Genomic DNA, 144179 nt, shown 5'->3' with positions numbered 1-144179 from the left:
TTTTTTTTATCATCCGATAAGACAACTCTGTTTAACAATATTACATTCACTTTAATAAAACACATAGTTATAAAACGTCACTTATCTTTTTGACTCATCTGGACTCCAGTCCAGTCTGGACTATTATAGTCAGGGGTCAGGGTGGGGAGCAGACACCTATGCATGCAAATGCACTGAATTTGTCAAGTTTGTGCGAGTGAAGATCTATGGTTTGATTTATCAACACCCCCGTATGCATCTGTTTCCGCGTGAGAAGATTGGCCGCAAATGTGCAGGGGGTGGCATTGCACAAGCATTTCACTATAAATGCTTGGGCAATGATAAACTTGCTTTAACTTACGCTGTAGGTCTTACACAGTGTTGGGTTAGTGTGCAAACAATAAGTATTTTTTTAAAAGCGTGCTCTATTGAAAACTATATGGAGAAGAAGTTAACAGGATCATAGTATCCAAAGTCCTGAAGTTAGCATGCATCAGGTTTTACTCACGTTCAAATCATTTACTTTCAACTTGTAATACAAGCGCTAAATCTGTCCGTGTTAAAAGTTTACTTTCAGCTGTGTTTATGAGCAAACAAAATAAATATTTAACGCTCCACTTGTAATCTGGCCCAATATGTGGTAGCAAGTTAAATTGTCTGTAATCACCATCCTTACAATAATAAATAGAAAAAGTAGTCATCTTGGTATCTTGGCCCACCATCCACCAGCTGTACAATATATACTTTTATCATTTCACCTACACCCATTTATTCTGTTTGCCTATATCTTACAAAAGCATTAAAGCAATAAAACATGAAACCTAAAAAAATGTTTTCATGATTGAGAAAGAAAATACAATTTTAAAAAACTTTCCAAATTTTCTTCTATGATTTATTTTGCTTTATTCTCTTTGTATCCTTTGTTGAAGAAAACCAATCATTACTGGGAACTAGTTAACACATTGGGTGAGCCAATTACATGAGGCATATTTGTGCAGCCACCAATAAGTAGCTCCTGAGCCTACTTAGGTATGCTTTTCAACAAGGGATACCAAGAAAACAAAACAAATTAGATAAAATAAGTAAATAGCAAAGTTCTTTTTAAATCGCATGCTATATCTGAATCATGAAAGAAAAAAAATTGGGTTTAATGTCCCTTTAAACTGGAGACACATCAGGTCATCCATCATCCATCCCCACCCATTAGACATTAGACAACCAGGAATCATTGATCTTTAATAAAAGTTATATAAAACAAATGGACATCATAAAATTTGCTGTTCCCCTAGTGGTGTTGATGGAATGACCTGGGCTGTAACCCTGTGTACCCATTTCACAAACTATTATTATTATTCTTAGTGTTAAAATTGTGCACTTCAAATGTATTTTTTATTTTTAAGTTCCCCATGTGCTTTTAAGATGGGATGATGAGCCACAATCAGCACTGCTAGGCACATTTTTGTACATATCGACACAAGAGAAAAAGAAAAATCAATGGGACACACAATATAAGTGTTTGTAGAGAAAGCAAGAGACCATGTCCCCAATTTATCAAGGTCTGTCGGACCTGATCCGACATTGCAGATCAGGTCCGACAGACCTCGCTGAATACGGCGAGCAATACGATTGCCGTATTCAGCATTGCACCAGCTCATAAGAGCTGCTGGTGCAACACCGCCCCCTGCAGACTCGCGGTCAATAGGCCACCAGCAGGGGGTGTCAATCAACCCGATCGTACTCGATCGGGTTGATTTCCGGCGATGTCTGTCCGCCTGCTCAGAGCAGGCGGATAGGTTATGGAGCAGCGGTCTTTGTGACGGCTGCTTTATAACTGCTGTTTCTGGCGAGCCTGCAGGCTCGCCAGAAACATGGGGCATCAAGCTCCATTCGGAGCTTGATAAATATGCCCCCTTGTCTGCGTTTACACAGTAATACATTATAATAAATACTGAGTTAAAGTGGGTAAAAGCCAATTAGTATATTTAAAAAATTAAATTGAAAAAAAACACTTTTTTGGGGGGGAAAAGCAATACTGCTAAGTCCAAATCAAATATTACACTGGTAATCAACTTTAGTATCTGGAAGTCGCTTCAATGTTCAATGCTTCTCCTCACCACCCCATATAATTTGGACTCTGGCTCTGACAAATAGCTGCAGTACATTTAACAAGCTGAATCAATATGTATAGGCTGTGGACTCGCTCTCGTGGTTCAGAAATCTCCCATTCAAAATGCTCAGTCTCTTGTAATGGGCAACGCATGTGAGTTACTTGTTGGTGAAAAAGAAATCCGGATCTGCACAATCGCTACTATTGCTTGCTGTGCTGCGTAAAGTGATGAGCGCTGTGTATGCGCAGTCATAATACTCATAAACAGGTAGCAAAAGAGCAGGGCACACACTTAAGGGGTATATAAATAGCCTTCAGTGACAGGCTTTGCATAAAGGTCCTCACAGAGGGATAGTACAGGAGTCAGCTTTCAATTCAAATTCTCGTGAAATATATTAAAGGTGAGGATTCATGATGGAAACATATCTTTTTAATATTAATGAAATAATCCTTTCCACCATCATTTTTTTTGTTATCTGCCCCTTTAAATATTGAAAAAATGGTTATTAAAGAGACAGCTGCTGTTATCTTAGTGCCCTGGAGCAACATACTAAGGCTTCTTGCAGCCAAAAGTTCCTATGTGCACACATCTGAAGAGACAGCTGAAATGGGAGGGTTAAAGATTTTATTTGGCATCACAGAAGAAGCTTTCAAGAAGTGAAAAAAAAGAAATGAAAACACATGCAGCAAGAAAATTAGATTAATAAACAAACAATGACATCTACTAAACTAAGGTAGGTAAACCTATTACCAAAAATGGTCATTTATTGTGCCTTTTGTGAGAACTTTTACTGTGAGCATGCATGCAAAGCATACTTAAAGGTACAGTCTAGTCAAAACTAGATAGGACATGCACTTTTAAACAACTTTCCCATTTACTTTTATCATCAAACTTGCTTTGCTCACTTGGTATTCTTTGTTGAAAGCTAAACCTAGGTAGGCTCATATGCTAATTTCTAAACCATTGAACCACCTCTTATCTCAGTGCATTTTGACAGTTTTTTACAGTTAGACACTGCTAGTTCAGGTGTGTCATATAGATAACATTGTGCTCACTCCTGTGTAGTTATTTATGAGTCAGTGCTGATTGGTTAAAATACAAGTCTGTTAAAAGAACTGAAATAAGGGGACAGTCTGCAGAGGCTTAGATACAAGGTAATCACAGAGGTAAAAAGTATATTAATATAACTGAGATAAGGAGCAGTCTGCAGAGGCTTAGATACAAGGTAATCACAGAGGTAAAAAGTATATTAATATAACTGTGCTGGTTATGCAAAACTGGGGAATGGGTAATAAAGGGATTATCTATCTTTTAAAACAATACAAATACCCCACTCATACAGCGGGTTAGGGACCAGAGCCCCGCTGTAAAGTGAAAACCGCCTTAAAGTGAAACAAGACAGTTTGAGCTTTCTTTTCACTTGCCAGTGTGGTTAAAAACTTGAAAACGTGTTTGAACTAACATATATTAGGGGTGCAATAGTGCTATGTTTAGTTTAACACTAGCACAGCACAGTATTCCGTTAGTATTCAATAAATACTGTACCTGTAAAATAGTGACAACTACTGTAGTACAATTTGCCAGACTATAGCACTGAGGCACAGATTGCACTGTAATGCTGTAAAAAGGGTGAATTGCACATAACAAAATGGTGCCAGTCACTTTTCTCGCAATCTCACGATGATTACAGCACTGTTTAAAAATCCTTGGAGGGTGAACTTCAGCTCCACAAAGCGCTGTATTAGCGAAGCGCTGTAAAGTGAGGTGCTGTAAAGTGAGGCGCTGTAAAGTGAGGTATACCTGTACTGGAGTAGTTTCTCCCTTTAAGTACACAAAATAGACAGTGTGCATGTGAAGCATACTTAGGTACACTGCATGTGCTCAGAGCTGGTATTGCATGTATTGCGTGGGAAATGACTCAGCATGTGTCATGTACACCACCACTAGCTCTCTTTGCAGATACACTTTTTTAAAATGAGTGTTTATATGCTCCTATTAGGAAACATACATTTAAACAGTGATATATTTTTTTTCTAGAGCATTTTTGCTAATGCATGTGTATTGGCAAAATGCTTCTATTCAGTTTACATAAGACTGTGTTTAGTATATACAGTAATATTGTGTGCAGTGTGGTCATACCACCACAGAGGGCGCTGCGGCATTTGACTGCACTCACTGTCTCACTATCATTCATGATGAACTTTCTGTGTGTGCTGCTGCAGACAGACAACTCATGTGCAATCAGGTAAGATCACTAGATCAGCTATTGGAGCTGTATTTTATGAATTGCTTTGATGCTGATCAGAAGCCTGGCAGGGGTTAATACTTTGGGTTGCTGTGGGTTACAGTATTGTGCAGTTTAGAATGACTATGTCCTGCTATGTAGATGCTGAAGGGTTCACAGATCCTCCCATGATTAGTGATGTGCAGTTCGGTTCTTTTGGGTGAACCGGTTCATTTCGGACGGTTCGATTAACTGAACCGGTTCATGAACCGATTCACCAGTTCACCTACTGAACATGAGGTAGAGGCTCTACCTCATGTTCAGTAGGTGAACTGTAGAGCCGCAGATTCGTTTCCTGCAGTGCTAAGTGCTGTATGTAAATGACTCAGTGTACTGTAACTCTAATGAATCATTTAGATAACAGTACACTGATTCAAATAACAGGTCACACTCGCAGCGGTTCTCAACAGACCCCTGCAATTACATTAACCCATTCAGCATCCCATGTTTGTGTGTATATATATATATATATATATATATATATATATATAATTTGTAGCTGTTGCTAAGTAAAAGTTAGCTTAGATATAGAGGAAGAACAACAAATTATATATATATATATATATATATATATATATATATATACACAAACATGGGATGCTGAATGGGTTAATGTAAATGCAGGGGTCTGTTGAGAACCGCTGTGAGTGTGACCTGATATTTGAATCAGTGTACTGTTAGTTAACTCGTATGCAATGAATCTGTCTGTTAACAGTACACTGAGTCGTTTGCTAACAGTTCACTTTTGAATCAGTGAACTGTTAACAGACTGATTCATTGCAGACGAGTTAGCTAACAGTTCACTGATTCAACAACACTGGTAATATGATCCTAGAGTGAGATTCTGCTGTGTGATTCATTAAAGGAGGAGTTAGCAGAGCAGAACTCACTCTAGGATCGTATTACCAGAGTGCTGCTGATGACTCAGGAACTGAACTGTTTCAAACGAATCAGTTCAGTCTGATGTACTGATTCATTCAGTTCAGTGAAAAGATCCGGTTCAAATGAACGATTCGTTCATGAACCGGACATCACTACCCATGATCACAAACAGAGCAGCCATGTTGGAGTTTTCTCTGTGCTTGGATAGAGCTGACCCTTTGAATGGAATGTTTCATTTTGATAGTGGTGCTTCTTTGTGACAGGATTTTTATTGCATTATCAACTAATATCAATTAAAATGTTAATGAATTATAAATCTTGTCTAAAAACACTTCAAATAAAGGAATGCCCTGTCACAAGAACAATAAATTAAACTCCCTTTACAATTTTCAGTACATAAAACAGTGAAACACACAGACTGTGGGTATGTTCAGTACATAAAACAGTGAAACACACAGACTGTGGGTATGTTCAGTACATAAAACAGTGAAACACACAGACTGTGGGTATGTTCAGTACATAAAACAGTGAAACACACAGACTGTGGGTATGTTCAGTACATAAAACAGTGAAACACACAGACTGTGGGTATGTTCAGTACATAAAACAGTGAAACACACAGACTGTGGGTATGTTCAGTACATAAAACAGTGAAACACACAGACTGTGGGTATGTTCAGTACATAAAACGTATAAAATATGTTTGATAAAAGAAGATGCAATTACTGTATATCAAATATAAAATAGATCTTTGTCCTCATACACTGTAATGCATGCTTTGCATTACAGGGAATTAGCATTGACAATTTGACTGCCTTCTATAACATCAGTGAGAGAAGCTGCCGTGCACAAATGTCATGTGACTGCAGTGCCTGAAATGAACGTGCGTTACAAGATGGCACCCTGCATAGGAAAACACAAGCTGAGGATAAGCATAGAAAATATGAGGAGTCTTCATGAAGAGTTTTATAGTAAAATGAACATACAGCATTGAGAACAGTGTATTAGTTTATTTTGATTCCTCAGAAAAAGTTTAGAAAATTTTCAACAGGTGTTAAGTGTCCCTTTAAAGGGACAGTCTACCATAGAATTGTTATTGTTTTAAAAGTTCCCCAGTTTTGCATAACCAACACAGTTATATTAATACGCTTTTTACCTCTGTGATTACCTTGTATCTAGGAACCTTCTTTCAGCCCCCTGATCACATGACTGTGACTGTTTATTATCTACTAGTCCTAAAGCCCGTTCACACAGGCCATTTTTTGCAGTGCAGCGGTCCCACCCCTTGCGCTCTCTCCCTCCCCCTCTCTTTTGCACTCTCTCCCCCCTTTCTTTTGCTCTCTCTCCCCCCTTTCTTTTGCTCTCTCCCCCCCCCTCTTTTGTGCTCTCTCGCTCCATCCCCTCTCTATCCCCCTCTCTTTTGCTCTCTCTCCCCTCTCTTTTGCTCTTTCCCCTCTCTTTTTGCTACCTCTCTCCCCTCTCTTTTGCTCTCTCCCCCCCCTCTCTTTTGCACTCTCTCTCTCTCTCCCCCTCTCTTTTGCTCTCTCTTCCCCCTCTCTTTTGTGCTCTCTCTCTTCCCCCTCTCTTTTGCTCTCTCTTCCCCCTCTCTTTTGCGCTCTCTCTCTCCCCCTCTCTTTTGCTCTCTCTTCCCCCTCTCTTTTGTGCTCCCTCTCACCCCCTCTCTTTTGTGCTCCCTCTCACCCCCTCTCTTTTGCTTTCTCTCCCCCCCTCTCTTTTGCTTTCTCTCCCCCCCTCTCTTTTGCTTTCTCTCCCCCCCCCTCTCTTTTGCTTTCTCTCCCACCCTCTCTTTTGCGCTCTCTCTCTCCCCCTCTCTTTTGTGCTCTCTCTCTCCCCCTCTCTTTTGTGCTCTCTCTCTCTCCCCCCTCTCTTTTGTGCTCTCTCTCTCCCCCCTCTCTTTTGTGCTCTCTCTCTCCCCCCTCTCTTTTGCGCTCTCTCTCTCTCCCCCTCTCTTTTGTGCTCTCTCTCTCCCCCTCTCTTTTGTGCTCTCTCTCTCTCCCCCCTCTCTTTTGTGCTCTCTCTCTCCCCCCTCTCTTTTGTGCTCTCTCTCTCCCCCCTCTCTTTTGTGCTCTCTCTCTCCCCCTTCTCTTTTGCGCTCTCTCTCTCTCTCCCTCCCTCTCTCTTTTGTGCTCTCTCCCTCCCCTTCTCTTTTGCGCTCTCTCTCCCCTTCTCTTTTGCGCTCTCTCTCTCCCCTCTCTCTTTTGCACTCTCTCTCTCCCCCCTCTCTCTCCCGCTCTCTCCCCTTCTCTTTTGCACTCTCTCTCTCCCCCCTCTCTTTTGCGCTCTCTCCCCCTCTCTTTTGCACTCTCTCTCTCCCCCCTCTCCCTCCCACTCTCCCCCCTCTCTTTTGCACTCTCTCTCTCTCCCCCCTCTCTCTCCCGCTCTCTCCCCTTCTCTTTTGCACTCTCTCCCCCTCTCTTTTGCGCTCTCTCTCCCCCTCTCTTTTGCACTGTCTCTCTCCCCCTCTCTTTTGCACTGTCTCTCTCCCCCTCTCTCTCCCGCTCTCCCTCCCCCCCCTCTCTCTCCCGCTCTCTCTCTCCCCCTCTCTCTTTTGCGCTCTCTCTCTCCCCCCTCTCTTTTGCACTCTCTCTCCCCCTCTCTTTTGTGCTCTCTCTCTCCCCCTCTCTTTTGCACTCTCTCTCCCCCCCTCTCTTTTGCACTCTCTCTCTCTCTCCCTCTCTTTTGCGCTCTCTCTCCCCCTCTCTTTTGCACTCTCTCTCTCCCCTCTCCCTCCCGCTCTCTCCCCCCTCTCTTTTGCGCTCTCTCTCTTTTGATCCCTCTCTCTTTCCCCTCTCTTGCTCTTTCCCATCTATTTTTTTCTTTCCCCCTCTCTTTCTATCTCTCTCCCCTTCTCTTTCTTCTTCTCTCCCTTCTATCCCTCGCGCCCGACCATGCCCCTGGCATGCCCGGCCATGCCCTGTCATGCCCGGCCACGCCCACTTTCACCTGCACCGGCTTTTCAGGTAGGGACTCTAAGGCCAGGTGTGTTTGTCCTCACACGCAGTCTCTACTGCGCATGACAGCTTCGGACAAACACACTTGGCCTTTTATTATATAGGATTGTCTTAAATTTAGCATTGTTTTGTGCTAAATCTTAAATAACCCCCTGTGCCTGAACACAGTGTTATCTATATGGCCCATGTTTACTTTCTGTCTTTGTGTTGAAAAGAGATTTAAAAAGCATGTGATAAGAGGCAGTCCTCAAGGGCTTAGGAATTAGCATATGAGTTTACCTAGGTTTAGTTTAAACTAAGAATACCAAGAGAAAAAAGCAAATTGGATGATAAAACTAAATTGGAAAGTTGAAAAGTACTATCTGAATAATGAAAGTTTAATTTATACTAGACTGTCCCTTTAAGGTAAAAAAATATATATTTCTTTAAAAGGCTATATTAGTAAAAAAAAATACATACTCTAATTCGTTTTAATTCATTTTAAGACAATCAACCCTGCACTAACCCACAAAGGGGTTAAACACACAGTAGAAGTACCGCTTGGAACCACAGAGCACTGCTGATCCCAAACGGAAGTACTGCTGATCCAATCATGAGCGCTAGTCGTTTAACTAGTATTTCTGATTAGATAAGCAGCAGTTGGCGGTTTTCGCTCTGGACCAGCAGTGCTCTGCAGGTACCAATCAGTACTTCCACTGTGTGTTTAAAGCCTGTGGGTTAATCACACAGTAGTGCAGGGTCAATAGTCTTAAATTTACATAAAAGAATGTAATTTTTTCTTTTAGTATTAAGGCCCTTTTTAAAGGGACAATAAACACCTTGAGATGGTAATATAAAATGATAAACTGTGTGTGTATGTATATATATATATATATATATATATATATACTTTCATTATTTATTTTGTCCCCTTTTCCTGTAATTATATTCTTAAATTGTGAGCTTTTTAGCTCCTGTTAGAAATGGAAGTGCAGAACATATTCCACAAAGCCATTGGCTGCACACTCTAGTGACAAATTTATAACTGTCTCTATTTGGCTACAGCAGAGAAGGTAACCTAAGTTACAACATGGCAGCTCCCATTGTTTTATAGAAACTAAAACTTTACACTTAGTTTGTTAATGTTTAAACACCAAATAAAACTTTAAAAAATACATCTACATGTTATTTAAGACTAACCTTTTATTTCAATGCTTCATTCTATCTAGCATTTATTTAGGGCTAGATTACAAGTGGAGCGCTAATTTATCACGCACCCGCAAGGGCACGCAATAAATAACCAGCCATTAGAAGTGTCTAGTTATTGCTACTGTATGCTTGTGGTAGCAACTAGCGCTTATAAAATTAACCAGAGATCAGATCTCTGGTTCATTTTATAAATATGCCCCAAATGCCCCCAAAATACAGTGTAGTGTATTTTATAAAAAATAAATGCACTAGGTAGTATTTTGGGGGTAAAGTTGGCCGGAGTAGGGTGTTATATTTGCTGCATTGCTGTGCTACTTACCCACTTCGCTGCACTTAGATTCTGAGCTTGCGTAACATTACACTTTAGTTGTAATACCAGCTAATATTAGCGGACGCTGGTATTACTCAGAGCACTAATGCTGCTTGCGCACAAGCAATATTTAGCACTCCACTTGTAATCTGACTCTTATTGTTTAATATCCCTTTAAATAAGCAAGCACCTCACACAGCATAGGAGTATTACAGAAGTAAATATAATACTCTCTTACTAAATGCTACTCTGCTATATCATTTTCCTTTGGGAAGGGAAGTGGGGATATGAGGATTTAGAATATGGCAAATCTAGAAAACACATTACTTTATATTTTGTAAAAGAAAAAAACACAATTGAAAAGGAAATAAACTGCACACTGTGACTTTCCCTCTTTTATCTCCAAAAGTCTAGGAACAAAACCAAACATTTTAATTACAACATAGGGTATCAAATAGTCCACATTGATTTCTAGAGAAGTAAAATATAAATATCTTAAGGAAAAAAAGTCTCAATATAGTAACCTCTTAACGACTAAGGGCCCGATCCGATATGCAGCGTCACCCACAGAAGCCGGCGATGCCAAAATTTGCGCGGGTTTGGTATCCTATATACAGCGTAACCTAGAAGTTACGCTCGTATATTTCTGCCTTCGCCTGTAGTTTTTTGGGCCATAGACAGGTATACCAAACCCGCGCAGTTTGGTATCCAATATACAGCGTAAGGACTTACGTGGCGAAAATGGAGAAATCTTACTCCATTTTCACCTTGCCACAAAATGCAGCCGTAGTAAGCCTTACGCTGTCTATTGGAGCCCCGTAACTCCCTAAACTACCTGCTAAATAAAACCTAACGCATGGGCAATGTCTATCTACCTGTCAACCGCGATCCCCCGCCGCAATCCCTAATAAAGTATTTAACCCCTAAACCGCCGCTCCCGGACCCCGCCGCCACCTACATTAAAAGTATAACCCCCTAATGTGATCCCCTACACCGTCGCTAGCTACATTACCTACCCCCTAATGTGAGCCCCTTACACTGCCGCCACCTACATTACCTACCCCCTAATGTGAGCCCCCTACACTGCCGCCACCTACATTAACTACCCCCTAATGTGAGCTTCTACCCCGCCGCCAGCTATATTAAAATTATTAACCCCTAATTTAATCCCCCTACACCGCCGCCAGCTATATTAATTACATTAACCCCTAATTTAATCCCCCTACCCGCAGCCAGCTATATTAATTACATTAACTCCTAATTTAATCCCCCTATACCGCCGGCAGCTATATTAAATTAATTAACCCCTAATCTAATCCCCCTACACCGCCGCCAGCTATATTAAATAGATTAACCCCTAATCTAATCCCCCTACACCGCCGCAAGCTATATTAACTATATTAACCCTAATTATATTAGGGTTAATATAGTTCATATAGTTATTATATTATATATATTAACCCTAATTATATTAGGGTTAATATAGTTAATATCGTTATTATATTATATATATATTAAGTATAATAACCCTATCTAACTCTAACATCCCTAACTAAATTCTTATTAAAATAAATCTAATTAATATTAATATTATTAATTAAAATATTCCTATTTAAATCTAAATACTTACCTATAAAATAAACCCTAAGATAGCTACAATGTAATTAATAATTACATTGTAGCTATTTTAGGGTTTATATTTATTTTACAGGTAACTTGGTATTTATTTTAACTAGGTACAATAGCTATTAAATAGTTAATAACTATTTAATAGCTACCTAGTTAAAATAATTACCAATTTACCTGTAAAATAAATCCGAACCTAAGTTACAAATACACCTACACTATCAATAAATTAAATAAACTACAAATATCTAAACTAAAATACAATTAAATAAACTAAACTAAATTACAAAAAAACCCACTAAATTACAAAAAATAAAAAAAGATTACAAGATTTTTAAGCTAATTACACCTATTCTAAGCCCCCTAATAAAATAATAAAGCCCCCCAAAATAAAAAAAATGTCCCTACCCTATTCTAAAATACAAAAGTTAACAGCTCTATTACCTTACCAGCCCTTAAAAGGGCCTTTTGCCGGGCATGCCCCAAAGAAATCAGCTCTTTTGCCTGTAAAAAAACAAACACAATACCACCCCCCAACATTACAACCCACCACCCACATACCCCTACTCTAACCCAAACCCCCCTTAAATAAACCTAACACTACCCCCCTGAAGATCTCCCTACCTTGTCTTCACCCAGCCGGGCAGAACTCTTCATCCGATCCGGGCGATGTCTTCAATCAAGCGGCAGAGAAGAAGTCTTCCATCCGGCGATGTCTTCAATCAAGCGGCAGAGAAGAGGTCCTCCATCGGGGTGAAGTTTTCTTCCAAGCGGCATCTTCAATCATCTTTCTTCGCTCCTCCGACGTGGAACATCCATCCGGCACGACGACTTCCCGACGAATGAGGTTCCTTTAAATGACGTCATCCAAGATGGCGTCCGTCGAATTAATCAGCCAATCGGATTGAACTTGAATCTGATTGGCGTATTCAATCAGCCAATCAGATTCTTCTACCTTAATTCCGATTGGCTGATAGAATCCTATCAGCCAATCGGAATTCGACAGACGCCATCTTGGATGACGTCATTTAAAGGAACTTCATTCGTCGGGAAGTCGTTGTGCTGGATGGATGTTCCGCGTCGGAGGAGCGAAGAAAGAAGATTGAAGATGCCGCTTGGAAGAAAACTTCGCCCTGATGGAGGACCTCTTCTCTGCTGCTTGATTGAAGACATCGCCGGATGGAAGACTTCTTCTTTGCCGCTTGATTGAAGACATTGCCCGGATCAGATGAAGAGTTCTGCCCAGCTGGGTAAATACAAGGTAGGGAGATCTTCAGGGGGGTAGTGTTAGGTTTATTTAAGGGGGGTTTGGGTTAGAGTAGGGGTATGTGGGTGGTGGGTTGTAATGTTGGGGGGTGGTATTGTGGGGTTTTTTTTTACAGGCAAAAGAGCTGATTTCTTTGGGGCATGCCCCGCAAAAGGCCCTTTTAAGGGCTGGTAAGGTAATAGAGCTGTTAACTTTTGTATTTTAGAATAGGGTAGGGACATTTTTTTATTTTGGGGGGCTTAGAATAGGTATAATTAGCTTAAAAATCTTGTAATCTTTTTTTATTTTTTGTAATTTAGTGGGGTTTTTTTTGTAATTTAGTTTAGTTTATTTAATTGTATTTTAGTTTAGATATTTTTAGTTTATTTAATTTATTGATAGTGTAGGTGTATTTGCAACTTAGGTTAGGATTTATTTTACAGGTAAATTGGTAATTATTTTAACTAGGTAGCTATTAAATAGTTATTAACTATTTAATAGCTATTGTACCTAGTTAAAATAAATACCAAGTTACCTGTAAAATAAATATAAACCCTAAAATAGCTACAATGTAATTATTAATTACATGGTAGCTATCTTAGGGTTTATTTTATAGGTAAGTATTTAGATTTAAATAGGAATGTTTTAATTAATAATATTAATATTAATTAGATTTATTTTAATAAGAATTTAGTTAGGGATGTTAGAGTTAGATAGGGTTATTATACTTAATATATATATAATAACGATATTAACTATATTAACCCTAATATTATTAGGGTTAATATAGTTAATATATATAATATAATAACTATATTAACTATATTAACCCTAATATAATTAGGGTTAATATAGTTAATATAGCTGGCGGCGGTGTAGGGGGATTAGATTAGGGGTTTAATCTATTTAATATAGCTGGCGGCGGTATAGGGGGATTAGATTAGGGGTTAATGTATTTAATATAGCTGGGGGCGGTATAGGGGGATTAAATTAGGGGTTAATCATTTTAATATAGCTGGCGGCGGGGTAGGGGGATTAGATTAGGGGTTAATAATTTTAATATTGTTGGCGGCGGGGTAGGTGATTAAATTAGGGGTTAATAATTTTAATATAGCTGGCGGCGGTGTAAGGGGCTCACATTAGGGGGTAGTTAATGTAGATGGCAGCCGGGTAGGAGCTCACATTAGGGGGTAATATAGATAATGTAGGTGGCGGCGGGGTCCGGGAGTGGCGATTTAGGGGTTAATACATTTTTTATTGTTAGGATAGTGAGGGGGGATAGCGGATAGAGGGTTAGACGTGTCGGGCTATGTTTGGGAGGCGTGTTAGACAGTACGGGAGATTTAATAATTTAGTCAGGTTTTGTAGGCACCGGCAGTTTCTAAAGTGCCGTAAGTCACTGGCGACTCCAGAAATTTGTACTTACGCAGATTTCTGGACATCGCTGGTTTATCAGACTTACGGCACTTTAGCATCTGACGGCGCCGTATATAGGATAGCTCGAGTTGCGAGCTGAAATTACGGGCGGCGGGGGTTCCCTCGCTTGCGCCGCAAACTACGATCTTTAAAATAGCACATGTCCCGCCACAAGTGGCAGTACTGCGCTATTATACTCTCCCTTCTTGCCATCGTAAATAGCATGGCCTCAACACTGGCTGCAAGACTGCGCATTTAATAGCACTTCCCCATTCAAAGACGAGTGATGTACAGGGTATGTTGCTTGTCTTTAAGGGGTTAAAATATAGGTTCTAAGCATCCCATTGGCAGGTAGTGACAAAATCTGTTTGATTAGGACCGTGGCCAAATATGTTAATATCTAGATAAATATTGCATTGACATGAGAAATTATGGCAGTTAAAAATACAATTTTTCTTTTTCAAGATATGATGAGTCCACGGATTTCATCCTTACTTGTGGGATATCGCCTCCTGGTCAGCAGGAGGATGCAAAGAGCACCACAGCAGAGCTGTATAAATAGCTCCTCCCTACCCTCCCAACCCAGTCATTCTCTTTGCCTGTGTTAGTTAGATAGGAGATGGCAAAGTGAGGTGTTAGTAAAGATTTTTCAATCAAGTGTTTATTATTTTTAAAATAGTGCCTCTGAGTGCTACTTTGTGCTTGGGTGTAGCCTAGACCAGATCAGTCTCTTCAGTAAAAAGGGAAGCATTTGGTGGCTTTAAAGCAATAGGAACTGGTGGGACATAATTCTCACTGCGCCTCCTATACATATTTACTGCCCTAATATAGATAGCCTAAGCACTTTTAACTCAGGCTGATTTTAGTCCACAGGGCTATGGGAGGGAGAGGACCTCTGAAAACCTGCTGGACTGCCATGCTGTCGCACAGGTTTAAAGGTAAGTGCTGACTTTTTTATTCTGGGTCTGAAACCAAAAGAGAAGATTCAGGACAGAGGAAGTTTAGCACTTTTCTGGGATTATTATCTCTTTATTATGTAAAGAATGCTATGAAAGTGTGGTAATGGCAGGCACTGGGGCTCAGGAGTGTGGCTTCTAGGGGTTTTTGCACTGAAGAGAAGCCCTGATTTGTATGACCCTGTGCAAAGTAATAGAACAGCATACAGCCAACTGTTCATTTGTATATGTTATCGTGTAGCAGAGCACCTCCTACTGGGCTGTCTGTGTAGTGCCTGCAAACGCTTCTGATCTGCAGAATGTTTATTTAAAGTGGACACAAGATGCCCAGGTTCTCTAAGAAGGGGTCAGTTTACTCCCGGTAGTTGGTCTTTGTGATAAATATGGCGACCGGGAGACTGTGTATTATTATGCCCACGAAGGGTGGGGTTATGTTTTGGCGCCATTTTTATCTCAAGAGGTGCAACTAACATGTCTATCTGCTGCGATGTGTTATCACGCCCACGAGGGGCGGGGCCGTGTTTAAGGCGTCTTAGGCTGCACTCGCTTTATCGGAAGATAGAGCAGTTTGCATGTTAACGCAGTACTTGTCACATCTGAGTTTGGGACATAAAGTTCTCAGGGTGAGGAGCATTAGGACACCTCAGCAAGATTTCACTGAGGTCCAGTCAGTGCTATTATTTGTGTACTAATATGTATTGTGCGTTTGCAAGGATAAAAAACAGAACAGAGTTTTGTTTTAAAATTTAAAGTGACAGTATGTCTTTGGCTGTTGATCTTTTTTACGATAATTTCAGCTGTTTCTTGATTTATCCCATCCTTTGTGTTTAGGATGACACAAGAGCACACTAAAATGAGTTACTTTGTGAATTAAAAGAAGCAGTCCTTATAAGACTTTGTGCTGTTTGGGAGCGCCTTGACTATGGTAAATTTTTGCCACAATTCTCCTGTAATGTACCACATATTGTTATGGCCCACATGCAGTGCTCTGCGCATCCTCTGGTATACCAATGGGAATTACCTTCCTTTATAGGTTTTCCACACAAAAAAAAAAATTTGACTTGAGGATTTATTTAATTAGACAGCACACTGAACTAAGAAAATTTAAGGTGTCAGTTTGCAATCCTTTTTGGATGAGCAGCAGCGCTTCACCAGTACATATTTGTAATGTCTGTTTGTTTGGAGCATGATTGATTCAGTGGTTACTATCATCAAATACCTCTCTATTGCTGACTACGAGGATTATTTGGGAGTGATTCATCTGAATCACTTAAAATAGAGTTTCTGGCCCACATGCGGTGCTCTGTGGTTCCTTGCACTTTTTATACGGAATTGGGGACACAAGACATGGTTACTTGTTGTAATGTACATAACAATGTCTATTTCCTGCAAGGTTAACCTGCTCATTGGATATTTTCTGTCACAGAAATAGGAAAATTTCAAGGGACAGTAACGTTTTTTTGTGAGAATTTATTAAACATTACATTCTCTTTTCTGAATTTTCTCCTTTTATTATAGCTTGCTATGGCTCATCACACAAGCTAACAGGATAGAAAACTCAGAGTCCCGGGGACAATGATCTCTTTATTCCACAAACCTATAGTGTTCACAACATGTTTGGGCACACATGCAGTGCTCTGCGCTTCCTATTATACTCCGTCCAGAGTTTTTATTTGCATATCATGCATTCCATGGTTTTCCCTCATGGAATCTATCCATTACTAGAGGAGTTATTTTCACTATTAGGTGTAATCTATCCTAGTGTGTCCTGTGAGTTATACACAATGGGGAAGTCCGCATTCCCTATACTTAAAGAAGATTTTTCCCATAACCGACTTAGCTAAGGAGACATCACCTAGGGTGAATGGAGTAGTTTCAAACTTAGCTCAGAAATCTACTATTTTTTCCAGTGAATAGTTAGATTCTCATAGGGTTATCTGGATGAAAATGGGAAAAGGGTACACCAGGGCATCCAATGGTACCCAGAGGTGTATTTTATTACCGTCTTTAGTGCAACGGTATTTCAGTTTGATGTGTTGTCTGATGCTTTTAAGTCAGAAACTCATCTGAATAAGATCCAGGATAGGGTAAAGGCTGTCAATTGTCCAGTTCCTTTTTTCAATTTCTTTCCTTGAAGTTTTTAAAATGGGAGCATTGGTTTCAGGTTTCTCTGTCCCAGCTCTCTGAGCCTTATGTTAGTGCCTTGTTTTACAGATTTAGATCTACATCTAAATTTTTAATGTTTCATTCAAGAAGGCCTTGTAGGAACCTGGCTTGATGAAGATGATTTCTTCTGGGTTTTTTAAAAAAAAAAATGTGTTTCAAGGTTTCACAGTGGACTGGTTTCTGATTTCAAGATTCTCTGCAGAGTGCTTGGCCTGTTCCGAAACAGGAGCATGATTTTTGTTTAACTGTTTGTAGTTCCCAAAGAGGAGGGAACATTCAGACCTATCTTAGTCTTTGTGACTCTGAACAAGTTCTCGGAGTCCCATCTTTCAGGATGGAAACTTTCGTACTATCCTTCCTTGGATCCAGGAGGGTCAATTTATGAGGACAGTAGATCTAAATGATGCATATCTTCTTGTTCTTACCTACAGAGATCATCACTAGTTCTTTGTGGTTTGCCTTTCTGGACCAACGCTTCTTTTTGGGTTGGTCATGGCTATCAGGATTTCCACAAAGATTCTGGGGTTTCGACTGGCGGTTCTAAGACCGCAGGGTGTTGTGGTGGCGCTTTATCTGGACGAGATTTTTCTCCAGGCGTCACCTTGTTAGCAATCTATTGCCCATACTGACATTGTGTTTCCTTTCCAAGAATGGGGTACCCTTCTGGGTTATCTAATCAACTCTATATTCATGAGAATTTTTCTGACAAGAAGTCAGAAAGTCATGGATTCTGGTTACATGTCGAGCACTTCAGTCCTCTCTTCAGCCGTCAGTGGTTCAGTGCCTGGAGGTAATCGGAATGATGGTAGCGGCATTGATCATCATACCGTTGACTCGGTTTCAATTCAGGCCTCTGCAACTAAACTTGCTTAGGCAGTGGAATGGAGACTATTCAAATTTTGTCTCCTCGAATAATTCTAGATCAGGAGTTGAGGGACTCTCTTCTATGGTGGTTGTCGCCGGATCATTTTTCCCAGGGGACATACTTTCGCAGACCTTCATGGGTGATTGTGACAACGGATGCCAGCCTGTTAGGATGGGGAGCAGTCTGGAACTCCTTGAGGGTTTAGATAGTATGGACTCAAGCTGAATCTCTCATTCCCATCAACATCCTAGAGTTGAGGGCGATATTCCATGCGCTTCAGGTCTGGCCTCAGTTGGCTTCAGACAAATTCTTCATAACAGTGGCTTACATCAATCATCAAGGAGAAACAAGGAATTTCTTTGCGATGACTGCAGTGGCTAAAATAATCAGTGGGCGGAGGCTCACTCTTGCCATCTGTCAGCGATCTACATCCCAGGGGTGGACAACTGGGAGGCAGATTTTCTGAACAAACAGACCTTTCATCTGGGAGAGTGGGCACTCCATCCGGAAATGTTTTCAAACCTTATTCTCAGATGGGGTCGGCCGGAGTTAGATTTTAGGGCGTCTCGTCAGAATGCCAAACTTCCAAGATTCGGGTCCCGTTCCAGGGATTCCGGCCCGAGCTGATAGATGCCTTTGCAGTTCCTTGGTCTTTCAGCCTGGCATATGTATTCCCTCTGTTTGCTCTCCTTCCCCGGGTGATTGCTTGAGTCAAACAGGGGAGAGCATCGGTGATCCTCATTGCCCTTGCCTGGCCTCGCAGGATTTGGTATGCCGATCTGGTGGACATGTCATCTCGACCACCATGGCAGCTTCCATTGAGGAAGGACCTTCTCATTCAGGGTCCCTTCCATCATCCGAATCTAGTTTCTCTGCAGCTGACTGCTTGGAGATTGAACGCTTAATTTTATCCAAGCGAGGTTTTTCTGATTCGGTCATAGATACTTGGATTCAGGCACGTAGCCCGGTTACTAGGAAATTTTTCCATAAAATATCTTATTGGTGTGAATCCAAGGGCTACTCATGGAGTAGGGTTAGGATTCCCAGGATTTTTTGTCATTTCTCCAAGAAGGATTGGAGAAAGTGTTATCTGCAAGTTCCTTAACGGGACTGGTCTCTGCTTTATCTATTTTTGTTACTTAAGCGGTTGACAGATGTTCCAGATGTACAATCTTTTGTCAGGCTCTGACTAGAATCAGATCGGTGTTTAGACTCCTTGGTGTTTGAATTTAGTTCTTGGAGTTTTTCAAGGGGTTCCGTTTGAACGCATGCATTCCGTAGAAATTTTTATTTCTGGTTGCTATTTCTTCTGCTCGAAGAGTATCTGAGTTTTTGGCATTACAATATAATTTCCCTTACCTTATTTTTCATTCAGATAAGGTGGTGTTACGTTCTAATCATGGGTCTTTCCCTAAGGCTGTTCCGAACAGGAATATTAATCAGGAGATTGTCGTTCCTTCCTTGTGTCCTAATCCTTCTTCTCAGAAGGAACGTCTGTTAAACCATTTAGATGTGGTTCGTACTTTAAAGTTCTACTTCCAAGCGGCTAAGGATTTTCGACAATCGTCTTTGTTTGTTATTTTTTCAGAGAGACGTAGGGGTCAGAAAGCTACGGCTACCTCTCTGTCTTTTTGGCTGAAGAGTATCTTCCATTTTGCGTATGGGACTGCTGGTCAGCAGCCTCCTGAACAGATTACAGCTCATTCCACTAGGGCTGTTACTTCCTCATGGACATTCAAACAATGATGCTTCTGTTGAACAGATTTGCAAGGCTGCGACTTGGTCGTCTCTTCACACTTTTTACAAATTTTACAAATTTGATATCTTTGCCTCAACTGAGGCTGTTTTTGGGAGGAAAGTTCGTCAAGCAGTGGTGCCTTCCGTTTAGGTTCCCTGTCTTGTCCCTCCCGTTTCATCCGTGTACTATAGCTTTGGTATTGTATCCCACAAGTAAGGATGAAATCTGTGGACTCATCGTATCTTGAAAAAGAAAAGGAAATTTATGCTTACCTGATAAATTTATTTCTTTTTCGATACGATGAGTCCACGGCCCGCCCTGTTCTATGAGACAGGTTATTTATTTATTTTTTGTTAAACTTCAGACACCTCTGCACCTTGGCTTTTCCTTTCTCTTCCTAACTTCGGTCGAATGACTGGGTTGGGAGGGAAGGGAGAAGCTATTTATACAGCTCTGCTGTGGTGCTCTTTGCCTCCTCCTGCTGACCAGGAGGCGATATCCCACAAGTAAGGATGAAATCCGTGGACTCATCGTATCGAAAAAGAAATACATTTATCAGGTAAGCATAAATTTCCTTTTTTTAGTATTCATCACAACCTTGAAGTTTAAATAAAGGCGTCTAATTTTTTTGTCAGATTTACTTTTTTAGTTCTACAAATTAAAGTTCTGCTGTAAACTAAGCAATTAGCATAGAATGCCCATGTTTATGTAATATTTGTTTTTATTTTTACAGGTCGGTGCCAAATTCAAGATCATAGAACAGATACAGATGAACATCATATTATATTTGTATTGTTCTGTCAACATTATTGTGCATCTGCATTATACTTGTACCCTAAGCCTATACTATAAGTTATTCTCTGGTTTATTACAATGTCATATTTAAAATGTTTTAATACCTGGAAAATTTGAAGCCTAATAAAAGTTTAAATTACTTTTGTAAGAGTCAGTGCTGTTGTTTTTATGGAGTCATTTCTAAAGGATTTTTTGATGAATATTTTTACCTTAATACAGTATTGAGGTTGACAGATCATATTTACCAGACAGGCAAAGGCTAATTTTATTAAAATCAGTAAAAGTATGAAATCATTAAAAAATAAATATGATTTTCCTAGTTTAACTTCTGGTAACAATTGCAGTTAGTTATATACAATAATTATTTTTTATAACTGCACAGATATGGAGATATCTGTAAAACAAATATTCATAAAGAAAATAATCAATTAAAATCACAGCCAAAAACAATGAAATGGAGGTAAAAACATGAAACATAATAACCATGGGCAGAACTGAAGACTGATTTAAAAGTGGAACGCCTTAAAGGGGTGTGCTGTAAAAAGGGGCCCTACTGTACCTGAGATAATGATATTAGTGTTATAATACATCACGTTTTCAAATTAAAGGGATACTAAACCCATTGTTTTGCTTTTATGATTCAGATAGAGCATGCAATTTTAAGCAATTTTCTAATGTACTCCTATTATCCATTTTCTTCATTCTCTTGCTATCTTTTTTTGAAAAAGCAGAAATGTAAGAATAGGAACCGGCCCATTTTTGTTTTAGCACCTGGTAGTGCTTGCTGATTGGTAGCTACATTTAGGCACCAATCAGCAAGCGCTACCCTTGTGCTGAACCAAAAATGGGCCAACTCTTGAACTTACTTTCCTGCTTTTTCGAATAAAAATAGGAAGAAAACGGAAAAAAATTATAATAGAACTAAATTAGAAAATTGCTTAAAATTGCATGCTTTGTCTGAATCATAAAAGAAAAAATGTGGGTTTAGTGTCCCTTTAATATATTACCTGTCATAATATTAGTATATATGAATATATATTACCTCAGATAACGCATGGATACAACTTTAAGATCAATTAAATTCATACAAACAACTTACATAGATAAACTTTTGCAGGAAAAAACATTTTATTATTAATTTATAAATATGATTGACGTAAATAATAGTACATTTCTAGTGCTCGTGGCAGACACTGCTCTTAATTGTGATATATGTTCCAGAGATATGCTAAATATTTGCAGTATTCTTGCTGTTGACTTGCTAGAGATTAGTAACAGACTTGCAGAGCTTTTGCAGTAGACTTGAATGGCTCTTGCTGTTAAATTGTCAGAAATTTGCTGCAGACTTGCAGAGCTCTTGCTGTTGGCTTGTCAGAAATTTGCAGCAGACTTGCATAGCTCTTGCTATTGACTTGTCAGAAATTTGCAATTAACTTGCAGAGCTCTTGCTGTTAACTTGCCCGAAATTGACTAGACACTTGCAGAGCTCTTGCAGTTGACTTGCCAGACATTGATAACAAACTTGCAGAGCTCTTGCAGTTGACTTGCCAGAAATTGGCAACAAACTTGCAGAGCTCTTGCAGTTGACTTGCCAGAAATTCTCTTGCTAGAGACTTGCCAGGTAAACTTGCTGCAAGTTGAAAAAGTGTCAACTAGAACTTTTGCTGCAATTATTCTGCAAGTAAACACACTAGCCAGTGAAAACTTGCAGCAAGTTTGACTGACTTACAGCAAAAGTTTGCTACAAGTCTGTGGCAAGTTCTCCTTGCTATCTGGGTAGATAGATAATTCCAGGCAGAGTATGGCACTCCCGAATCTTTGACCGGGGTGCTGCAGCAGGCAAAGCATACAAAACAAAAAGAAGCAGGCACTCACCGGTATTTAAATAAAGGATATCTTTTAATCCCACAAGGTGTGACGTTTCGGAGTATTACCTGAGGAAGGAGGTAATACTCTGAAATGTCACACCTTGTGGGATTAAAAGATATCCTTTATTTAAAAACCGGTGAGTGCCTGCTTCTTTTTGTTTTGTATCTATATAGATAAATAGATAGATAGATAGATAGATATAGCTGGGATGTGCACTCTCACTACATCCAATAACTGCCAGGGTGCTAGTGGAATTAATAGTGACAAATGGAAAAAACTTGCACTCACTGGTCTTTCAATCAAGCAAACCATTTACTGTGAAAAGTGTAACATTTCAGGTACAAAGTATCCCCTTCGCCTGCCTGAGGAAGGGGATACTTTGTTCCCGAAACGTTACACTTTTCACAGTAAAAGGTTTGCTTGATTGAAAGAGCAGTAAGTGCAAGTCTTTTTATATATATATATATATATATATATATATATATATATATATATATATATATATATTAAAGTTAATGTAAGAAATTCCTGCATGTGAAGAACATTGGAATATGAATTAGCAATAACTCCTGTCAGTATAGCGCTGTGGATTTAATATAGTGTCTGGTTAGCGCAAAAAGAGGAGCTGGATTACCCAAAAACTGTGAGTACCACTTTTGGGGTTAGTTAGAACTTTTTTCAGGTGTTTTTTTTTTATTTTTTAAAATATTTTTATTTTTACTTTTATTTTGTAGGCTAGTTTTTTTTAATTAGATTTTATTATTCTGGGGGTTGGTGTAGTTCTAGTTTGCACTGGGAGTTGGCAGTTTAGGCCTTAATCTCCTACCCCCCCCCCCCCCATACCTGTATGGGGTTGATTATGTAATTATTGTTAGTTGGTATTTAGTAGGCCTTAATCTCCTTTCCCCCATACTTGTATGAGAGTTGAATAAGTAATTATTGTTAGTGAATATTTAGAAGGCCTTAATCTCCTAACCACCCCAAATTGTTGTTTTTTTATTTTAAACATAAATAAATATTTTAAAATGTATATTTATGTTACAAAAGGCATTAGTATTACAAGTGACATGCAGTAATGTAATACTAATTATAATTATAATGCAAATGTCTTGTATAACATATGTCTATTTTAAAAAATATATTTATATTAACAATTATAAATGCATCAAACAAGAATATCTACATTTAAATGTATATATCTAATACTTAAACTAATAGGAATTATACATGACCATGCATTTTATTTCAAAGATTGAACATATAATGTTGTCAGGCCTTTTGATATTCAATTGTTAAACAGTTATGCATTTATAATGCATAATGGTTTAAGTATTGCATATTCCTTAACATATATTTATGTTAGCTTGTTGTGTTTATTAGTGATAACATAGATATATAAGTTAATATATATTTATGTTATAGTAGTCAGCAGCATTAAATTATATTTATACATAACAGGCATGCCGTTATGTATATCTATAATGTTGTTATACTGTCTTCAATTAGAAATAATAAACACAACAAGCAACATTAATTACATTTTAATGTATATGCAAATATTTAAACATTATGCATTCTATGTAACAATGCAACGTCTTAAATATTGAACATTTATGTGTAGGGCCTTAGCTTCTACAATTAGTTTTAGGTTATGGCAGATTAGGGGTTAATGTTTAAATGATATGCATAGTCATGTATAATGGATATTGTTTAAAGTATTTTAGATATCTTAAATGGGATTTGATGGTTTCTTGTTATTTTAAACGTAAACATATATTTTCAAATATATATTTATGTTTGAAATAATAGCAAGTAACTATTACATCCCTTTTAACGTATCTATAATACTTTGAATAATCTACATTGTACATGACAATGCATATTTTGTCATGAAGGGGCGGCAAAACCCTGCCGGCTTAGCTAGTCTCCAGGAACTAAGTGCAGGACCGGAATTGAGCCCCGGGACACAGCTTCTTAAAGGGGTGTTGATTGAGTAGGTTGCTGGGGATCAAGTCAGTTTTTAGTATGTTGTCAGCAATTTGATGAGGGCCTAGGGATACCACTTGTTTGGGGCTGCTACTTTCTGGGAGTAATGGGGGACCGGATTTGATGTGTCCCCCTTTTAAGAAGCTGGGGCTCAATTCCAGTCTGGCACTGAGTTCCAGGAACCCGGCTAGGGCGGCAAGGTTTTGCCGGCCCTCCGTTGGTCGGCCACCAGCATTTTAGCACATCTCTATGACACATTATTTAAACATTGATTATAACTTTAGCTTCATAGTTATGATGTAGAGATTTATTATTTGTAGTATAGTTTATTATAGTGAATTCTTTTTTGACAGTAGGCAGTTAGCTGGGCAGTCTAGGGCAGTGTAGTTTAGACATGACATAAGTGTAGGCGGTATTAGGGCCTTAGCTGTGCATTCCAGGGGTGTGTAGGTTAGGCGTGACACTACATCACCTGAGCTAGTTAGTGTAGCTGTAATTGAAATTAGGTCCACACAGCAATATTTGAAGTGTGTTTATACAGAAACTAATTTTAGTTTCAGTGAGCGCACTGCCTGCGGCGTGTACGCATACTTCAAATAGGGCCCCCTTGCTCCATAGCAAAATACCGACAAGCAGCAATGTGGGAGGTGACGTTACTCTCCCATTGACTTCTATGTGAGATACATCGCCGCTTGCCGGCATTGCTCGCCCACTCTCCCTGTATCATGTGACAGCCATCAGCAAAACACAAATGGATATATGTATATTCTGTGAATTCTTGCACATGCTCAGTATGAGCTGGTGACTCAAAAGTGTAAATATTAAACGACTGTGCACATTTTGTTAATTGAAGTAAATTGGAAAGTTGTTTAAAATTGCACGCTCTATCTGAATCAGGAAAGTTTGCTTTTGACTTGAGGGTCCCTTTAAATAGAGGAGGGAAATAACATGAATGTGACTGTGCCTGCCAGATGCGCATTCCCTTTCAAGTTCCAGGACTAGCATCCTGATTGGCTGCTTATAGTCCCTTTACAATGGGATGTGGCTATTGAAGAACTGTTGAGGTATAATATCTCAACCACCACCACTACGTAGTGATATTCAGGTGATATTTTCCAGTAAGCTTTTTACAGCTATGCTGCATTACTTTCAAGTGCTTTAACATTTGGGTATTATGTCCCTTTAAAGACATTATTGCTATGTTCTCCTGTATTGTTTTACTGTTTAACAGGCATGTTTAGATGATTTCAGCCATTTTTGCATTAGCTTGATTACTTCATAAGGTTTTAGTACATATTATGCGACATAATGTGGTATAATAGATGAATAGTTAAAGAGATAGAGCTGTTTATTTGCAGACAGCATTGTTTTTCACTATAAACTCATATCTGTAGTCTGTTACCATGACAACCAACTACTTCTCTTTAATTACGCTTGCAATTACAACTATGTGAATGCTACTCTAGCATATTTGACTGCCATTAAAATGACGTGTGACTAATGTTATAGAGTGGAATTTTGTGTTTGGGTAATGTAAGCAAGTTGCTTTTACCTTACTGTCTTATGGTGTGTTCTGAAAAAGCATTTAAACATAAAATATTTTTGCACATACTGATTCTCCTTTTGCAGTGTGTTAACCCTTAAAGTGATGCAAGAGTCAAAACTTAACATTCATAGTGCATCTGCATATATAGGGGTCTATTTATGATAGTGCGGATGGACATGATACGATGTAGAGCATCATGTCTGCCGCAGATCGATAAATCCCGACAGCATATGCTGTTGGCATTCATCATTGCACCAGCAGTTCTTGTGAACTGCTGGTGCAATGCCGCCCCCTGCAGATTTGGCCTCTAGCAGGGGGTGTCAATCAACCTAATCGTATTCGATTGGGTTGATTTCTGTCCGCCACCTCAGAGCAGACGGTAGGGATGGGCAAATGTTTCTCAACATTCGAAAAATGAAATGAATTTTAACACATTTGTTAGTTCGAATCAAATTTCGATTGCTTGCATAACATTCTAACATTTGATTTTCGAATGTTCGGTTTCGAATTTTACGTTTACATTCGAAAATATTTGTTTTCAAAAATTCGAATTTATATATTTGTAAAAGTATTTCTAATGCTTTCTTTAAATGTAATATTCGAATTATGCAATATTCAAATTTGAAAATTGTGAATTTATATATTTGTAATAGTATTTCTATAATGCTTTATTTAAATGTAATAGAATTATGCAATATTCAAATTTTGAAAAATTTGAATTTATGTGTGTAATAGTATTTCTAATGCTTTCTTTAAATGTAATATTCAAATTATGCAAAATTCGATCGAAATAGAAACATTCAAATTGATATATTTGTATCTATTATGTATCAATTTACTAGATTCCCTACCACATGAACTATTGAACTTCTGAATAGTATTTGTTAAATTTTGAATGTGGACATTTGATCTAATTATAAACATTCAAATTCAAAAGTGACATTTCGAAAACTGTAAATAGCATTCCATTATAGAATTTTTAAGAATATTCGTTCGTATCAACATTCAGAGTTGTAATTCAAATTTCGGTAATAACATTCGTTCTAACATTCGAATTCGGAAATTTACACATTCGCCCATCCCTAGCAGGAGGACAGGTTATGGAGCAGGAGAAGGATACGATTTTTTTTAATTTTTTTTTAAACACCGATTTTTATTTAAATCAAAGAGATATACATAGTGGAAGACGCAGCTTCCATAGGAAGTATACACAATCGGTAAAATTTTACAATTAAATTTTTACTCTAAAGTATCTGAAGGGAGTAATAGTCATGAGAGAAAGGATAGACATAAGGAGGAAAAGAAAGGGGATAGAAAAGGAAAAGAAGGTGCCTGGCGACTCACCTTAATGTTTTACTTAGGGCCCGGTTATCCTAAATGTTTCATTGTAATTTTACGGATACACCCTATTTAATTGGGGGAAATGCAAAAGGACAAGCCTAGATTAAGTTGCTCTTGTATATCGTGGTTAGTAACATATTTTACGTCTTGAGGTATTGTTCCCAAAGGGAGGTCATTTCAACGTATACATCCATTTTAGCGAATGTAATGTAGTAATATTCCTCCAATTCTATGTGTGTTGCTATTATATTGTCCCACATTCTGTATGTTTCCGTTATCAATGGTGAGCTGTATTCTAGTATGGGCTTCACCTGGTCTAGGCTCCAGCATACCCTTCCTAGGTGTGGTGTTTTGGACATGAAGTGTTCTAATTGAACCCATCTCTTATGTATCGTAGTGTATGCACCAATCAATAATCCTTTGTAGAAATATCGCTTGACGGTATTTTGTTATGTTAGGTATACCTAAACCCCCTTGGATTTTTGGGGTTTGCATTATGTTTTTATTTATCCTACGGGGGTGCCGACGCCAAACAAAGTCACTAAATGCTTTCTGGATAGTGGGGATGTAGTTTTTGGGGATTGGAATTGGTAAAGCTTGTAGTATGTACAGGAGTCTGGGAAAGATGTTCATTTTTAAGACGTTTATTTTGCCCATCCATGAAAGTTTTTTGGAGAGCCATGATGATAGGTCCCTTATAATTGTTTTTTGAATTGGGAGGTAATTTAGTTTGAAAGTTTTTTATATAGAAGTGGTTAACTCTATCCCTAGATATTTTATTTTCCTTAGTGCTTAATAATTTACTTCAAAGGTAAACATTAAAACAATGTTGATAACTCAAGTACAAGTTTTGTAAATCAAGTCAATCCGCCTGTCTTTTTTTGAGGCAAATAAATCAATAACATTTTCGTTGAATTTAGGAATGTCATTTATCAATTGTTTTTCAATTGTCAGCATGGCTAGAGCGATCAGTCGTCATGGTGCTCCTTAGAAATGTCTTAACTCGTTTTAAAGTTGAGAAACATCTCTCAGCCTCAGCAGTTGTCATGGGAATAGTTGAAATAATTTGCAACAGTTTGTAGGTCTCCGAGAATGTACTGTCCAAGTTATTTTCTATTACAAAAGAGCCTGTTAGATAATTCCCAGCAACAAATCCATGGATATTTATCATATACCTCGGGTTTGAATTCTATTTTGTAATCTCTAGTTTTACATTTTGTCACCTGGGTAAGGTTAAGCATAGGTGTTGGCCTGAGCATTTTAATTTCAATTTTTCTTTCAATGGGCAACGTTGAAAAATGTAATTGCTTTAGCTCAGATACACTAATTTTACTAAGTGCCATCTTAACTGTTAGTTTACACACAAAGAACAGTCCTTTGCTCGTATCTAATATATAACTTGTAGGTAGGTAGCTCTGCAGCTGTTAGAAAATATACAACTTAATAGTTTAATAGTTTTGCGGTTGTTATGTAATATATAACTTGTAGGTAGGTAGCTAAGCTGCTCTGCAGCTGTTAGAAAATATACAACTCAACTTGAAGTAATAGTTTAATAGTTTTGCGGTTGTTATGTAATATATAACTTGTAGGTAGGTAGCTAAGCTGCTCTGCAGCTGTTAGAAAATATACAACTCAACTTGAAGTAATAGTTTAATAGTTTGGCGGTTGTTATGTAATATATAACTTGTAGGTAGGTAGCTCTGCAGCTGTTAGAAAATCTACAACTTAAAAGTTTAATAGTTTTGCGGTTGTTATGTAATATATAACTTGTAGGTAGGTAGCTCTGCTGCTCTGCAGCTGTTAGAAAATATACAACTCAACTTGAAGTAATAGTTTAATAGTTTGGCGGGTGTTATATAATATATAACTTGTAGGTAGGTAGCTCTGCAGCTGTTAGAAAATATACAACTCAACTTGAAGTAATAGTTTAATAGTTTGGCAGTTGTTATCTAATATATAACTTGTAGGTAGGTAGCTCTGCAGCTGTTAGAAAATATACAACTTAAAAGTTTAATAGTTTTGCGGTTGTTATGTAATATATAACTTGTAGGTAGGTAGCTCTGCTGCTCTGCAGCTGTTAGAAAATATACAACTCAACTTGAAGTAATAGTTTAATAGTTTGGCGGGTGTTATATAATATATAACTTGTAGGTAGGTAGCTCTGCATCTGTTAGAAAATATACAACTCAACTTGAAGTAATAGTTTAATAGTTTGGCAGTTGTTATCTAATATATAACTTGTAGGTAGGTAGCTCTGCAGCTGTTAGAAAATATACAACTTAAAAGTTTAATAGTTTTGCGGTTGTTATGTAATATATAACTTGTAGGTAGGTAGCTCTGCTGCTCTGCAGCTGTTAGAAAATATACAACTCAACTTGAAGTAATAGTTTAATAGTTTGGCGGGTGTTATATAATATATAACTTGTAGGTAGGTAGCTCTGCATCTGTTAGAAAATATACAACTCAACTTGAAGTAATAGTTTAATAGTTTGGCGGTTTTTATCTAATATATAACTTGTAGGTAGGTAGCTCTGCAGCTGTTAGAAAATATACAACTGAACTAGTATAGGCAATTCGTTTTGCGGTGCTGGTTGTTATAAAATAGATTGCAGCTATTAGAAAATATCAACTAGAACTAAATTGTTAAAGAACTCCCTAAAAGTCCAGTAAGCTGATCTCAGACTCAGACTGTATCTGTTGTTTAAATTACAAGTAGAAAAATTAAAATGTATTTTTTTTTTAAACACTAGTAGTTCAAGTTCAAGACTCAACTCAAGTTACTCTATATAAAAAGCAATCTCAGACTCAGACTGTATCTGTTGTTTAAATTACAAGTAGAAAAATAAAAATGATTTTTTTTTAAACACTAGTAGTTCAAGTTCAAGACTCAACTCAAGTTACTCTATATAAAAAGCAATCTCAGACTCAGACTGTATCTGTTGTTTAAATTACAAGTAGAAAAATTAAAAAAACAATGTTTTAAACACTAGTAGTTCAAGTTCAAGACTCAACTCAAGTTACTCTATATAAAGCAATCTCAGACTCAGACTGTATCTGTTGTTTAAATTACAAGTAGAAAAATAAAAATGATTATTTTTTTTTAAACACTACTAGTAGTTGAAGTTCAAGACTCAACTCAAGTTGTTACTCTATATAAAAAGCTGCAGGCCTGAAGCAAAAATAATTAAAATATCTGCCCACAAACTGTCAAACAACTGAACTAATATAATATACTATAGTATATTCTATAGATAAGATAATAGAATACTCGTCTAGTACTAATCTAAAGTTCTAAACTATATTGCTAAACTAATAATGCTATTTGCACACTGCAGTCTACTCTGCAGCAGCAAATATTGAGACTGTTGATGTTGTCAGTCTATCTGATATACAGCAGGCAGCAAACAAAGTAGTTTTAAGAAGTTTTCTGAAGTTTTTATCAATTTTTGCACAGAGCTCTATGCAGAAGCCTCATCTCAGCTCAACGGGTATCTCCACAAAGATTTTCGCTCCATTGAGCCGGGAGGAGCCTCGTGGGGGCCATCACGTGACACCTGTGCAGCCAGGGAGCCTATCACTGAACGGATCAAGAGGCTGGGGGAGGAGACAGAACACAGGCTGAAATGACCGCACAGTTCAGCCTGTGCGATTATGCCTCTATAGGCATGAGGCTGGGGAGGAGCTACGCCTGCACAGTGAATACATTGAGATCACTGTGCAGGCATATAGGTCTCCTTACCGCACGTGTGAGTGGGGGGTGGAGACTGGAGTCAATAGACAGACTCAGCCTCTCAGGCAGCAGCAGGCAGTGCGACGAGCGCCGTGGTGGTGGTGTGGTGTGATGTCACGTCAGCACACTGAGTCGTTCACCCGGTCCTAGCTCCTGCCTGCTCCTGCCTGTAATGTTAATAAATCAGTAATGTAAATACATATATACACACAGCGATGCTCAGGCGCTCAGCATCATGCATAGCTATGACAGCAGGACAGGGAGAGTACACACACACACACAACTTGGGGAAAATAATAATATAAAATAATATAAATAAAATATAAATACAATTTTTATTAATTTTTTTTTCTCATTTTTTTTGGCTCATTTTTTTCCCCTCCTCTGCCCCCTGGGGGTTCACGTGCAACAGTGCACACATGGAGGAGCCTCCACTGGTTGAGCCATTAAAACCTTTTTTATTATCTTTGGAGTAATCTATTCCTTTTTGCTGTGACATTGCCGGATTTACAGATTTGATGGAATAAGTTGCTACTTGTAATTTCAAGTAATTTTATATACACCTGATTGGAGTTTTTTCCTTGCCTTTAGTATTTTGGGTCAATATTACCGGATTTATTCCATGGTTTCCAGCTGATTATAAGGACACCTATAGACTAGCAGACATCATAAATCTTATGGAGTGAGTATACTGCACCCTTATTAATTGGTGTTTACATACACAACAAGTCTATCTTCCTTTGTCATCAGAAAATTAGAAGATATCTACATATCCTTAGTGCAAAACCAAAACCAGCGCCATCTACCTTTGAAATACTACATTATACCCACAATCCCGCAGCTCATATAATAGTTTTACTATTGTAGTGTAACAAAAGAGGTTCACTTTTGGTGGACACATGTAAATTGTATTGCATTCAATACTATCTAATGGTATAATTTACATGACATATGTTTTCTGTAGATGATGCAACACTGCTTTTAGCATTCCACCAGTGTCAGAGAAGCATCTCCTCCCATAGTCAAGAATAGTAAAATGCCTCTTGACCAGACTGCTTTCAAACATTGCTTTCATCCCTTTAGGACATTTCACCAGCAATCTCAATCACGATATGGATCCCTTTAGAACGTAGCACTATTAGGGGTGGAACTACCATTGGCACAGAAGGTGCAGTGGCACCATGAAAATACAATTATTCCTGCAAAAATTCTCATAAATTGTACAAACAAAACCTAAAACTCCTCTACCCAAAAGGACTGAACAAGTATCAGAAACAAATATAGGATGTGCTACAAGCTTAAGTACTATTATTTATTCATTCACAATACAATTTTAACAAAAAATATTGGGCACTTTTAAATAACTCTATAAACAGTATATTTATATTCATATGTATAATTAATTGGAACCTGTTTTTGTTGGATCTGTTGATACATACAACAACAATACGTAGTGTAATAAAAATCAATAAAGTCACTAGAAATATATATATGTGTGTGTGTGTTAAAAATATATTCATTAAAATATCTAAAAAGTTATAAATATTATTGTGTGACTTGCTATCTGGCGAAATTTCATTAAATATCAGATTCATAAAAATAATCTGAAAACTACATCTATTAGAGATTACATCTTTTTAAATAATACATACATATCCACATGTCAATATTTGGCAGTGGCACCAAGTAACCAATTTGTATGTGGTCATTATCTGTGTATATATACTCATCAGCATTATTCAGGGCTTTGTGTTTACTTACACTGTATAGACATTTTGGGTTAGATTACAAGTGGCACACTATTTTGCACTCCCGCTCAAGCGTTAACTTTGCTAGAATCACAATCACCAGCTAGCTACCACAGTAGAAAATGTACCTTACATATAATCCATTTCAACAACTGGATCCCACTAACAGAACAAAGTACATTTGAAAATAGAAGTGAATTCAAAAGTGTCTAAAAATTACATGCATTGCTCTTACTCTATCTGAATCATGCGAGTTTATTGTGATTTTCCTTCCATTTACTGTAAGTACTGGCTATGGCTGGCTAATAGAAAAGATGTGCACTGTGTACATTAAGAGGATAATATCCATTAGCCAGTAGCCACCAATACCAAAAGAATAAATGCAATTACACCCCCAGTTGGGGTTGGGAGAGATAAGCCAAAAAAATGCTAAATTCCAATTGCTCTATCTATTGAGCTTTGGTTTACAAATACAAACAGATAATAGAGAGGGGAAAAATTAACAGTACACTGTAACTATAACTTTTGAAAAAATACAGTGCATAAAAGTTGCATTCATAAAGAAGGGGCGGAGCGTGCTGGCTCCTAAGATGGCTGCACTTTTCTAAAGCTCCAAACACAGAGAAGTGTAAAGCCTATTATCTGTAGAAACTTTAACCTTAAATACAGTGGACACCATCTGTACTACATTTTCTAATATTTTTTTCTTAAAAATTATGGTAAATATAAATTAAATTGACAAAAATGTTGCATCAAAATGATTACATGAAAAAAGTGCATCATTATTATAATGCTGCAAAGTACATGAGGTCTATCTGCAATGTAATCTCCTTGGGCCCAAAACATTTAATTATTTAAGAGACGTACACTACTTTAAAATAAATTGACTGTAATAAATGACTATACATAAGGAATATAAGATACAAAGAAAGGTACGCTTGATTAAACTAACACTATAAACTATTTATAACATTTATGGCGTCAATTTGTTGATTAATAATTTTACCTCTCATGTCACTGTCACAGTCATCAGTTATTCCGTTTATGACCTCAGTCCGAGACATATGCTGGTCCACCACAGGTAGCATGAGTAGATTTTTTTCTTGGGCTAATTTGGCTTTGGCAAAATGTTTTGTCGTAACATTTTTTTATCTGGTCGACGTCCTTTTTCCCTGACCCCTGGGCACTAACGGCATATCTTTGCCAGATCATTTTCCTACGTGCAATATTTGTCTGTCTTACACGACAACCAAAGAGATAATCATAAGGTTCTAGAATCATATCAACTAGAAGATACACACATTGTGAAGCAGAAATTGCGCCCGCCATATCTGTTGCTTGGCCCTTTCCATGCTGGCAGCCTAACTGCACTCTTACCTTGTGGCAACGGAATCCAATAACATCTAAATGTAGAGCTTTGGAAGGCACGCAGCAGCCCTGCAAACAAAACCCACCATCAGGGTTTTTAGCTCAGACCCTAAACAGCAACTAGCGGTCCTTATTATTATTATTATTATTATTATTATACTTTATTTATTAAGCGCCAACATATTCCGCAGCGCTGTCCATGGATACAATTCATTTAAATAAAACAATACAAGACTTGTAAGATACAGGACAAAATTTACAAACACATACAGGAGGGTTTGAGGGCCCTATTCCCGTGGGAACTTACAATCTAGAAGGGTAGGAGGTTGGGAAACAGGAGGTGAGGACTGCAAGATTGAGAAGGATGTTAATACAGAGTTAGATGAGGGAAATATTAGGTAAGTGAAATTAATTTATTATTGAGTTGGGTGGTAGGCTTCTCTGAACAGAAAAGTCTTCAGGGAGCATTTAAAGGAAGAAAGATTAGGGCAAAGCCTGACAGCACGAGGGAGAGTGTTCCAGAGGGTAGGTGCTGCACGACAGAAGTCCTGCAGTCTAGCATGAGAGGAGGTGATAGTTGCGGATGCAAGGAGCAGGTCATTGTTGGATCTTAGTGGACGGGCTGGAGTATACTTGTGTATTAGAGAGGATAGGTAGAGGGGAGCTGCGTTGGTGAGAGTTTTGTATGTAAGGGTGAGAATTTTGAATTTAATTCTGCTGTGAATGGGGAGCCAATGAAGGGACTCACAGAGAGGTGCAGCAGATACAGTTCGACGGGAAAGGTGGATCAGCCTGGCAGAGGCATTTAGAATGGATTGAAGGGGGGAGAGGCGGGAAAGAGGAAGGCCAGCGAGTAGGTTGTTGCAGTAGTCAAGTCGGGAGATAACAAGGGAGTGGATTATTTGCTTTGTTGTGTCAGCGCTCAGAAAAGGGCGAATTTTAGAAATATTGCGTAGATGATTGCGGCAGGATGTAGAAAGCAATCGGATATGGGGGATGAAGGATAAGTTTGAGTCAAGTGTGACTCCGAGGCAGCGGACTTGGGGCGATGGGGAAATGGTGATGCCGTCAACAGGGATAGAGAAGTCAGAAGTCGGCGTAGAGCTTGAGGGGGGGATAAGAAGGAGCTCAGTCTTGGACATGTTAATCTTTAGGTGGTGAGAGGCCATCCAGGAAGAAATACCAGATAAGCAGTTGCTGACATGAGAGAGGACAGAGGGAGAGAGAGCAGGGGTGGAAAGGTAGATCTGGGTGTCATCAGCATAGAGGTGATATTTGAAACCATAACTATTGATAAGTTTACCTAGCGAAGAAGTATAGATGGAGAAGAGTAGAGGACCCAGAACAGATCCTTGAGGTACTCCAACAGACAGAGGCATAGGAGAGGAGGAGTCGCCGGCAAGTGACACAGAAAAAGACCTGTGAGAAAGATAGGAGTGAATCCAGGAAAGAGCAGTGTCACAGAGGCCAAGAGGTAGGAGCTGTGTCCTTATACCAAGAGGTAGGAGCTGTGCACACAGCGGCCTGTACACAACCTCAAACAATATTCCTCTACAACATTTCAAATGTGCAGGGTAGAAACATCTTATACGTACACTGAAACCTAAATTACAGCGCCAGATAGGCAGAAGTCCAACCATCAGCACAGGAAATATCAACATCCACAACTGGTATTTTCATTTTCAGACAGGACATGCAATATTAATATTAACAAGCCCTTATAAAAAAGATTTAACAAGACCCCTTACACCATTTGTAATTTTTGTACCGAACCTAGCAAAACAAAAGCACACATCAAATACTTACCAGTTACTGAGGGTTTTTTTTCCAAAAAGAAAAAACATTCATTCATAGTGAGGTTGGAAAGGGAGCTCCAGATAAAACAAACAGACACACAATAGAGCACTATATTTACAAACACAAGAAAATCTTCCACATCATCTACCCTAATAGAACTCAACTATAAAATCTTATCAAGATGGCACCTCTCTCCAAAAAGATTACATAAGATTTACCCAGGAGTATCTTCCCTTTGTTGGAGACGATGTGGAGACACGAATGGTGGTCTTGCCCACTGATTAAATCTTATTGGGATAATATAACAGCTTGCATTAAGAACACACTAGGTACTAATCTCACCCTTGACCCAATTAATTTACTCTTTATGTACTCTTTATCTTTATTCCCAAACTAAGATGTGCCCATCACAGAAAACAATTCCATTGTTAAAATTACGTGTGCCAAAAGACTGATCCACAGATATTCGAAAAACTCACAGGTGCCAACTTACACTCAGTGGCTGGGCAAGGTAGTCTATGTCCTCTTCCTAGAGAAATTATAATATAGTTATATGGGGAAGCAAGACCTCATCCTTAATATCATATACATTTGGGAACACAGAGTGTCACATTCACACACCAGACTAGTTGTAATCTTTTTATTTTCCTCTCTCACTATTTTCAATGTATTATTTTAATAATGTTGTGTACTTAACATAATATATCTAGGCAGTTATTACTTGTCATTTTAAAGTTTGTATGCTTCAGGAGTAGATAGCAGTGAATTTCATCTTTTCATCGCTCTATGGGGAGATTTATCAATCAGCCGATGCTGTTTGCTCCGCCCGATGTTTCTGGCTCGCAGAAACATAAGTTAAGAAGCAGCGGTCATAAGACCGCTGCTCCTTAACTCATCCGCCACCTCTTAGGTGGCAGACTGCAATTATCATGATCAGATACGATCAGGATGATTGACAACCCCTGCTAGCGGCCAATTAACCGCAAATGTGCAGGGGCGACATTGCACAAGCATTTCACCAGAAATGCTTGTGCAATGTTAAATCCCAACAGCTTATGCCGACAGCGTATAAATCGACAGCGTTTAAATCTACCCCAATATATCTACAACTTGCACATAGAATTATTTTATGCTATGTCTCTGTAATTCACTTTATATAGATAAAGCACTTTGTAAACCTTCAGACCAAAAGAAATGTGATGTAAATTTTTCCATATGAAAATGTTTAATGCAACTTGAAAACTTTAATAAAAATAGTTATATAAAAAAAAATTAGCATTTCAAAACTGAAAAAGAATTACTAAGTTCCCCTAAAAGTGATTTAATTTAAATTATGTATGCACATACTACCTTTGCAATGTGCAATGTGGTGTTACTCTTGCAGTGTCAGTAACACCATGTTATTATGTCAACCATTTTCTGAGTGAATCCACACACACTCATTTCCAATACCACACATATACTTGTAGGTTGAATAAGGGGTGCAATGTGCTGTAACTCTTGTAGTTTCAATTACATCATGTTATTGCGTCAATCATTTTACTGAGTAACTCTGCACACACACACACACACACAGTCAGTTTTAAATAATCAGACTACAGACAGATGACTCTCTGATGAAGCGCATGTATGTAAGCGCAAAACGCGTCAGATAGCAGGCGTTCTACCTTACCCATCTGTTGGAAGTCTCCTTGCTGAATAAACTATCAACTGCACTGGCTATTTGGCTATTTCTTTCCTTTTTTTGCTTGTCTACAGACAGATGACTGTAAAGCACCAAGAGGTTAAAGGGGCAGTCTAGTCAAAATTAAACTTTCATGATTCAGATAGGGCATGCAATTTTAAACAACTTTCCAATTTACTTTTATCATCAAATTTGCTTTCCCCCCTATAGACTTCAATGTAGCGCCAAAAGCGGAAAAAAACCTTTCCCCCCCATAGACTTCAATGTAGCATGAAAAGTGGAAAAAACCTAACACCATATTCGCATGCAAACCTGATTGCATTTTCTCAAGTGCACTAACTTGACATGAAATCTTAATATTTCACATTCCAATGTTCTACAAATAGAAGAATATGTTCTATTTATTCATAAATACATATTTCTACATATATCTAATGGTATTTTGGTACATGAATAATTATGTATAGGTATAGATATAAATATAGGAATATCTTTTTATAAATACATAGAGCATATGCCCTATGTGAGGAACATTGAAATGTGAAATGTTTACATTAATGACATAGTTAAAACCATTATTAAATACGAATATTTTGAAAAAGTTTTTAGTTGAGCGTAACTGTTAACCAGAGTTCTGAGGTTGCGCTATCCAAATGCGCGTTAACTTGTGCTTGAGCAAACACGTTTACTATCAACTTGTAATACGCACGCTACTTCCAATGCCCGTGAAGAGCCGTGTTAAACCTTTTTTTTTTGCTTGCACGCAACAGTTAGCCAGCCACTCTTAATCTAGCCCTACATATTTTATTTACAAATAGCAGCGAACCCCAAAATATGTAACATATAAGTGTCTAAGCTTTTTAAATAAATAGCTCCATTGGAATTTTTATTTTTAATTTTTTTAATTTTGGGACCTGTTGGCAAATTTATATATATATATATATATATATATATATATATATATATATATTCTTATTTTATTTTTAATTTTTTAATAAATAAATGTCAATCAAGGGTTTATTTTATACGCCATTATCAGAGAAGAGAGGGGTTAGCCAGATGAAAGCCAAACTTTATACCAGTCCATCAGAAGTGCCTTGCAAATAACATAGTGGTTTATTCGAACCATTTAGAAAAACTTATTAGCTGATCTATTGCAACAAACAGCAAACTGATTTCCTGTCCAAGCATGCATCTTCTCAGTGTCAAATGGAGTGCTGTTGTTTTGAATGTAACAAACTGGAATCAATAGCTGAGAGACTCAGCTCACCACAAGCCCTTACTGATACACTGAATGTTAACAACACAGTGTTTCAACAGAGGCAAGAAGTAAAAGAGGAATGAAACTAATCTTAGTAGCTGAACTCTCTCTAATACTTTAATCAGCTCCTTCAAAACAAACAACAACTCAGTACTAGAAAGTAACTGTAAGTTTAAAGGGACATAAAAATGTTCTTTCATTATTCAGATAGAGAATACAATTTTAAACAACTTTCCAATTTACTTCTATTATTTAAAGTGCTCCCTTCTCTTGTTATCCTTTGCTAAAATGTGTATCTAGGCAAGCTCAGGAGCAGCATCTAGAGAACCTAGGATCTAGCTGTTGATTGGTGGCTGCATATATATATTGATTGTGATTGGCTCACCCATGTGTTCAGTTAGAAACCATTAGTGCATTGCTGCTCCTTCAACAAATGATACCAAGAGAATGAAACAAATTAGATAATAGAAGTCAATCAGAAAGTTGTTTAAAATTGTATTCTTTATATGAATCATGAAAGAACATTTTTGGGTTTCATGTCCCTTTAATAATTTGTATTTCAAAGGAATTTAATGTAGATCTTCTGATAGCAGAGGCATCCAGGGTAAAGGTAAACCAGACAGTCCGGTTCAAGGCCTCACAGAGAAAAGCAGCACAAAATCATTTAACAAATGCAGAGTCCACAGACAATCCAAAGTTGAATACCAAGTCAGTCACAAACATGGGGTTAATGGAAAAGCATAGTCAGGGAGAGCAGAAGTCAAACCAGTATGTCCAAGAAGTAATTGCCAGAGTAAGTGGTTCAGTAACTCAATACACAAGCAACCACATGCTACAAAGACAGAGCTAAAAACAAAGAGCTAATATAGACTACTGCAATTAAAGGGACATGAAATGCTAATTTTTTTCTTTAATGATTCAGATAAAATATACAATTGTTTTTTTCCAATAATTTTTATTGACAGCAATAGTTCACATAAAAGAAGTTACAAAAATTAGGGACAAATATATGCAGTATTGCCCTTAGGTTAAACAACAAAACCTTGTTCTTTTTACATCAAATTTGCTGAATTTTCCATTTTATATGTACATAATCCATCATAACCAGCAAATAGAAAGTAAATATAATAAAAATAACAACAACAGAAACAGAAACAAAAACAACACAAAAAAAAAAAGGCCCCCAACTTTTTCCATCTCTCCCGTTCCCATCCCTCTACCAAGCATCAAGTAGTACCAGCTCTGAATTCCTAAATGGGAAGATCATCAACTCTATTTCAGTTATCGAATATCCTTTGATAAAAGCTGACCATTTCGAGAAGCATTTTTTTAATATCTCCTTCATTGTCAATATTGGTGTCTCTCTGCTCTATCATAGATTGCTTCTTCAGACAGTTTCTAACTTCTGAAATTGTAGGGACCCTATGTTTCTTCCAACATTTGAATATCAGATATCTAGCTGCTAAGATTATAAGAATAATTAATTTTTCCTGAGGTTGTTGCTCTCCACTTTGTTTTATGCAAAATATGATCTGTGTTAGTGTGAGAACCAGATGGGTGACTGCCAAGTTGTTATTAAGCCAGAATTCTAATTTGTACCAGAATTGCCGTATTTTTGGGCAATTCCAGATCATGTGTATCAAATCTGCTGCTTCAAGGGAGCATTTTGGACACTTACTAAAATCTAAGTTGTATATTTTATAACCTTTATCTGGAGTAAAATATGCTCTATGCAGCATCTTAACGTGCGCTTCTCTCCAGGTGGCGGAGAGAGTAGCCCGAGTTACTCTGCTGATTGACTTTTGTATAAATTTTGAGTCTATAAGATCGGAGGCGGTTAACCTGTTCCAGTCTAACGCCATCTGTTCTAATAATGGAACGAGTCTTGATAAAGGTCTCTTTGTGACCGAAACACGTCGACTGGTTTTTGCACAGTTTTATTTGTTTTATTGCATCAAACTGGGCGACAACTTCATTGCACAGAATTCACTATATCATTTTGGACACTTATTGATTAACTTTTGAAAGATTAACTTTTTTGCTTCACTTGTTTGTGGATTTCCACAATTTTGCGAAGTTACTTATATTTTTTCCACATTTTTTCTAACTTTTTCTAGTGATCACATTGTTTTTTCACATTTTTAAGTTTGTATTTCTATTTTTTTCAAGCACAGGACACACACCATTTTGGAATTTTTTCAGAATTGGATATAGATACAGACACTTTCTTTTTGTCACACTGCTACCTGTTTGGATAAATACAATTAAAAGAACACTCATCAATATCCGGACTGTACCAAGAGTACCACCCATACTAAGATACTTGGCCTATCAGGTCATTCATTGTCAAACGCTTTTAGGTGCACCAGGTCATTTCTATTTTTAATTTTATTTTTTATTTTTATCTGTTTTTTATGTTTTTTATGTCATTTTCAACATATCGTTATTGTAACATGGATCCATGATTGTTTATGAATGTGTATTATTTTTTGACTATGTTTTTTAGAAGATCACCGACATTTTTAACCAATTGTGTGGAATAAATATTGATATACATTTTTAACCTTCATAACTATTTTAGCATTATATATTTTTTGTACACTCGCTTTTTAACTACCAGTAGGAGGACCCACATTGTGGGCAAGTTGTCCCCTTTCCCCTTCCTCAGCCTACTTTGGCGCTCACCTCCATCCCCTACCTAATAATGGAACTCCTTTCTTGGTACTAAGAAATAGATAGCAAGGAGTAATTGACATATGGCCATTTTTGATCAATATCAACCAGTTTTCCATTTTTCCCAGGGTCCAAGACCAGCCTATATTTCTAACCAATTCTGAGCCATAGTGTCTGACTTGTAGGTATGCGCAGAACTCCTTGTTTGATAACTTAAATTCATTTTTCAGTTCCACAAAGGTTTTTACACTGTTTAATTCCTTTGTGATGAGTTGCTGAACTGTTTTTAGTCCTAGATAAGACCAATTGTCAAAAATAGCAGAGTTCAGGCCGGATTGGAATTTTGTGTTCCCCTTTATTGGTATATGTTGGGAAGCATTGCAGTTAATTTTTAGCAGAGTCCCAATTTTCCACCATGCTTTTATGGGATTCAGGATGGTTTTGAGCGTCTTAATTTCAGGGGGTAGTGTTTTAGGCTCACAATGAGCCAGCCCTACTGGGAGAAATGGATGACAAATGTTTTCTTCTAGCAGTATATTTGTCACATAGTTTTTAGAATGGAACCAGTCTGTCACTGTTCATGCAAAAAAGACCAAATTGTATTGTCTAATATCCGGAAGAGCTAGGCCTCCAAATTCTTTCGCTAGGGATAATTTGGTTAAAGAAATCCTAGATCTCTTCCCTTGCCATATAAAACTTCCAACTGCCCTATTAAGTAGGCGAATATCCTTTTCAAATACTATTATTGGAATGTTTTGTAAGATATATAAAAGTTTTGGGAGGAGAATCATTTTATATAGTGCTATTCTGCCAGATAATGATATTGGTAAATTTTGCCAAGTTTTCATTTTCTCGCATATGTTTGTCAAAATTGGCATTATATTAAGTTTATATAGATGAATTTGACTGGAATTGTGATTCCTAGGTACTTGAATGATTCAGAGACCACTTTGAACGCACTCCCTTCTATTGAATCGATATTCTTCCTAAGCCAATATATCTCAGACTTAGACGCATTTATTCTATACCCAGAAAAAGAGCCAAATCGTTCGATTATGTTTAAAAGTTTGGGTATGTTTACCTTTGTGTTTGCGATATAAAGGAGTATGTCATCTGCATATAACGTGACTTTCAACTCATAGTTGCCTATTCTAATACCCTCAAGACATTGTCTAATCTTTATCGCTAAGGATTCTATGGCTATGTCAAAGAGAAGGGGGGATAGAGGGCAGCCCTGACACGTTCCCCTTTCAATTGCGATTTCGGAAGATAAAGAGTTATTAACTATCAGTCTCGTTTTAGGACGTGTGTATAATTTTTTTATCAAATTGAGAAAGTTATCCTTAAACCCAAACTTAGATAAAGAGCATGTGGAACATGTGAATAAAATAAACTGAGTCAAATGCTTTTGCAGCGTCGATTGCAACTATTGCAAGGTCCGTGGTCCCCTCTATCCCCCCTTCTCGAATCTGGAAATATTCTGTTGTCAGCAAAACTTTGCGTATTTTTGAACATGTGATTAAAATAAACTGAGTTGAATGCTTTTGCAGCATCGATTGCAACTATTGCAAGGTCCGTGGTCCCCTCTATCCCCCCTTCTCGAGTCTGGAAATATTCTGTTGTCAGCAAAACTTTGCGTATTTTAGAACATGTGATTAAAATAAACTGAGTCGAATGCTTTTGCAGCGTCGATTGCAACTATTGCAAGGTCCGTGGTCCCCTCTATCCCCCATTCTCGAGTCTGGAAATATTCTGTTGTCAGCAAAACTTTGCGTATTTTAGAGGCAGACTTTCGATGATAAATGAACCCTGCTTGATCTGTGCAAATAATGTGCGGGAGGCCGCTTTGAAGTCTACGTGCTAAGATTGAAGCGATGATCTTGTACTCTGAATTCAAGAGGGCTATAGGTTGATAAGATCCCTTATGAGTAGGATCTTTTCCTCCCTTGAGGAGTAGAGTTGTATAAGAGGCAGAGAAACTAGGTGGTATGGTTTTACCATTGATATAAAAATCATTATAAAGGTTACACAAGTAAGGAACCATTTCTAGAGCTAATATCTTGTATACCTCATTAGGGATCCCATCAGGACCTGCTGCTTTATTCAAAGGCATCTCAGAGATCATTTTTCTGACTTCCTCGTCAGAGATCGGACTATTCAAGCTGGTATTTATTTCTATTGAGACTGTGGGGCAGTTTATTCTGCTCCAGAATTCCACAGACTGATCTTCGTCAGTGGTTTTTGCAGAATAGAGATCCTTATAGTAATTTGTGAATGCCTCCGAGATGTCTTCTGGTTTTGTGAGTATCTTCCCTCCATGAAAAATTGTATCAATCAGGGGGGGACTTATTTTCTCCCTTAACTAACTTAGCTAATAGTTTGCCAGATTTGTTCCTGAACCGATACACTTTAGCCTGAAACCTCAGATCTCTCTGTGTTTCTAAAAGCAATGCTAAGGCATCTCTTTCACTTTTGGCTTTAATGTATTAAGCCCAGTTGAAAGATGTTTTCTGCAAAAGGTAGCAGTTATATGAATTAACCACAAAGTGAGTAGCCTCTCTCTCTCTCTTCTTCAGTTTCTTTGATATCATAGCCGCGTATGCTGTTATTTCCCCTCTGAGGACTGCCTTGGCAGCTCCCCAGAAAATTCCCGGTCGATCAACATATTCAGAGTTAAAGTGAATATATTCTTTAAATTTATCAATTAAATGTTTTTTAAATTTTGAATCATTAGCCAGATAATATGGAAAAGTGAACCTCACAGGAATGTTTTTAAAACGGTTTAATGGTATTTCTAGAAAAATGGGGGAATGATCAGACAAGACTATAGGTGTTATTCCTGCAATAGTTTTCATTGTACATAGTCATTCGTCTATTAAGAATAGGTCTATCTAGATAGCATTTTATGCGCCTTGGATAAACATGTATAGTCCCGTGCGTCGGGGTTTTGGATCCTCCAGACATCTTTTACCGCTAAATTCTGACATAATCTTAAACAATTTTGTTTCTAGATTATCTCTTTTGTGTTTTATTTGTTTGCTATTCTGCCGTAGTCTATCCAAGGGTGATTGTGGGGCCATGTTGAAATCTCCTCCTAATACCAAATACCCTTCTGAATAGGCAAGTACATTAGATTGTAGTAAGTTCCAAAATTCATAGTCTAAAACGTTAGGTGCATATATATTGCATAAAGTAAACAGTTGGTTTTGAATTTTTATTTTCAACATTACAAATCTCCCCTCTGGATCTCTTTTAGAGTGTATTATTTCAGAATCTACTCTCTTACCCATCAGGATAGCTACCCCTCTTTTCCTCCTAATACTAGGTGAAGCGATTACTTCTCTTATCCAAGATCCCTTCATTTTTATTATTTCTTCCATGTTTAAATGTGTTTCTTGCAAGAACACTAAATCTGCTTGCATTTTCCTCATATGGGAGATAATAGTTTTCCTTTTGATGGGGGTCGAGATGCCCCCTATGTTCCATGATACCAACTTAAATGTATCTAGTATCTTTGTCATCTATTTATAGATACACAAAAGTTATGGTAGAGGGATGGGAACAAAATCTCAATTCAAAAACCAGAGGGGAAGCCGCCCCTTTGAACCCTTGGCCAAGGGAATAATCCTCTTCCAAAGCCTGCCTTATTTTATTAAGAACCATAACTTGCCTGTAGGATGCCTGAAGAAAAAAACTAATTCTATTACAATTTTTATTCACAGCCACCTGCCTGCGGCCTATTTATACTAAGGAGTCTATTTCAGATAGAAATTTTTCAGCTTCTTGTGCATTCTCATAAAAATACACATTGTCTCTAACAATTATCTTAAGTTTTGACAGATATAATAGTGTTGCTCTGTACCCTTTTTGTATCAGTTTTGTGCAGATTGGTGCTAATTCTCTTCTTTTTGTAGATGTCTCAACTGAAAAATCTTGGAATAAGAGAATTTTAGCACCTCCGATACTAATTGGTTGTTTTTTCTAGAATTGCCGGAGTATGTTAACTTTATCAAGATAGTTCAAGAAACATGCTATTACTGGTCTGGGCCTATTGTTGGTTTTATTGTCTATCGGGGGTGGGCCTATTCTATGAGCTCTCTCGATTATTATCTGAGTAACAGGCAGTTCAATAAGTTGAGCTAGAGTTTCTGTGATAAACAGGGTTAGATATTTATACTTTTTACCCTCAGGTATACCAATGATCCTAATATTGTTTCTTCGGGATTGATTCTCGAGGTCTTCCATTCTTATCTGCATTTTTTGGATCTTTATATTTGTTTCCTCTATACTAGAGCTATGTGAGTTGGTAAGATCCTCAAGATCTGAGACCCTTTGTTCTGCCTCCTGTATTCTGTTTGAAAATTGTCTAATTTCCTGAGATAATAGAGCAATATCCTGTTTTATTTCAGATTTTAAGGTATCAAATGTAGGGGTCAGTGCTTCTGAAATATTGGTGACCAGGTTTTGAATATTTAAAACCTCATTTGCGGGATTTATATTTGATGTTATGGGATGCGTATCTATTACATTTTCTAGATTTCCTTTTGATTTTTTATCTTTGTGTCTACCTGCCATGCTTGGAGAGAGAGTCTTGGAAGAGGTGTTTAAGAATCTGTCCATAAGCCAGATACCAATTAAGTGAAAAAAAAAGAAAAAGAAAAAGGATGAAAAAGTGGATTTGTGAGTTTAGGGAGCTATGGCCTAGATTTGGAGTTTGGCGGTAAAAGGGCTGTTAACGCTCCGCGGGCTTTTTTCTGGCCGCACCATAAAATTAACTCTGGTATCGAGAGTTCAAACAAATGCTGCGTTAGGCTCCAAAAAAGGAGCGTAGAGCATTTTTACCGCAAATGCAACTCTCGATACCAGAGTTGCTTACGGACGCGGCCAGCCTCAAAAACGTGCTCGTGCACGATTCTCCCATAGGAAACAATGGGGCTGTTTGAGCTGAAAAAAAACCTAACACCTGCAAAAAAGCAGCGTTCAGCTCCTAACGCAGCCCCATTGTTTGCTATGGGGGAACACTTCCTACGTCTGCACCTAACACCCTAACATGTACCCCGAGTCTAAACACCCCTAACCTTACACTTATTAACCCCTAATCTGCCGCCCCCGCTATCGCTGACCCCTGCATATTTTTTTTAACCCCTAATCTGCCGCTCCGTAAACCGCCGCAATTTACATTATCCCTATGTACCCCTAATCTGCTGCCCTAACATCGCCGACCCCTATATTATATTTATTAACCCCTAATCTGCCCCCCTCAACGTCGCCGACACCTGCCTACACTTATTAACCCCTAATCTGCCGAGCGGACCTAAGCGCTACTATAATAAAGTTATTAACCCCTAATCCGCCTCACTAACCCTATCATAAATAGTATTAACCCCTAATCTGCCCTCCCTAACATCGCCGACACCTACCTTCAATTATTAACCCCTAATCTTCCGAGCGGAGCTCACCGCTATTCTAATAAATGGATTAACCCCTAACGCTAAGTCTAACCCTAACCCTAACACCCCCCTAAATTAAATATAATTTACATCTAATGAAATAAATTAACTCTTATTAAATAAATGATTCCTATTTAAAGCTAAATACTTACCTGTAAAATAAATCCTAATATAGCTACAATATAAATTATAATTATATTGTAGCTATTTTAGGATTAATATTTATTTTACAGGCAACTTTGTAATTATTTTAACCAGGTACAATAGCTATTAAATAGTTAAGAACTATTTAATAGTTACCTAGTTAAAATAATTACAAAATTACCTGTAAAATAAATCCTAACCTAAGATATAATTAAACCTAACACTACCCTATCAATAAAATAATTAAATAAACTACCTACAATTACCTACAATTAACCTAACACTACACTATCAATAAATTAATTAAACACAATTCCTACAAATAAATACAATTAAATAAACTAGCTAAAGTACAAAAAATAAAAAAGAACTAAGTTACAGAAAATAAAAAAATATTTACAAACATAAGAAAAATATTACAACAATTTTAAACTAATTACACCTACTCTAAGCCCCCTAATAAAATAACAAAGCCCCCCAAAATAAAAAATTCCCTACCCTATTCTAAATTAAAAAAGTTACAAGCTCTTTTACCTTACCAGCCCTGAACAGGGCCCTTTGCGGGGCATGCCCCAAGAATTTCAGCTCTTTTGCCTGTAAAAGAATAAATACAATACCCCCCCCCCAACATTACAACCCACCACCCACATACCCCTAATCTAACCCAAACCCCCCTTAAATAAACCTAACACTAAGCCCCTGAAGATCTTCCTACCTTGTCTTCACCATCCAGGTTCACCGATCCGTCCTGAAGAGCTCCTCCGATGTCCTGATCCAAGCCCAAGCGGGGGCTGAAGAGGTCCATGATCCGGTCAAAGTCTTCATCCAAGCGGGCAGAAGAGGATCTTCCATCCGATTGAAGTCATCATCCAGGCGGCATCTTCTATGGTCTTCCATCCGGAGCGAAGCGGCAGGATCCTGAAGACCTCCAGCGCGGAACATCCATCCGGCCCGACGACTGAACGACGAATGACTGTTCCTTTAAGGGACGTCATCCAAGATGGCGTCCCTCGAATTCCGATTGGCTGATAGGATTCTATCAGCCAATCGGAATTAAGGTAGGAATTTTCTGATTGGCTGATGGAATCAGCCAATCAGAATCAAGTTCAATCCGATTGGCTGATCCAATCAGCCAATCAGATTGAGCTCGCATTCTATTGGCTGATCGGAACAGCCAATAGAATGCGAGCTCAATCTGATTGGCTGATTGGATCAGCCAATCGGATTGAACTTGATTCTGATTGGCTGATTCCATCAGCCAATCAGAAAATTCCTACCTTAATTCCGATTGGCTGATAGAATCCTATCAGCCAATCGGAATTCGAGGGACGCCATCTTGGATGACGTCCCTTAAAGGAACAGTCATTCGTCGTTCAGTCGTCGGGCCGGATGGATGTTCCGCGCTGGAGGTCTTCAGGATCCTGCCGCTTCGCTCCGGATGGAAGACCATAGAAGATGCCGCCTGGATGATGACTTCAATCGGATGGAAGATCCTCTTCTGCCCGCTTGGATGAAGACTTTGACCGGATCATGGACCTCTTCAGCCCCCGCTTGGGCTTGGATCAGGACATCGGAGGAGCTCTTCAGGACGGATCGGTGAACCTGGATGGTGAAGACAAGGTAGGAAGATCTTCAGGGGCTTAGTGTTAGGTTTATTTAAGGGGGGTTTGGGTTAGATTAGGGGTATGTGGGTGGTGGGTTGTAATGTTGGGGGGGGGGTATTGCATTTATTCTTTTACAGGCAAAAGAGCTGAAATTCTTGGGGCATGCCCCGCAAAGGGCCCTGTTCAGGGCTGGTAAGGTAAAAGAGCTTGTAACTTTTTTAATTTAGAATAGGGTAGGGAATTTTTTATTTTGGGGGGCTTTGTTATTTTATTAGGGGGCTTAGAGTAGGTGTAATTAGTTTAAAATTGTTGTAATATTTTTCTTATGTTTGTAAATATTTTTTTATTTTCTGTAACTTAGTTCTTTTTTATTTTTTGTACTTTAGCTAGTTTATTTAATTGTATTTATTTGTAGGAATTGTGTTTAATTAATTTATTGATAGTGTAGTGTTAGGTTAATTGTAGGTAATTGTAGGTAGTTTATTTAATTAATTTATTGATAGTATAGTGTTAGTTTTAATTGTAACTTAGGTTAGGATTTCTTTTACAGGTAAATTTGTAATTATTTTAACTATTTTAGCTATTAAATAGTTCTTAACTATTTAATAGCTATTGTACCTGGTTAAAATAAATACAAAGTTGCCTGTAAAATAAATATTAATCCTAAAATAGCTACAATATAATTATAATTTATATTGTAGCTATATTAGGATTTATTTTACAGGTAAGTATTTAGCTTTAAATAGGAATAATTTATTTAATAAGAGTTAATTTATTTCGTTAGATGTAAATTATATTTAAGTTAGGGGGGTGTTAGTGTTAGGGTTAGACTTAGCGTTAGGGGTTAATCCATTTATTAGAATAGCGGTGAGCTCCGCTCGGAAGATTAGGGGTTAATAATTGAAGGTAGGTGTCGGCGATGTTAGGGAGGGCAGATTAGGGGTTAATACTATTTATGATAGGGTTAGTGAGGCGGGTTAGGGGTTCATAACTTTATTATAGTAGCGCTCAGGTCCGCTCGGCAGATTAGGGGTTAATAAATGTAGGCAGGTGTCGGCGACGTTGAGGGGGGCAGATTAGGGGTTAATAAATATAATATAGGGGTCGGCGATGTTAGGGCAGCAGATTAGGGGTACATAGGGATAACGTAGGTGGCGGCGATTTGCGGTCGGCAGATTAGGGGTTAATTATTGTAAGTAGCTGGCGGCGACGTTGTGGGGGGCAAGTTAGGGGTTAATAAATATAATATAGGGGTCGGCGGGGTTAGGGGCAGCAGATTAGGGGTACATAAGTATAACGTAGGTGGCGGTCGGCAGATTAGGGGTTAAAAATTTTAATCGAGTGGCGGCGATGTGGGGGGACCTCGGTTTAGGGGTACATAGGTAGTTTATGGGTGTTAGTGTACTTTAGGGTACAGTAGTTAAGAGCGTTATGAACCGGCGTTAGCCAGAAAGCTCTTAACTACTGCTATTTTCAGGCGGCTGGAGTTTTGTCGTTAGAGCTCTAACGCTCACTTCAGAAACGACTCTAAATACCAGCGTTAGAAAGATCCCATTGAAAACATAGGATACGCAAATGGCGTAGGGGGATCTGCGGTATGGAAAAGTCGCGGCTGAAAAGTGAGCGTTAGACCCTTTAATCAATGACTCCAAATACCAGCGGGCGGCCAAAACCAGCGTTAGGAGCCTCTAACGCTGGTTTTGACGGCTACCGCCGAACTCCAAATCTAGGCCTTCGTGTTTTGTGAGCCTGTGAACTCTGTGGAGAAAAAAAAAAGGAAAAAAAGAGGAAAGGAGAAGAAAAAAAAAAGAAATCAATTGTGCAGTATAGTTTGTAGGAAATTCAAGTGATTAGAAAATTAGCCCACAAGGGGAGTATTTGTGAGTTAGAGATTAATTAAGTGTAGTGAAGTGAATTTATTCAAGACTATTCTATCCAGCAGTAGCAAGATTATAACAATAAACTTAGTATTTCCTCTAGTTTAATTAAGATTCCCTTATCAACCAATTTGTACTGTATCTAACTTTTTGTCCTTATGAGTGAGGATTAATTGTACCAGCAGTACTATGTGCTGCAGGCGTAAAAGATTGCCTGCAGTTTTTATCTCCTTATATCTAAGACTTCAACTGTGTCCTGTAAGGACTCAATTGCCAGCAAGAAAAGACAGAAAAGGGCTATTACTAGTGGTATGAAATTGTTTCCACTGTCTACTCGCTGTTGATATTTAAAAAAAAAAAAAAACCTTTAGCTAATTTGTAGAAATACAACAGTCAGTAAGGTAGTCTTCTAATAAAGATTATGCCATTTAACGTATATAAAAATACATGAGGAAGAAAATGGTCAGTTACCGGCTGCAAGCAGAGCACAATATTTCTTGTTTCTTAAAGTGTAGTTTAGTAAAATGTACTCTATATATTAGTTCCTCTAATACCTGTATATGTAGTTAGACACAACAGTGTTTTACATATAAAAGCAGCAACAAATTAGTTTATCAGTGTGAGTAAGCAAAAATTATAACTTGGTTTAACATATATAAAGATATATGGGAAAAAAGGTGGTTAGCTACAAGCAGCAAGCAACAAACAACAAAAGAAAAAAAAAAAAGAGAAAAGAAAGAAAAAAAAAAAACACATTTCCTGGTTCCTAAGAGGATAAGCAAGGTTATGGTCTATGTGTTAGTTTCCTTGGAACCTGTAAATTTGTAACAAAACATTTCTTTACATAAAAAGTGGCCATATATTAGTTTGCCAGCCTAAGCAAAAGCGATATCTCTCTGATTTCTCAAGTCTTTTATACAGAGAGAGCAAAAAAAAAAGACAAAGCAAGCAGTAGCGTCTGAAAAAGTTAGTGGCACATGCGATTAGTAAAGAGCGTAAAGTTCTCTCCTGTTCCAACTGTCTTCCTTGGAGATGTATAAAGATGTTAGTGTATAAATCTCAGCATGGAAGTGTCGTTCTCCTTGAGATAACCTGTGCTCCTCACGCCTTTATATTATAAAGATACTGTCTTGTCAGGACCATTTAAATTTTATTTTTCTTTGAGTAGAAGAATATATTTAGTAATGTGGAAGCTATACCACAACTCTTTCCCAGAGACTGAGCAAATTGCACCTTTGTAAAAGAAAGTACCTTATACCATGCAGCTCAGTGCAATAGTTATGTCAGGGTTACAGATTCACCATTCCGTTTTAATCCTGCCTGGGTGATTATATATTTATTCCCCAAAGAGACCAGGCTCTTGTAGTGACTCTCCGTCGCAGGATAGCTAGTCGACTCTTGCCTGAAGTATACGCCGGGCTTCCACAAGCAGCATCGGTGTGTGGAAGACTGCGGCCAAGCAGCTGTTCCCCCTCTGTGTCAGCGAGCAGCGCAGACCCGGCAAGTCAACGTGACCAGTCAGCGTCCCATCCGTCTCAACGTACTGCACTGATTGCAGGATGAGGGGAAGCAGCCAAGCCCCCGTTTCCCCGCTCCGGCAACGAAACTTGGTAAGACTGGAGGGGCTTAGAGCAGTACGGTGCGCAGTGCTTGTACGAATGTAGAATCAAGGGTTATGCCTGAATAACGGCTCCCGGTCCGTGTCAGTAAGCCACACATACGCAAACAGACAGCGTCATTGGGCAGTGTCCCATCCACCTCCTCGTGCAGCACCGGTGGGAGGGGTGAGGGAGGGCAGCCAGGTCTCGTTGCTTCACTCCAGCAGAGGGTTTTAATGAGGCTGAGAGGGCCAAAGCGATACGGTGTGCTGTAGTTACACCGCTGTGGAACCAGGATCAAGTTGCCTTCAGATAGTTAGCCACCCAGGACACTGGTTCGGCATGAAATTGCCGCCAATGGCTAGTACGGGAGTTTTAGAGAGAGCGTGCTCACAACATGTCCTGCACCCAGTCTCCTCCCCCGGAACCACCAAGAGCCTAGAACATACCTAAAATATTCATTTTTAAACAACTTTCCCATTTACTTCTATTATCTTCATTTTCTGCTGACTTCTAAAGACTAACCCAGTTACATATCTTTCATTAAATAACTAACAGATAACAGGATGTAAAAAAATGCACTTCTGTTTAGCATTATGATGTTTTCTTTGTTAAAAAGCAGGAAGGTAAGTTCAGTATTTTGCACGTGGTAAGTTCAGGAGGGTGCACGTGTCTTCAGTACTATATGGCAGTAGCGTTTAAACAATGTTATGCATTAGCAAGAGCACTAGATGGCAGCACTATTTCCTGTCATGTAGAGCTCCAGATATGTGCACGCTACCTATCCGGATTTCTCTTTAACAAAGAATAAGTAAATAAAAAATTGTAGATTTTTGGGGCTCCATTCTGAAGGTGGATGGCGCTATCTCCACGCTGGCTAAGCATACTACTATCCCTCTGGAGGATATTTCTCATTTTAGATAGCCTATGGATAATAAACATCCGCATGAGAATCATTATTCACTAAATATTACAAACTAATCAATATATCATTTGTGTCTTTAGCTCCTTATGGCTATCAGAAGCAGGAGTATTTTTTTGTAGTTCCTCACGGTGTCCTGAAGTATCTAAGGGGTTAATCTATGGTTAGGATTTTGAACAATCCTGATTGGATAACCTTGTTATTAAATCAGAATTGTGAATGGATTGGTTAATTGTCCATCTTGAGCACACAGAATCTATTAATGAGGAAGAAGTGATACAATACAGATAGGGAAATACAACACCTGGCCACCAGGAGGAGGCAAAGACACCCCAGCCAAAGGCTTAACTTTCATTCCCCCTTCCCCAATCCCCCAGTCATTCTTTGCCTCTCGTCACTATAAGAGGTGGCAGAGAAGTGTCAGAACAGAAGATTTGGATAGTCTTTTAATGGGTATGTTCCCTTTGATAAAGGACTGGAGTTTTAAGTAATCATGTCAAACTCTCAGTGAGAGTATTGATGAAAGTTAGAGTCTGGAGATGCAGGGAAAGTTTTTCTGCAAACCCATCCAGACTGTCGCTAACAGCTCCTGAGCAATCAGGGTTGACGAGTTTCACTGCTTGCTGCTACACACTCAAGTCCATGTCAGAAGCTTTGCTGCAGGACTGTCACACTTGAGAGGCTGTGCCTGTTCCACAGCATAGATCCTGGAGGGTAAGACCATTTTTTTATATGTACAATTTAAAACACTATACAGGGTCACAGTGTGGCTCCTTTATACCTCGATAGGCTCAAGGGTTAATATCTCCTTCAGGGAGATTATTTGAACAGTTTGGTGATTTATATCTGCTTAATGTGAGAGTTTTTTAGGTTCATAGACTGTGTGTTTTTTTGGCTTGGAACAAACAGGTTTTCCTTTTGTTTTTGTAAGTGTTGCGCAGCTCATATGAGCTTGGTGCCCTTTTTCATAGCAGGGGAAGTCCTGTCTTACGTACCACGTGACCGGGTGCAGTCTCTTTAATTTCTTAAGATCCTGTTGCAGATATCACTCCTAAGGAGAGCATTTTCCTTGTTAGCTGTCTGGGTCTAGGAGGTGGTGAGTACCTCAGCCATTGGGAGTATTAAGGTGTCGTTTTTAAATAAAAGTGTTTTCTTTTTTATTGTCCTTCTGTGGGCATATACGAAGTTATGGGACTCTGATACTACATTAGAAGGTTCCGCTCCTTCTGTACTGATTAATAATTCCTGTTTATATTGTGAGGAGTCTGTAGTTTGCCCGCCTGCTCAATTTTGTTTCATTTGCCTAAACACTGTTCTAAAGTCTAAGAAGGGAGACAAGCCTGCTAATACTCATAGTGCTATTAGCTCTTCTGAGCCAACTACTTCTCAGGAATCTGGGTCCTGAGAAATTACTACCCTTTCTACCCACTCCACATGCAAATCCCCATGGCTCAACTAACCCTCCATCTGGAGGGGGCTTTTTTCCAGCGGACTTTACTGCGTAGTTACAATAGTCTGTGTCTGCGGCCCTAAGTGCCTTACCTTGCTCTAACAAATGCAAGAGAAAGGTTAAACATAGTTCTCCTGACCTAGAGTCATCTAAATATTTGTCGGATTTAGCTACTATATTTCAGCTATCCGAGGATGAGTTAACCTCTGTAGATTCAGAGGGTGAACTTTCTGAGTCTGAGACTTCAGTTACTAAACCTCCTTCAGCAGAGGAACCCTCCTTTAGATTTAAAATTGAGCATCTGCATTTTTTATTAAAGGAGGTTCTGTCTACTCTAGAGGTTCCAGAGGCTACACTCCCTGAGGAGCCTAAGATCCCTAAATTAGACAGGGTTTACGAAGATAGGAAGGTCCCTCTGACTTTTCCTGTGCGAGTTAAGATGGTGAACATTATTAGTAACAAATAAGAAAGAGTAGGAACTTCTTTTTCCCCCTCGTCTACTTTAAAAAATATATATTTCCAGTCCCTGACATCAATTAGATTTGTGGGGCTCCATTCCGAAGGTGGATGGCGCTATCTCCACGCTGGCTAAGCATACTACTATCCCCCTGGAGGATAGTTCTTCTTTTAGAGAGCCTATGGACAATAAACACCAGCATGAGAATCATTAGTCTCTAAATATTACAAACTAATCGATATATCATTTGTGTCTTTAGCTCCTTATGGCTATCAGAAGCAAGAGTCTTTTTTTGTAGTTCTTCACAATGTCCTGAAGTATCTAAGGAGTTAATCTATGTTTAGGATTTTGAACAATCCTGATTGGATAACCTTGTTATCAAATCAGAATTGTGAAAGGATTGGTTAATTGTCCATCTTGAGCGCACACAATCTATTAATGAGGAAGAAGTGATACAATACAGGTAATGGAAGTGGAAATTTAAGGAAAATGAAGATGAACTGGAGAAAGGTAGCAGAGAGGATTAAAAAAATGGGTAATAAAAGGATATGATTTGAAAAAATTAGGTATGTAAAAAATCACGAGGTTCAAAAAGGACACAATAAAATGGTGGACAGAAAACAGAACAGTCAATAGAGATTTATTATGGGATGGAAGGCAACAAAATAAAATGAGATGATACAAAAATACATTAAATTTGATAAGCTAGCTGTGATAAACTTATTTTTTTGAAATAAGTATGGAGCCTTATTTTCAACAAGTTTATAACAAGCTAAAATGTGATTTACAGACTTTTACTGCCAAGTTTTAGGATGAAAAATAGGAAAGTTAAAGAAGCAAACTGAACTATGTTGGACTGGCAATAAGAGGTTTTATATTTAGTATTATCTCTGCAGTCACAGTTTCTTTTACAGTAGTATCTGAAGGCTTTAAAGGGACATAAAACCCAAACATTTTCTTTCATGATTCAGATAGAACATACAGTTTTAAACAACTTTCCAATGTTTTTCTATTATCACTTTTTCTTTGTGTTCTTGTTATCCTTTGTTGAAAAGCTGGAAGGTAAGTTGAGGAATGTGCACGTGTCCGCAGCACTATATGGCAGCAGTTTGCAACAATGTTATACATTAGCAAGAGCACTAGATGACAGCACTATTTCCTGTCATGTATTGTTCCGGACATGTGCACGCAACATATCTAGATATCTTTTCAACAAAGATTAAAAGAACAAAGAAAATTAGATAATATAAGTAAATTGGATATTTTTTTTACAACTGTATTCTTTATCTAAATCATTAAGGAAAAATTTGGGTTTCATGTCCCTTTAAATGGACATTGCACTGTAAAATTGTCTCCCCTTTTTGTGTTTGCAGGAATACAATATATCTGCTGGTGTTTCTTAAATAATTTATAAATAGCTCATTTACATTTATGTTGTCATTTGAAATAGTTGCTTGTTGAAACTATTACACACTGTATACTGAAAATGTCAATACTGCAGTATTGGCTCTATAAAAGCTATGTAAACAAGAGGCATCAGGAGAAATCAACTTCTCCATGGTTGCTGGGTTCACTGGGAAAGAGCCCAGCCTGTTTCAAAGGATGTTTCTGCAGCGTACTTTAAATACAATTCATTATTTTCAGCTGCTTGCCTGTGTACAGTACATAGTGGGCTAGATTACAAGTGGTGCGCTAAATTATTGCACTCTCACAAACAGGCATATTTGCCCATTTGCGGGAGTGCAATCATTAACCAGCGGTAGTAATTAGTGATTATAAAATTAATCAGAGATCGGATCTCTTGTTAATTTTTTTAAATCTGCCCCAAATGCCCCCAAAACACTGCCTAGTGTAGTTTGTTAAAAAATAAAGATGGCAGCATCTTTATTTTTTAATAAAATTACTGCACTAGGCAGTATTTTGGGGTTAAAGTTGGTGGGAGTGGGGTACTGTGTGCCTTTACATTGCGGTCGAATGGGAACTGTGTGTTCCCAGCAATTATACAGTATATGTATATATGCTTATATACATATATATTTATGAGTTAATATGTATATATATACCCATATTACCTCATAAATATATATTTATATCAGCATCAGAACGAGGCTCCCATAGGAGCCTATAGAAGCGTGCTCTCGTGAGCGCAATGCTTCCTCGCAATGCAAATGCAAGCTCGCATTCGCATTGTGGCTATCTTGTAATACCAACGCATATTATCGTGTGCTGGTATTACAAAGTGGAGCGCTAATATTGATTTCATGAAAGCGCTATATAGCGCTCCACTTGTAATCTAGTCCTGTGTGTTTTAATTTTAATGTGCCCTTGACTGGGAATTAATTTAATTATTGAACTACAAGTTTTATTGTTAACGTTAAAAAAAATATGTGGTAGAGGAAAAATAAAATATATCGTAAAAGTAGAATGGAAATATTTAAAAATAAAATGTTCCTTTTTTATTCAAAGGAAAATGTTACTCTTAGGTTTTGATCATTTTTATGGTGGAAGAATACCAAGACATTAGATATATGAATAAGTTGAATCATTATAAAATGTGGTCTATTTTCAAAACTTAGTGTCACATTTTAAGTTGAGTACATGCAAGTTGTAAGGAGAGCAAACTTTGCTGGAGCGCAATCCATACCACTGAGTTTGGAAAATTGACGCTATTCTTGCGAGCAGCAACCGACTTCAGGCAACCTTCAATGACGTCAGCGATTGCCTAGAATATTGACAGTGATTACTCACTACGGGAATTGTCTGTGAAATTAGTCTTTTTCGCTACGTGACATTCCCAAAAAGGACAATCAGTCATATGTTCAAACTTACCAGGGACTAATAGTGCCTATACTGGTATTTTTTTGTGTATATGATCAAATCCATACCATATTTTTACACTGGTAAGACCATGGTTAATATGTATTGTATGCGTGGTAGTATGAGCGCTACAATATTCATGTCAGCTAATGAAAATACGTCATATCCCCCAGATAATAGATTTCTCATAGAGCCCATTTTAAAATATATGGAGCACAAAAAATTCTGCTCAATTAGTAATTTTTTTTAGTTCTTTTCTATATACTTCTGTGTTTTTTAATGCACAATATCAACTGATAATAGTTAATACCTGTTTTTCAAAAGAGAAAGCAGTATGTCAGATTGCCCTCAACCAATGAGCTCACTTCTACCACTTCCAATTTAAAGTATAGGTTGTGATATATAAGTAAGGGAAAAATGCTTTCATTAAATTTTTTTAACCAAAAACAATGCCCGGTCATTCGTTAAAGGGACAGTCTACTCCAGAATCTTTATTGTTTAAAAAAATAGATAATCCCTGTATTACTATACTCATACCCTATCACAGTTATATTAATATACTTTTTTATCTTTGTGATTACCTTGTATCTAAGCATCTGCAGACTGCCCCCTTATCTCAGTTCTTTTGACATACTTGCATTTTAACCAATCAGTACTTACTCATAGGTAACGTGACAGAAGTGAGCACGTTATCTATATGGCACACATGAACTAGTGCTGTTTAGCAGTGAAAAACTGTCAAAATGCACTGAGATAAGTGGTGGCCTTCAACAGCTTAGACATTAGCATATGAGCCTATCTAGGTTTAGCTTTCAACAAAGAACACCAAAAGAACAAAGAAAATTTGATGATAAAAGTAAACTGGAAAATTGTTTAAAATTGCATACCCTTTCTGAATCATGAAAGTTTAATTTTGACTAGACTGTCCCTTTAATGACTTGTCTGTGCCTTAGTTTTTCTAACCTTTATGTTGAATGATACCAGTCTAGAGTGTGATATTACTGATATTAGGGTCAGTATCTGCCAAGGCCAAGCTATGGGTACTCAATGATTAGGCTGATCATTTAAACTGTAAAAGGCACAAAACCAAAAAATAAACAAAGTTGTGGATCAATATCCTTAATCTATAATTGTAGAAGTGCTGCTGCTTTTGTGCATTTTTACATGATTTTGGATCTTGGTGCTGACCCTGCAGCTTGTACCAGTACTTTACATTGGTGCTGAAATATCTGAATGGACTGATCATTTAAACTGGCAAGTTGGTGGAATCAAGTCTGATGCTGATGCCTGTTCCATTGGCGGGACTGGATGTTGTTGTGCCTAGCAAAATCTAGATTCTACTTTAGAAGCCATAAATTAAATGTACCAGAATTTAAAATACAATTAAAATGTATTAGATCTGTTACTGAAAAACACCAAATGAGAAAGACCATTATCAAAGATATGAAAATAAAATTACAACTAATATTAAAGATTTCCAGATGCAAATAAAAAGAATAATAATTTATCAGTTAAAAATGGCTTATTAAGAAAAAATATTGTAACATCATTTTGTTTAGCGGCAAAAATAAATAAATAAAAATAAAGCATTGATTGCCATTATAGCAGGGCAGATAAAACAATATTTTTAAATGTAACTTCAGGATGTGCAAATAAATGTTCCATTACCGTATTGAAACGCTAATAAAATTAAGTCTTTCACATGTTTCTTTTCATGTGTATTCTTATTTTGTGTTTAGCAGAGTGTGAAATTTTATAGAAACTTTGTTGAAATTGTTTAGTGTGTGAATTTATCATGTCTGAAGGTTGAAATAATAACCTCTGCAGACATAACCAATCATCTTAACCAACTAATTACGAAGATTCTTTTCTCTTAGTACAAAGCAACAATTATGTATAATATAGTTCAGCCTTGCAACGTGTTAGTATCACCCTAGAAACAAATAATAAGCCTTTAAAGTATTTAAATTTGAATGTATTTATTACAGTCAATATAAATAATTATATGAATGCAAGTACATAATAATTTTACTGAGCTAAGTGTTTAAGCCTATTTTTTTTTATAAATGTAATGAAATAATTACTCTGAGAATACATAAATACTTTACTAAATATCTGTTGCAGATATTATATATATGTGTGTGTGTATACTATAAACACATACATACATACATACACATTATACCTTTATATATATATATCTTTTAGATAGAAGATTATATACATTTGTAAATAGTTTATAATGATTTCTGCAAATCATATATTTCTTCAACATTATTAAAAACCTGAGCATCTCTATCACATGAGGGAATTAATTTTGCAAAAATAAATATCAACCAATCAGCAGACAAGGTACTTGATGCATTTATGCAACCGATAAGATCCAACACAGAGAGTTCCATAAATAGAGAGAGAAGAACTTGCTAACTTGATAAGGTTTATCACATTGTAAAGATCCACAAAGGAATATTGTCAAGAGTTGTATATAGTTTTAAATTTGTTTACCTGACTGCTAAGTTTCAGGTCACATGTGTTATATAAACTATTGATTTTTTTGCAGACCACTATAGGTACTGTTGTTTTGTGGGGTACTGCTCGTACAACGGTTGCTTATTCACCTCTTCACTACCACAGAGGCAGGTCCTGGCTATTATGTGATAGCAGAAGTCAGTGCTGCAGTGGAACTTCCTCTTGCAATAATAAATTAGGGCAGTAGATACTCCCTGAGAAGCTGGAAATATTGTATGGGTAAATGGGTATATAGACTTGTAATAAGACTTTGAAAAAAATAAAACTATTTATATCAACCCTAATAAAAACACTTTAAAATAAAAAGAATACACATAACAGTGTGACACTGATGAGTAACTTTACCTGTAGTAAATACATTTATTTTATTAACAAATAATGAGAATCATTCATGTGCACCACCTTTTACCAGGTTTGTCCCAATTTCAAACTACAAAAAACAAATGGAAAAGATTAAGGACAAACAAAATGGCGATTACTGGAGTTTAGCAATTATATCACAGGTTAAAGGGTCTGTATGTTGATTGATCATTGTTAATAATGTGTAGTTGTGACATACAGTATTTTAACCAATTCTGCAACAGTCACCAGTTTGTTACAGAAAGGGTTAACCATCTTAACCAGTTGGTTGCAGTCTAGCCACTCAATACAAGCCTGTGACTTAGTTCAGTGGGTGTAAGGGTTAACAAATACTCCCTCATCTCTACTAGACCCAGAAAAATGCCTAATCTCTTCTTTAATACTGCTCACACTAAACTATCTCTGCTGCCACCACCTTAAGATTATTATGGGCTAGATCACAAGTTTGCGTTTGTCAGAAATAGTGTGAGTATCACAAGTTCAAAGTAAATATAATCGCAAAAGTGCAATAACATTTTACACTCATCGAATTAGAGTGGCTGTATTTACTGTACATATTTAAAAATTCAATATTTTTCACTTACAGGATAATGTAATTTTTATTGTAAATACATATTTCTATATGTATCTATATATACCTATATTTGTATATCTATTCCTATAGATATATAGGTATACATCTCTTTTACATTAACATTATCAGATATATATATATATATATATATATATATATATATATATATATAAATATATGTTTTAAAAAATATATATTTTTTTTTGTATGTGAATAACATAGGAATGTAAAATATGTGAGGTTCTAATGCCACGTTGGGTTAGCATACATGAAGAATTACTAATCTAATATCGTGTTATTGAAATATTAAATATAAAATAGTATAAAACAATCATAATTATTATTATTATTTTAAACAATTATAAAAATTATTATAGATGTATACAAATACTATCATATTTTCTAATAATTATTATGATTGTTTTAATATTTGATATATAACATTTTAATAATGCAATGCAAGATCATTATTATTATTCTTCTTTATTTTAAAGTGCCAACAAATTCCCCAGTGCTGTCCATGAGTACAAAATACAAAGGTACATTGATAATACAATATTTTTAAGAGACAGGACAAAATTAATAAAACAAATACAGAAGGAATTGAGGGCCCTATTTCTGTGGGAATTTACAATCTAGAAGGGTAGGAGGGAGAGAAACAGGAGGTGGGGACTGCAGGGATGAGAATGATGTTAGTACAGACTTAGATTAAGGCAATTATTAGTTAAGTGGAATTCATTTGTTACTTAGTTGGGTGGTAGGCTTCCCTGAACAAAAATGTCTTTAGGGAGCATTTAAAGGAGGACAAATTAGGAGATAGTCTGACAGCACGAGGAAGTGCATTCTAGAGGGTAAGTGCCACACAAGAGAAGTCCTGCAGTCTAGCACAGGGGGAGGGTATGGTTGAAGATGCAAGGTGCAGGTCATTGCTGGACCTTAGAGGGCGGGCTGGAGTATATTTTTTAGGTATAATCAGGAATCAAACTATGATTAAAAATACATTAATTTATTATACCATCTCAATATAAACAAAAATATTAAAATATTAAAATGAGTACGACCATTGATTTGAACAAGTTATTTGGACCCTTGTTAGAGGATCTTAGCTTAATTGGATCAGTTTCTCTACTGGTTGTAACAGATATAGAAATTAAAACAGGTGCTGTGCTTAATCACAATAAGAAATTAAAACAATACTGTGCTTAATCACAATAGTAAATTAACTTAGCTTAGTTACACAACATATAGTACATATAATTGTGACAAGATAGTGAAAATTGGTGATTTAAAATGCTAATGTGGAAAACTGTGGTCAAAAAATATTGTACCAAACAAAAAAGTGGTAGAAAAATCCAAAGAAATTCAAATTGTCAAAAAATCGAAAAATCAAAAAAATCAAAAGATGAAAAAATGAAAAAATAAAAGACAAAACCGGTTTGTCAAAAAAGTGAATTATAAATATGTTTATGTGCTTAAAAAGTTATGTGATAAATTAGGTCACATTGGTGATAGTGATTCTAATCAATTCTACAATCAACCATAATACAGACTCCTAATAGAAAAAGAATCTCATATAATATGCAATGATATTGGCCCAAAAAACAAATCAAAAAACAATATAGTAACAATATTCTCGTTACCAATATAAGGCTAAACGAATTGCAATGTTGCTGGCAAAAACTTACAAATATGTCAATGAATTATTAAAAAATACAAAATATTAAAAAATTAAAATACAGATTCTATAAAATGTCCAAGTGATTAGTCCAATTGGAAATAATCCAAACTGTGGGAAACTGTTGGAAGAAAATAAAAACAATATCCTTAGAGGCTGTCCTGATCCAGAATCCTAGTCTTTACAACATGGACCTGAAAACAAAAACAGAAAAAATCCTCACATAAAGGGCCTATAGGATAAAGTCTAATGGTAATCAAACTTACCCCAAAAGCCAAAAGTCCTGGTAGTGATGAAGCCTCACAGGACTTTTGGCTTTTGGGGTAAGTTTGATTACCATTAGACTTTATCCTATAGGCCCTTTATGTGAGGATTTTTTCTGTTTTTGTTTTCAGGTCCATGTTGTAAAGACTAGGATTCTGGATCAGGACAGCCTCTAAGGATATTGTTTTTATTCTCTTCCAACAGTTTCCCACAGTTTGGATTATTTCCAATTGGACTAATCACTTGGACATTTTATAGAATCTGTATTTTAATTTTTTAATATTTTGTATTTTTTAATAATTCATTGACATATTTGTAAGTTTTTGCCAGCAACATTGCAATTCGTTTAGCCTTATATTGGTAACGAGAATATTGTTACTATATTGTTTTTTGATTTGTTTTTGGGCCAATATCATTGCATATTATATGAGATTCTTTTCCTATTAGGAGTCTGTATTATGGTTGATTGTAGAATTGATTAGAATCACTATCACCATTGTGACATAATTTATCACATAACTTTTTAAGCACATAAACATATTTATAATTCACTTTTTTGACAAACCGGTTTTGTCTTTTATTTTTTCATTTTTTCATCTTTTGATTTTTTGATTTTTCGATTTTTTGACAATTTGAATTTCTTTGGATTTTTCTACCACTTTTTTGTTTGGTACAATATTTTTTGACCACAGTTTTCCACATTAGCATTTTAAATCACCGATTTTCACTATCTTGTCACAATTATATGTACTATATGTTGTGTAACTAAGCTAAGTTAATTTACTATTGTGATTAAGCACAATATTGTTTTAATTTCTTATTGTGATTAAGCACAGCACCTGTTTTAATTTCTATATCTGTTACAACCAGAAGAGAAACTGATCCAATTAAGCTAAGATCCTCTAACAAGGGTCCAAATAACTTGTTCAAATCAATGGTCGTACTCATTTTAATATTTTAATATTTTTGTTTATATTGAGATGGAATAATAAATTAATGTATTTTTAATCATAGTGTGATTCCTGATTATACCTAAGCCCTAGGCGCTCCTATTTATCCTCCACTGCTATTACTCCTAGACCTAATAGGGGGTCTTCCTAATAGTGTAGCTGGTATTTAGTCTTAGGCGCTGTCCGCCCTCCCATCTATAGCTGGAGTATATTTTTTGTCTAGTGAGGACATGTGGGGGGGGGGGGGGCAACGGTGGTAAGGTCTTTGTAGGTCAGGGTGAAAATTTTGAATTTAATTCTGCTGTGAATGGGGAGCCAGTGGAGGGATTTACAGAGAGGTACAGAGAGGAAGGCCAGTTAGTAGGTTATTACAGTAGTCAAGTCAGGAAATTACCATTGAGTGGATTAGCTGATTAGTCATGCCAGAGATCAGAAATATACAAATTTAGGGGATATTGCGTAGGTAGTGGCGGCAAGATGAAGAGAACAAATTGATGTGGGATATGAAGGACGGATTCAAGTGTAACTCTAAGGCAGCATACTTGGGTGGATGGGGAGATAGTGGTGCCACCCACAGTGATAGGAAAGTTGGAGACCGGAACAGAGTTGGGGGGGGGGATTAGAAGTAGCTAGTCTATAATATCGACCTATATGGGAAATGTTAAGGAAAAACCTAGACTAACAGATTAAAAAATCCCAAAACATGATTTGGCACAAATTCATCTAAAAATGCAATACTGTTATTTCTAGTCTCTTTGGTAACATGGCACATATATACAAAAATGCAAAAACTTAATAAAGGGATATTTATTAAGAGCAAAAATAATCACGCTGCATTAATATAAAAAAAGTTAAACAAAATTACGCAAGCCAAATAGTTTTTTAAAAATAAAGAGGAGAAAATATAATGGGCATGGAAAGTGGTCAAAAACACTGCACTAGCGTTCAATGTAAAAGACAATATTATTTTGCTGACCAAATATGTCCACATATCATAAAAATAATTTTTTTTAGGTCAGTTTTCTGACCATGCCCCTTCCACAGTGGTTAAGGAAGGTAGCCAACCCTTTTTTATGGCAGGTATAAACCAAATTGCAACCCCTGGCTGAAGGCATAGAATACCTTATAATTTTAGTTATCCCATAATGACATCATGAGGATTATTTTAATACCAAATATTACATGTCTGTCATATTTGGTCATCCAGTAACATAAAAGTAGTCAACACATGTCTTGGGGTTTTAGACTTTCAACTCTAATGGACCTCGGGTCTCTGTTTTTTTTTTTTTTTTTTTTTAAATAATTTTTATTGAGATTAATCATGTAAATAACAACAGTCAAAGGTTCAGTGGTGACTACATTAGGTACATCTTAAATTGGTTTAGTTATTACATTCAGACCTGAGAGGAAATAAAAAAAACAAACAAAAAAACATAATACAGGGTTGTCAACATACAGAGTACCAATCCATTCTGCACATTACTGTCAGACTAGTGAAATGGAACCTCATTTTACTTTTAAATATAATAGAAACGCACCTCTAATGTTTCAACAGGCCTCTCATGGACCCATTTAAATTAAATGATTTATGGAGGTGCTTAACTGTAAAACACGGTCACTTTTGGACCAAACATGGAGTGAAATTAAAAAAAAAAAGGGAAAAAAAACAAAACAAGAAACAAAGCAAGAAAGAGCATTATAAAACTTGAATCGCCCTAGAGACTATTATTGAATCCCCTACAATTGAGCACATATGATCTCTTGGTTCTAGGTAATAGGGCATAATAGGGAAGGGAGTGAACAGGTTTGGGTTTAATACTGCTACAGCATCTATCTGCAAATAACAGCAATAGTCATTATCTGTGACTGGCAATAAACCTAATATAGCAATAAATATATTCTAGTCTATATGTGGGGTGGGGGTAAAGATAATATTGTTGAGCTAACTTTCCGGCTTTTAGGTGTATCAAATAATAGCCATGGAATCATGTCAAAGCCTCAAGGATGGAACAGTTACACATGTTGATGGAAAACATAGAGAGTTCACTGCTACACAATATAGAAGTACCGCAATAGTCTGCAGTCATCCCCACTGTCCATATCGTGTCACTATTCTTATACCATTGAGAGTCTAGTGACCAGAGTGCTGCAGGACCTAAGCCGTATAGGCGGAAGACAGCTGTAAACTGTGGCTTAGGTGCGCCGTGGCTCGGACCAGACCTAGCCACCGGGGTCAAAAAGCCTGTCTGAGATGTCCTCTGCCATGCCTCTAGCAAGAGCCCCCCCGCTCAGCTCCTGTTCTATCAAAGCAGTAAGGCTGTATGGGAGCGTGACGATGAACTGTCCATTGAGATCCTGCCTCATCTGCATGTTCAACTGTACGGGAGGGACCCCCTGGCAGCCCCACACCGATAACTGGGTGAGGATATGAGGTAACTCCTTCGGGAGGGGAGTTTCTCCCTTCTGGTAAGCCCCTACATGTAGTTGCAGCTTGTCTGAGGGAAAAAATGTAGCCAGGATTGAATGCGGGATCCGAGAACTGTGAGCCTCAGCAGCGGGTACAGGAATGATCATTTCATCTAGGTACTGCTGAGAAGTATAGTTGCGCTGCTTAGATCTACCTCCCCACTCTCTGTAAGGGTGACTAGCGTCGCATTGTGATCCCTTTGCCAGGTCAGTCCCTCGGTAGCTGGATTCCCCAGGTTGGGGACCTAGATTCATATCCACTGAATCGTTGCAGATTCTCCCGCCCACACCTGTGGCAAAAGCCTCCGGGATGGATCCGGACCCCAGCAGGCCCACCGCAGAGGCGTCAGCCCCAGAAATGTGTGCCAGATCGATCCGGCGTTCAGGTTCTGTCGGGTCTCTGTCTTGATAGAGGACACTGTCTTCTGTCACTCTGTGTTGACATTGGTGTTTAAAATTACTCGCCTGAGAAGAGCGAATTGCACCTTATATTTGGTTCACCAGATGTACGTATTAAAAAACATTCATCCCCAAAACTTTGCCTTTTTTGATAGATCTGATAAGAAGTTGCAGACAAGGAAATACCGGACACAAAAAATAAAGAAAGAAAAATTATCCCCTGAAATTCTAAAATCATGAGGTATTCTTGACAGTAGTGATGCTAATAAGTGACGTGTGTGCAATTATCCTGATGTGCTCAAAAACCATAGAGATGTACTATGTGTGTATGTCTTTTTAAGAAATTTGAACATGGGCTTTATCTGTATAGTGGATATGTGTGTTTATTGGGTTATTTTTGTTAATTTTTTTTTATTAAAATGCTTTTTTTACTTGACTGAGCAGGTAGCATTGGTATCTGGTGCGCAAAACCAAAGCTCAATTCAAAAACTTTTTGTTGTGTTTGTTAATAATTCCAAAAGGTTTCCTGGGTTAATCAAGTCCATTTAGCTGTGGAATTCGGTAAGTGAAAAATGCCCCCATAAATGTTTTGTTAAGTAATTGTGTATTGTGATCAGCCAGCGAGACAAGGGTCATTTTCCCCAAACTGATAATGAAATAAAGTACTGCCTATTAACTACCAAAATCTAAAGAGACTTTTCCGATTAAATAACGTATGCGTTGTGATAGTTGTTATGTAGTTTATTTAGTGGACTGTATTTGTGGCCTCCAATATTGTGGCCATACAAGTATATCTCTTAGAACACGGTGGGGAGAAAACCTTGGGTTGATCAAACACAAATTTCTTAAACATAGTGTATCCAATCATAGTACCTGTAAACATCAAGGAAAAAAAGGCATTTACAAAATTAGACCTATTGAATTCATTCCTCCCTCAAATCAATAAAATCGGTTTACCAGATTAAGGCAAAGGGAGACTTTCTGGATTTGGAGATTAAGATGAAAATTTAGACTTGGCAGCTATCAATTAGTTTTATATCTGTATTTTAATATTAAATTTAGATTTAAATTTTATTGATCATCAATTGTATTTAATATATTTGTTCCATTCTTGTATTGTTTATTGTAGGTATTTTGTTATATATTTTTTTATGTTATTTATTGATGTATTCAATTTGTATATCTCATATTTTGTTATATGTTTTGGATATATTTGTGTCCATTTAGTATACATTTGATGATAATTTATTTGTTACATAGTAGCATCATATTTTTAGACATACTTGAATCGTTAACCAATAGATAGTGATATGATCGCCACGATATTAACATCCTCCTTTATGAATGTAAACTAGATTTAATTGTCATGTGATCACACTAGTGGTAACTGAGTTTTTACCAGTTAATAGTTTTTTTATCTTAGATCCATGCCATGGTTCATTTGCCCTTAAGAAATATGTACAAGTTGGATCTCACAGAAGCCCAGCATGATCACGTAAATCTGTGAATTCTAACGTTGACAGTAAACGTAGTTGGCATTATCACATGACTTTGTAACCAGCAGCAATAGGCTAGTCATGTGCAGTACAAACATTGTCTGATTGGATTGTTCAATTCGTAGTCGTTTGGCGCCTTTTATACGTCACTGCATTTTTAATATAACTTATTCATTTATTTCATAAGGAGAATGTTAAATACGGAACAAGAGGTATGTGCTTTTACTATCTGTAATACATGTGAGCCTTTATTCTAATTGTTTAATGATGATTGTTAGATTTGTGAGGTATATATTAGTCCGGTTAACCTTTATTATTATATGCTGTTTGAATAAGCAAGTATAACTTGCGAAACGCGTCCAGCTTGTTTTTATTTGTATTTTATACTTGAAATAAACTCTCCCTAGCTGCATTTGCTTGTGGAGTATTTTAAAATATTTTTGTTGTCTTTTGGTCCTGGATGGTGATTGATGTTCGCTGAGGGATATCAGGGCGTGATATATGCTACCTGATTTGAGCTGACTGGGGAGCTTTTAATACCTCAGACTGTTTTATTACGCACTTTGTGATAAGTGCTGACAAATTGTGAGTATCCTACTTGTGGTAAATTCATGTGGGATCTAAGTTTTGAGATATTACGCCATAGGAGCGCTTTCTTTGATCCTTTCTTCCTAACTACCAGAATGGCTGTGATCAGATCAACATGGAAAAGTGCTCAACAGCAGGTTTTAGCCTGCCAATAATTAGCAATTGGTTGGGATCAATCCCTTAGTTAAAAAAATATAACTGTTTTAAAAAAAGAGTTGTCTAAAGTGATAAAGCATATTATTTTATGCTGGAATGTTCCTTTAAATAAGTTATTGCTGATACGGTTAGTATTTTTGTCAAGCATTGAGTGGAATGATATATAAGAATTTAGTAGATAACTTATTACTCAAAATGATAGCTTTAGCTTCTGTTGTTTGGATCATAGCCATATTACTGTAGCAAAACACTGGGAAATTACTGAAAGAAAAATGTTCCATGAGAATATCTTTGCTTCCAGTTATAATAAAGTCAGAAAATCAGATGGAGAAAACCAGATGTTTATTTCAGGGCTGGTGCTTTCCTATGCCACAGGCAATAACTGACTGATCAAGTAATGACCCTTTGCTGGTAATGTCTATGTTTTGCTTCTAACTGGAAGGGGGGTGGAATTGTTTGTTTCAGAGATGTAAGATCCTTGACATGAGCCAAGCAATCATTCAACATTGTAATGCTAGAACTGCATGTTTTTACATCACTGTCCAAAAGCTAGATCAGTAGTGGTTCTGCAGGGTTTATATTGCACATCTAGTGACTGCATTTAAAGGGCCACTAAACAATAAAATAGGATAGCCAGTAAATGCAATTTCAAATGAGTAGTAGATTTCTTTCTAACAAATTTTAGTTAGTTCTATTTTTCCTCCCATTGCATCATTTGACAGAACACTCAATTACCAATATATCCAGTTTTATCAAATATGCCCATAACTTTCCCCAGGGCTGTTTCTAGAAAATTTGGTTCCCAGGGCAAAATTCCAAAATGTGCCCCCCCCCCCCCGTGCCCACTCCAAATTCAACAGCAACCTTTACTATTTTGTCCCTTTTCTAAACCACTGGGGAAAAATAAGGTTGGGGGCAATGGCCTAATGTTTTAACTGTAGTTCCTAAACATTTTTGTTTTTTAAATGTGTAAATTTATCATCCTGAATATACACACAGACCGGGTTCTGCCCATTACAGAGGAATATTACAATGAATAATTTCTCAGTCACAGTCAGATCAGAGCTCACTTTACCTATGGAAGAGAAAACTGAGTGACTAGCATCAAAAGGGTAAGGTGCTAAAAAAGATGTGAGCACAAACTTGTAATAAATCTGAAGTGAGGGAGGTGGTTTGATGTGGAATTATGTGTCAGTATTTATATCACCTGCCTATAGTGTTTTACACAGGTTAAAGGGACAGTCTAGTCAAAAGTCAAGTTTTATGATTCAGATAGGGTATGTAATATTAAACAACTTTCCAATGTACTTTCATCATCAACTTTGCTTTGTTCTCTTGGCATTTTTAGTTAAAAACTAAACCTAGGTAAGCTTATATGCTAATTTCTAAGCCCTTGAAGGTCGCCTCATATCTGAATGCTTTTGACAGTTTTCCACAGTTAGACAGCACTAGTTCATGTGTGCCATATATATAACATTGTTCTCACACCTGTGGAGTTACTTATGAGAGAGTACTGAGTGGCTAAAATGCAAGTCTGTCAAAAGAACTGAAATAAGGGGGCAATCTGCAGAGGCTTAGATACAAGTTAATCACAGAGGTGAAAAGTATAGTAATATAACCATGTTATGCAAAACTGGGGAATGGGTAATAAAGGGATTATCTATCTTTTTAAACAAGAACAAATCTGAAGTAGACTGTCCCTTTAAAAAATGTTTAAAAATTGGGGGCAAGTATTGTAAAATAATTGTCATAAATAAGCATAATTACTTTCATAGCCATGCTGGATGATCCACCCTCCCCCCCCTCATGTGTATGTGAAAGTCTAGCCCGGAGGATGAATAGAGGAAGGGCTATTTGACCCCCACTTTATGGGAGTGATGGTAGGCTCCGATGTGGGGGTGGAGGTAGATAGGAGGAGATAAATACTCCTCCCCTGCTGACGGTTGGCACTTGCAGAGTTTTGAGCAGCACGGAAGGGGGAAGTTTTACTCACCTGTGACTTACCTGGAGCGGATGGAAGCCCTGCTGTCTGAGTTGCTGGCGGTCGCCAGGCAGAACGGCGAAGAATGGATTTGGGAGCGGCTGAGTGGAGGTGCGGCGGCAGTCGGTGTCCCACAGGATGAGTCGGCGAGGAGCAGGACCAGAGGACGGCCAGCCAGGAGGTCGCGGCCACCGGAGCGCCTGAGTCCGGAGATCGACGTCGCCAGGTCCAGAAGAGGAAGCGCGGGACCTGGGTGGCTAGCAGATGCAGCGGTGTTGCCGGATGGCGGGAGAGGTCGTCGAGGAGGAGGTGGGGCCGAATCGCGGCCTAGCACGGCGCCGGTGGCTGACGTCATTGGCGGACGGCGTCAGGAGGAACCGGGCACTGGAAGAGGCAGACGGAGATCGTTGAGGAGCGGGACCGGCGGCGAGGAAGCAGGTGAGTGCCGCTGAGGTATCGAAGATTTTGGCGGTAAAAGGGGAAGTGAAAGGCATCGGGGAATGGTGGATTCCATTTTCAGGGAGGGGGGTTTAACGGGGGATTTTGGGGGCACATGGGGGCTCATGGCAGGGATAAAACTGAAGGGGGGGGGGACATGATTTTGAAGGGAGGGTATGTGTGAGGAGTCGGGATAAGGCTCCGGGGGGGGGGCTTTAAGGTGCACTGAGTTATCGAAGATCTTGGCGGTAAAGTAGAAGGGAAAGGCATCGGGGAAATGTGGATGCCATTTTCAGGGAAAGGGGCTAACGGGGGATTTTGGTTAGTGTCGAACTATGCTGCCTTGAATTCTGAAGGTCAGAAGTTCAAATCCACCTGTGGCTAAGTGTTCTCCATTTGGGCACATGGCAGGGATAAAACTGCAGGGGGGGACATGATTTTGAGGGAAGGGTTTGTGTGTGGAGTCGGGATAAGGCTCCGGGGGGGGCTTTAAGGGCAGTGAGGCTGCTAGGGACTATCACAGGGATGAGGGCCGCAGTTGAGGGGTTAGTTTGGTTTCGGCGCAGGAGGGATAGTAGCGGTGGGGGAGGATGGAGGTTAGTAGTTCCGTGAGCCGGGATAAGGCTCCAGGTGGGGGGCATAGGGGTGTGATTTTAGGGAAAATTGGGTTTTCTGGGGTTAAGGCGAGGCAGGACGTGGCCTCTGTGGGATAGGAAAGGGGTGAGAAGGGGTATAGGAGAACTAGGTTTTATTTTAGTCGGGGGGTGTTTTAGGATAACCGTATGAGGGGGGGTTCAGGCTGGTTATCGGAGGGTAGGTTGAGGGGTTGGGTGGGTGGTTTGTCATGGGAGGCAGCGGGGGGGGGAGGGTTTTGAGAGCCATGGGCACTGTATTAGGATATGGTGGGCTGGGAGTCGGTTTTGTGGGTTAGAGGTGAGGGGGCATAGGGGATCTGAGGAGAAGGGTAAATTTTATTCACGGGGCTAGGTGGCGAGCGCGGGGAGTTGGCTAGGTATTAAGCACAGGGGTGGGGGTTACTGGGATAGGTCTAAGCGGAGGTGGGCAGCAATAAGCTGTAAGGGGAGGGGTGTGTGCTAGGGGCGTGACCAGGAGGGATGGAGGTTGCGGCTAACAGGTACGCCGGGGAGGGGACAGGGAAATGGTAGGTTAGGGTGGGTTTCTCATAGGGTATGGCAGGAGTAAGACCATAGGTGTGGGTGGGCGGAGAGGGCTTTAGGTTGGTTGGAGTGGACGGGTCAAATAAAAAATAAAAAAAAATAAAAAAAAAAAAAGAGAAAGAAAGTTATAAAAATAGGTGGGTAAAAGGGGTTTTGATGATGGGGAGTTTATGGGGAGACGGCCTGAGGGGGTGCAGGGAAGTTTGCTAGGCAGCTGGGGTGAGTCACAGGGGTTTAAGACGGGGGGAATATATTGAAGCAATTTTTGGGAATAGCAGGACAGGGTGCAGGGTGTTTAACTTTTCTTCTGGTTTTAGGGTCTGCCGCGGGAAGCAGGAGGGGTGTGGAGGCTACGGAAGCCAGGAGGAGTGGCATTGGAGAGCGGCAGGAGGATATCACAGATCCACCACTAGTGTTGGAGGCCAGTGGGAACTTTGAAGAGGAGGACGCATTGGAAGGAACGTCGTCGGGTTCGGTTACGGTTGGCCAGGTAGGGGGTATGTCCACCCTGGTACAGCTGCTTCAAATGTTGTCTCCACAACGGAGTGCAGGAGGGGTAGGGCAGGGGGAGGGAGGCCGGGGGGCGGAAGGGGGGGAAAGGGGTGCATTGACCATGTCTTCTTCACAGTCTGTAGGTGCAGGTAGGAGGGAGAGGGGCTCATCGCCCGCTGTCAGGATAGGAGTTTCCGGCGGTCGCCGGAGGTCGAGATCACCGATACGGCGGCCCCAGGGCGGAAGCAGGTCTGGGTCGCCATCCCGAGCGCGGGAGGAAAGAGAGCGAGACAGGAGCAGGCACGGCAGGGGGCGTTCTCCTGCCAGGCGAGGCGACGTACGGAGGAGACTGGACAGCAGCAGAGGTCCTGAAAGCGAAAGGAGGGAGCAGAGGAGGGAGCAAGGGACGGAGTCGGCACAAATCCCAGTGGCGGTGCAACAGCCTACAGGTGAGGGTACGGCTGGGGGTGCGCCAGGAGTGACTGTGGTGGAGAGTGGAGAGAGAGGCATGATATTGGCAGGGCTGAAGGGGTTATTGGCGGCATTGGAGAAGCCTAGCAGCGGGGGGGGTCCCGGTTGCGGCGGCATGGGTTGCCCCTGGTTCAGGGACGCAGGGTGTAGTAGCGCCGGGAGTAGCAGCAGGTACACAAGAGGTGGTAGCACCGGTAGTAGCAGCACAGAATAGTGGCGCCGCGATACCAGCTGAGTTACCGGCGGCGGGTAAGGAGGTGCTTAGAGTTCCGGAAGGGGCGCTTAGGAGGCCGTGTTTATGCTCGGTGGGCCCGCTGGGTATTCATCTAACGGCCGAGTTGCGGGAAAAGATAGGGAGGAGGGAATTTGTGGTGATATTCTCCCTTTTGCCCTTGGAGCATGTGTTAGAGGTGAAGGAAGATGAGAATGAAAAGGGAAAAAAGGAAGAGGAGGAAAGGAAGAAAAGGTGGAGGAAGTTGCCCAAGACATTTGCGAATTGGTCACAGGCTTTTCGGATTTTAGCTAGTGTTTTTTGCGAAAAGTTCCCCGAGCAATGGGCTTCCCTTTTTTGCTATTATGAAGAGATAGCTAGTGCCTTTGGGACTTATGGGGGCATGGCCTGGTGGAGATATGATGAGGGATTCAGGCAGCGAATGGCAGTTCGTCCGGAGATGCGCTGGGACGATAGGGATATGGGGATATGGTTAGAAATGATGACCCCGTTGCGGGGGGCTCGTTCCTTTCGGAGTTCGGGACAGTCGGGGAGCATCCCTGGAGCCAGCACAGGAACTGGAACAGCTATCCGAAAAGGGCTGTGCTTCCATTTTAATGAAGGGCAATGTAAGTTTGGATCCTCGTGTAAATACAAGCACGAGTGTTCGGTGTGCGGTGGGATCCATTCCAGGGCGAAGTGTTTCCGGAAGAGCAGAGGGGGTAACAGGCCAGGGGAATTGGGTATACCGGGCACGGATGCCGGTGAAAGTAAAAAAGATGGTCCCCTGGCTCGAGGCGTATGCCAATGAGCGGGGGCATGTGGGGGACGCGGAATTGCTCTTGACGGGATTTAGTTCTGGGTTTTTTATTCCTTTTAAGGAGCAGGAAGGCTCGTCCTTCACGGGGAATTTGAAGTCAGCAAGGGAATTTCCGGAGGTGTTGAGGGAGAAGTTGGGAAAAGAAGTCAGACTGGGGAGGATGGCGGGTCCATTCAGACTACCTCCTCTCTCGGGACTGAGGGTGTCTCCTTTGGGGGTGGTCCCGAAGAAGCCCCCGGGGCAATTTCGGATGATACATCATTTATCCTACCCGCGGGGTATGTCAGTGAATGATGGAATTGACCCGGAATTGATATCAGTGAAGTATGCCTCTTTTGACAAGGCAATCTCGGTCGTGAGGAAGGCGGGCCGGGGCGCGTTGTTGGCAAAGGCGGACGTTGAATCCGCGTTCAGACTATTACCGGTTCACCCGAGGTCTCATCACCTCTTGGGGTGCAAATTTGAGGATCGGTTTTATGTCGACCTCTGTCTCCCGATGGGCTGTTCAATTTCCTGTTCATATTTTGAAAGGTTCAGCTCGTTTGTGGAGTGGGTGGTCAAAAAGAGGTCGGGGAAGGTCTCAGTAGTGCATTACTTGGACGATTTCCTCTTTGTGGGCCCGGCTGGGTCCGGTGTATGTGAGCTCCTGGTAGCGGTTTTTGGTGAAGTGGCTCAGGATTTTGGTATTCCGATTTCGGAAGAAAAATCGAAGGGCCCGGCTACGACCCTGAGTTTTCTGGGGATCGAGATTGATTCGATCAGTATGGAATGCAGACTCCCTGAGGACAAAGTCCGGGATCTGCGGGACGTGATTGACGGGGTCCTGAGCAAGAAAAAAGTCTTACTGAAGGATCTTCAATCGTTGTTGGGCAAGTTAAATTTTGCTGGTCGGATTATTCCCATTGGTCGGATTTTCTGTCGCAGATTGTCACTGGCTATGGCTGGAGTTTCTAATCCCAATTTTCACATCCGCTTATCGTCGGATATGAAGGAAGATTTGAAGATTTGGCAAATCTTTTTGGAAGACTTTAATGGAACTTTGTTGATCCAGGAGGCCAGTTGGTCGGACGACCAATTGTGTTTGTTTACAGATGCGTCGGGTGCCCATGGATTTGGGACTTTTCTGAATGGCAGCTGGTGTGCGGGGGCCTGGCCGGAGGTTTGGGTGGAATGGGGTTTGACAAGGAATCTGACATTTTTGGAGTTGTTCCCATTGGTGGTAGCTTTGAGAATTTGGCCTGAACATCTCAGGGACAAAAGGGTTTGTTTCCACTCTGACAATTTGGGGGTGGTATGGGCGATTAATCGCTTGACGGCGGATTCTCCGGCCGTGATCCGTTTACTGAGGGCATTTGTGTTGGAATGCTTGAGGTGTAATGTATCATGGAGGGCGGTACATATACCTGGACGGCTTAATGTAATTGCTGATTCTTTATCCCGGTTCCAGTGGGATCGATTCCGAGAGGTGGCTCCAGGGGCGGATGCGGAAGGTTGGGAGTGCCCGGAAGATCTGTGGCAGCTTGGCTTCCAGGAACATTGAGTCTGGTACAAGGGGCTTTAGCCCCTAACACATGGAGGGCTTACGTCCGAGTGTGGAAGTTGTGGAGGATTAGAATGGAGCTGGATTATCAAGAAGGTACTATGGAGGAGGAGATGAGATCTTTGGTGGAGTGGATAAGATGCTGGGGGAGGGAAGGGCTGTCGCCCTCAGAAATACGGAGGAGGATGGCGGCTTTGGCGTTCCTGTTCAAACTGTTGGGACAGGTAGATTTGACAAAAATCTTTGTGGTACGGATGGCGGTGAAGAGTCTGTGTAAGAGGAAGGCGCGGGCAGATGGTAGGCGGCCGCTAACATTTGCCATTTTAGAAGGTGTGATTGGGAGGCTGGGGGGTATTTGTTCCTCAGGTTACGAGGAAAAGTTATTCAAGGTGGCATGCGTGCTGGCTTTTTTCGGAGCATTTAGGGTATCGGAGATAATGGGGAGGAATCGGGGGGACTTAGGAGGCTTGGCAAGGCAGGACGTGGTGTTGCGGGAAGGGTTGGTGGAGCTTTGGGTGAGGAGGTCCAAGACGGATCAGGAAGGGAAAGGTGCCATGGTGGTGCTACGTGCGATCGGGGGCCGATGCTGTCCAGTTGGTTCGGTCCGGGAATTTTTTGAGGTATCAAATAATTCATCTGGTCCACTGTTGGTGCACAATGATGGGATGCCCTTATCTAGGTATCAGTTTGTGGCGGTGGTGCGAAAGGCGTTAGTGGCGATGGGGTTGAGAGGGGAAGATTTCAGTTCACATTCATTTCGAATTGGGGCAGCGACGGAGGCAGCATCTCTAGGTTTGGATGGTGGGGTGATCAGAAAGATTGGCAGATGGAGGTCTGAAAGATTTCAAGGGTACGTGAGGCAGGGGCTGGTGGTACAGCCAGGGGGTTATTGATAAGTGGAATTCTTTGCTTTATTTGACAGGGCCGTGTCTTGCTGGATCTTAGGGCACTCCTACATTTTTTGGGCGAGGAAAGCGGCAGCTGTTAAGGACAATGGGTTGCAGTTGGGTTTCTCCAGGGAACAGGTGTATATACGGTGGTTGGGGGTCCGAGGTATGAAGTGGGCCCAAGTGGTCGGGAAGGTATCAGAATATGCCAGGGTGTTTCCCCCCCCCCTCAGTGGTTAGTTCTCCATGTGGGAGGGAACGACTTAGGGTGTATGCCTCAGAAAGATTTGTTATGGGGAATGAAGAGTGGGATTGATAGGTTGTTATCACTGTTCCCGGGTATCATTTTAGTGTGGTTGGAGATTGAGAGTAGGGTGGTATGGCGGTCAGCTTGGGACACCAGGAAATTGGAAGCTTCCAGAAGGAAAGTAAACAGGACAGTCAGTGGGTATGTTAGGAAGCTGGGCGGAGTGAGCCTTAGGCATGTGGAATTTGAAGGGGAGTCGGGCAGGTGTTTCTATTTGAAGGATGGGGTCCATTTGAATGAAGTTGGTCTGCACCTGTTTAATTTCACTATTAAGGAGGGGATCGAAAAGGCCTTGGCCCTGTGTGGCGGTACTCGCTGAAGGCGAGTGGTGGCGGGGTGCTTGCTGTGATCTGTTGAGGCTTACGCCTGATAGATAGTAGCTGGTACTTCTGTCGGTAATAGAAAGTGGAAGGTGATGGTGGACGCCCCGCCCCTGAAAAGGGGTGGGGGCTTATGGAGAGGTTAAAGGCAAGCACTGGGTGAATTGTTAGATATGAGGTTGTAATGTTTATAAAGTTTAACTTGTGTTGTTGTTTTAATAAACAGGCTGCGGCCTTTTCTACCCCATAAAGTTTGTGGTGTCTTATTGTGAATGGACGGAGTGGACTCAGAAATGGGGGGTCTAGTCTAGCCCGGAGGATGAATAGAGGAAGGGCTATTTGACCCCCACTTTATGGGAACGATGGTAGGCTCCGCTGTGGGGGTGGAGGTGGATAGGAGGAGATAAATACTCCTCCCCTGCTGACAGTTGGCACTTGCAGAGTTTTGAGCAGCACGGAAGGGGGAAGTTTTCCCGCCCTCCCTCCCCAAGATTAGAGGCTAGTTAGTTGTCGCAGCTACGGCGGGGTGCTTGCTGTGATCTGTTGAGGCTTACGCCTGATAGATAGTAGCTGGTACTTCTGTCGGTAATAGAAAGTGGAAGGTGATGGTGGACGCCCCGCCCCTGAAAAGGGGTGGGGGCTTATGGAGAAGTTAAAGGCAAGCACTGGGTGAATTGTTAGATATGAGGTTGTAATGTTTATAAAGTTTAACTTGTGTTGTTGTTTGAATAAACAGGCTGCGGCCTTTTCTACCCCATAAAGTTTGTGGTGTCTTATTGTGAATGGATGGAGTGGACTCAGAAATGGGGGGTCACAGCTCAGCATGTCAGACTTATTTTATAGTGTCGTATAGTAATCAATTACTGTGTGTATTTGCACAACTTAGATTGTCAGACTTACTGTATAGTAATTAATAATAATCTATCACTGTGTGTGTGCACAGCCCAGTGTGTGATACATATTGTATAGTATTGTATGGTAATCCCTGTGTGTATGTGCACAGCTCAGCATGTCAGATTTATTGTATAGTGTTGTATGGTAATCACTGTGTGTATGTGTACAGCTCACTTGTCAGACTTATTGTACAGGGAGTGCAGAATTATTAGGCAAGTTGTATTTTTGAGGATTAATTTTATTATTGAACAACAACCATGTTCTCAATGAACCCAAAAAACTCATTAATATCAAAGCTGAATAGTTTTGGAAGTAGTTTTTAGTTTGTTTTTAGTTATAGCTATTTTAGGGGGATATCTGTGTGTGCAGGTGACTATTACTGTGCATAATTATTAGGCAACTTAACAAAAAACAAATATATACCCATTTCAATTATTTATTTTTACCAGTGAAACCAATATAACATCTCAACATTCACAAATATACATTTCTGACATTCAAAAACAAAACAAAAACAAATCAGTGACCAATATAGCCACCTTTCTTTGCAAGGACACTCAAAAGCCTGCCATCCATGGATTCTGTCAGTGTTTTGATCTGTTCACCATCAACATTGCGTGCAGCAGCAACCACAGCCTCCCAGACACTGTTCAGAGAGGTGTACTGTTTTCCCTCCTTGTAAATCTCACATTAGATGATGGACCACAGGTTCTCAATGGGGTTCAGATCAGGTGAACAAGGAGGCCATGTCATTAGATTTTCTTCTTTTATACCCTTTCTTGCCAGCCACGCTGTGGAGTACTTGGACGCGTGTGATGGAGCATTGTCCTGCATGAAAATCATGTTTTTCTTGAAGGATGCAGACTTCTTCCTGTACCACTGCTTGAAGAAGGTGTCTTCCAGAAATTGGCAGTAGGACTGGGAGTTGAGCTTGACTCCATCCTCAACCCGAAAAAGCCCCACAAGCTCATCTTTGATGATACCAGCCCAAACCAGTACTCCACCTCCACCTTGCTGGCGTCTGAGTCGGACTGGAGCTCTCTGCCCTTTACCAATACAGCCACGGGCCCATCCATCTGGCCCCTCAAAACTCACTCTCATTTCATCAGTCCATAAAACCTTAGAAAAATCAGTCTTGAGATATTTCTTGGCCCAGACTTGACGTTTCAGCTTGTGTGTCTTGTTCAGTGGTGGTCGTCTTTTAGCCTTTCTTACCTTGGCCATGTCTCTGAGTATTGCACACCTTGTGCTTTTGGGCACTCCAGTGATGTTGCAGCTCTGAAATATGGCCAAACTGGTGGCAAGTGGCATCTTGGCAGCTGCACGCTTGACTTTTCTCAGTTCATGGGCAGTTATTTTGCGCCTTGGTTTTTCCACACGCTTCTTGCGACCCTGTTGACTATTTTGAATGAAACGCTTGATTGTTCGATGATCACGCTTCAGAAGCTTAGCAATTTTTAGAGTGCTGCATCCCTCTGCATGATATCTCACTATTTTTGACTTTTCTGAGCCTGTCAAGTCCTTCTTTTGACCCATTTTGCCAAAGGAAAGGAAGTTGCCTAATAATTATGCACACCTGATATAGGGTGTTGATGTCATTAGACCACACCCCTTCTCATTACAGAGATGCACATCACCTAATATGCTTAATTGGTAGTAGGCTTTCGAGCCTATACAGCTTGGAGTAAGAAAACATGCATAAAGAGGATGATGTGGTCAAAATACTAATTTGCCTAATAATTCTGCACTCCCTGTATAGTGTTCTATGGTAATCACTGTGTGTATGTGAACAGCTCAGCATGTCAGACTTATTGTATAGTGTTGTATGGTAATCACTGTGTGTATGTGAACAGCTCAGCATGTCAGACTTATTGTATAGTGTTGTATAATAATCTATCACTGTGTGTGTGCACAGCCCAGTGTGTGATACATATTGTATAGTGTTGTATGGTAATCCCTGTGTGTATGTGCACAGCTCAGCATGTCAGATTTATTGTATAGTGTTGTATGGTAATCACTGTGTGTATGTGTACAGCTCACTTGTCAGACTTAAAGTCATGTGAAAAATAAAGAACACCCTCTTTGAATTCTATAGTTTTACATAGCAGAACATAATAACAATCATCTGGTCCTTAGCAGGTCTTAAAATTAGTTAAAACATAAACAAGAACAGGGTGCACCAATATCTTCAGACTCCATTCGATGTGATAATCAAAAAAACATACTTTTTTTTAGATTTTTGAGCACCCGGTCAGTACTAATCATATGGGCTGGACTGTTGGAAGCCGACCAGCTGACTTAAACCCCGGTAGTGCTGGAAAGGTTCCTTCTTTGGGGAGTTCCACAGTTGCAAATATCGGAAAATGAATAGTGAGCCCAAAACAGACACTGCAAACTGACTAGATGCTCTAATTTTTCCCAAAAATACTTAGATTGACTAAATAGTGTAAAACAGAAAAAAAGACTTTAATTAAAATTTGTATAAAAACAAATAAAAGTGCTTAACTCACTCAATGTGTTTCTCAGTTATACCGTTTCGTCAGGTGTGCTTATACAATATTCACAATCTGAGATTTGAATACCCCTCTTCGGAGATCAGACAATCAAACTGTGCATGCATGAAAAATTCATATGATGACATTACAAAACATCCAATCAAAGAGTTAGCATTCCGGGACTATTCATTTTCATTCACGCATAAGTTTTGTCATTGAGAAAACATCTAATCAAAGGGTTAGCATGCTGGGTCTATTCTTATTCATTCATGTATATGTTTTGTGATTGACATCTATAGTTATAGCTATAAACAAAATGTCAAATAGAATGCGGTCTCTTATTCATCCGACATAAAAAGCTGCATTAAAGTTGTATTTACATTCTCCTAAAGGTATTAAATTTAGCAAATAACATAACGGTAACTCAAAGTGGTAATATGTTTGTACATAAAGTGAATGGAAAGTCTATGACCAACCTCTAATGTTCATTCTCCTAATTACAAATGTATATATATATATATATATATATATATATATATATATATATATATATATATATATATATATATATATATATATATATAAAAATTAGATAGATAGTTGTGAGTCCACAGATGAATATACACCTGTGTTCAGAGGATGGCAAAATTGTAATAACCACCAAATAAATCACAGTTGAAAAAATATTCCATCAACCAAATCTAGATTAATAACAACAATATCAAAAAATCCAGCAATATGTCCACCTTATATGATACAAACCTTACAAATAAAATTAATTAATAAAAATTTTAAATAAAAATAATAATATGATTTAACAATTAAAATCATGCTAAATGGCAAACTGAAAGAAGAGAATGGTCTGTGTGATACATTGATTCATCTAAATGCACCTATGTATATAGATCCTTACGGTATGGACAGACACATGGAATTAAACGGTATGGTGCCATAATAAAAATGGATCTGGTCTCCTAAGTGACTGAGTTATCTCAATGGTTGAATGCTGCTATATCAATATTCTCATTGAAACAAAACAGAACTATAGTTTATAATATCCAGATCCAGTAGGTTTCACGTTAACGTCATTGTTAATGTGTGAGTCTATTAGAACCCCAAGCTTTAGGAATCTACTCTACAGGAGTAATATTTATGACTACCTTATTCCCCTCATGTTGACAATCTAGATGTCTAGAATCATTATGTTTCATTACAGACTTTTCAATATTTCTGCGTTGTCCTGCCAACTTTTCTTTATGGGTCAAATCAAAGGGTTAGCATGCCGGGACTATTCTTATTCATTCATGTATACGTTTTGTGATTGACATCTATAGTTATAGCTATAAACAAAATGTCAAATAGAATGCGGTCTCTTATAAAAGCTGCATTAAAGCTGTATTTACATTCTCCTAAAGATATTAAATTTAGCAAATAACATAACGGTAACTCAAAGTGGTCATATGTTTGTACATAAAGTGAATGGAAAGTCTATGACCAACCGCTAATGCTCATTCTCCTAATTACAAATGTATATATATATATATATATATATATATATATATATATATATATATATATCTGAAAGAAGAGTAATGGTACCACACTCCGTAAAAAGTATCTTTATTGAAAAATTCCTTTAAAATTTCAAAGTTGAATATTTGACAGCCTTGCCACTAGTTAGTGAGAGAGAGCGCAGCACACGGGCTTACGCGTTTTGGCAGATTGCCGTAATCATAGCCTGTTGTGTGTTTGTACTCCTTACCTTTAAAACCCCTATAGTCTACTCTGATAGGTTAAAATTTAAGCGCTGTCCCTCCTTTTTATGTTCAGTGAATGCTTAAACACCTACAGCTTCCTAGTTAACCCTATCACTCCCTACCTTTTACTATGTGTGTTTAAATTACTGGTATTTACCTTGCTGTGAGCATTTTAAACTCTGTAAATAGCATAAATATGGAATATTCCAATAGAAAACCAATAATTATTTGTATATGCATTAAAATGCGAGTGATTCTGATGGAAATGCCAGATTTTTCTTTTTAACAGAGTGAAAATATTGTACTTAAGGTTATCTTAAATTAAACTGATTTTATACTCAGGGGATATTATTGTATTCTCTCTTGATAACTTTGATATTCGAATAACATACTTTTTTACAAGATGTGTCTATCTCAATTATCTTGGGATCAAAGGACCAAATCGTGTCATTATGAATTGCCTTTGTACTTGCTTCTTTCTCTATTATTTGTTCTACTGCTTACTTAGATGATAGAGAGGCAAAAAAGGAAGTTACTAGTAGTCCTATTCCCCTATAAACTACTCTGTAAAAGAGTTTAAATATTTGATTGTGTTTGCCTAACAACAACTAAGCTCAGTGATGACAGCAATAATAAACTATGATAAGTGCGTGGGGGGGTGTTTAGGCTGTTTAGTTTTCCTATTCCCAATAATTTATAATGTCATATCTCGAATTGAGACCCTCTGGTATTCTCGTTCTGAGTCTCAGAATCCAAAACATCTCCCTTCTTGTGAGGATTTTGTCCAAATCCCCCCCCTTTTGGGGACCTTCACTTCCTCAATAGCACACCATTTCAGTGTGGTAATCTCACCCCTATGTTTCTCAGTAAAATGCTTAACGAGGGGTGTTTGGGATTTTCCTCTTGAGATCGTGGAAATATGTTCCCGTATTCTCGTCTTAATATCCCTTGAGGTGAGACCAATGTATTGAACTTTGCACGTTTGACACGTGAGCATATATATAACACTCATGGTTGTACAGTTCATGCATGTATTGATCTGAAAAACCTCTCCTGTCACATGGGACTTGAAAGACTTTGTTTTATCAAGGTAATCACAGGGCTTACATTTTTTATGACCGCAGTTGTACATACCCCTGCTAGTCATCCAGGTTCCCCTCTGTTTCGTTTGAGACCTCAATTCTGTTGGGGACAATAATGACCCCAAAGTGGGACATTTTCTAGAGCTGCACCTCACACCTCTTTTGACCACCTTGACAAGTTTGTCATCAGCCGCCAAAATCGGGAAATGCTTCCTTATTATGTTTGCAATTTCAGGGAACTGGGCACTGTAGCAAGTAACAAAAGTTAACCCTTTATAGTCCTCCTTTTGTTTTTTATTTTCTCTCAAAAGGTGTCTCTTGCCCTAGGCTCCACCTGTGATCTCGCTCTTCTTATTGTTCACTGGGAATACCCTCTTACTCTTAGTCTCTGTTCGAGGGCACCTGCCTCCTGACGAAAATCATCGTCATTCGAACAGTTCCTTTTTATATATATATATACATACAAAATTAGATAGATAGTTGCAAAGAGTCCACAGATGAATATACACCTGTGTTCAGAGAAAGGCAAAATTGTAATAACCACCAAATAAATCACAGTTGATTATATATATATAGTCATTAGATGAATATACACCTGTATACAGAGGATGGCAAAATTGCAATAACCACCAAATCACAGTTGAAAAAATATTCCATCAACCAAATCTAGATTGATAACAACAATATCAAATATTCAGGCAATATGTCCACCTTATATGATACAAACCTTACAAATGAAAATAATTAATACAAATTATTATATAGATCCTTACTTTATGGACTAGGGATGGGCGAATGTTTCTAAAAATTCGAAATTTAAAACGAATTTTGATACATTAGTTCGATCGAATCGAATTTCGAATGTTTATATAACATTCTAACATTCTATTTTTGAATTTTCGTTTTCGAATTTTTCAATAAAATTCGAAAATATTCGTTCGAATAATAGAATGTTTAGCTATGTATTCATTCAATTTCGAAATGTAATATTTGAATTCGAATGTGACATTCGAATTTGAATGTGACATTCAAATTTGAAATAGTATTTCTAGTCTACAACTGTGTTTAATAAATGTAATATTCGAATTTGAATGCTACATTCGAATTCGAATGTCACATTAGAATTTGAAATAGTATTTCTAGTCTAATACTGTGTTTTATAAATGTAATATTCGAATTTGAATGTGACATTCGATTCGAATGTGATATTCGATTCGAATGTGACATTCGAAATAGTGTTTCTAGTCTACAATTGTGTTTTATGAATCTAATATTCGAATTTGAATGTGATATTTGAATGTAACATTCGAATTCAAATGTGACATTCGAATTCGAATGTGACATTTGAAAACTGTAAATAACATTTGAAAATCGAATTTTTAAGAATTTTCGATCTTATCAACATTCTATTATGTAAATCGAATTTCTACAATAACATTCGTTCTAACATTCGAATTCGGATATAAACACATTCGCCCATCCCTAGTATGGACAGGCACATGTAATTAAACTGTATGGTGCCATAATAACATTGGATCTGGTCTCCTAAGTGACTGAGTTATCTCAATGGTTGAATGCTGCCATATCAATATTCTAATTAAAACAGAACAGAACTATAGTTCATAATATCCAGATCCAGTAGGTTTCACGTTAACAACTTTGTAACCATGTGAGTCTATTAGAACCCCAAGATTTAGGAATCCACTCTACAAGAGTAATATTTATGACTTCCTTATTCCCCTTATGTTGACAAACTAGATGTATAGATTCACTATGTTTCATTACAGACTTTTCAATATTTCTGCGGTGTCCTGACAACTTTTTTTTATGGGTCTGCTAGTGCGAACCACATACTCTTCGGTACAAATACAGTCCAGGATATAGACCACAAATTGTGTGTCACATGTGATATGAGACTTTATCTCAAAATTCTCACCAGTATGTGCTGATTGAAAATAGTAAGCACACACTGGAATATGATTACATAAACAGCAAAGTCTCCTACCACATTTGTACACTCCCTTCTTTCCTAATTTCATAACTGAATTAGATGTATTGAAAGATTTCTGATTGTCCCTCATAATCCTAGTTACTACTTTACTAGGGATTAATCTGTTTTTTAAAGTGGATACTCTTCTGAAAGTGCATAATGGTGTATCATCCAAGAGGTTTCCGAAAATTCGGATCACCTCTTAGAATAGACCAATGTTTTTGTAGGATATTTCTGATTATATCATGATTATAATTGTATTTTGTGAAAAAACGTAATTTAAACTTTTAAATTAGGTAAATAAAACCTCAGATGAACAACAACACATGACAAATTACACTGTGTCATAATTTATTTAACAAAAATAAAGCCAAAATGCAGACGCCATGTGTGAAAAACTTAGTACACCTTATGATTCAATATTATTATTATTATTCTTTATTTAAGACAAAATACGGGGGGGGGGGGGAATTGAGGGCCCTATTCCCGTGGGAACTTACAATCTAGATGGGTAGGGGGATGGGAAACAGGAGGTGGGGACTGCAAAGGTGAGAATGATATTTGTGAGGAGATAGAGGGTAACTGTTAGTTAAGTGAAGTTAGTTTGTTAATAAGTCGGGTGATAAGCTTCCCTGAACAGAAAGGTCTTTAGGGAATGTTTAAAGGAGGAGAGGTTAGGGGCAAGTCTGACAGCACGAGGATGTGCGTTCCAGAGGGTTGGTGCCGCACGAGAGAAGTCCTGTAGTCTAGCATGAGAGGAAGTGATGGTAGAGGACGCAAGAAGCAGGTCATTGTTGGATCTTAGGGGGTGGGCAGGAGTATATTTGTTGATAAGTGAGGACAGGTAGGGTGGGGCAGCATTGGTGAGGGCTTTGTAGATCAGGCTGAGAATTTTGAATTTAACTCTGTTGTGAATGGGGAGCCAGTGAAGGGACCCACTATGAGGTGCAGCAGAAACAGAGCATCAAGAGAGGTGGATTAGCCTGGCAGATGCATTTAGGATGGATTGGAGGGGAGAGAGGTGGGAGAGAGGGAGGCCAGTTAGTAAGTTGTTACAGTAGTCAAGTCGGGAAATTACCAGGGAGTGGATTAGCTGTTTAGTAGTTTCAGCACTTAGAAACGGACGCATTTTGGAGATATTGTGTAGGTGGTTGTGGCAGGCTGAAGAGAGCAATTGGATGTGGGGAATGAAGGACAGATTTGAGTCAAGCGTGACTGAGGCGGCAGATTTGGGGTGATGGGGAGATAGTGGTGCCGCCAACAGTGATAGAAAAATTAGAAACTGGGATAGAGTAAGAGGGGGGAATTAGAAGTAGTTTGGTCTTGGACATGTTTATTCTTAGGTGGTGAGAGGCCATCAAGGAGGAAATGCCAGATAAGCAGTCGCTGATCTGAGAATTGACAGAAGGAGAGAGTGCAGGGGTGGAAAGGTAGATCTGGGTATAGCAGCATAGAGATTATAGCTGAAGCCATAGCTGTTGATAAGTTTACCCAGTGAAGAAGTGTAAATAGAGAAGAGTAGAGGACCCAGGACAGAGCCTTGAGGTACTCCAACAGACAGAGGCAAAAGAGAGGAGGAGTCACCAGCAAAAGAGACGGAGAAGGATCTGTTAGAGAGATAAGAGTAGATCCAGGAGAAAGCAGTGCTACAGACCCCAAGAGAGCTGAGAGTCCGTAGGAGAAGGGGATGGTAAACAGTGTCAAAGGCAGCAGAGAGGTCAAGTAAGATGAGTATAGAGTAGTAGCCTTTGTTTTTAGCAGAAAGGAGATACAATAGCTTGTAGAACCACCTTTAGCAGCAATAGCTTGAAGTTATCATAATCTGTATGACTTTATCAGTCTCTCATAGCATTGTGGAGGAATTTTGGCCCACACTTCTTGTTGCTTCAGATCAATGAGGTTTGCTGGCATTCGTTTATGCACTGCTCTCTTATGGTTCCGCCACAGCATTCTAATCTGGTTCAGGTCTTGACTTTGACAAGGCTATTGCAACATCTTTATTCTTTTCTTTTTCAGCCATTCTGTTGTAGATTTGTTGGTGTGCTTGGGATCATTGTCCTTGTTGCATGACCCAATTTCTTTAGCTGTCGGGAAGATGGCCTCACATTTGACTCTAGAATACTTTTGTATACAGAGGAGTTCATGGTTGACTAAATGACTGGAAGTTGCCCAGGTCCTGTGGCAGCAAAACAAGCCCAAATCCTCACCCCTTCAACACTGTGCTTGACAGTTGGTATGAGGGGTTTGTGCTGATATACTGAGTTTGATTTTCGCCAAATGTGACCCTGTGCATTGTAGCCAAACATATCTGCTTTGGTTTCATCTGTTCAAAAGAGATTGTTCCAGAAGTCTTGTGGTTTGTTCAGATGCAAGTTTGCAAACCTAAGCCAAGCTGCCATGATCTGTTTAGAGAAAAGACAAAGAAGTATGTTAGGATATAAGTAGAAGCAATTCAGAAATCCAGCACTTCAATCCTTAATAGGGTGCATACTGCAGTAGGATTACTGCAAAAATCCTCAAAGTAATATAGAACAAAAGTAGCAGACTCACCACAAAGTCCTTATGCAGAGGTTCTCTTTATTGTCACAAACTGGGAGCCAGGAAAGCAGAACAACGTTTCGGGCTACAAACCCTTATTCATGTTCATAACTTGTACATCACACATAATCACCTTAAATACCTACAACCAGGTAAAACCACACCTTTTTAATTTAACCATTTACAAGGCAAAAAGAAGGCCTGTCATAGTGACCTCTAGTGGTTTATACCTGAAAATACATGTTTTTCCCCACATTTATTTAAAAACATTTCTTTTTTAAAAAATACAAAGTTAAAATGCATTTAACAGATGTCATAGCAAGATATTATACACAGAATTCAAAGAGCCAGAGAAACAAGGATTATCACATAATTCTTAGTATTATTACACCTCTTAAAGGAACACACTCAAATCCAATTCTCTATTCATTCCATTGGGAGCCAATGTGTTTAACTTATTAATCCAGAAAGCCTCACGTTTTTGTAACAATAATTCTCTATTGCCACCACGCCTAGGGCTTTGTACAAAATCTATAATTTGAAAGCGCAGTTGTGCAATTGTGTGGTTGCAGCTCAAAAAATGATAAGCTACAGGTGCATTTAAATTATTGGTCCTTATGTTGGATTTATGCTGTATAATTCTATCGTGAGGCTTTCTGGATTAATAAGTTAAACACATTGGCTCCCAATGGAATGAATAGAGAATTGGATTTGAGTGTGTTCCTTTAAGAGGTGTAATAATACTAAGAGTTATGTGATAATCCTTGTTTCTCTGGCTCTTTGAATTCTGTGTATAATATCTTGCTATGACATCTGTTAAATGCATTTTAACTTTGTATTTTTTAAAAAAGAAATGTTTTTAAATAAATGTGGTGAAAAACATGTATTTTCAGGTATAAACCACTAGAGGTCACTATGACAGGGCTTCTTTTTGCCTTGTAAATGGTTAAATTAAAAAGGTGTGGTTTTACCTGGTTGTAGGTATTTAAGGTGATTATGTGTGATGTACAAGTTATGAACATGAATAAGGGTTTGTAGCCCGAAACGTTGTTCTGCTTTCCTGGCTCCCAGTTTGTGACAATAAAGAGAACCTCTGCATAAGGACTTTGTGGTGCGTCTGCTACTTTTGTTCTATATGTTAGGATATAAGAGATAGACCATACTCACTATGACATTCATCATTGCCCCACTCATGTGCACAAGTCTCAGAGGCACCCCAACTTGCTAGGTATTTAAACTTAGCTACGGCATTTGTATACATACACCTGATGAAATGGTTCTGAAACTGAGAAACACATTGTGTTTTGCTTTTGCTTTTATTAAAGCTAGTTTTTTATTATATTTCCATGAGTTGAGAGTCTTTGGCAGAGGTGGAAATAGCCTCTGTTTTGCCTTCTAGTTTGGTGAGTTGCACCCGAGTTGGACTCTCTTCGGATTCCAAGTTCTTTCTGACAAGCGGAATAGTCCTGGGCAAGCACCATATGAACATTTGAACACTGATTGGGGGCATCTCAGACCAGAGAGTGAGTCAGCTTGACAGCTCCTTACAAGTTTAGCCCACAGTATTAATATCCTGACTAACTTCACTATTGGGCACCCTATTTTCTTCCTCTTTATATGTATGTATGTGTATATATATATATATATATATATATATATATATATATATATATATATATAAAATACTGTTCATGTAAAATACACATCTATATCTATATATCTATATATATAATAATGTGATGTTTTGGGGTAGTGCACCCCTTCCTTTTTGGTCCTTAGCTTACATTCAGATATAGATACCAAGAGAACAAAGAAAAATTCATAATAGGAGTAAAATAGGAAGTTGCTTAAAATGACATGCTTTATCTAAATCATGAAAGTTTAATTTTGACTAGACTATCCCTTTAAAAGGACACAAAACAACTAGTAATTAGAAACAAAAATGTAGCATGGTTAGACTTGCTATGTTCACCTGCAATGTTTACTTTGTGTTCTCAAGTTGGAAAACTCTACATTTTTAAGTTAAGATTCAGGAAAAAATGCGCAAAATATAAAAAAATTAAGATTTCATATTGCAAAATCAAAATGTTTACTGTCCGTTTAAACTTTCTGGGGTCTCTTGTGTCAATAATCTTGGGGTGAGTATGAAATGGGAAGAACATTAGCTTTATTCCAAGTCCACCACTTCAATATGCATCAGTATATTTGAGCCTCTTTTGAGGGGAGAAAACACTGTAACTTTTGTCACACTTGTCTGTAAATAAAGTTGATATATTTTAATCTGTGTCTTAATTGTAACAACTATACATCTAAATGCAACTCTGCCTGCAGGTTATGCAAAGCGTTTACTGCTTTATATTCACTCCTACAAAAGATGTTTAATGCACATGCTCTATAAAGCCTCTTGCTAAAATTATACCAATCAGGGCTTTTCCTATAATTTCTCATTTTGAAACATATAACTGTTACTTGTATTTCTCCTTTTTTTCTCTCTAGAGAACATCTTCCAGCAGCCACTTTTGTTGCCCCAAACAATTTTGAAGAAAACTTAAACAATTCATTGGCTAGGATGTGTTGCATGCAATCAGTTTTCCTTAGTGACAAAGAAATATTTATTCATGAGCAGCAGAAGAAAAAAACAAGACAGCTCTTTCCTCCAAGCTCAAAGACAAAAGCAGCAAGCGTAAAATACACACACCAACCACACACTGCTCCCTTTACCCTTCACTGCACCGTATTACCCTGAGTAAAATATGATAATAACTATTTCATTACCAGACTTAAGAGTGGTATGCTAAAGTTTTCCTTGAGGTGACAAAATACATATTTATTATTACTAAACATTAAACTTGTCTCACATATTGTATTGAACATGTATTTTAAAAGGACATTAAAAAAATTGTAAACTTTTGTAAACAAAATGACTATACTGTAGCAAGCAAGCCTTGTCTGTTCCAGAAACAATTCCTGATTGGCTCCCTCCAAATAAGGCAAGTTGTGGGTGGGGTTTGGTTATTAAAAAACAATTGCAGCAAAAAACTAATAATGTTTTCAAAACAATTTCAAACTAACCCACCTATGTTAGTTTATCGCAAGACTGTAGACAAGTCCTGTAATTATAACAATATTTATTCTGAATAAAGAAATACAATTGTATATGTAATCTAAGGGCTAGATTACAAGTGGAGCACTAATTTATTGATAAATAACCAGCCATTATGAGCTTGCAGTAGCAATTAGCGCTCATAAAATTAACCAGAGATAAGATATCTGGTTCATTTTCTATAAGTGCCCCAAATTCCCCGAAAATAAAGGACCTTTTAGTTGTTTATGAAAAAAATTAGAATATTTTTTTTTTATTTGTAGCTGTTAGCACACTCCCATATAATATATATATAAAAAAATAAAGAGTATTGGGTGTGAGATTGCAGCACTTTACTTTATTGGTGTTGTTGTTTAATATTTTTTAAAACAACCAAAGAAAATCAAAAAGGAAAGGGGTTATATTTCTCTTGTAAGATGTATCGAGTCCACGGATTCATCCTTACTTGTGGGATATTCTCCTTCCCAACAGGAAGTGGCAAAGAGAGCACCCACAGCAGAGCTGTCTATATAGCTCCTCCCTTAGCTCCACCCCCCAGCCATTCTCTTTGCCTACTATAAGAAACTAGGAAGGGCAGAGCGAGTGTGGTGACAAAAATGTTAGTTTTTTATTTCTCAAGCAAAAGTTTGTTATTTTAAATGGTACCGGTGTGTACTATTTACTCTCTGGCAGAAAAGGGATGAAGATTTCTGCAAGGAGGATTATGATCTTAGCACTTTGTAACTAAGATCCACTGCTGTTCTTACAAGGGCTGAAGAGTACAGGAAAACTTCAGTTGGGGGAACGGTTTGCATGCTAAGCTGCATATGAGGTATGTTCAGTCTATATTTTTTCTAGACAGACTGTGTTAATTCTAGAAAAGGCTGGCAATATCTCCATGAGGGAAGGGTAAGCTGTATTCAGACACTTGGATAGGAATTTCAGCTTGCTTGAAGGGCTCATAAGATACTGGTGACACTGTTAGGAAAAAACGTTTTTGTTTGTTCAGTAAATGATGCAATTATAACGTTTTTTTGAAGGGACTAAAGGGGTCATTGTGGCTTGTTTTAGGGTTTTTTATCCCACATGGTTAATTAAGAGACACTCAGGTGTTTTTCTAATAGGCCTCAAACATCGAGTGAGGTGGGAGGGGCCTATTTTCGTTCCTCAGTTGCGCAGTTTCTTTTCTTTAGAGACATCCAACTGCTTCTCCAGTGGTTCCTGCTGTGTTTGAGGGCTGTAAAGGAGGTTTTTTCCCCACAAATAATTCTGAAGGGCAGGTAGGCGCCACAGCAGAGCTGTGAAAGTTTTTTCAATCCGGTTTTGCCATTAAGGGGTTGTTTATTTGCATAGCTGTGCAAAGTTACTAAGGCTGTAAGATACTACTGTAAAAATGTTGTTAACTTTACTGCTTTTTTACACTGTTTTGCAGAACTTGTGCAGCTTTTTTTCTCTTAAAGGCACAGTACCGTTTTATTTCTAAGTGTTATTTACTTTGATTACAGTGTTTTCCAAGCTTGCTTGTTACATTACTAGCCTGTTTAACATGTCTGACACCAAGGAAAATCCTTGTTCAATATGTTTGTAAGCCATTGTGGAACCCCCTCTTAGAATGTGTCCCAATTGTACTGATATGTCTATAAATTATAAAGAACATATATAAGCAGTAGCACTTAAAAATAGAGCAATAGATGATTCTCAGTCAGAAGTAAATGAGGGTTCGACATCTAGCTCTCCCCAAGTGTCACAGCCAGTAACACCCGCACAAGTGACGCCAAGTACCTCTAGTGCGTCAAATTCATTTAATTTACAAGACATGGCCACAGTTATGAATACAACCCTCACAGAGGTTTTATGCAAACTGCCTGGTTTACAAGGAAAGCGGGAGAGCTCTGGGTTAAGGAAAAATGCTGAGCCGTCTCATGCTTTAGTAGCCGTATCTGATATGCCCTCACAATGCTCTGAAGGGGTGAGGGATTTGTTATCTGAGGGAGAAATTTCTGATTCAGGAAAGACGCTTCCTCAGACAGATTCTGATATGATGGCTTTTAAATTTAAGCTTGAAAACCTCCGCTTATTGCTTAGGGAGGTATTAGCAACTCTAGATGATTGTGACCCTATAGTGGTCCCAGAGAAATTGTGTAAAATGGATAAATACTTAAAGGTTCCTGTTTACACTGATGTTTTTCCAGTCCCTAAGAGGATTGTGTATATTTTACTAAGGAGTGGGATAGACCAGGTATTCCGTTCTCTCCCCCTCCTGTTTTTAAGAAAATGTTTCCCATATATGACACCATAAGGGACTCATGGCAGACAGTTCCTAAGGTGGAGGGAGCTATTTCTACTCTGTCTAAGCGTACAACTATACCTATCAAAGACAGTTGTGCTTTCAAAGATCCTATGGATAAAAAAATTAGAGGGTCTCTTGAAGAAAATTTTTGTTCATCAAGGTTTTTCTCTCCAACCTATTGCATGCATTATTCCTGTAATGACTGCAGCTGCTTTCTGGTTTGAGGCTCTACAGGAGGCTCTTCAAATGGAGACTCCATTAGAGGATATTATGGACAGAATTAAGGCCCTTAAGTTGACTAATTCTTATATTACAGATGCCACATTTCAACTGGCTAAATTAGCGGCAAAGAATTCAGGTTTTGCCATTTTAGCACACAGGGCATTATGGCTTAAGTCCTGGTCTGCTGAAGTGTCATCTAAATCTAAACTTTTGAACATTCCTTTCAAAGGTAAGACCCTATTCGGGCCTGAACTGAAAGAGATTATTTCAGACATCACTGGAGGGAAAGGTCATGCCCTCCCTCAGGATAGATCAAATAAGATGAGGACCAAACAGAATACTTTTCGTTCCTTTCGGAACTTTAAGAGTGGTCCCGCTTCAGCTTCCTCTACTGCAAAGCAAGAGGGGAATTTCGCCCAATCCAAGTCAGTCTGGAGACCTAACCAGGCTTGGAACAAGGGTAAACAGGCCAAGAAGCCTGCAGCTGCTTCTAAAACAGCATGAAGGGGTAGCCCCCAATCCGGGACCAGATCTAGTAGGGGGCAGACTCTCTCTCTTCACTCAGGCTTGGGCGAGAGATGTTCACGATCCCTGGGCTTTAGAAATTGTGTCCCAGGGATATCTTCTGGAATTCAAAGACTCCCTTCCAAGGGGGAGATTTCACATTTCTCGATTGTCTGTAAACCAGACAAAGAGAGAGGCGTTCTTACGCTGTGTAGAAGACCTACATACCATGGGGGTGATCTGCCCAGTCCCAACAGAGGAACAGGGGCTAGGGTTTTATTCAAACCTGTTTGTGGTTCCCAAAAAAGAGGGAACTTTCAGACCAATCTTGGATCTCAAAATTCTAAACAAGTTCCTCAAGGTTCCATCATTCAAGATGGAGACTATTCGGACTATTCTACCTCCAATCCAGGAGGGTCAATATATGACTACCGTGGACTTAAAGGATGCGTATCTACACATCCCTATTCACAGAGATCATGATCAATTTCTCAGATTCGCCTTTCTAAACAGGCATTACCAGTTTGTGGCCCTTCCCTTCGGGTTGGCCACGGCTCCCAGAATTTTCACAAAAGTGCTAGGGTCCCTTCTGGCGGTTCTGCAACCATGGGGCATAGCAGTGGCGCCTTATCTAGATGACATCTTAATTCAGGCGTCGACTTTCCAGCTAGCCAAGTCTCACACGGACATTGTGTTGGCTTTTCTGAGAGCTCACGGGTGGAAGGTGAACATTAAAAAGAGTTCTCTCTTCCCTCTTACAAGAGTTTCCTTCCTAGGGACTCTGATAGACTCGGTAGAAATGAAAATATTTCTGACGGAGGTTACAAAATTAAAACTCTTAACCACTTGCCAAGCTCTTCATTCCATTCCTCAGCCATCAGTGGCTCAGTGTATGGAGGTAATCGGACTCATGGTAGTGACAATGGACATAGTTCCTTTTGCCCGCCTACACCTCAGACCACTGCAACTATGCATGCTCAAACAGTGGAATGGGGATTATGCAGATTTATCTCCTCAACTGCATCTGGACCAGGGGACCAGAGACTCCCTTCTCTGGTGGTTGTCTCAAGACCACCTGTCTCAGGGAATGTGTTTCCACAGGCCAGAGTGGCTCATTGTAACGATAGATGCCAGCCTGCTAGGCTGGGGTGCAGTCTGGAACTCCCTGAAAGCACAGGGCTTATGGTCTCGGGAGGAAGCTCTCCCCCAATAAAGATTCTAGAACTGAGAGCGATATTCAATGTGCTTCAGTCGGACAACATCACGACTGTAGCTTATATCAATCATCAAGGAGGAACAAGGAGTCCTCTAGCGATGATGGAGGTAACCAAAATAATCCGTTGGGCAGAGGATCACTCTTGCCATCTCTCAGCAATCCACATCCCATGGGTAGAGAACTGGGAGGCGGATTTTCTAAGTCGTCAGACTTTTCATCCGGGAGAGTGGGAACTCCATCCGGAGGTATTTGTCCAGCTGATTCAGCTACGGGGCACACCAGAATTGGATCTGATGGAGTCTCGTCAGAATACCAAACTTCCTTGTTATGGGTCCAGGTCCCGGGATCCCAAGGCGGTACTGATAGATTCTCTAGCAGTGCCTTGGTCCTTCAATTTGGCCTATGTATTTCCACCGTTTCCTCTCCTCCCACGTCTGGTTGCCAGAATCAAGCAGGAGAGAGCTTCGGTAATTCTGATAGCACCTGCATGGCCACGCAGGATTTGGTATGCAGACCTAGTGGACATGTCCTCAGTTCCACCTTGGACTCGGCCAATGAGGCGGGATCTTCTAATCCAAGGTCCGTTCACACATCCAAATCTAATTTCTCTGCGTCTGACTGCTTGGAGATTGAATGCCTGATTCTATCAAAGCGTGGTTTCTCTGAGTCGGTCATTGATATCCTGATTCAGGCTAGAAAGCCTGTCACCAGGAATATCTATCATAAGATTTGGCGCAAATATCTTTATTGGTGTGAATCCAAATGTTACTCGTGGAGTAAGATTAGGATTCCTAGAATATTGTCTTTTCTCCAAGAAGGTTTGGAGAAGGGATTATCTGCTAGTTCCTTAAAAGGAAAAATATCTGCTTTGTCTATTCTACTACACAAACGTCTGGCAGATGTCCCAGACGTTCAAGCATTTAGTCAGGCTTTGGTCAGAATGAAGCCTGTATTTAAACCTGTTGCTCCGCCATGGAGCCTAAACTTAGTTCTTAAAGTTCTTCAAGGGGTTCCGTTTGAACCTATGCATTTCATAGATATTAAGCTTCTATCTTGGAAAGTTTTGTTTTTAGTAGCTATCTCTTCGACTCAAAGAGTTTCTGAGCTATCTGCTTTACAATGTGATTCCCCTTACCTTGTTTTCCATGCAGATAAGGTGGTTTTGTGTACCAAACCTGGGTTTCTTCCTAAGGTTGCTTCTAATAAGAATATCAATCAAGAGATTGTGGTTCCTTCTCTGTGTCCTAATCCTTCATCTAAGAAGGAACGTCTGTTACACAATCTTGATGTGGTTCGTGCTTTAAAGTTCTACTTACAAGCAACTAAAGATTTCTGTCAAACATCTTCTTTGTTGTTTATTCTGGTAAACGGAGAGGTCAAAGGGCTACGGCTACCTCTCTTTCCTTTTGACTGAAAAGCATCATCCGTTTGGCCTATGAGACTGCTGGACAGCAGCCTCCTGAAAGAATTACTGCTCATTCTACTAGAGCTGTGGCTTCCACATGGGCTTTTAAAAATGAGGCTTCTGTTGAACAGATTTGTAAGGCGCGACTTGGTCTTCGCTTCATACTTTTTCCAAATTTTCCAAATTTGATACTTTTGCTTCTTCGGATGCTATTTTTGGGACAAAGATACTACAAGCAGTGGTACCTTCCGTTTAAGGTCCCTGTCTTGTCCCTCCCTTCATCCGTGTCCTAAAGCTTTGGTATTGGTATCCCACAAGTAAGGATGAATCCGTGGACTTGATACATCTTACAAGAGAAAACATAATTTATGCTTACCTGATAAATTTATTTCTCTTGTGATGTATCAAGTCCACGGCCCGCTCTGTTTTTTAAGACAGGCATATATATTTTTATTTTAAAACTTTCAGTCACCACTGCACCTTATAGTTTCATCTTTTTCTTCCTAGCCTTTGGTCGAATGACTGGGGGGTGGAGCTAAGGGAGGAGCTATATAGACAGCTCTGCTGTGGGCGCTCTCTTTGCCACTTCCTGTTGGGAAGGAGAATATCCCACAAGTAAGGATGAATCTGTGGACTCGATACATCACAAGATAAATAAATGTATCAGGTAAGCATAAATTATGTTTTCTAAAAAATTCCTATATGCTAATATACTAAGGGAGAAAGAATGAAGGGAGAAAAAAAGAAAAAAAAAAAAGAGGAAGGAAGGGAGAAACCTTCTCCACTCCATCCTGAGTCCACAGCCTATTAAATTATAGATTATGTTGTTTTAGCTCAATCTTTGTTTATGAATTCCTCCCTATAGAAACCTATCATTGAAAATAAGTCTTCCCTTTTAGATTTTAAGTAAGAATACTCTTCTAATTCCAATAGCTCATTTACTCTGGATATTAACATTTCTTCATCTGGTGTACCCGCTTTCTTCCAATTTCTCGCTATGATAGGCTTAGTACCATTTAGTAAATATGTTATAAGTTTAGCTTTAATTTTACAAATACCTTTGAAAGGTTTATTTATAAGAGCAGTGTATATGTCTAGTTGGAATTTGGCTTCAATTAAAATGAATTGAATACATGAGGAGGTATCCAACCATAGTCCTTTTATTGATGGACAGTCCCACCATATGTGTTTCATTGTTCCAATCATTCCACAGCGTCTCCAACAATGGTTTGATGCGTTTGGGTAAATACTATGTAATCTGGCTGGTGTAAGATACCACCTGGTTAATATTTTGTAATTAAGTTCTTGAATATTTGAAGAGACTGAAGATCCAGCTGTTTTTGAAAAAAATGTGTTCCAGTCTGAGCTTTCCAGATGGATGCCAGTATCTTTCTCCCATTTGTGTATATATACACATGATCTTTGGGATTAGTCGGGTTCGTAATGAGTTTATAACTAAAGGAGATTGTACCTTTTATTGGAATTTTTTGTGACATATTTTTTCAAAGGCAGTTAATTCTCTTAGCAGGTTAGCCCTTTGTGAGTGGTTAGTTAAAAAATTGCTTAGTTGAAAATATTTTAGCCATTTTGAGTATGTTCTTCCTGCAATGTTTGCAAGATTTTGTTTTAATCTAAGTTTGCCTTGTTCTAAGAAATTCACTAGCGGGATCATATCTTGTGTCTGGTTTATATTATAAAATCTGGGAACTATACCTCCTTGGAATTCTGCATTAGTGTTTATCTGGAGTAACGGTGATGGAAAAAAGGATATGTTAGGATATGCAGCGACTATCTTGTCCCGTTGTGTAATTGTATGCTGAATCAGAGGAAAGTTTACAATACTTGGGGGTGTACTTTTTGCCGGGGTCCAGCATAATTTATTAATTGGTTGTTATGAGATTAGGTTAGTTTCTAAAATTATCCACGCTTTATTATTTTTATTTGTATGCCAATCAATTATTCTCTGTAATGTTATCGCCCTGTAGTAGTTCTTAATATTTGGGACCCCCAACCCTCCATTTATTTTTGGGATTTATAATGTGGAAGTATTAATTCTGGGGTTTTTCCCGCTCCAGATGAAGGAGTTAATCATCTTCTGGAGATTGATGCAGAAGCTTTTAGGGAGTGCAATAGGAACTGTCTGAAGGATATATAAGATGCGTGGGAGGATGTTCATTTTGTTTGTGTGTATACGGCCAAACCAAGAGAGTGGTTTTGGTTTCTATTGAGTAAGATCTTGCTGGATATTTTCTACTAATTTAGCATAATTTTCTGTAAAAAGGACTGAGTTATCTGCCACCGAGATTTTTAAGTGAAGAGTCTCTCCAAGAATATGAGCTGTGTTGTTTACAGGCCTGAAGAACCTGTGGAGGTATTGAAATAGGTATTGCTTCCGATTTATTATTATTAATCAAAAAGTTTGAATATTTCTCAAACTCTTGGAAAGCCTCTTCTAAGGCACTAATGAAGCTGACTGGGTTGGTAAGGGTTAGTAATACGTCATCTGCATAAAGCAAGATTTTGTATTCCTGATTCCCTATGTTCAGCCCTTTAATTTTGATGTTTGAGCGTATTCTGGCAGCTAAAATCTCCATAGATATTACAAAGAGTAGAGGGGACAGGGGGCAACCCTGTCTGGTGCCATTGGTATTTTAAATGAATCTGAGATCATACCATTAACCTTTTAAGCATTAACTGTAAGAATGACCAGTCAAGCCGGTCGAACGCTTTTTCTGCATCCATTGAAAGTCTTATTAAAAGAATCTTATTTAATTTTGCGTATTTAATTAAATGTAATGTTTTAATGGTATTGTCCCGGGTTTCTCTGTCCGGGACAAATCCCACTTGGTCGGTATTAATAATATAGGGAAGGGTCTTATTTATTCTATTAGAGATGATTTTAGAAAAGATTTTTATATCATTATTTAATAATGAGATTAGCCTAAAATGTTTTGTGGTGTTGGGTTCTTTACCTGGTTTAGGCAATACAACAATTCTAGCTTCTAATATTTCTTTTAGGAAAGGGGAATTTTTACTAAGTGAGTTAAATAAGTTAAGAAGTTTAGGTGCTAGAAAATCTATAAAGGTCTTATAATAGTTGTGTTGAATCCATCTGGGCCTGGACTCTTACCAAGTGGTAAATTATTTATAGTCTGAAAAACCTCTTGTAGAGTAAAGGGTTCATCTAATGTCATTCTTTGCAGTTCTGAAAGGGTAGGCACACCTGTATCATTTATATACGAGATTTTATCTAACATCAAGTTTTGAGAAGAATGTTTAGGGTCAAGGTTATATAATTGCTGGTAATAATTTTTAAATTCTTTAGCGATATCTTGGCTACCTATAATATGGTTCCCCTGGGCATCTACTAATTTTGGAACATAAGTCTGTAAAGTATTTTTCCGTAATGTTCTTGCCAGGAGTTTACCAGACTTATTACCTCCATTGAAGAATATTTTTTTAAGAGCCAATGCCCTTCGTTGGGACCCTTTATTAAAGAAGATATTAAGATTATTAGGGGCCTCTTTAAGTTGAATATTACCAGTACAGGAACTGTATATGAGTAAACCTGGACCACTCTGGATAGTACATGGTTCTATAAAAGCTTTGGATAATTAAATTGTACCAGTATCTATGGACAATATTTATACTCTCTGGCAACTTGCAGTAGTAAATAGTAGGCTATGCAGCAGTGCATAGTAGTTAGTGAATACACTAACATTAACTTAATGTGAATATGTACAAAATATATATAATGTATAGTTAAGAATGCTGTATGATTGGTGCAACTATGTGATTTTATGTGTGCCAAGTTGATAGTACAATATGACTGTAAATATTACAACAGTGACAGGGGATGTATACTAAGCACAGAATAATAACAGCTATCTATACACAAGATAGTAGTAATAGATCCCTACACCAAATAGTTCCGTCCGAGAATGGTTTCTATGACAACCACAACAAAACCACTACGGACAATATAATACAGTCATGAAAGCAAGCTCACATATGGATGGTCACAGAGAAAATGCTATAGTTCCAATTAAGGATAACAGTAAGTACTATGATCGGACCATAACAGGTAGAAGTAAGGAAGCTTGATTAGCACAAATTTAGGAGATAGAATCCCCGGTAGCGCACGTAAAGAAAGTAGGAAATGATCAAGTGAAACACAATAGGTAATAAATATATTTGCACATTAGCCATATAAACTTGATCAACAATATTGGCACATATGATTTAAGCAATATAGATACAATGGTATATATATTTTTTTGTTGTATACCGGATGTGGTAGAGATAGAAACTTCCGGTCTAGCACAGGTGGAACGCAAGCTATGCTCTCCACACAACAGTTTGCCGCAAATTTCACTGAGTGGACACAGGTATGAATTGTTTGTTGATTGTACACGTGTATAAATTTGTTTGTTTTTCTCACTTTGTTATGCTGATGAAGGGGAAGAAATCCCTGAAAACGTTACATTAAAGAAAGCTTTGTTTTTTCACCTTGAGAAAGACCTGTGAGTGCATTTATTTGCAAGGAGTATCTAATTCATCTCTGCACCCAGGCAGCTGTCCCTAGGAGGGTAACACGGTACAGTGGATGGTATATATATGCAAGATATGCAAGCCAAGCAAGCTGAAATTAATCAGTTTAACCAGACCTGAGCTATCGAGCACGTTTATAAGCTGTGTGAACAGCGATTCTTTGGCGTAAAGGGAACCTGCTGAAAAGCCGACTGAAGTAAAAAGGTGTGTCATTGTGTACTTAATTTTCATATCTTACCCAGAATCCTTTGCTGCATTGGAAACAATGTAATTCAGAGGTTTTCTGTGGGAAAACAAGCCTCTGGGCCTGTCTAGATTTGTTAATGAACTACACAATTAGTTATTTTTTCTATATTTTGTGCGTAGTGGAGGATTTTAAACTCACCTTTTATCTCCCCCTAATTTACAATGTTGTTTTTTTTATATATATATATATATATATATATATATATATATATATATATATATATATATATATATATATATATATATATATATATAACACACAGAGAAAACCCAGCACTCACTTACAAGCTCTCAGCTAGGATTTAAAAGCAAAAATGGAAAGGTTAGTCACCGCATCTGGCCAAATGGGACAAGCTCAGGTACCACGTCAAGGTCCTTTCCAATACCTGAGACACTAAAACAGCCACACAATGCAACCTTTCAAATCCAAACAAACTGAAAACAATGGAAGGGTGCACAGGAATATGTAATCACCCTAGACATATACAAAACACGGAAGGGAACTGCACTCTCCTACCAGACCGGGTACACATGCCATGGCCCTACAACATGCTCAGCCCTGGGTGCCACTGGCACTCACAGGAAGCTGTGCTGTCCTCAGAGCCACAAGCAGTTAGAAAATTACAAAGCAAATTAATACAACACACAGAGAAAACCCAGCACTCACTTACAAGCTCTCAGCTAAGATTTAAAAGCAAAAATGGAAAGGTTAGTCACCGCATCTGGCCAAATGGGACAAGCTCAGGTACCACGTCAAGGTCCTTTCCAATACCTGAGACCCTAAAACAGCCACACAATGCAAGCTTTCAAATCCAAAAAAACTGAAAACAAGGGAAGGGTGCACAGGAATATGTAATCACCCTAGACATATACAAAACACAGAAGGGATCTGCACTCTCATACCAGATCGGGTACACATCACATGACCCTGCAACATGCATGAGTGCTGGGTTTTCTCTGTGTGTTGTATTAATTTGCTTTGTAATTTTCCCTATGGTTCTTGCACCCAGACCTGTCTGGGGTTAACTGCTTGTGGCTCTGGGGACAGCACAGCTTCCTGTGAGTGCCAGCGGCACCCAGGGCTGAGCATGTTGCAGGGTCATGGGATGTGTACCCGGTCTGGTATGAGAGTGCAGTTCCCTTACGTGTTTTGTATATGTCTAGGGTGATTACATATTCCTGTGCACCCTTCCCTTGTTTTCAGTTTGTTTGGATTTGAAAGCTTGCATTGTGTGGCTGTTTTAGGGTCTCAGGTATTGGAAAGGACCTTGACGTGGTACCTGAGTTTGTCCCATTTGGCCAGATGCAGCGACTAACCTTTCCATTTTGCTTTTAAATCTTAGCTGAGAGCTTGTAAGTGAGTGCTGGGTTTTCTCTGTGTGTTGTATTAATTTGCTTTGTAATTTTCCCTATGGTTCTTGCACCCAGACCTGTCTGGGGTTAACTGCTTGTGGCTCCGGGGACAGCACAGCTTCCTGTGAGTGCCAGTGGCACCCAGGGCTGAGCATGTTGCAGGGTCATTGGATATGTACCTGGTCTGGTATGAGAGTGCAGTTCCCTTCCGTGTTTTGTATATGTCTAGGGTGATTACATATTCCTGTGCACCCTTCCCTTGTTTTCAGTTTGTTTGGATTTGAAAGCTTGCATTGTGTGGCTGTTTTAGGGTCTCAGGTATTGGAAAGGACCTTGACGTGGTACCTGAGCTTGTCCCATTTGGCCAGATGCGGTGACTAACCTTTCCATTTTTGCTTTTAAATCTTAGCTGAGAGCTTGTAAGTGAGTGCTGGGTTTTCTCTGTGTGTTGTATTAATTTGCTTTGTAATTTTCCCTATGGTTCTTGCACCCAGACCTGTCTGGGGTTAACTGCTTGTGGCTCTGGGGACAGCACAGCTTCCTGTGAGTGTCAGTGGCACCCAGGGCTGAGCATGTTGCAGGGTCATGGGATGTGTACCCGGTCTGGTATGAGAGTGCAGTTCCCTTCCGTGTTTTATATATATATATATATATATATATATATATATATATATATATATATATATATATATATATATATATATATATATATATATATATATATATATATGCACATATATTGTATGTGTGTATATATATATATATTTATATCATAGGTGCATTTATTATTAAACAATGCTATTTTTAACAAAAAATGTGCTATTCATTAATGTTTAATGAAAACTAAAAACAAACTGTCCTTTTAAGGAATAAACTAATTAACTAATAGAATTGAATTAATACATTTTTAATATTAGTTAATACATTTTGATTTATTTTCTTTAAAATGCAGCCTGAAAGCAAATAGAAAGAGGTCTGGAAGTAGTGATTTTGATTGATGTTTCTGTCAGCCTGTGATTTGTGATGTTTTCTGACCAATCCTGAGTGATAGTTTGTTAGGACTAAGGAAGGCATAAATAAGCAAGCACAGAGCAATTGATTCCTACTCTGTTGTGTTAGAGAGACAGACTTTTGCAGTTGTATACACTGATTTTCAGAAGGAATATATTATAATCTTCAAGGTAGAATATTGCAGGCTTGAAGATTCATTCCAGCAAATTTAATTTATCTTACTAAAAGCTTATTTATTTTTATTTATTATTTACAACAAACCCCCCCAAAAATATTTGTTTCTATTCAGTTTGCTTTTTCTTTCATTTAAGCTGTGCAATAATTTGTTCATGGATGTAATACTAGTGCTGAAGTTTTAAAAATTATTTTATTTTTAAAAGCTTTATTATTTATTTTAAAAAAAAACTTTGATTATTTTTTTTTTTCTTCATTTAAGGGTTTGCACAAGTTACAGCTGAAGATAAAGATTTATCCAATTAACCTCAATCTAGTAACATAAACTTAATTTTTATTTAAGAACTAAAACCGTTTATAGTCTACTAATGTACTGTGTGTTTTGTTTATTTGCTGGTGTGTTCTTAAAAGTTTGTTTAGCAAATCAGAGTATTTTTAAACTTACTAAGTTATAGTTTAAAAGTAATGCACACTTTATCTGCTGCAGTGTGTTAGGCTAGCAGCAGTTTACTTAAAGACAAAGCTTGCATTTGCAATGTATCTTAAAGGTTTGTTTAGCAAAAAAGTAAAGTTAAAGTAATTTGTATCTGCTGCAGTGTGTTAGGCTAGCAGCAGTTTACCTTTTTAAGATACATTGCAAATGCAAACTTTGCCTTTAAAGGGACAGTCTAGTCCAAAAAAACTTTCATGATTCAGATAGGGCATGTAATTTTAAACAATTTTCCAATTTATTTTTATCACCAATTTTTCTTTGTTCTCTTGGTATTCTTAGTTAAAAGCTTAACCTAGGAGGTTTATATGCTAATTTCTTAGACCTTGAAGGCCGCCTCTTAAGAATGCATTTTAACAGGTTTTTCACCACTAGAGGGTGTTAGTTCATGTTTTTCATATAGATAACACTGTGCTCATGCACGTGAAGTTACCTGGGAGCCATCACTGATTGGCTAAACTGCAAGTCTGTCAAAAGAACTGAAATAAAGGGGCAGTTTGCAGAGGCTTAGATACAAGATAATCATAGAGGTAAAAAATATATAAATATAACTGTGTTGGTTATGCAAAACTGAGGAATGGGTAAAAAAGGGATTATCTTTCTTTTTAAACAATAACAATTCTGGTGTATACTGTCCCTTTAAGGGCAAGCAACATTTGCATTTGCAAGTTAATTTATTTTCATTTTTTTTTTTCAAATGTATTTTATTTTCAAATTGCACGTTAAAGGGACAGTCTACACCAGAATTTTTATTGTTTTAAAAGAAAGATAATCCCTTTATTATCCTTTACCCAGTTTTGCATAACCAACATGGTTATGTTAAAGGGACAGTCTAGTCAAGCATACACTTTCATTATTCAGATAGGGCAAGTCATTTTTAACAACTTTCCTAATTACTATTATCAATTTTGCTTTGTTCTCTTTGTATTCTTAGTAGAAAGCTAAACCTAAGTAGGCTCATATGCTAATTTCTTAGCCCATGAAGGCTGCATTTTATTTGAATGCATTTTAACAGTTTTTAACAACTAGATGGCGTTAGTTCATGTGTGCCACATAGATAACATTGTGCTGACGCACGTGGAGTTACCTAGGAGTCAGCAGCGAATGGCTAAAATGCAAGTCTGTCAAAAGAACTGAAATAAGGGGGCAGTCTGCAGAGACTTAGGTACAAGTTATTCACAGGTAAGTGTATTAAAGTGAAAGTAAACGTAACATATTTGCTATTCGTGACATTAAAATACTTATGAAAAATTGTCAGTTTCATTCAACATTTTATTTTTTGTCGAGCTTTGTTTTTGTCTTAATTTTTACCTGTGAAGCCGCAGAAGTATCTTGCCGTTCCTCCGTCTGCATCAAACAAATATTTGAGGTGTGCACTTACGAACAAATATTTGAGGTGTGCGCTTTATCAAATTGATTATTCCCCCCAATGGCGTATATGTCCCCTGTACAAACGCCCCCACGTTGAAATGCGCATGCGACTTTTACCAAATTTGTGAATTATGCTAGAAGCGCGTTCATGTACTTGCGCATGCTCAGATACGTGATATATACAATATATATATTGAAATGATATGTTAGCCACACTATCCACACCCCCAAAAAAATGTTGGGCATGCTAACATTCTCTGGTAAAGCTCTTTTAACTATTCACTTTTAATACTAAATTGTGAGCTATTCTAAGCACCGACACGCAATATTGATAGCGCACCCTGCTCTACACTTTTAATATCGGCCTTTATATTATTATTAATACAAATGAAAGTTATATGTATTAATACAAATGAAAGTTGCATTAATAATATAGAAAGTAATATTGTTTAACAAGATGTTCAGTTTCTGAAAATGTATTCCAGGTCATGTTCTTTTATACTCAGATGGAACGCACACCCAGAACATAGTGTTTACTGATCCGGTAAGACTAGCTGTTTAGTTACAGTACTGAGAGCCAGCTCCATGGTATTCTCAACTTAATCTTTGAATGATCTATGCTGTCTGGAAAGGAGTTACATAGATTCTAAAATAATAAAGTTAAGTCCTTTTCTACGATAGATTAATAAACCTAAAATATTGATCTTTTATTTTAGACAGCAATCGATGTTTCACTCCAGGTAAGCTGCTGTTGACCTCTCCAGTCATCAAGTTCCAAGCCCCAGTAAAACCCCCAGCTATACCCATATATAACAAAACAACTTTATTTTGGTAGAAAGTCTGGCCATAGCCTGTTTTTTTAAATACAAAAAATCTTTGTAAAATATAAATTTGATCAACTTGAAGACAAGACAGATGCAAAATTATTTAACTGAACAACCCAGCAGTGCTAGTCCAAATTTCCAAAAAAAGAGACCAAGCCATACCCATAATTCACCTGGACATAGCAAAGTACATAGTCTCTTACCATTCATATCCCATAACACTCTAAGAAACCCCATACCGAAGTAGCTACTTTAGTGGCTCCCCCTCCAAATGGGGAGGCTAAATAAGTACAACTGGCCTTGATAATATTGCTAAAAAAAGGACTAGCACCCCCCCCCCAAAAAAAAAAAACAAATATAAAAAAAGTGGAGGGTGGGAGGGAAAACCAGCTGGTGCAAAAACACTGTAAACACCTGGTAATTTAAAGACATTTATGTTGTGTTACTATAGAATAACATATCAGCCAAGTGTTAATGTTTTTAAAACAAATCAACTTTTTTTTCTGCAATAATTTTTAATAGCCAAACTCCAACCACAATTTGCCTTATTTGGTGGAGCTAATCTGGACTTTAGTCTGCGGACAACAAGGCTAACCAAAGTCAGAGGTTAGTATAAAATGTATTGTTTTGCAGTTATCTAATAAATTAAATTAGGGAAATATATATAGCCTTGAGAAGTCAGCATGGTGCATACTAAGTTATGAAAATTAGAAATTTCTCAATTTTTAGAGCTAAATTACATAAAAAGTGGACAAAATAAATAATGAAAATTAACTAAACATTTTTATAACAAAATTAAAGGGTTTACTGTCCCTTTAATTTTAAAGACCATATGAATGGAAAACACTGACAGAGTTCTCAGAGTTGTTTTGGCTTAAAAGCTTTAGTTATAGATTAAAAACTAAAGGGACATTACACACTAAGGGCTAGATTAGAAGTGAAGCGCTAATTTATCGCACGCCCGCAAACGGGCATTACAAGTGGCTGGTTATTGCTACTGTGATCTCTGGTAAATTTTCTGGCATCTCTGGTTAAAATGGTAGCATCTTTATTTTTTTTAAATAAGGTAACTGCAGAAAGCAGTTATAAGGGGCTGAAAGTGGCGGCTGAGTGGTGTTAGAAAAAAAATGGCACTGAAAATTGCCTTTACATAGCTGCTTTTTTTTTTTTATTTTATTTTTTTATTGAAGTCATAAACAAATGTACCATAAGAAATACGTCCCAAAACAATGACAGACAAGAAGGTATACAATGCTATTACAAAGATATTGCTAAGTCCAATAGTACAGGTTATGCCTATCTACAATACAGTTGTGAGATTCAAAGATGGTACCCGCAGGTAGTTATCGAAGTGATGAGACAATATTTAGCTGGAGAAATGGGGAGACAATGATGTCAACTTAGACTAAGGAGACATGTAAAAGGGATATTATGGACCCATTTATCTAAAGTGCTAGGAAGTTATTTGGACTGTCTATAATAAGTTTTGTAGTGTGATATCATAGAGTAAGAATGGTCCCCGCATTGCAGTAGAAAATATGTATTAGGTTATCTATTCAAGTAGATTTAGTGCAATGCAAGGGGGGAAGTTGGCTTTAAGGTTTTTTTGGGGGAGGGAATTTCAGCGGGCGAGAGCCGCTCTAAATATGGTAAGGGGGAGGGTGGGAGGGCGGAGCCAGTTAAAATGTTAAACTAGTGGACACTTTCGGGCCTCTGAGATTTTGAATAAAATACAACAAAGGATATCTCCTATTTATGCTATGAGTGTAAGTGGAAAACTGAGATATGAGATACTGAGTATAAGGATTAAGGCAACATGTAATTTATTGATTAAGCAAGTAGTAGTTTGTGCCTATGTGAGATATAATGGAGCCTTACACCCTAGGATAAGCTGGGTAGCATATATAGCTTATATTTACCGCTGCAATTTCTTTTGGGGTTTACTCATACCGTTAAGATGTAATAATAAATATAATTGAGAGATCTAAGGGTTCCTCATACTGTACCTACATCTCTGCCCTGGCCGCTGGCAGTGCGCAGGTATTAACAGTAGAAGAAGAAAAAAAAATAGGGCCCCCTCATTCATGCAGTATATACCCCACAGAGTTGAGACTAATAATATTCAAAGTGCAAGGCTCCAATAAACCAAGTATCTATCCTATACCAGATTTCTATACATGTGATCATGAGGCTATTTGACAGCTAATAAGACAGTCAGCTGAATATCAGACATGCCAAATAATTTGCAAAACTGTATAGGTGTGAAATAAATACAAGTCTGGTTATTAAGTACTACTAGCTACCACCATAGTAGGTGAACTGAACATAAAATTTCGGGTGAGTAAGCATTAGAACTAATCTAAATAGAGTAAGTAAATACACGCTTAAATACACATAAACCCATACACCTATACATACATGTACATATAAGGTATTAATCCAGACTGAGTCTGCTTTCTCTGAAACATATATGGGTACATATCAAAGCCTAACGCAGCTATAAAAATAAAACTTGGAAACATAAACAGATCAATGTAGGCTCATGCTAAAACATAAAGTAGGAAAGACATGAGGGGTCTGTACAGTAGTGATTCAATAATAGAGCACGATAAGCCCAGGTATTTGACTCAATAATGGGTATGGGAGATATGAAAATGTGTCACCAAATGGCATGTCTGGTACGAGTTTGTATAAACAGCATTACTCTGTCTAGTTTCTAGTAGATATATGTGGAAGGATAGAGTGCTTCAAGCAAACAAATATATTCTAATGCCATAGAGTATAATCATGGGAGATCTAATACGGGCTAATGTAATAGGGCTGAGATTGCACAGTCATGTAACAAAGTCATTACTCCCAGTGGGGAGAAACAGTGTATATGCAGGGGAAACCAGTTAGCAAAATGTCCTAATAGTATAGGTAATGGTATATAGACTATGGTTGGATGGGATTATTTACATCTTGGTGTCAAAGCCTAACCAGCCCAAAATGAATGGATTCCAATAAGAAGTGAGGAAAGGAAACCACAGTCCAACATGGCAAACAGTAATGTCTGATAGTAATCAGACTGTCTAGCAACCATAAGTCTTTCATAATTGGAGCCCTTATCTAATTCTAATGTTACTCTACTTAGTTACTAAGAGGTAGATATGAAAGAACAAAGTACATCAGACAAGTAAATACATTCTAGTTCTGTAGAGTAGTCCCATGTTGGATCTAGTATGGATTGCTGAGGTGTAACTGAGGTTTCCAAGTCATCTAATATAGTGATTACACCCAGTGGAAGGAAACAGTAAACAGGCAGAGAAAACCAGTTTGTGCTGCAGAAGAGCCTCTAAGCTATTAAATACTGTGTAAACTACATTAAACATATCAAAAATAGCCAATGATGAGGGCTAAATACAGGGAAATATAATAAGAAAATAATTGCAACCAGCTAGTATAACTTTGCAGATACTACAGTGCCTTTGCATGTAGTTTAACAGGTAGTCTGAATGCTTACACATAACAGGGTGGGAGTGTTTAATAAGATATTCAAACTATAACACAAATAAAACCTTATTAAGTGCGTCATTTTATAGCCCTATATTATGATATTAACACATAGAAAAATATCCTAATTTTAGCCAACACTGTAGCGGTTCTGTCTCTTTACCAGCTCCTGTATCAGTCTGTCAATTGTGAAGTAGAAAGAGCTGTCAAAAATCAGCGTGTCACTCTCACAGAGGGGTACAATCAATGTTGTACTTAGGGATCTGTATTGCTCGGAGATAATCTCTTGGACCCAATGATCATGTGCTCTCCCATCGATATCAGGGCAGTATAGCTTAATCTCCTTGAGATTAACCCCACACTCTGTAGCATTTTCTTGACACCAGATCTTATAAGGAGGATCGTGCCGTGTGCAAGAGATTCCCAATGCTGTGACCTCCTGTATGTGAGATATATTGGAACTTAGGGCTTCCTCTGTTTTTGACATCACTGCTATGTCTCCCAACACCAGAGAGCTTACATCTGGTGACCGTTGAAGCCTAGAGCACGGGTAATTCAGCACCTTGTCCGGTGAAGGCATCGTCGGCTGTATATTCCGGTGGGAATGAGGAGGACAACATGGATGTAAAGTGCTCTTTTAGGCTCTGAAAATGCCTATATATAAGTTGTTGGGTACGTTGTTCCCAGGCTTCTAGTGCCTCCATATTGATGACGCCACTTAAGTATGAATGTTCACTGTGTATCCTATCTAGGTAGCTTCAGTATATGTGTCTTTTAGGGTAGCCAGTATATCCCCAGATCCTCTCTTAGTTAGAATATGTTCAAGACAGTTTTTGGAGCCAAGGATCCTCATAGGGGAAAGGTGCAATAGCCCAGGGATATAGGTAAAATGACGGATCTCACCACATGGGGTTATTGAGAGGTGTATGTCGAAAGCATATTCTCCAAGTAAGGCAATCCTATATCTTCAGTTGATTAAGAGTGTCCCTGAAGCTTTTCAATATGGTAGTAGGGATTTTAAAGCTTATATTGATGATTTGGCCCAGTATTATATTAGGAGCTTCACAGGAACACGTCTGGTTGCTTCGATAGCTAGCTCTGCCCCCCAGCAGGGAAATACTTTAACCACCCAAGGTATAATAAGAAATATTTTCATAAACACAGGGTGACCTGCACGACCCCTTATATAGTGTATATGCTCCACTGTCCTTGCAGCCTATTCTATGTAGGTAAGACCTGTGATAACCTGAGGGTTAGGATGGCTAACCATAGGAGCGCCATTAGACAAGCCATCAAAAATGGAGAATCAAATCAACCAGTGGCTAGGCACTTCCAACAACAAGGGCATAGTGTGACTGACCTGCGATACACGATAATTGATCATATTCCTGAGATGAGCAGAAGTGGCGACAGGAACAGATTGTTACTCCAAAGAGAGACTAGGTGGACCTACGAGCTGGACACTATAGTCCCTAAAGGACTAAACACTAAACTTGAGTGGCATAGTTTCCTGAAAATAATAATAAATAATCCGAGAGCGCCAACTAGAGGCAGAGGAAGATTCTAACAGAAAAATAAATAACAGTCAAAACATTTATTTAAACGTGTAGTAAAAACATGGATCCATGTAACATATACTGAAATCAAATACAGTTAAAAAATACAATAATCAATACAGTTAAAAAATACAGTTAAAAAATACAATGGTCAGCGAATTTGTATCACCAATTACGGGGATAATAAAGAAGAGTCACATTAAATGATCTCTTAAGGAGAAAGAAAAAGTTCTGAAAAAAGTCCAAAGGAATAATGGTGCAATTCCCAGGTGTAAATGTCAAATCCAAAAAATCCAGTGAAAAAAGGGAAGGTGATAAAAAATCCAATAAATAATCCAATGAAAAAAGTGTTATACTCCAAGTGTATATATAAAAATGTGTAATATGAACTGGGGATCCCCTAAAACTGTGTAAAAGAGTGTGAAAAAAATGTGTAAAAAATCTGAAAAAATGGGAAAAGTTAAAAAATATATATAAAAAAGTTATATGTGTAAAAAATCCAATATAAAGTCTTAATTAATAAGTAAAATCCAAGTGAAACTGAGTTAATAAAATAGTGGTTATTAGTGAATGATCCTCCTTATGAATGTCTCCATATAGGTGATGGTAATAGACTTTTGTGTGCTAGATGACTTTGCTTTGTCTTTTCAATGTAAACTTCGATTATCCCTGTAATTTAAAAAACAACATAGTGCAATAACGTTTTAGCATATGAAAAATAATGAAATAATGCTCACCAGATTTGTCAACGCGTTTCGGCCTCTATAAAAGGCCTTTCTCAAGACTAACTAACTTCCTATAATCTCTGCATGAGATAGGTATACCCAGTATCTTGTATCTATATTTTATGTTTATTTGGTGATGTGTTGTCTTTTTATGACTTTTATGATTTTTTTGATATTTTTTTATTTTTTACTTTGTTCTTTGTGTGTCCTTTTTGTGGCTGTCTTTCGTTGGTTTGTTGTTTTTTTTTTGTTTAAACAAGTTTTATTGACATTTTGGGAAATAACATAGACAAATAATGAACAACAAAAAGCAGTGAATGCTTTTCAGTTACATTAAGTCATTATAACATCTTATTGACCATGTCTTTCCCTTTTTTTGAAGGAAAATAAAAATAAAAATAAATGTTATGAGCGAGAGGGAGAGAGGTGGTCTGAAGAAGGATATGGAGAGGGTTAGGGCAGGTAGTAATAGGGATTAGTAGAAAGGTATATAACAAAAGTAAGGATACGTGGAAGGCGAGAGGGAAAGAGGAGGTCTGAGGAAGGATATGGAGAGGGTTAGGGCGGGTAGCAATAGGGATTAGTGGGAAGGTATATAGCAAAAATAAGGATATACAAGGATACATTATAGCATGGTATAATACAGTACAATATGATTCCCTTGCACTTGTCTTTTTTAGGTTTGGCATAGACAAATAAATAGACAACATAAATCAGTGAATGTTTTCCAGCTACATTGAGTCTCTGCCGTATCTTAAAGCAAGAGGGATGGGGGAAATCAGTGGGTGAATATGAAAGGGGTTCAGGCAGGTGACGGTGGGGGATAGGGGGAAGGTAATAAATATAAAGATATGTAGAGATATATTATAGTATAATATAATATAATGTAATGTAATTCAATGTAGTTCCCTTGCATTTAATCCTTACAAAGAGAAAAGCATATACTTCGAATGATTATAGAGCCTATTGTGTATAGCAGTGAAGAAAGGTCATCCTTGTAGATTCATGGTGTTCTTTGTTCCCATAAGAAAATTACGTCTAATATAAAATCTCTCTTTCCTACAAAACAATAATGTCTCTTCTCTAGAGCTAGTATATGTGTGACTTCTGTCACCCAATGACCATAAGTTGGGGGAAGAGCCTGTTTCCAATACCGAGGGACAATACGTTTGGCACATGTTAGCATCAGCTGAAGGAGTTTCCTACGGTAAACACATTCCAATTTGGGGATTTGATTTAGTAAGATCAAAGTTGCCGAAAGGGATATCTGTGTGTTCAATATAAGATTGATGCAACACTCAATTTGAGCCCAATAAGTGGACAATTTGTTACAGGACCACCATATGTGGGAAAGTGTGCCCACTTCACCACATCGCCTCCAGCAGCTCGAGTTAGCTCCTGGATATATTTCATTCAATTTTTGAGGTGTGAGATACCATCGTGAGATAATCTTATAGTTAAGTTCAGTTAGGGTGAGTGAAGAGGAAGAGGAGTGGACTGCGTTAAAACATTGTAGCCAGGTATCTTTTGGGAGCTGAACCCGAAGCTCAGTTTCCCACTTGGTGGTGTAATAAGGTAGTTTGACTGTATGTATAGCTCTTAAGAGTTTATGTGTGAGAGAGAGATGGGATTTTTGAATGTCTTTTGTATTGCATAGCTTCTCGAATGGGGTAAGCAGACGGAGGCAGTCATTTTTATGAGGGTTATCCATAATTGCTTGTCGAATTTGGAAATAGGGAAACTAACAGTGGAAAGGAGAACCTATTGAATCTCTTAAAACAATTCTATCCCTTATTTGGGAGTTTTCTGTGAGTAAAAATATAGGCATATTTTTCAGGGAAGTATCTTCTGGTTCAAATTTAAACTGGTGTTGGGATTAAAAAAAGGTGTTCTTTAACAATGGGGTCATTGGGGAGATTGGAGTAGAGAGAGTGTTTGAGTTCCGAATGAGAGAGTCCCATATGGTTAATGTAGTTCTTATACATTCATTAGCCTTAGTTACAGGGGGTCTGGATGATTTAGGAAGCCAACATAGATCTCGCATTCCGCTTAGGCCGAGGGAGGCTGCTTCCATTTGGATCCATATTTTGGAGGTGGGGTTATGAGACCATGAGACTATTCGTGTTAAATGTGTCGCTTTGTGGTACTGCGTTAAGTTTGGGACATTTAGGCCACCTTCCTCCTTACTTAAATACATGGAATTCCGCGATACTCTTGGTTTTTTGTAAGCCCAAATAAAAGAATCTAGCATCTTTTGTTGTGTGCGAAGGTAGTGTCTCGGTAATGATATCGGTAGAGCCTGGAATATGTATAAATATTTAGGGAGTATCATCATCTTTATTGTGTTTATGCGGCCTATCCAGGAAAGGTGTCCTTGCTTATGCCATGCATGTAATAGGGAGAAGACATGAGTTTGAAGTGTTGTATAGTTCTCTTGGAATAAATTCTTAGGGTTCTTTGGTATACTTAGTCCTAGATATCTAAGGGTATTTACGACAGGGAAGGGAATTTTATGTAAAATATAGTCCATTTCTATTGGGTTTATGTGGATGGGAATAATGCTCGATTTATTCATGTTAATTGAGTAGTTGGAAAATTGTTTATAACTCTCCAGATCTCGTATCAGGCCTGGTATGGAAGTTAGTGGTGCCTGCAGAGTGAAGATAATGTCGTCTGCAAACAGGAGACATGTTTGTTGAATGTTGCCTACCTTAATCCCCGAAATATTTGGATTGTTTCTAATTTGAATAGCTAAAATTTCTACCGTGAGAGCAAATAGGAGAGGGGATAACGGACACCCCTGCCTGGTGCCATTAGAGATAGGGAAAGATTGTGATATTATGTCATTAACCTTAATAGTGGCTCGAGGGTTATTATATAGGGCTTGTATTCTGGACAAGAATACGTCTGAGAGACCAAATCTCGACAGGGTCGACCACATAAAATGCCAATCGACCCTGTCGAAGGCCTTTTCAGCGTCTGTAGAAAGCAACACCAGGGGGCTTGCTTGTTCGTGTGAGGTAAATAATGTATGCAGGAGTCTGGTGGTGTTATCCTTTGCTTCATGGCCACTAACAAATCCCACCTGGTCTGGGTGGATGACCTTCGGCAGGACATGGGCAAGACGATTAGCTAAGATCTTGGCATATATTTTAATATCTACATTTAAAAGAGAAATCGGTCTATAATTACCTACAAGATCTCTGGGTTTATCTGGTTTCGGAATCACTGTTATCACAGCATTTAAAAGAGATTGGGGGAACGTAAGACCCTGGTCTATGGAGAGAAATAGCTCTTGTAAATGTGGGGCAAGATTACCTACTAATAACTGATAAAATTTGGTTGTAAGGCCATCTGGGCCTGATGATTTTCCATTGGACATGGATTTAACCGTGTTGACCACTTCTTGTAAAGGTTAGTCACCGCATCTGGCCAAATGGGACAAGCTCAGGTACCACGTCAAGGTCCTTTCCAATACCTGAGACCCTAAAACAGCCACACAATGCAAGCTTTCAAATCCAAAAAAACTGAAAACAAGGGAAGGGTGCACAGGAATATGTAATCACCCTAGACATATACAAAACACAGAAGGGATCTGCACTCTCATACCAGATCGGGTACACATCACATGACCCTGCAACATGCATGAGTGCTGGGTTTTCTCTGTGTGTTGTATTAATTTGCTTTGTAATTTTCCCTATGGTTCTTGCACCCAGACCTGTCTGGGGTTAACTGCTTGTGGCTCTGGGGACAGCACAGCTTCCTGTGAGTGCCAGCGGCACCCAGGGCTGAGCATGTTGCAGGGTCATGGGATGTGTACCCGGTCTGGTATGAGAGTGCAGTTCCCTTACGTGTTTTGTATATGTCTAGGGTGATTACATATTCCTGTGCACCCTTCCCTTGTTTTCAGTTTGTTTGGATTTGAAAGCTTGCATTGTGTGGCTGTTTTAGGGTCTCAGGTATTGGAAAGGACCTTGACGTGGTACCTGAGTTTGTCCCATTTGGCCAGATGCAGCGACTAACCTTTCCATTTTGCTTTTAAATCTTAGCTGAGAGCTTGTAAGTGAGTGCTGGGTTTTCTCTGTGTGTTGTATTAATTTGCTTTGTAATTTTCCCTATGGTTCTTGCACCCAGACCTGTCTGGGGTTAACTGCTTGTGGCTCCGGGGACAGCACAGCTTCCTGTGAGTGCCAGTGGCACCCAGGGCTGAGCATGTTGCAGGGTCATTGGATATGTACCTGGTCTGGTATGAGAGTGCAGTTCCCTTCCGTGTTTTGTATATGTCTAGGGTGATTACATATTCCTGTGCACCCTTCCCTTGTTTTCAGTTTGTTTGGATTTGAAAGCTTGCATTGTGTGGCTGTTTTAGGGTCTCAGGTATTGGAAAGGACCTTGACGTGGTACCTGAGCTTGTCCCATTTGGCCAGATGCGGTGACTAACCTTTCCATTTTTGCTTTTAAATCTTAGCTGAGAGCTTGTAAGTGAGTGCTGGGTTTTCTCTGTGTGTTGTATTAATTTGCTTTGTAATTTTCCCTATGGTTCTTGCACCCAGACCTGTCTGGGGTTAACTGCTTGTGGCTCTGGGGACAGCACAGCTTCCTGTGAGTGTCAGTGGCACCCAGGGCTGAGCATGTTGCAGGGTCATGGGATGTGTACCCGGTCTGGTATGAGAGTGCAGTTCCCTTCCGTGTTTTATATATATATATATATATATATATATATATATATATATATATATATATATATATATATATATATATATATATATATATATATATATATATATATATGCACATATATTGTATGTGTGTATATATATATATATTTATATCATAGGTGCATTTATTATTAAACAATGCTATTTTTAACAAAAAATGTGCTATTCATTAATGTTTAATGAAAACTAAAAACAAACTGTCCTTTTAAGGAATAAACTAATTAACTAATAGAATTGAATTAATACATTTTTAATATTCGTTAATACATTTTGATTTATTTTCTTTAAAATGCAGCCTGAAAGCAAATAGAAAGAGGTCTGGAAGTAGTGATTTTGATTGATGTTTCTGTCAGCCTGTGATTTGTGATGTTTTCTGACCAATCCTGAGTGATAGTTTGTTAGGACTAAGGAAGGCATAAATAAGCAAGCACAGAGCAATTGATTCCTACTCTGTTGTGTTAGAGAGACAGACTTTTGCAGTTGTATACACTGATTTTCAGAAGGAATATATTATAATCTTCAAGGTAGAATATTGCAGGCTTGAAGATTCATTCCAGCAAATTTAATTTATCTTACTAAAAGCTTATTTATTTTTATTTATTATTTACAACAAACCCCCCCAAAAATATTTGTTTCTATTCAGTTTGCTTTTTCTTTCATTTAAGCTGTGCAATAATTTGTTCATGGATGTAATACTAGTGCTGAAGTTTTAAAAATTATTTTATTTTTAAAAGCTTTATTATTTATTTTAAAAAAAAACTTTGATTATTTTTTTTTTTCTTCATTTAAGGGTTTGCACAAGTTACAGCTGAAGATAAAGATTTATCCAATTAACCTCAATCTAGTAACATAAACTTAATTTTTATTTAAGAACTAAAACCGTTTATAGTCTACTAATGTACTGTGTGTTTTGTTTATTTGCTGGTGTGTTCTTAAAAGTTTGTTTAGCAAATCAGAGTATTTTTAAACTTACTAAGTTATAGTTTAAAAGTAATGCACACTTTATCTGCTGCAGTGTGTTAGGCTAGCAGCAGTTTACTTAAAGACAAAGCTTGCATTTGCAATGTATCTTAAAGGTTTGTTTAGCAAAAAAGTAAAGTTAAAGTAATTTGTATCTGCTGCAGTGTGTTAGGCTAGCAGCAGTTTACCTTTTTAAGATACATTGCAAATGCAAACTTTGCCTTTAAAGGGACAGTCTAGTCCAAAAAAACTTTCATGATTCAGATAGGGCATGTAATTTTAAACAATTTTCCAATTTATTTTTATCACCAATTTTTCTTTGTTCTCTTGGTATTCTTAGTTAAAAGCTTAACCTAGGAGGTTTATATGCTAATTTCTTAGACCTTGAAGGCCGCCTCTTAAGAATGCATTTTAACAGGTTTTTCACCACTAGAGGGTGTTAGTTCATGTTTTTCATATAGATAACACTGTGCTCATGCACGTGAAGTTACCTGGGAGCCATCACTGATTGGCTAAACTGCAAGTCTGTCAAAAGAACTGAAATAAAGGGGCAGTTTGCAGAGGCTTAGATACAAGATAATCATAGAGGTAAAAAATATATAAATATAACTGTGTTGGTTATGCAAAACTGAGGAATGGGTAAAAAAGGGATTATCTTTCTTTTTAAACAATAACAATTCTGGTGTATACTGTCCCTTTAAGGGCAAGCAACATTTGCATTTGCAAGTTAATTTATTTTCATTTTTTTTTTTTCAAATGTATTTTATTTTCAAATTGCACGTTAAAGGGACAGTCTACACCAGAATTTTTATTGTTTTAAAAGAAAGATAATCCCTTTATTATCCTTTACCCAGTTTTGCATAACCAACATGGTTATGTTAAAGGGACAGTCTAGTCAAGCATACACTTTCATTATTCAGATAGGGCAAGTCATTTTTAACAACTTTCCTAATTACTATTATCAATTTTGCTTTGTTCTCTTTGTATTCTTAGTAGAAAGCTAAACCTAAGTAGGCTCATATGCTAATTTCTTAGCCCATGAAGGCTGCATTTTATTTGAATGCATTTTAACAGTTTTTAACAACTAGATGGCGTTAGTTCATGTGTGCCACATAGATAACATTGTGCTGACGCACGTGGAGTTACCTAGGAGTCAGCAGCGAATGGCTAAAATGCAAGTCTGTCAAAAGAACTGAAATAAGGGGGCAGTCTGCAGAGACTTAGGTACAAGTTATTCACAGGTAAGTGTATTAAAGTGAAAGTAAACGTAACATATTTGCTATTCGTGACATTAAAATACTTATGAAAAATTGTCAGTTTCATTCAACATTTTATTTTTTGTCGAGCTTTGTTTTTGTCTTAATTTTTACCTGTGAAGCCGCAGAAGTATCTTGCCGTTCCTCCGTCTGCATCAAACAAATATTTGAGGTGTGCACTTACGAACAAATATTTGAGGTGTGCGCTTTATCAAATTGATTATTCCCCCCAATGGCGTATATGTCCCCTGTACAAACGCCCCCACGTTGAAATGCGCATGCGACTTTTACCAAATTTGTGAATTATGCTAGAAGCGCGTTCATGTACTTGCGCATGCTCAGATACGTGATATATACAATATATATATTGAAATGATATGTTAGCCACACTATCCACACCCCCAAAAAAATGTTGGGCATGCTAACATTCTCTGGTAAAGCTCTTTTAACTATTCACTTTTAATACTAAATTGTGAGCTATTCTAAGCACCGACACGCAATATTGATAGCGCACCCTGCTCTACACTTTTAATATCGGCCTTTATATTATTATTAATACAAATGAAAGTTATATGTATTAATACAAATGAAAGTTGCATTAATAATATAGAAAGTAATATTGTTTAACAAGATGTTCAGTTTCTGAAAATGTATTCCAGGTCATGTTCTTTTATACTCAGATGGAACGCACACCCAGAACATAGTGTTTACTGATCCGGTAAGACTAGCTGTTTAGTTACAGTACTGAGAGCCAGCTCCATGGTATTCTCAACTTAATCTTTGAATGATCTATGCTGTCTGGAAAGGAGTTACATAGATTCTAAAATAATAAAGTTAAGTCCTTTTCTACGATAGATTAATAAACCTAAAATATTGATCTTTTATTTTAGACAGCAATCGATGTTTCACTCCAGGTAAGCTGCTGTTGACCTCTCCAGTCATCAAGTTCCAAGCCCCAGTAAAACCCCCAGCTATACCCATATATAACAAAACAACTTTATTTTGGTAGAAAGTCTGGCCATAGCCTGTTTTTTTAAATACAAAAAATCTTTGTAAAATATAAATTTGATCAACTTGAAGACAAGACAGATGCAAAATTATTTAACTGAACAACCCAGCAGTGCTAGTCCAAATTTCCAAAAAAAGAGACCAAGCCATACCCATAATTCACCTGGACATAGCAAAGTACATAGTCTCTTACCATTCATATCCCATAACACTCTAAGAAACCCCATACCGAAGTAGCTACTTTAGTGGCTCCCCCTCCAAATGGGGAGGCTAAATAAGTACAACTGGCCTTGATAATATTGCTAAAAAAAGGACTAGCACCCCCCCCCCAAAAAAAAAAAACAAATATAAAAAAAGTGGAGGGTGGGAGGGAAAACCAGCTGGTGCAAAAACACTGTAAACACCTGGTAATTTAAAGACATTTATGTTGTGTTACTATAGAATAACATATCAGCCAAGTGTTAATGTTTTTAAAACAAATCAACTTTTTTTTCTGCAATAATTTTTAATAGCCAAACTCCAACCACAATTTGCCTTATTTGGTGGAGCTAATCTGGACTTTAGTCTGCGGACAACAAGGCTAACCAAAGTCAGAGGTTAGTATAAAATGTATTGTTTTGCAGTTATCTAATAAATTAAATTAGGGAAATATATATAGCCTTGAGAAGTCAGCATGGTGCATACTAAGTTATGAAAATTAGAAATTTCTCAATTTTTAGAGCTAAATTACATAAAAAGTGGACAAAATAAATAATGAAAATTAACTAAACATTTTTATAACAAAATTAAAGGGTTTACTGTCCCTTTAATTTTAAAGACCATATGAATGGAAAACACTGACAGAGTTCTCAGAGTTGTTTTGGCTTAAAAGCTTTAGTTATAGATTAAAAACTAAAGGGACATTACACACTAAGGGCTAGATTAGAAGTGAAGCGCTAATTTATCGCACGCCCGCAAACGGGCATTACAAGTGGCTGGTTATTGCTACTGTGATCTCTGGTAAATTTTCTGGCATCTCTGGTTAAAATGGTAGCATCTTTATTTTTTTTAAATAAGGTAACTGCAGAAAGCAGTTATAAGGGGCTGAAAGTGGCGGCTGAGTGGTGTTAGAAAAAAAATGGCACTGAAAATTGCCTTTACATAGCTGCTTTTTTTTTTTTATTTTATTTTTTTATTGAAGTCATAAACAAATGTACCATAAGAAATACGTCCCAAAACAATGACAGACAAGAAGGTATACAATGCTATTACAAAGATATTGCTAAGTCCAATAGTACAGGTTATGCCTATCTACAATACAGTTGTGAGATTCAAAGATGGTACCCGCAGGTAGTTATCGAAGTGATGAGACAATATTTAGCTGGAGAAATGGGGAGACAATGATGTCAACTTAGACTAAGGAGACATGTAAAAGGGATATTATGGACCCATTTATCTAAAGTGCTAGGAAGTTATTTGGACTGTCTATAATAAGTTTTGTAGTGTGATATCATAGAGTAAGAATGGTCCCCGCATTGCAGTAGAAAATATGTATTAGGTTATCTATTCAAGTAGATTTAGTGCAATGCAAGGGGGGAAGTTGGCTTTAAGGTTTTTTTGGGGGAGGGAATTTCAGCGGGCGAGAGCCGCTCTAAATATGGTAAGGGGGAGGGTGGGAGGGCGGAGCCAGTTAAAATGTTAAACTAGTGGACACTTTCGGGCCTCTGAGATTTTGAATAAAATACAACAAAGGATATCTCCTATTTATGCTATGAGTGTAAGTGGAAAACTGAGATATGAGATACTGAGTATAAGGATTAAGGCAACATGTAATTTATTGATTAAGCAAGTAGTAGTTTGTGCCTATGTGAGATATAATGGAGCCTTACACCCTAGGATAAGCTGGGTAGCATATATAGCTTATATTTACCGCTGCAATTTCTTTTGGGGTTTACTCATACCGTTAAGATGTAATAATAAATATAATTGAGAGATCTAAGGGTTCCTCATACTGTACCTACATCTCTGCCCTGGCCGCTGGCAGTGCGCAGGTATTAACAGTAGAAGAAGAAAAAAAAATAGGGCCCCCTCATTCATGCAGTATATACCCCACAGAGTTGAGACTAATAATATTCAAAGTGCAAGGCTCCAATAAACCAAGTATCTATCCTATACCAGATTTCTATACATGTGATCATGAGGCTATTTGACAGCTAATAAGACAGTCAGCTGAATATCAGACATGCCAAATAATTTGCAAAACTGTATAGGTGTGAAATAAATACAAGTCTGGTTATTAAGTACTACTAGCTACCACCATAGTAGGTGAACTGAACATAAAATTTCGGGTGAGTAAGCATTAGAACTAATCTAAATAGAGTAAGTAAATACACGCTTAAATACACATAAACCCATACACCTATACATACATGTACATATAAGGTATTAATCCAGACTGAGTCTGCTTTCTCTGAAACATATATGGGTACATATCAAAGCCTAACGCAGCTATAAAAATAAAACTTGGAAACATAAACAGATCAATGTAGGCTCATGCTAAAACATAAAGTAGGAAAGACATGAGGGGTCTGTACAGTAGTGATTCAATAATAGAGCACGATAAGCCCAGGTATTTGACTCAATAATGGGTATGGGAGATATGAAAATGTGTCACCAAATGGCATGTCTGGTACGAGTTTGTATAAACAGCATTACTCTGTCTAGTTTCTAGTAGATATATGTGGAAGGATAGAGTGCTTCAAGCAAACAAATATATTCTAATGCCATAGAGTATAATCATGGGAGATCTAATACGGGCTAATGTAATAGGGCTGAGATTGCACAGTCATGTAACAAAGTCATTACTCCCAGTGGGGAGAAACAGTGTATATGCAGGGGAAACCAGTTAGCAAAATGTCCTAATAGTATAGGTAATGGTATATAGACTATGGTTGGATGGGATTATTTACATCTTGGTGTCAAAGCCTAACCAGCCCAAAATGAATGGATTCCAATAAGAAGTGAGGAAAGGAAACCACAGTCCAACATGGCAAACAGTAATGTCTGATAGTAATCAGACTGTCTAGCAACCATAAGTCTTTCATAATTGGAGCCCTTATCTAATTCTAATGTTACTCTACTTAGTTACTAAGAGGTAGATATGAAAGAACAAAGTACATCAGACAAGTAAATACATTCTAGTTCTGTAGAGTAGTCCCATGTTGGATCTAGTATGGATTGCTGAGGTGTAACTGAGGTTTCCAAGTCATCTAATATAGTGATTACACCCAGTGGAAGGAAACAGTAAACAGGCAGAGAAAACCAGTTTGTGCTGCAGAAGAGCCTCTAAGCTATTAAATACTGTGTAAACTACATTAAACATATCAAAAATAGCCAATGATGAGGGCTAAATACAGGGAAATATAATAAGAAAATAATTGCAACCAGCTAGTATAACTTTGCAGATACTACAGTGCCTTTGCATGTAGTTTAACAGGTAGTCTGAATGCTTACACATAACAGGGTGGGAGTGTTTAATAAGATATTCAAACTATAACACAAATAAAACCTTATTAAGTGCGTCATTTTATAGCCCTATATTATGATATTAACACATAGAAAAATATCCTAATTTTAGCCAACACTGTAGCGGTTCTGTCTCTTTACCAGCTCCTGTATCAGTCTGTCAATTGTGAAGTAGAAAGAGCTGTCAAAAATCAGCGTGTCACTCTCACAGAGGGGTACAATCAATGTTGTACTTAGGGATCTGTATTGCTCGGAGATAATCTCTTGGACCCAATGATCATGTGCTCTCCCATCGATATCAGGGCAGTATAGCTTAATCTCCTTGAGATTAACCCCACACTCTGTAGCATTTTCTTGACACCAGATCTTATAAGGAGGATCGTGCCGTGTGCAAGAGATTCCCAATGCTGTGACCTCCTGTATGTGAGATATATTGGAACTTAGGGCTTCCTCTGTTTTTGACATCACTGCTATGTCTCCCAACACCAGAGAGCTTACATCTGGTGACCGTTGAAGCCTAGAGCACGGGTAATTCAGCACCTTGTCCGGTGAAGGCATCGTCGGCTGTATATTCCGGTGGGAATGAGGAGGACAACATGGATGTAAAGTGCTCTTTTAGGCTCTGAAAATGCCTATATATAAGTTGTTGGGTACGTTGTTCCCAGGCTTCTAGTGCCTCCATATTGATGACGCCACTTAAGTATGAATGTTCACTGTGTATCCTATCTAGGTAGCTTCAGTATATGTGTCTTTTAGGGTAGCCAGTATATCCCCAGATCCTCTCTTAGTTAGAATATGTTCAAGACAGTTTTTGGAGCCAAGGATCCTCATAGGGGAAAGGTGCAATAGCCCAGGGATATAGGTAAAATGACGGATCTCACCACATGGGGTTATTGAGAGGTGTATGTCGAAAGCATATTCTCCAAGTAAGGCAATCCTATATCTTCAGTTGATTAAGAGTGTCCCTGAAGCTTTTCAATATGGTAGTAGGGATTTTAAAGCTTATATTGATGATTTGGCCCAGTATTATATTAGGAGCTTCACAGGAACACGTCTGGTTGCTTCGATAGCTAGCTCTGCCCCCCAGCAGGGAAATACTTTAACCACCCAAGGTATAATAAGAAATATTTTCATAAACACAGGGTGACCTGCACGACCCCTTATATAGTGTATATGCTCCACTGTCCTTGCAGCCTATTCTATGTAGGTAAGACCTGTGATAACCTGAGGGTTAGGATGGCTAACCATAGGAGCGCCATTAGACAAGCCATCAAAAATGGAGAATCAAATCAACCAGTGGCTAGGCACTTCCAACAACAAGGGCATAGTGTGACTGACCTGCGATACACGATAATTGATCATATTCCTGAGATGAGCAGAAGTGGCGACAGGAACAGATTGTTACTCCAAAGAGAGACTAGGTGGACCTACGAGCTGGACACTATAGTCCCTAAAGGACTAAACACTAAACTTGAGTGGCATAGTTTCCTGAAAATAATAATAAATAATCCGAGAGCGCCAACTAGAGGCAGAGGAAGATTCTAACAGAAAAATAAATAACAGTCAAAACATTTATTTAAACGTGTAGTAAAAACATGGATCCATGTAACATATACTGAAATCAAATACAGTTAAAAAATACAATAATCAATACAGTTAAAAAATACAGTTAAAAAATACAATGGTCAGCGAATTTGTATCACCAATTACGGGGATAATAAAGAAGAGTCACATTAAATGATCTCTTAAGGAGAAAGAAAAAGTTCTGAAAAAAGTCCAAAGGAATAATGGTGCAATTCCCAGGTGTAAATGTCAAATCCAAAAAATCCAGTGAAAAAAGGGAAGGTGATAAAAAATCCAATAAATAATCCAATGAAAAAAGTGTTATACTCCAAGTGTATATATAAAAATGTGTAATATGAACTGGGGATCCCCTAAAACTGTGTAAAAGAGTGTGAAAAAAATGTGTAAAAAATCTGAAAAAATGGGAAAAGTTAAAAAATATATATAAAAAAGTTATATGTGTAAAAAATCCAATATAAAGTCTTAATTAATAAGTAAAATCCAAGTGAAACTGAGTTAATAAAATAGTGGTTATTAGTGAATGATCCTCCTTATGAATGTCTCCATATAGGTGATGGTAATAGACTTTTGTGTGCTAGATGACTTTGCTTTGTCTTTTCAATGTAAACTTCGATTATCCCTGTAATTTAAAAAACAACATAGTGCAATAACGTTTTAGCATATGAAAAATAATGAAATAATGCTCACCAGATTTGTCAACGCGTTTCGGCCTCTATAAAAGGCCTTTCTCAAGACTAACTAACTTCCTATAATCTCTGCATGAGATAGGTATACCCAGTATCTTGTATCTATATTTTATGTTTATTTGGTGATGTGTTGTCTTTTTATGACTTTTATGATTTTTTTGATATTTTTTTATTTTTTACTTTGTTCTTTGTGTGTCCTTTTTGTGGCTGTCTTTCGTTGGTTTGTTGTTTTTTTTTTGTTTAAACAAGTTTTATTGACATTTTGGGAAATAACATAGACAAATAATGAACAACAAAAAGCAGTGAATGCTTTTCAGTTACATTAAGTCATTATAACATCTTATTGACCATGTCTTTCCCTTTTTTTGAAGGAAAATAAAAATAAAAATAAATGTTATGAGCGAGAGGGAGAGAGGTGGTCTGAAGAAGGATATGGAGAGGGTTAGGGCAGGTAGTAATAGGGATTAGTAGAAAGGTATATAACAAAAGTAAGGATACGTGGAAGGCGAGAGGGAAAGAGGAGGTCTGAGGAAGGATATGGAGAGGGTTAGGGCGGGTAGCAATAGGGATTAGTGGGAAGGTATATAGCAAAAATAAGGATATACAAGGATACATTATAGCATGGTATAATACAGTACAATATGATTCCCTTGCACTTGTCTTTTTTAGGTTTGGCATAGACAAATAAATAGACAACATAAATCAGTGAATGTTTTCCAGCTACATTGAGTCTCTGCCGTATCTTAAAGCAAGAGGGATGGGGGAAATCAGTGGGTGAATATGAAAGGGGTTCAGGCAGGTGACGGTGGGGGATAGGGGGAAGGTAATAAATATAAAGATATGTAGAGATATATTATAGTATAATATAATATAATGTAATGTAATTCAATGTAGTTCCCTTGCATTTAATCCTTACAAAGAGAAAAGCATATACTTCGAATGATTATAGAGCCTATTGTGTATAGCAGTGAAGAAAGGTCATCCTTGTAGATTCATGGTGTTCTTTGTTCCCATAAGAAAATTACGTCTAATATAAAATCTCTCTTTCCTACAAAACAATAATGTCTCTTCTCTAGAGCTAGTATATGTGTGACTTCTGTCACCCAATGACCATAAGTTGGGGGAAGAGCCTGTTTCCAATACCGAGGGACAATACGTTTGGCACATGTTAGCATCAGCTGAAGGAGTTTCCTACGGTAAACACATTCCAATTTGGGGATTTGATTTAGTAAGATCAAAGTTGCCGAAAGGGATATCTGTGTGTTCAATATAAGATTGATGCAACACTCAATTTGAGCCCAATAAGTGGACAATTTGTTACAGGACCACCATATGTGGGAAAGTGTGCCCACTTCACCACATCGCCTCCAGCAGCTCGAGTTAGCTCCTGGATATATTTCATTCAATTTTTGAGGTGTGAGATACCATCGTGAGATAATCTTATAGTTAAGTTCAGTTAGGGTGAGTGAAGAGGAAGAGGAGTGGACTGCGTTAAAACATTGTAGCCAGGTATCTTTTGGGAGCTGAACCCGAAGCTCAGTTTCCCACTTGGTGGTGTAATAAGGTAGTTTGACTGTATGTATAGCTCTTAAGAGTTTATGTGTGAGAGAGAGATGGGATTTTTGAATGTCTTTTGTATTGCATAGCTTCTCGAATGGGGTAAGCAGACGGAGGCAGTCATTTTTATGAGGGTTATCCATAATTGCTTGTCGAATTTGGAAATAGGGAAACTAACAGTGGAAAGGAGAACCTATTGAATCTCTTAAAACAATTCTATCCCTTATTTGGGAGTTTTCTGTGAGTAAAAATATAGGCATATTTTTCAGGGAAGTATCTTCTGGTTCAAATTTAAACTGGTGTTGGGATTAAAAAAAGGTGTTCTTTAACAATGGGGTCATTGGGGAGATTGGAGTAGAGAGAGTGTTTGAGTTCCGAATGAGAGAGTCCCATATGGTTAATGTAGTTCTTATACATTCATTAGCCTTAGTTACAGGGGGTCTGGATGATTTAGGAAGCCAACATAGATCTCGCATTCCGCTTAGGCCGAGGGAGGCTGCTTCCATTTGGATCCATATTTTGGAGGTGGGGTTATGAGACCATGAGACTATTCGTGTTAAATGTGTCGCTTTGTGGTACTGCGTTAAGTTTGGGACATTTAGGCCACCTTCCTCCTTACTTAAATACATGGAATTCCGCGATACTCTTGGTTTTTTGTAAGCCCAAATAAAAGAATCTAGCATCTTTTGTTGTGTGCGAAGGTAGTGTCTCGGTAATGATATCGGTAGAGCCTGGAATATGTATAAATATTTAGGGAGTATCATCATCTTTATTGTGTTTATGCGGCCTATCCAGGAAAGGTGTCCTTGCTTATGCCATGCATGTAATAGGGAGAAGACATGAGTTTGAAGTGTTGTATAGTTCTCTTGGAATAAATTCTTAGGGTTCTTTGGTATACTTAGTCCTAGATATCTAAGGGTATTTACGACAGGGAAGGGAATTTTATGTAAAATATAGTCCATTTCTATTGGGTTTATGTGGATGGGAATAATGCTCGATTTATTCATGTTAATTGAGTAGTTGGAAAATTGTTTATAACTCTCCAGATCTCGTATCAGGCCTGGTATGGAAGTTAGTGGTGCCTGCAGAGTGAAGATAATGTCGTCTGCAAACAGGAGACATGTTTGTTGAATGTTGCCTACCTTAATCCCCGAAATATTTGGATTGTTTCTAATTTGAATAGCTAAAATTTCTACCGTGAGAGCAAATAGGAGAGGGGATAACGGACACCCCTGCCTGGTGCCATTAGAGATAGGGAAAGATTGTGATATTATGTCATTAACCTTAATAGTGGCTCGAGGGTTATTATATAGGGCTTGTATTCTGGACAAGAATACGTCTGAGAGACCAAATCTCGACAGGGTCGACCACATAAAATGCCAATCGACCCTGTCGAAGGCCTTTTCAGCGTCTGTAGAAAGCAACACCAGGGGGCTTGCTTGTTCGTGTGAGGTAAATAATGTATGCAGGAGTCTGGTGGTGTTATCCTTTGCTTCACGGCCACTAACAAATCCCACCTGGTCTGGGTGGATGACCTTCGGCAGGACATGGGCAAGACGATTAGCTAAGATCTTGGCATATATTTTAATATCTACATTTAAAAGAGAAATCGGTCTATAATTACCTACAAGATCTCTGGGTTTATCTGGTTTCGGAATCACTGTTATCACAGCATTTAAAAGAGATTGGGGGAACGTAAGACCCTGGTCTATGGAGAGAAATAGCTCTTGTAAATGTGGGGCAAGATTACCTACTAATAACTGATAAAATTTGGTTGTAAGGCCATCTGGGCCTGATGATTTTCCATTGGACATGGATTTAACCGTGTTGACCACTTCTTGTAAAGAAATGGGGGTATCTAGCATAGACACATCTTCTTCAGGGATAGAGGGAGCGTCTATAGAATCTAAATATGCTTGTAGTTTGTCTCTGTTCCCCTGCTCGTTTGTGTCGTTTATGTTATATAGTGAAGTATAATATGTGACAAAGCTATCAGCTATATCTTCGTTTTTAGTGCATATTACTCCTGTGCTTTGTTTGATGGATTGAATATAGGAGGAGAGTCTTCGTTTTTTTAAGAATCTGGCTAACATTTTTCCGTCTTTGTTTGATTCAGCAAAGAATTTAGCTTTTGTTGTCAGGGCGCGCATATGTGCGTTTTCTATCAAAAATTTACTAAGGCTTTCCCTAGCTTCCGTTACTGCAGACAATTTTGTGGGGATTTTGGGTCTTTTTTATGTATATCTTCACTCTTCTTTAGAGAGTTAGACAAAGTATCGAATTGAGCAGATCTCTGCTTTTTAAGTTTCGCTGTTAGTTGTATGATAACTCCCCTAATATAACACTTGTAAGATTCCCAATTGTTTGCGGTGTTTGTGTCTGCAGAGATATTAAATACAAAGTATTCGTCTGTATATTTGATGAGTTGGTCTATGATTTCATTGTCTGTAAGGATATACTCGTTTAATCTCCAGTTTAGACTGTGTCTGGGTTTACTCATCCATTTAAAAGTAGATTTGACTAGACTATGGTCTGACCATGTAGTGTGTGACATTTTTGAATCAACCAAATTCGTCAAAAAGGCTTGGTCACAAAATATGTAATCGAGTCTGGTATAAGATTTTTGCGGGTGAGAGAAAAATGTGTAATCTCTAATAGAGGGGTGTACCGTTCTCCAGGTATCAAATAATTTAAGTGTTTGGAGAGATGCATTGTTATTCCTAATCTGTGAATTTCTTAGATAGGAGTGACCTGTAGAAGTGTCTAGTGAAGGGTCCGAAGGGTAATTAAAATCCACACTTCGTATGATTGGGCCCTTGGCAATGTCTAGCAGTTTGTTAATAACTTTTCGAAAAAAACAGGGAGTGGGTCTGATGGGGGCGTATATGTTTGCAAGAGTGATAGGCTTACCATAATAAAGTCCTACCAGTATTAGAATTCTACCTTCATGGTCATTGAATTGTTGTAATAGGTCAAAGGAGGTATTGCGTCTAAATAAAGTGCAGACCACCATTATGCCTGGTCAGGCCTGAGCAGTAGTAGTGTTTATCATAATATTTGGACGAGAGTGTGGGCTCATGGTTTCTCTTAAAATGTGTTTCTTGAATCATAATGATATCAAGATTTCTTTGTAAAAATCATGAAGTGCTATTGAACGTTTTTCAGCTGATAGGAATCCCTTCACATTTTGGGTAGCTATAGATATTGATCCTTCATATAGATGGATAGGCATTGCAAAGGATATAAGTGTATATGTCTTCTAAAATAAAGGAACCAGAGGTTTTTGCAAGGGAACCAATGTGTGAATATGAGATGGAAAGTGTATGGCTAAGAGCCTAATAAGGTGGTAGAGAATAGGGATTAGAGAAATTGGTGGAGGCTTCTGGGCAAGCTGGGCAAATGCCCACTAGTGCATTGTGATGAGCATGTAGGAGGCACATGAGATGGAAAGAGGACAGATGGGGAGGGGGGAGAGGGGGTAAGGGGTATGTTATGCATATACAATCATATTTGTTCAGATCTAAGCAAAACTTTCTATATAACAGATATCTTTATAGTAGCATCATGGAAAATAGAGAAATTTCTGTAGTACAGAACATTCTTACAGTTTTATATCAACATATGGGGACTAAGGTGTCTTAATTTGCTTCTGCAGTGTATCCCTCCCAATCATAACCTCAGGGGGATTAGTGAGTCTAATGAATAACTCTGTATTATTGTTATCTGAGGGAAGCTTTTGTTTCACAAAACAGAATTTGCAGTTAATGGATAGGTTATTGTCTAATTGGCCTCTGGGGATTAACCCCTTAAGGACCAGCGACGTACCCTGTATGTCGCTGGCCTTTTTTTGGGACTTGATTGTTTTATAGTGCGGTCTTGCCACAAGCGTTGAGACTGCTCTATTCCAAAAAGCCTGCTGGAGGGAGTGCATTAATAGCGTGTTCTTGCTAGACTTGTGCTATTATGTCCTGAAAAAACCCTTAACGACCAGTGACATACAGGGTACATTGTGGTCATTAAGGGGTTAAGACATTTAAGGGGCTATTATCAATGATTGAGGAATATTAGTAAGTGAGATAGAAAATAAACGGGGCCTTTATATTAAGTCGTGGTTGAATCCATTCCTATCTCAACAGTTAACAGCTAGCTCAGGGGGTCATTCAAAAACTCAATCAGAAATTATTATATCGTATGACTGAATATAGACATGACTATTATTACAAAATTACGCAGATATATAGGTGCAAAACGGGTGGGCTATTAATAACAAAAAAACTGAACACATCGAAACATGATGAACATCTAGGAGCGTTTTCCTCTGAACTTAAATGAGGAATCCATTAAACACACACAGTATAGTGTAATAGAACTTGGAGGGTGACTGGAAACAGTTCCCTTTAAACCTGGAGTAAAGAGAGAAAAAGTCTACAAACATGTGTTGCATAATCAGCATTGACAATCAAACATAGTTACGTGACTCCTTCACGGTGGTTGAATCTCAACATCAGCATTACTGGTTTGTCGTCGCTTGTTTAGAGGGGTTGTAGTGTCCATCCAGGGTCTTCTTTGTGATTTAGAGGTTTCCTGTTTGCTTGATGTAGAAGATTGCACAGTTGAGGTTTGGGGGTCAGGTAACGGTATCCCCAACTGCTGGCAGAATTGCTCTGCATCCGGTGGGTAAGAGCATTCAATTTTTTTCCCATTCTTAACAGCAATAACTGAAGTTGGGAATCCCCATCTGTACTAGATCTTCAAAGCACGTAGATGGGAGGTTAAAAAGGAAAGATCTCTTTTGGAGTGTTCTTGCTGATAAATCTTGGAATATCTGTATTCGGTGACCATGGAACTGGATAGAAGACTGTTTCCTTGCGTAGTTGTAGATAGTCTCTCTATGTTGAAAGTTTTGAAAATGCACAATGATGTCCCGAGGAGGTAAATTATCTGATGGCTTAGGACGTAGGGCTCTATGTGCTCTGTCCAAGGTGATGTCCGATAGAGTGCCAGAGTTGCTCTTTATCAGATCCGCAAAAAAGGACTGTAAATAATCTTGGATATCATTGTTTTGTATGGTCTCAGGAATTCCTCTGAAGCGTAGATTGCTCCTTCTGGAGCTATTTTCTAAATCATCTAATTTATCCTCTAGGTCTGTCATACGATGGTGGTGTTGAAAGGCCTTAGAGGACAGGTTTGCAATCTTTTGAGATGATATGTATTCATGCTCTTCTAAAGTATCAACTCTATAGCACAAGTCTGAAATGTCCTTCTTCAAACCTGCGCACTCATTTTTAATGCAAGTCTTAACCTGCTCTATCAGAGCTTCCATAGCGCCATAAGTGATAATATCATCTTTTCCAACATTTATAGTTGTAGGCTGTAGGTCTGATGCGGCATCTGTAGCTTCACAAGAGCTTTCATCATGTGAGCTTAGTGTGGTATCTGGATCTTTGTTCCCTTTTTGCTTTTCAGCTTGTTTGAAAAAAGAGTTCATAGCTCCCTGAGTTGTTAAAGGCAGTTTTTGAGATTTGTCACTTCTGGTTAATTTTCTCTGCGACATCATGGAGGTGTTTTGTAAGTTAGAGCAGGTGATCAGTTGTGTTTATTGTATAGTAAGGTTGAGTCCAATTAAATAGGAACACCACTCCCTGGGGTTACTGCCCTCACAGAGCGATCTCGGGAAAGGGTAGTGGATTTGACCCACTACTACTAGGAACAGTGGGAAGAGGGATAGGAGGGTGTTCTTCTCAGCTGACTGCTCAGTTATAGACGTGGATATCTGGTGTCCAACCACAGAGAGAATAAAAAATCACTGCTGCATAAGGATTTTCACTTTTGTCTATTGGGAGATCATCAGATGTGTGTAAAGATAAGGCAGGATATCAATATGTACTTTGGTATACAGTTCAGTTCAGTTCGCTGCTGCGACTTACATCTCATATATAGATATATGTCAGGCCAGAGAAACGATGTAAATTGAGCGCTTCAGCCTAAATGCAGCATTTCAGATCATGAGCAGAGATTTAATATGTCATAAAAATACATGTGTACACTAGCAGCAAAAAATGTCCCCTTTGCTACATTGCTAAATTTCAGCCCAGTATCATGTGGATAGGGTGGATCCTAAAACACTGCATATTCCATAATTTTAGCTAGTAAACTTAACAGCAACCAGTGCAAGCATTATCGTCTCTTACACAAAACTATATGCTTCACCTGTGTCCGTTGTGTTAGGCGATCCGGATCAGTATGTGGATCTGTTTGAGTGGAGGTCTATGTTACCGCTTGTCTGTGACGCAGAGCTTAAAGGCCTCATGGCGCGGCTGTGAACGGCTTAGATGATGTCCGTAATAGCGTACGGAACTGGACCAAAATTGCAGCAAATGTACTTTATAAGTTCCGATACTCAGTTTGAGGTTTTATGTCTCTGTGCCTGGATGTTATCCGCAATTATGAGCTAACTTGCCAGCCTGCATGAAGAGCTTCAGTTACATGCGGCCATCTTAGTTAGCCGCTCGCTCCGCCTCTTCGTTGGTTTGTTTTTATTGTTTTTTGTGGTTTGTTTATTTTATGTTTTTAGTCTGGTTTATGATTTGTTGTAATGTCAGGTAGTTTTATGTTTGTTTTGTTATATGTATGATGCCGGGATTAGTCAAGGCTGTGGGACTGAGGTTTGGCATGACAAAGAGATTTCATATCATCCTTTGATGCAGGACAGCCGAGATTAGCAATCCTTTTAGTGCCGTATGTATCTGTTTCTAGAAATTAGAATACTGGACTTAGGAAATGTGTGGATGTTTTCGGTATATTATGGAGGTTATATCCTTTACATATTAGTCCTGAGTTAGTAATGCAGTTTAGTATACAAAGTACTGTAGAATTTGCTGTGCTCGAGACATATATTATTGTATTTAGTTACCTTATTAGCACTAATAGGTGTAATATTGCAGCAATTCAATTGTTTTTAAATAAGTTAGTTTTACACGTTCATTATTAGTTGTAGTGAAAGGTGTTCACTTAAGGTTATTTGTTGTTGGTTGCTAAGATACGGGCACTGTCTGATGATGCGTGCTAAGTGTTGTGCAACACCTGCACTAGGTGATTAAGGTGAAGGGGTATTTAAGGCTGTGTATAGCATTGATTCTTGTTGTCAGTTTGAAAACAGAGGTAAAACTCTGAAACGTTACTTCATAAGAAATAAAACTTTATCCTTATTAAACCCGGCGAGTGCATTCCTTTTTTGCGATATATATATATATATATATATATATATGTGGTCAGCAACCAGGGTGCAAAGTCAAATCTTCAATAGTAATACAAGCAGGGACTGCACTCACTGGGTTTGGATAAATAAACATAACTATGTATTTATCCAAACCCAGTGAGTGCAGTCCCTGCTTGTATTACTATTAAAGATTTGACTTTGCACCCTGGTTGCTGAGCTGACCAATGGGAATTGTGAGTGCAGACACACTGCTTGTATTACACTATATATATATATTACACACATTTTATCCCAAATATTTGTGTATATTCATATACATATATATTTAAAATCGCTGCCCATTGCTGCACGACTTACCCCTTTTGCTGCACTAGTTCTCATGCCACATTCAGTTTGCACCTCTTACATTTTAGATTTGTTCTGTACCAAAGACTTCTACCAAAGCATTGATGCCTCTTGTCACAGAAATTCAGATGAAAGGACTTTTTGAACTTATTATTTGGTTGATATTCTATTGACAGACAATACGGAAAGAGAATCTTGGTTTAACACACAAGAGGCAAACTTAATACTTCATGTTTAGCAAGTTTAGGTTTAGCAAGTATCACTATATACAGGCGCACGTTAAATACTACCGGTACTATATATATGTTATGCCTAATTCAAACCGTTATCATTAGCTAAATTTATGTTATATATACTACAATTACCAGGTTTGACCATTTATTGATCCATACCCGAGACTTTTTCACTAGATATATAGGTTAATATTTCTGTTTCATCATTGTGACCCTTGTCCCCACTGGGCTAGTTCAACATTGTTAAAGTGATATTTCTTACTGGTAGCTAGCCTAGTTTTTCATTTTCCAGTTTTTGAAGAGTTACTGACTACAGCATTGTTGCTATTCACTCTCCATGTTAGAGCTCTTTACACTGCTAAGTTTAATGGCCCTGTAGTTTTTGCCAATCCAGCATCCTATTTAGCTCCGCCCTCCCCTCCCCCATTTTCTCCCTTTTAACTAGGAGCGGCTCTTTGCCCGCTGAATTTCCCATCCCCCCCTTATATATATATTTTGAACTCTAAATTCATCATAAGGTCCGTAAGGGGCCTTCCCTGGGACTACCATATATGTTCTCATTCCATAACCATGCGACCCATGAGTGGTCAGCTTAGTAGTCACCCCAATAAGCTATGATTATTGTAAAATGAAGGATTCAGAAGATCATGTAACCACTTTTCTAATCTCTAACTTTAATATACTTTGTTAAAGCATTTTTTTTTGTTTCTGTGACTATAAGTTGTAGTACCAATGACTGTTACCATCTGTTGTACTTTTTGAAAATCCTCAATAAAAAAAGAAATTAAAAAAAAAAAAAAAAAAGATAGATAGATAATCCCTTTATTACCCATTCCCCAGTTTTGCATAACCAGCACTGTTATATTAATAAACGTTTTACCTCTGTAATTACCTTGTATCTAAGCCTCTGCAAACTGCCCCCTTATTTCAGTTCTTTTGACAGACTTGCATTTTTAGCTAATCAGTCCTGACTCCTAGGAGCTTCATGTGCCTGAGCTTAATGTTATCTATATGAAACACATGAACTAACGCCCTCTAGTGGTGAAAAACTGTAAAAATGCTTTCTGATTAGAGGCGGCCTTCAAGGTCTAAGAAATGAGCATATGAATCTCCTAGGTTTAGCTTTCAACTAAGAATACCAAGAGAACAAAGCAAAATTGCTAATAAAAGTAAATTGGAAAGTTGTTTAAAATTGCATGCCCTGTCTAAATCGTGAAAGTTTTTTTTCTTTACTTGACTATCCCTTTAACTCTCCAAGTTTAAATTTGGATGACACTACTTGACCTAATGGTATCCACAATTCATTTATTCAACATTACTAATTTTTCTCTTCATGTCAAAAACATCTGGATTAGTTGAGTCAGGGTTTCAACTTTGCCTGGGCTCTTCTAAGGAACAGTTTGTCAAATTCAATATGTTCAAGGTATTTGGAGACCAAAAGAACAAGGGGCCGAATTATCAAGCTCGCCGGAAACAGCAGTGATGAAGCAGTGGTTTTAAGACCGCTGCTCCTTAACTGGCTCACCTACTCTGAGGCTGCGGACATCAATTCGCTCGATCCTATACGATCGGGCTGATTGACACCCCCTGCTAGTGGCCTTAAAGCTGAAGGGGGTGGCACGGCACAAGCATTGTGCAATGTTAAATGCTGTAAGTGTATGCTGTTGGCATTCATCAATGTCTGTCAGACACGATCCCCTGAGCGGATCATGTCAGACAGACCAATGATAAATTGGCACCCAAGTCTTTACCATAAATATTTTTGAGATCAGAGCAATTGCCTTTGATTTATGTTGCTTTTAAAAGCAACATAAAGATATGAACAAAAAGTAATGATGTCCTCCATGTAAGCAATTTTTAAGTACATCACATTTGGAGAAGAGCTGCTCATCATCTTGTGGGTATCTGCTTCAAAGCAAAATATCTGAGCAGAGCTCCAAATAATCATATAGAATATCAATTCCAACACAATGTCATGCAGAAGATAAGGATGCTTGGGGTTACAAAGACATTGATTTGATGACATACAGCAGGAATTAACAGGTTTTTCATATATTAATTTAATACATGTATCTCCTCCAATATGCCAATTGTCAAGGAGAAAGCAAGGATGCAAGTTAAACACACTTGAAGGTTTCCAATTTTTCCAGGAGTTTTTCATCAAGGTTTTTTTTTTTTTTTTTTTTTTTAAATATTTTTTTATTGAGGTAAGAGATAATAACTACAAAACATAGATTGTGTCCAGGCACGGCACATAAGTGATAAGTATAAATATACATGTCTCACATAGAAAAGAAATTTGAACTAAAATGTTGAGATCTCCGTGTTACAGTTGTTGTCACTGTATTCACACAGCAATATTACAGTATATCTATAGATAAGAACCGTAGTCATATAACAAAACATGTACAATAGGGAGAGGATAACTGCTAAAATGAGTTATAACACTACTTCTGGGATCATGAGCTTAAATTGTAGATTAGTTTATAGTGTACAAGGGTGACTGGAACACACAACAATGAAACCTCGATTTTTGTATACTATAGCGAATGATCCCTTCATTGATACAAGATATTCTATGATCTTGTAACTGCTCAAAGTAGGGAGTTGGCTTTTGTCTGGCCTCTCTTGGGCCAGATAGTGTAGAGGGGGAATTCAGCGGACAAAAGCCGCTCTGCATAAGGGGGAGGAAAATATAGGGGGAGGCGGAGCTGTTTAAGACAGCTATATAGTGAGCCTGAGTTTCCAGAAATTTTAAATTAGATGAGGATAGTGTACATAATTTGGGGAGTATTTCAATTAGTGTCATGAGTGCATAGGTATACAGGAAAAGTCTGCTTGGGGCATGTGTCTTTGAAATGCGAGGTGGGATAGCTATAACTGTGTATCATTCATGCCGGAGGATCAAATAAGGTCTGAGGGTAAGTCAGAGGTATATCCTAAATGTAAATGTTGAAAAGAATGGCAAAATGACACAAAATTCACTAATTAGGGAGAGGAGAAGATTAGGATATATACATATACATGCATGTACAAATACACACATATATATATAGAGCATAAGGGACTACTACATGAGCTCCACTCCTGGGGAAGTGCCAACTCCAGGCGATGTGGGTAAAAGGGAAAAGGGTATGACCCGCAGGCAGCAGGTACCAGCGGGAAAGGGAGAAGAGGAGCTCAGCTAGGACCGATATTTTGTCTAAATAAGGATTTTATCCAAATAAATAATAAAAAAGAAGGAATTTCCCCGTGGGAGGAGTAATTATATAATTAAAATAAGGCTACCCATGCATTCCCTACTGGTGGCTCAAGTAGCTAATTCTAGTGTGTCAAAGACCATTGAGATATAAGTCTATAGCTTAGGGGGTCACATTAGTGATCAATTAATTTAACTCTATGAGTAAGGGCGTGTTATATGGTTGTTGTATATATAGACTTCAATGAGATGTTCTACTGTGTCTAAGCCTAATGAGGGGGGACTTGGCTAACATTGACAACAAGTCTACAGTGTGGTAGGGTTGTACATGTCATTAGTGTGTACCGTCCGACACATAGTTATAGAATGTAAGAATAAACCTTGAGGACACTTATATATCACTGTAGGTACATGGGGAGGGTGTGTAAAAAGATAAACCCAAGGAGACTATACAGAAGTGGAAACATAAGTGAAACCCAGAAGCCTAGGGATTGGTTCACATAAGATGTTTTCATACAATTTTTAAGTGGGTACAAATTAGGGGAGACAGGGCTAGATACTCTGAGGGAAACTAGAGCCTCGTGTGAGCTGGCGAAAAAGTAATTCCCATATAGATGACACAGCTAAGGGTGTCACATACAGATTCAAACCCATAGTTATCGTGTTAGTAAACTCCTATCTATTAGTTAAATATTGTTCCTTATGAGATGACTTATAGTAATATAGATACAAAACAGGCCCCATTAAAGGTTTAAAAATGCGTGTTTCAGCTTGTAAAGAAACTGACTGTATCTACTAAAAATCAAAGGGAACTACAGTGATCTATTGTGTAATAGCACTTGAGCTATTCCAAGTCTCGCATTCGAGAATCAGTTAGGCCCTAGGAAGAGAGATGTAACTGGGTGAGCTAAAGTTATCCCCATGAGAGCCATTAGAGCAGACTGGGTCGCTAAGACACTTAGCTGCGTAAAAATGAGGGGGATGCAGAGGAAGTTCTAAGGGACAATAGGATCACATATTTTCTTGTCACTGCATTTATATCTGCGTGGTAAGGGATTACTTAAAAGAAAGGCCGTGTGAGGCGGGTTGTGTACATACTAGGGAGAGCATTATAAAGTAGGCACCATAGATAAGTTAATCTGGAGGCGTTCAGGATTAGTTATATAAACTAAAGGCATATTGGGGGAAAGCGCTCTGCACAGCCAAGGGCTGAGACTAAAATTAAGCTGGGAGCTAGACAATGGTGCTAGGGAGGCTAATGGGATACCACAATGCTAGGCTAAGACACATAAGCAATCAGGATGCTAGAAACATGGGACATTTTAGGATATCAGATTCCCAAAGGTAGCTTTGGCCAAGATTGAGAAAAATGGAACTTAATAGTCTAGTATATAACACTTTAGGAACCTTAAGAAAATAATAGTGTAGCGACACGTAATTCAAGCTTACAAGCACAAATTGTCCAGAATTATGTACTTTGTGTCGGATGAATATCTATACAGATGAGTTACAGCTGATGCACTAGTCTATTAGACATGGTATATCTCCTATGTGTACCCAGGTGACTGCTTTACAGTACTATAGATAATGCCTATAGGGATTGAAAAAATTAGTGTATGATACTGCACCTCTTAACAATATACTAGGAGTGAGCAAACTTCAAATTAGTATAGCATAATAAGTAAATACAGAGCAGTAATATTAATTATAAGTAAAGCAAACAAGCTGTCAGGTTTGAGTATAGACAAAGCAATTATAGATCTCAGTAATAAACTTGAGTGTATGATACTGCACCTCTCAATAATATACTAGGAGTGAGCAAACTTCAAATTAGCATAGCATAATAAGTAAATACAGAGCAGTAATATTAATTATAAGTAAAGCAGACAAGCTGACAGGTTTGAGTATAGGCAAAGCAATTATAGATCTCAGTCATAAACTTGAGTAGGATAAGTCCACGTAGTAGGAGAGCTATTAGCTGATTCATTAACCTAGGAATATTTAGAGGGTCTTCTACAGTTGAGCATCTTGAATAGGAGGTAGTGGACATCAAGACACAAGAGCTATATGTGTGATCTATAAAGGGGGCTCTTGCAGCGTAGCATAAACAAAATAAAATAACACAAGCTGAAAACCAGATTAAACATATATATGACTATCAGCGGACAATAGAGTGGGGTAACTGTCCATGGCGCAATGTCTTAACAACATTAAACTAGGCAGAAGAGAGAAAGCTGTCTTTTACGTTGTAGTGAGGGGATTATGAACTCGGTACATGCCCGCACATGGAAATGTGCATATATCTTCCTGGAATCCATGTTAGCAGGCGCCATCAAGACAGACATTACATTACCCGATCCCGGCTCTCAGAATTCTAGGCATGCTTGCGTGCAGAAGACTGCTGTGGGTAGAGCAATGGCATCGGTTGCGGGCCCTCCTCCGCTCAAGAATTCTTTGACTTTTGTGGGCTTGGAGATGATGTCGAGAACCCTCCTGGGTTTTCCATGCGGCGATGAGCTGACCAGCAGTGTTCCAAGTTGTAATTATGGTGCTGCGGTATGACCGGAGATCAATCACCTCTCTCTGCATGTCAGCTATGGAAGAATCAGTTTGAAGAGTGGTCCCGGGTGGAGCGGCATTGACATGAGGCCGAGTTGAAGGATCGTGAAGAGCCGGTAGCGTGTTAACTAGCGTGTCATCCGTGGCACTTACTTCGGTGGAATTTGACTGCACTGCAGATCCCATTACCAGCTGCTTATGTATCTGAATGAGCGGGTCCGAGAATTGGGAGGATGAAGGAGGTTTGCAAGCGGCTATCTCTTCCGTTTCCCGGGGCTTAGGTATGGAGGTAGTGCAGGTATTGCCATGCTGCACAAAGTCAGTGTCCGAAGATAGAGGATCCGGCGGTATAGTATAAGTAGAAAGTATGAGAAACAGATCCTCCTTCAGTTCCTGAAAATGTCTCTTTAGTAATTGTTGGGTGTTTCGTTCCCAAAGTTCTAGGGCCTCCATGTCAGCTGTATCCTTGAGGGGATAGTTCCCAAAGAACCCCACGTGGCGTGGCTGCGGGAAAAATGACAGCTATTTGCTCAGCGGTTAGCTTGTCTCCGCGTTCCCAGATGACACAGCAGACAGTAGTTGTTCTCATATATAACTAAGAAGAGTTTAAGCCCTCTATGGATCGAGTAAATCATAAAATTATATCTAGGAGCCAGGGGCTCAAAGAAAATGCGTCTGATGCTCTCCCAGTCGGCTCCGCCCCCCCTTCATCAAGGTTTTATTACAACCCACAGAATTTAATGATATCAGTTTACTTGCTGAATGGTCAAGTGTATAGCAGATAGCCATTTTAAATCCAATTATAAAAACCTTGATTCAAGCGAAAAATCTACAACTTCAACATACTACTGAATTTATATATATATATATATATATATATATATATATATATATATACAGTATAATAGTGGTGTTCCTCAGGGGTCAGTTCTGCGGCCTGTTTTGTTTAACATATTTTTCTGTGATATCAGCAAAGGGCTACAGGGGAAAGTATGTCTGTTTGCAGATGATACAAACATTTGTAACAGAGTAGCTGTTCCGGGGGGTAGACAAAATGAGAAGTGATATACAATAATTGGAGGATTGGACAACAACTGGGATCTAAAGTTTAACACAGCAAAGTGTAAAATGCATTTAGGGAAGAAAAATCCAAATGTTAATTACAGACTCAATAACACTTTACTGACTGTTACAGATGAGGAACAGGACTTGCAAATTATTATTTCAGATGATGAGTGAGTAAGGCTAGCAGAATGCTTGGATGTATTTATTGGTAGAGGTATTTGCAGCAGAAATAGTAAGGTTCTTATGCCACTTTATAGATCATTAGTTAGGCCTCATCTTGAGTATTGTGTTCAGTTCTGGAGGCCATATCTTCAGAAGGATATTAACAAACTTGAATCTGTGCAAAGGAGGGCTACCAAAATGGTACATGGTCTAAAAAATAAAACTTACCAGGATAGGCTCAATGACCTAAATATGTATAGCTTAGAGGAGAGAAGGGAAAGAGGTGATATGATAGCAACTTTCAAGTACGTTAAAGGGCTTAGTAAAACTGAGGCTGTGGGTATTTTACATAAAATGGAAAATTCAAGAACAAGGGGTCATGATCTCAAGATAAAGGGTAGTAGATTCAGGAGTAATTTGAGGAAGCACTTCTTTACAGAAAGAGTTATTGATTTAAGGAATAAACTTCCTCAAGAGGTAGTAGTAACAAACACTGTGGGGGACTTTAAAAATGCATGGGACAACCATAAGGCTATCCTACAAACTAGATAAGTTTATACTGTTAGGTAATATTGGCAGACTTGCTGGGCCTATGGCTCTTATCTGCCGTCAATATCTATGTTTCTATGTTAATGCATTTACGTCTGATATCAAACTATGTAATCTGATAGACTTTTTACAGAATAGTATAATTAAAGGAATAGAAAAGTCTACATTAATCATCCATGAATCAGCGAGCTCTACCCAGGTGCAGCTTACATTACTGCTTTTCAAATAAAGATACCAAGAGAACAAATAAAAATTTATAATAGGAGTAAATTAGAAAGTTACTTAAAATTGCATGATCTATCTGATTTATGAAATAAACAATTTGGGTTTTATATCCCTTTAACTCTATTGA

The sequence above is a fragment of the Bombina bombina genome, chromosome 6 (assembly GCF_027579735.1).
Source record: "Bombina bombina isolate aBomBom1 chromosome 6, aBomBom1.pri, whole genome shotgun sequence".
Classification (NCBI taxonomy): Eukaryota; Metazoa; Chordata; class Amphibia; order Anura; family Bombinatoridae; genus Bombina; species Bombina bombina.
This window is presented reverse-complemented; position numbering follows the sequence as displayed.